At 40.9% G+C, this 144,179-nt stretch overlaps 1 protein-coding gene across 1 annotated transcript; it reads left to right on the top strand.

Moving 5' to 3' along the window:
- Nucleotides 1–23,011: 23,011 nt before the first annotated feature.
- XIRP2 (xin actin binding repeat containing 2) lies at nucleotides 23,012–94,154 on the top strand. The gene is made up of 7 exons (XM_081936306.1): nucleotides 23,012–23,113; nucleotides 60,364–60,471; nucleotides 69,297–69,369; nucleotides 71,501–71,634; nucleotides 74,521–83,818; nucleotides 88,235–88,368; nucleotides 94,016–94,154. The coding sequence occupies exons 2-6, from the start codon at nucleotides 60,391–60,393 to the stop codon at nucleotides 88,327–88,329; spliced, it is 9,681 nt and encodes a 3,226-aa protein (XP_081792432.1). The 5' UTR covers nucleotides 23,012–23,113; nucleotides 60,364–60,390; the 3' UTR covers nucleotides 88,330–88,368; nucleotides 94,016–94,154.
- Nucleotides 94,155–144,179: the final 50,025 nt, after the last annotated feature.

Below are 144,179 nucleotides of genomic sequence, written 5' to 3' on the forward strand. Positions count from 1 at the left end.
CACTCTTCTGCTGAATGTTAAAGCGAAACCTGTTTGCACATAGTTCGTGAGAGGCTTTAATATAACTTAATGTAAGCAGTTTAAAAAAAAGAGTACTTGAATATCATGATCTACCATCTGTCATACCCCATGTCTGTCATTCCCAAAAATTGTATCCTTGTTTTCTACGCTGTTGTGGTATCTTTGAATAAAGATCAATTTTAGAGTAATAATAATAACAACAATAGATACATTTTCAAGATGGCCATTACTAAATTCAGAATTTTGTTCTGACATTTTCTCTTTACCGGCAGCAAAATTTCCTAAATAGCATATCCAGAATGAAATGCAAATTCTTAGGAGTAAATGGACACGGTGGAGCTATTTGTAGCAGTAAGAATTGATTGCCCAGCTAGGTGGCAGTGCCTAGCTGACCTTCGTTGATCTCAAAATGCTAAGCAGGGTCAGATAATTCAATTATTTACTCTTGCCAAGAAAATTGTATGAACGTATGCATAAAGTCACCGTGACTCAAAATTGAATCAAAGGAGACTTTACTTTTAAGAACTGAAGGTGTACCAAGAATTGATAAGAAATATTAAGAAAGACTTCATCCATTTGCTGCTAAGGGATAACAAACATGATTAGGAGATAGACTCTTGGGGCTTGTGGTGAAGGTATAAGTAATTCCAAGAGAGTTCAGGAAAATAAATCGCTCTTCCAAAGTTAATAATGTGGGTCAGAGATTCACCATTGTCGTACACCCATTCGGTAACTATTTTCTGCTCAAAAATGCTGATGTCCACTCCATCAGAGAAAACGTTCTCTCAAATTAAACTTTAGTTCATTATGAGGCTTCATGTCGAAAACACATAAAACGATGTTTGGAATCATTTTACTTTGAAACATTTTGGGAAAGCCAAAGAAAACAAAGCATGCAAACATTGTCATTCCAGAAAGTGGAGCAAATGTTTAAGCAATTCGTTTTATAACTCAAGAAGAGTCTTCAGTAAGTCAAATCAAGGGTAGATAAAAGATGTTTTATCCACGCAACGCATTTGTTAACTCTGCATGACAAATAAAACTTATCCATCAAGCTTAATATTACATAACTTAGCTCTGGTTCAGTGGTGGGATTCCAAATTTTTACTACCGGTTCTGTGGGTGTGACTTGGTGGGCGTGGCATGGTTTGGTGGGCGTAACTTGGTTGGCATGGCAGGGGAAGGTTACTGTAAAATCTCCATTCCCTTCCCACTCCAGGAAAAGGTTACTGCAAAATCCGCACTTCCTCCTGATCAGCTGGGACTCAGGAGGCAGAGAATAGATTAGGGCAGGGCAAGTCAGAGATGGTATTTACAGCTTTTCCAAATTATTCAAAATTTCTGCTACCGGTTCTCCAGATCTGGTCAGAACCTGCTGAATACCACCTCTGCTCTGGTCTAATGGGAACATGGACATCTCTACCTAGGGTATTTTTCAATCTGAAGGCTACTCTCTATACAAACACTGGGGCCCTTTCCCTAATTATAGTATGAAAACCAGGTTGGATGATGTTTTAAGTCAAAGTCAAAGAAATTGGGGGTTTTTTAAAAATCCTCAGTATTTACACTTGAATACCTATAAATGCAACTATTATAAGAACATAAACTAAGAAGATGTAATCTAATCGATGTTAATCCCTAAAAAATTTAACAGGAGACTATTGACTGCTACCAAAATAATTGCTGCCAAGCAATATAGAAATCAATCAATCAATCATCTTACAATTCCATAGCATATGGAAGCATAACATACCCACAGGCTATGGCTGATAATAAGATATATCATAAATCATACTGCCAGCCTTTGGAAGTGATTATTTTAATTCAATATATCCAATTAGTTTTCTTCCTGATGCTATAGGCACAAAATCTATTAGAAGTAACTTAGTCAACAAAGAAATCAGAATTGTTTACGATGTTGCTGTTGGAGACAGATTTTAAATAATTAGTAATCAGAACATTAATGCTAGTTATGGTAAAATTGTTATTTCTTTAATTTTTTAAGGAATTTGAAATATCAGTTACAACTGTATTTTCAAAAAATAGAGGAGTAATAGAAATTTTGATGACTGGATCAAATTATGATCACTGGTATAATTAGCTATTTATTTATTTCCACATCTTTTAAAATGCCTGATTACCAATGAGTTGGACACTTTTTCCTTAGGAAAGCTAGAACAATAAAATGAATGAATAAAGAGCTGTCCATCAAGAAAAAGAAAAGCTATACAAACAAAACTAATGTTATAGAGGCTTAGCATCAGAGGTGGTATTCAGCAGGTTCTGATCAATTCTGGAGAACTGGTAGTGGAAATTTTGAGTAGTTTGGAGAACTGGTAAATACCACCTCTGACTGGCCCCGCCCCCATCTATTCTCTGCCTCCCGAGTCCCAGCTGATTGGGAGGGTATGGAGATTTTACAGTATCCTTCCCCTGGCATGCCCACAAAGCCACACCCATGAAGCCACATCACACCCACCAAGCCACGCCCATAGAACTGGTAGTACAAACACTTGAATCCCACCACTGCTTAGCATCTTTCTATTCCAAACTCTGGGGAAATAATTGGGTTTTCAATGCCTTCCAGAACCTCATCAGTGGTTCATTTCACAGTCAGCCAGATATTCAGGCTGGATTTGTCATTTTATCTACCAATCGAGTCCTTCCCAAGAACCTGATATAGGTTGTTGATGTTTCATAGTATTAAAGATATCATTACAGAATGTAAGCTGTTCCAAGTAAAGCTGCCTTTTACAATTGACTCATGATGAATTTATCAAACAAAGAAAAACAAATATAAAAATGTTCATGGTGGAAAGAGGTTACAAATGAGATTTAAAAAGCTGGTTTGAAACTATGTAGTTCTTTATGGCTTGGCATTGGTTTACGTTGCTCCTCTTGAATTGGCATATCCACACTGATCTTGCTGGAAGATCAGTGCAGCTGTTTGTGTGTTTGTGTGTGTGTGTGTGTGAATTTGAAGTCATTGTTCTTGCCCAATGAGGCTAGCCTTCCAGAGTGGTCTGTCATAGGACGTTTCATTGGCTCCAAAGTTACAGTATCTGCCTTCCAGAAACAACAAACACAGCTATTGTTTTGAGTGCTGCAGACACTATATTTTTTTTAATTTTTCATCGTTATGTTATTGTCTTGTTTATGAGCCACTGAGAATCCATTTACGATTACAGCGGGAGATCAGTTTGATTAATAAATAAATAGTGAGTAGTAGGAAAGATTTTAAAGATTTAAGCTTTTTGTCTTCACCCGGTGGTCTTCTTGTGATTTCAGCACCCAGCAGCAGTTTTATTTACAAAGAAACAACAACAATCCCAAAAAAGAACAACCCAAAATGCATTCCATTTCAAGATAAGCAACCTGATTTTTGCCTACTGACAATAATGGAGTATTATTACTGGATAACAACCGGTATACAAGGACTGAGTATAGAAGAATAGAAAGCACTCATAAAATTTCCCCACATTTTTTTTTTAGTTCAGCATCACACTGCTCTCAAGGTTTGTTGCTGTTGTTGTTGTTTTGCTTGGTTTAGATCTGTAGCTACTGTAAATAGAGTTTATGATATTGGAATTCTTTCTAGAAGAAAAGCTACAGCATGCCATGCAGACTGCATAAAAAGTGCTTTCTATACTGTGTTTATAAAATTTTTAAAATGCCACACATCTCAATGTTTCACTTAGATCAATATGAGAAATTTGGATTATTTGAATTCTCCCGGCCCTGTTAAAAATAGTGAACTTTAAGACTGACAACAAAAAGAAGAAAACCATGAAGGGTAAATATTTATTTTGACTCTGTTTCTGGATACGAAAAGAGGTCTAAAAGAGGCTACCTTTAAATTATCACTTATTTAATATTTTCCATATTCTCTGTGTTTTAAAGATTTATTCAAATATTCATTGATCAACAAGAAATTGAAGACAAAAATGTAAGCAAAATTATTGCACAATAGAAACTACACAAAAGAAAAAAAAGAACTGTAACTTAACACACATACAAACACATTTAGTATACTTTTAAACTAAATATAAATACATTTGGAATCTTATGGGAGATGCAACATTTTAAAGATCCATGCTTAGTGTAGCTCAACAAAAAAACAGAGGTATAAAAAGAGAGAATTAGGAATTATGTTGTTGCCATAACCAGAAATGGAGACCAAAGGTGAATAAAACAATCTTTAGCTGAAGGAGTGTTCCGGAATCTTTACTGCTGTGTTCATTTTTCAGCCAATTCCATTTCCCACACCATTGATCCAAAGAAAGATATACTTTAGTTTCCTTCTGTTTTTCTGTAATAAATCTGACTCTCTACGAATAATAATTGAATTTGTTTCTTATCCTTTGCTAATTCTTGTGTCACACCTTCTTAAATGTCCTGGCAAATCTAGACAATAAACCTATACTCACAGTTGTAATTAAGAATTGTGTCATCTTTCTAATTTATTCAAAAACATTCCATCAAAACAAGCAAGTAAATGGCCATTGCCACCAGAAATAGCAATGCATTCCAATTGGATTACAATCCAACCCCATCTAGAAATACTTTGAGTAATACAGAGCAATTTTAAGGTCCACTGTATTGTTTATGAAGTGTTGGTGTCGTGCCAAAAACAGTTTTAGGAGAAATGTTAAGTAATAATGTTTTTCAAATGGACTCAGTCAGGTTCAGACCACAAGCCCTATCCCTATTTTGTTAAAAACTCTGAAGACAGCCAACTCATTGTCTTACCTTAGCATTTTCTCGCAGGTGCAGGGTTCCTTTTTTGGATCAATAAACACCATTTCACATGATGAAATACAGCAACTGGGTCCAACTGCACAATTTTTTATGTCTGCATTAATTGAGTCCTGCCACCTGAGAGCCACTTGTGCTTGTTGTAAAACACTATATATAACACAAAGCAGTTACTTTACATTAACTACAGTAATACGTACAGACATATTTTTCAATTTGTAAATATTTGAAATAAGATCTTAATAAGATCTCATGCGCTTAAGAAAAATATGGTACATTTCCTTCTTTTCAAATCAAGCTAGAAACTTGTAATCAGCTTTATTTTTAAGTGTTTCACTGTCCTCCATCAACAGAATGAACAGAAAATAACGTTTTAGGAAAAAGGATAATCTGAATAGCAATATATGTAAATGACAGGGGGGGAAAAGGTTATTGCTGAAAAAGCAATAAGATGTTGCCAGGTGCTTCACAGAGCAGAGACACCCCCCCCCCCAAAAAAAAACAGATTAGGAAGGAGCTCTTGAATAGTCTCATACAGAATACAGAATAAAAGAGTTGAAAGGGACCTTGGAGGTCTTCTAGTCCATCCCCCTAGCCAGGTAGGAAAAACAGTATCATTTCAGACAAATGGTCATCTATCCATTTCTTCTTAAAAACTTCCAGTGTTGGAGCATTGACAACTTTTGGAGGCAAGTTGTTTCACTGATTAATTGTTCTAACTGTCAGGAAATTTCTCCTTAGTTCTAGGTTGAGTCTCTCCTTGATTAGTTTCCATCCATTGCTTCTAGTCCTACCTTCAATTGCTTTGGAGAATAGGTTACCTCTGTCTTCTTTGTGGTAGCCCCTGAGATATTGGAACATGGCTATCATGTCATCCCTGGTCCTTCTTTGCATTAAACTTCAATCCAAGGAGGGCTGCAACAGTCACACCAGTCTGGTTGATAAAAATGCTTGCAACACTTTGGCCACAGCTTGTGCCTCTAATGACAAGAGGAGTCCAAAACCATTTCCAAGCCACCAACATCATCCTTTGGGAGATATGTATAACCTATGCAGAACAACCTGATAAATATGGCATATAATTAATTAAAACTTACTTTATATCCTTTCATAGGTGAAATTTATTCAGTTCTATTTAGAATTGAGTTAGTTCTGCTGGTGTTTTCATAAAATCTCTAAGTTATACGAGGCCATTCTTATTTTAAATTTCCCCTAATATTTTGTGCTAATATTTTTGTAGAGTACCCTGTATCTGCTCCAACATAAAGAAGGCGACTGATTATAGCTCTAAAATTGTATCCAAATTCTGCTTCCAATAACAATTGAATGATATTAACATGCATAAATAGCAAACTTAGAAGCACATTTTTGATGAAATGTATTGTATTTCTATTATGTGTGTTGTATTCCTTAGCCAGAAGGATTTTTAGAATCAAAACCAAAACAAAATTGAAATTAACAGTTCCCTTTACCTATAGTTAGCCGCCAATTTAAAACTTGCTCCATCTACCCATAAAATTCAGGAAAAGTTTAAATTAAACAGAACACAACTTCTACAATATCGTTCTTAAAGAAGGACTAAAATTGTATTTGGGAATCCACAAACTATTTCACATTGAGCTCAGTGCCAGGTGATTATATGAACATACTGTATCCCTATGGAGATTATTTTCTGCTAGGGTTTTTTTTTTTTTAGAATTTATTTTTACTTTCCAGGCTTGCCTGCACCTCTCAAATTCCCCAACACAGAATGCCATCCACATACTAAATAGCCTGTTCTTGTTTAGCTTCTAGACTGAGGCAAATTGGCCAGGTGCTTCCACCTACTCAGACAAGTGATAACTTATAACTTGTGCTTGTTAAAGTCTCTGACAGTCACCCACATTCCAATTTTCATAAAATGTGAACAACAAAAACAGTTTGTTGCTTACAAATCCAATCCTTGACAATCACATGCACTTCCATAGCAACAATGGTAGCAGCCCCCCAAACGGATGCATGAAGCGTTAAAATGCTGAGAATCCCACAGGAGCCAATGTGACTGACAAATGTTGGAGGGTGAGAAGGAAGAAAATGTATCAACATGGACCATCCTACCTCCCATGTATACCTTGCATGGTTGTATACCTTAAATGTACATCAGGTGCTAAAAAAACAAACACTTTCAATATTCTATTAGCAAGGGCTGCCAAAGTGATCTCCCCCCCACCCCCCCAGTCAATTAAAACCTATGGTGATGTGCTAGCTTGAGTCACAAAGGCAGAATTTCTTCCCAGGAGGAGAAGAGTGATATTTCCACCAATGGGAAACCAAGTCATCCCCAAGCTCTTCAGAGCTCAAGTGTTTCATCTATAAAGCTATTGAACTGTAGCTGAGATAGAAATAAATTGGTTCAACAAAGATGACAGGATGAGATCACAGGGCACAGAGCTGATCATTAGTGATGCGAATGCAGACTTTGGTTTTGCTCGATGGTCCCCTTTAATGGGGCCAGAATGCGATTTTTCGCTGCTTACATTTCATAGATTTGCATTTGGAGTTTTGAAAGAACGTGGATAATTTTTTAAACGTCAGACGAACTTCTTAACATCATTCAGCTAGTAGGATGATTAAAGGTAAAGATTCCCCTCGCCCACATGTACTAGTCATTCCCGACTCTAGGGGCAAGTGCTCATCTCTGTTTCAATGCTGAAGAGCCAGCACTGTCCGAAGACGTCTCTGTGGTCATGACTAAATGCTAAAGGCGCACAGAATGCTGTTACCTTCCCCCAAAGGTGGTTCCTATTTTTTACTTGCATTTTTTACATACTTTCGAACTGCTAGGTTGGCAGAAGCTGGGACAAGTAACGGGAGCTCATTCCGTTACGCGTCGTTAGGGATTCAAACCGCTGAACTGCTGACCTTTTTGATCGATAAGATCAGCATTTTAGCCACTGAGCCACTTGGGGTTAATACTTCCCCCAAGGAGGATGTAGGAGGAATACTGGGGTCCAAACTCTGTAGCGTTGCCAGATTGGAAAAGTCCGAGTTACGGTGGTTTAATGTGTAATAGATTCTGTATGTATAATAGAAGAGATTCTGAATGTTGACCTGAGGAGATACAAATGACCAAAATAAAGGCACTAAAGCAACACTTCCTTGATATTAAATATTACTGGGCATTTACCAGTTGCATGGTACTGCTTTCAAGGACTTCAATTGGAATGGGAACTGAGAGTTCTAATGGCTTGGGAGGGGGTATGAGCACAAGGCCTTAGAGAATAATAAAATAACAGAATCTCTTGCTTGAGGAAGGGCTGGACTAGAAGACTTCTAAGGTCTCTTCCAGCTCGTTCATTCTATTTTATTCCAGTCCGGCTAAAGACTGCCATCCTTCCCCTGTAGCTAACAGAGTGGGAAGGGACCTTTGAAGTCTTCTAGTCTGACTTCAATTTTGGCTTAAGCAGGAGATCTTATATCATTTCAGACAAGTGGCTGTCCAGTCTCGTCTTAAAAGTTTCCAGTAATGGAACACCCACAGCTTCTGGGGGCAAATCATTCCACTGATTAGTTGTTCTCACTGTTAGAAAATTTCTCCTTAGTTCTAGGTTGCTTCTCTCCTTGACTAGTTTCCATCCACTCTTTCTTGTCTTGCCTTCTGGTGGTTTGGAAAATAGTTTGAAATATCAACCCACATCCATATGCACTTCTCTGTTGGTGCCACTGTATCCTAAAGGACAAGATTTGTATAGATGTGGAGACCAAATATATTACCATTTTTGGGTCTCTGAAAGGCATCACATTTTGCCACATTCTCAAGATTTTTCTGTTTTTAATTTGTTCTTGCATTTAATTGTTCCAAAATACATGAATAAATCGTTGCGTCATCAACCATCAGGCGAGAGATGATCTATCTATCATATACAATTAGTATCTAACATATTACATCAGTACCGATTGGCATTTCATTTTTGGTCCATCCTACACAATAATGTTTCTAATTGTGTATTACATTCTCCGATGCAAGAGAATACTTGTTTGTTCCCATCTTTTGTTGGAGAATGCTCCTCTCTAATGCACATAGAGAGACTTGATTGAACGGTCGTAGAAATATCCCAAAAGATACAAGAGGCAGGAACGCCAAATAATAATTCTTACTTTTAGATTCAGAGGTTTATTTGATGAGCAATTTGGAACATGAACAGCTATTATAATACAACTAGGAGCCAAGGTGGTTCAGTGGTTAGAGTGCAGTACTGCAGGCTACTTCAGCTGACTGCTAGCTGCAGTTCGGCAATTCAAATCTCACCGGCTAAAGGTTGACTCAGCCCTCCATCCTTCCAAGGTGGGTAAAATGGGGACCCAGATTGTTGGGGGCAGTAGGTTGACTCTGTAAACTGCTTAGAGAGGGCTGTAAAAGCACTATGAAACGGTATATAAGTCTAAGTGTTATTGCTATTGCTATTGCTAACGTATATCAATAACCCATTGCAATGAGGTCCACTGACATAGCTGAATCCAGCAAGAAGTAGCTATGGCCAGTAGACCTGAACTCATCCCAAGATACTCTTTTTATACTTTTCTGCACGCATTTCACAACTTCCTTTCTTGTTCTTTCTTACTGACAGACAGTCTCCACATACGTATACCCGTGTACATCTCAAACCTCTATCCATTGGCTACTTTCAGTTCCTTATTTCTCACAGTTTCGCCCTTCGATGTCCAAATATATTTCGAAACTATGTACTTTGAAAAATCACATTTCACAGCAACAGCTCAGCAGGATTACAAATAGTTCTGATACACTTTGAAATCTTTCTAAAACTTTGGTTTGTGTAGCGTTTTAGGACCTGCTTTTTCCACTTAGGCCTTATTGATTCTAATAGATTAATAGGCTATATTTTTGTTTCTCACAGAATGAACCATACTAACAAAGTCTAGTCAACTATAATAAGTTAATTACAAATCGAAGCAAATTAAATGTTTTCTGCTGAAGAAAGTTTTAAGATGTTCAGAGCTTATTATGCTTATTTGAGCTTTCCCTTGGCATTTCCTTCTTTTTGCTTCTCACTTTTTCTGGGCTGTTTTGTGTGCACCAAGTAAATGAGAATGTGGAGAAACTCAAAATGTTGAAAGAATTCTTGATATTGTACTTGGGTTAATACTTCTACTGCTTTGAATGGAACGTGTTTGCTTTGCTGTTCATTTAAAACTTTGATTCATATTTTGGCTGGCCCCCTTCCATGTATGGGATCAGGACAATTGCTTTTATTATCTTCTCCGATAAAAGCTCCCATTTATGCCATTTAAGCTATCAAAACTTAACTGGATCTCACAGTGACATTAATTTACTTTTGCTTGAACAGGATATCAGAAAAGACAGTGACTATTTTCTAGGAGCCCTTTATATAAGTAACATCCAACGAAGAGTTTAAAGAGTGTCAGATAAAAATGGCCCACCACAAATCATTGCGATTTCACTGGCTTGTGCTAGGCATGCATGAAATGGTTGCTTGATAATATAACTGGCTGTTCACACCTGCTGTGCCAAAACATAGATCTTCAGACATAGCTTTCATGTGTTTGGGTCCTTCGAAAAATAAGGCTATTTTGCTAGGCTATGCCTTGTTGCCCCTCAGATATATGCAGTGGAATCTCAAAATGACTTGGATGTTTCAAGAAAATGTCATTCCCTGGTAGTTTCTGAATTTTTAAAGAAGAGCTCCTATATCAGCTCCTAATGGGGAAGGAAGGAAGGGAAGGGAAGGGAAGGGAAGGGGAGGGAGGGAGGGAAGGAAGGAAGGAAGGAAGGAAGGAAGGAAGGAAGGAAGGAAGGAAGGAAGGAAGGAAGGAAGGAAGGAGAAAGAAAGAAAATAGAATATCACTATAACTCTCCAGATAAATATATAAACCCAAAGGCAACGGTCCCATTATTACTAGGGAAATTTTCTTTTTGTGTATTATTTATAGAGGTGTTAAAATCAAATTTGATTCAATTTGCAGTAGTACTAATAGAAATATAATATAATATAATGTCATGTCATATGATATATCATATCATATTGTATCATATTATAATATAAAAAATGCCTACTGTCCCTGTCCTACTGTCCCCACTTATTCGTATCCATTTCCTGTATTCATAATCATGTTTATACTTATATCTGTTATCTTATACATGCTTGACAAAACACACAAACAAACAAACAAAACAAAGTAAAATAAAGATCTGGAAATAGTAGTTGAGTGCATTCTGAGTAAGCAATGTGGTGTAGCAACTTCGGAGAAATGCAACTTTAAACTGCTTCAACAAAATTTACTTGTACGTAAATCATAAGAAGTAATTGTTCTATTTATTGTTCATTGATCAGATCCCAAGCCAGGTACTATGTTACATGGTGGATATTTGTCTATAAGAAGGGTTTAAAGAAACTGCCATAGAGGTACAGAGAAGGACAAGGATTGTCAAGGAGCTAGAATCATAGTCCTTTGAAGACAGGCTGAAAGAGCATGTTTATCCCTGAAGAATGGAGATGGAAGGGGTTATGATACCCCTTTTCAAATGAGTGAAAGGGCATGAATATAGAAAGTCAGGAAGAGTTCTGGGCAGTGGTGGGAATTTTTAAAAATTCCTACCCGTTCTGTGGGCGTGGCATGGTGGGCATGGCAGGGGAAGGATACTGTAAAATCTCCATTCCCTCCCCACTCCAGGGGAAGGTTACTGCAGAATCCCTATTTCCTTCTATCAGCTGGGACTTGGGAGGCAGAGAATAGATGGAGATGTGGCCAGTCAGAGGTGGTATTTACCGGTTCTCCGAACTATTCAAAATTTCCACTACCAGTTCTCCAGAACTGGTCAGAACCTGCTGAATACCACCTCTGGTTCTGGGGTGCAGGACATGGAATAAGGGATGCCAGTTGTAAAAAGATATAAATTGAATGTTTAAAAAAATTAAAATTGAATGTTAAAAAAAGTTATAATTGAATATTAAATAAAGTTTTCTAACAAACTCTTGGAAGTGGAACAAATCACAAAGAATAGATGAGCTTGACGTCCTGAGAAGTCTTAAAATAGAGGGTAGAAGACTATCGATTGGGGAGGGTATGTATGTATATACGTATATATGTACGTACGTACCAGTGACGTGCGGTGAAGTTTATGGCTGGTGAGGCTGGTGACATCATCAGGAAGGCGGGGAATGGGACGTGTGCTGGAGGCTGAGGCTGCCTCAGCCTCCAGCACACGTGATCCCATTCCCTGCCTTCCTGAGCGTGCTCCGCCGGCTCGCGCTCCGCAGTCCTCGAAAGCGACTGGGGAACGACGAGAACCTTCCTGCCTCTGATGGACTTTACGCGCTCCTCGCGACTTCAATAGACGTCCAGAAGTGGCAGGGGCTATTGGGCTGGAAGCCCAAACCCCATTATCCACACAAGCCGCTTCTGGATGTATATTGCAGTCACGAGGAGCGTGCGAAGTCCAGCAGAGGCAGGAAGGTTCTCGTCGTTCCCCAGTCGCTTTCGTGGATTCGTCATCCGGGAGCGCCGACAACATTTCTGCCTCCGCAGCTCCCAGGCGCGGCCGGACGGATGTATATAATATTATTATTATAATATATATATATATATATATATATATATATATATATATATATATATATATATATATATATATATATATATATATATATATATATATATATAGTATATAATATTATATACTATTATTTCATGAAGAGAGGTGAGGCTCTGCCTCCCCTGCCTCCCCTGACCGCACGTCCCTGGTACGTACGTACATACGTACGTATGTATCAGAGGTGGGTTACTCACAGTTTGGCCTAGTTTTGCCAAACCGGTAGTGATATTCTGACCTGGGTCGCAGAACCTGCCGTGACCCAGGCTGGCCATGCTCCCAAACCGGTTCCCTGGTCGCCACTGCAATTGCTGGCATGTTGTTTAGTAGTGAGCGTGTGTGCGCAGTTCACTATAAATTGTTCTGTTTACCGGTATGTATGTATACATGTATGTATATGTGTATGTATGTATGTATGCCTGTATGTATGTATATGTCACCGTGAAAGACCGAAATTGGTGAATGTCGACATTCACCGGTGAATGAAAGACCGAAATTGGTGAATGTCAACATTCACCGGTGAATGTCGACACATACCAATTTCGGTCTTTCACGGTGACATATATATAACGAGTCAGCGTAACGCTTTACTTTTGCTTTTCAATTCGCGGTCCTGGAAACTACTCGTTCTAACCGCGCAGGATCGCAGGTTTTTTTAAAAAAGAAGTCCGCGAATAGAAGACGCTTAAAAGGAAGCAAGGAGCCGAGGTGTCGACAGGATAAGGGTATTAGGGTAAGGGTGTCGAGAAGATAAGGGTATATATTTCGGACATACACCAAGCGACTATGTGAATGTCGACATTCACCAGTGAATGTCGACATTCACCAGATTTCGGACTTTCACAGTAACATATATAATGAACCTTGGAATCAAAAATATGAAAAATATTTATATAGTTTTATATTATATTTTGTTTTGCTTTTAATGCTAAAATGATATACCTGCACACACTTAGTTTTTTTTTAATGTAATACATCCTTATATACTTTAAACAAAGGCAGCTTATATAATTTATGTAGTTATGTATATGGCATATTTTACTAGCATAGCTTACCTTACAGTCCCATCTTGAAACTATTAAAAATAAAGATCATTAAGACTAACTAATGAAACTTAATAGATTCAGACAGTGCATAAAACATATTCAGTTAAACAAAGGGGATGGGGCAGAAGAAGGAAAGGAACAAAACCATCCATATATAACTTCTTATTGTTGTATGGAAAAACTGAGTCATCTTCAATAGGCACTTAATGAGGTAGTTGAAAGTACCGGGTGAACTTCAGCAGTATGAGCATTTCAAAAACCAGCCTGCAGATGTCTGAAATGTATCATTCTGTCAATTCAGTCATGGTATAAAGAGCATAAACCTAGTATGTAATAGGAGGATTTTAACAATGGACCAAATCGCTCAGGTATTCTATTTCTAAGCTGTAAGATAACTTTGTAAGGCTGTAACAGTAAGATTATCAAAATACGGACTGCTGTAACTACCCTGTTCCTGTCCAGAAAAGGACACAGTTGTTAGAGCAGGGGTGTCAAACTCAATATCATTGAAGGCCAAATCAGGGCTGTGGTTGACCTCGGGGCACCGGGAGGGCATGGCCGACTAGGTGGGTGTGGCTGACTGGGTGGAGTTTGACTCCACTCCCCAAACTGCTGGCATGTTTCCTCTTTGCACTGGGTAGACCGGGCCGAAGCCACGCTGGCCCAATGTTTCCTCTTTGCATTGGGTAGACTGGGCCAAAGTAATGCGGGCCAGCCCCTTACATTTTCCAGGATGGCTCCGCGGGCCAGATCTGACCACAGTGCGGGCCAGATCTGGCTTCCGTCCTTGTATTTGACATCCCTGTGTTAGAGCAACTGTGAAAATGGCAACTAGCATTCCTGAACACAGAGGACTCAGAGGTATCCAACGACAATGATTTTAAGATTGCCCTAAAATTACATAGCCATCCTTTTAGAACAGGCAGATTTTGCAATTCCCATATTTGGAACTCTGCCTTGTCAACATTCAAATTGGTCCTCAACCACTACATTTCTGATTCTGTGCATTAATTTAGAACATGTTTTCTCTTTCCTGGTTCAAATGTAATGAGGTAAGCTATCTCCAGTGACTTCATAAATATGTCAGCACTGACTAACAATATGCAGAAATAGTTACTTAATACTATTCTGTAAAACCATTCCTGAAATTTAGAATAGAGCTACTATAAAAACAGCGTCCATAGGATCAAACCACTGAGAGGTCAGTCAGGCTCCATAGTCATATCCCCTCTGTCAGGATGACATGGGACAATTTGTTCTAACCTAAACCTCAACCCAGATCCAGATTCGGGACTGAGATAATCATTGTTCTCCATTAATGTCTGCAGTTCCAGACCCCATCTTCTCAGACACTAGGTAAAGAACACAAAGGAAAGATACTCATTTCTAGGTATTAGTGAGTTTCCGTAGGAGGAGTGACAGAACGTGGGGTACCACCACTCCATATGCTAAACTAAAAACTAAACAAAGGCATGCTTTATCTTACGCATAGGCCCATATACATAGCGACAGGACTGGGCTTCAAAAATTTCAGCAACCGGCTCTCTGCCCGGTTGCTGGGTAGGAGTTGCCGTGGTGAGCATGGCCTAGTCGGCCTCCTGCACCACAGGGAAGGGATTTTCACCTTCCCCAGGTTCCAGAGGATTTCCTTGAGCCTCTGGGAGGGCAAAAACTGTCTTCCCGAGCTCCAGAGACCTTCCAGAGGCCAGAAATGGGCCTGTTTCTGGCCTTCCGGAACTTCCGGGAGGCCTATTTTTCCCCTCCCTGAGCCTCCGTGTGGGCCCTGCATTTACATCACATCCAAAGTGGGCTACGTGGAGACTCCTGGGAGGGGCAGGGTAGGAAAGGCAAGGCGGGGTTGGAGAGGCCAGCCGGGGGTGGGATTTGGAGGTTCTCCAAACCAGCCATAATGTTAGCTACGGGTTCTCCTGAACCTGAGCAAACCCATAGCAGCTCACCCCTGCATAGGGAGATCTGTTATAAAAGTGTAAATTGCAGACTTTAATTTTGAGTTCTCCAGCAAAACATTTGAGAGTACATTGGTCAAATGTGATGCTGTATGTCCAAAGTGTACCTAAAGGCTCCTGCTAACCCAGTGGCAGAAATGCAGCCTGTAATGAAGTCATATTTCTGTGAACCTCGGCCCACCTCTCAATTTGAGCTAGTGCTACACTGAAGGTGGACAGAGATGAGGCACTACAACATCAGCCAGTTCACCTGTTTGGATCTCCACAACACAGATCAGATCTGTTTCCTTACCTGAAGTCTAGTCAGAGAATTTTTGAGGGAAAATAGTTGTGGGAAAGCCTGTTTTTACTTTGTTTTCTAGAACTTGATTTCCCAATTTATTTTTGAGGCTGTTTTGGGAGATAAATTACCAAATCCACAGCTCCAAAGTCCCTACGTGAACTCATACTTGCCCAAAACATATTTCACAAAAATCCCTCAATCCATTCTGCAGATATATTCCCTTGTTTGTTTGTTTTTTTCCAGAAGCTAACAAGCACAGTAGAAGATTTGCACTATGTGTGTGTTTATCTGTTTTTCACAGCTTTACGATACAAGAATATGCCAGCAGGAAATGTACAGGTCTTTCACGCTGGCATCGGAGGAGCGAAACACACATCCATCCACCATACGTGAACAATGGTGTATATGAAACAAAAGAAATGTACCGTATATACTTGAGTATAAGCCGAATTTTTCAGCCCACTTTTTGGGCTGAAAAATCCACTTCGGCTTATACTCCAGTGAACAAAAAATCCGTGCGACCACCGGCTGCCCCACTCCTCGGCTCCCCCGAACCATCTCACTAAAGCTTCGCAAAACGAACCGGAAACCGACGGACGCACATGACCCCGCTAGAGTGAAACGCCGCCCACGCTTTCCCTTCCTAGCGTTTTCCCCCCTCCCGTAGCTCTCGCAATCCATGACGGAACTGATCGCCGAAACCAGGTTTTGCAAGCGGAGGAGGAGGAGGAGTGCCTCGGGAGCGGGTGTCCTGGTCAGCGGGGGAGGATCCGAGGGTGCTGGTAGGGGGTTTACAGCAAAGAAGCGGGATGGAGTGTCAGGGGAGCCGAGTCGGCAGAGGGGAGGGTGGCGCTGGAAGCGCGTTGTGTATCGCGGTGATCGCGGTAAATATATATATAGATAGATGTATGTAAAAAAAGTACCGGTTTTCTATTCATGTTTATGTGTATACAGTCCCATCGCACTCCTCTTTTCCACATGCCTCAATTAAAGCAATTTTATTGTTATCTAGCTGCTGCATTTCCCAGCCTCGGCTTATACTTGAGTCAATAACTTTTTCCAGTTTTGGGGGGTAAAATTAGGGGTCTCGGCTTATACTCGAGTTGGCTTATACTCAAGTATATACGGTATATATTGACATGCAAACACTATTTACAGGCAATGCAGTTTTAGGAGGAGCTGTTTCAGTTGGAGAAGCAGATGGTGGGGGTTATTTTTCTACTCCAATTCTCCCAACTTCGATTGTTGTATCAATGTTTGGAGAAGAAAATTGCTCAGCGGGGAAAGCATTTTCTCATCACTTGCTTTTCTTCAGAAATAGCATTCCTTTGTGTGGAGTGTATCCCAAGCTGAGCATGCAGGCCCAATAACACAATTCCAGACAAAACATTGAATCCAGTGTAACTGAACATAAATCAGTTGTGAAATAGCAAGCCTACTTATGTGAAGTCAAAGATATGACTGTACAATCTCTGCATCTTCTCGCATAATTTCATACCAACATTTTCTAGCTAAACCATCAGATCTTCATGATCTGTTGCATGTGCTGTTTTTTTTTTCCTTGCACCTTTTTCTGTCTTAACTCAGTTGATTTCGTATGATGGGAAAGGTAACAATAGGTGACCATCACTTGTCACAACCAGCCAATCATTTCCTGGAACCTTCCAGCTTAAAAACAGATGGTTACTCGATAGAGGGACTCTCCTTAAAGAGGGATGCATGTTTCCCTCCCCCCTAAAAATGGCAAAGAACAATTCCATCTTTCTACCCTAAGCAGCTGCTGCATTTAGAGCAGGGCCACTTTAGACTGATGAAGAATGGCTCTATTGTGTAGTGGGCTTCAGTAAGCAAGATCCAGACCAGCATAGCTGCAACAGCGTTTATTGACTCAAAATGGAACTGAGGAACTGCAGGCAAATGGCTGTGATTTTTACTCTAGGCCCACAGGGCCTAAACCAATCACAGAAACAAGAAAAAGGCCGCCCAAATATAAATGTTCTAAATTTCCCTCCAAAATAGTTGGGGTCATCTAAAGGTTAGTTTCACTTTGACACAGTTCACACAACTATATACATTCAAAACATAACAGGCTCCTTTTGTAATTACAGCTGCTGTGTATTGCATTTTTAAATAGCAGAGTTACAGCAAACAGTTTATACTTCTATTACATTTATTTATGTTATTTTAGAAGATTTATGAGCCACTTCAAAGGGAACCAGCTCTGAGTGGCATATTATTCTCATTTTTTCAAAATTTAGATTAAAACTGTGTGTGTGTGTGTGTGTGTGTGTTCAGGTCTTGGACAAGTCCCTGCAGTATTCTTGGCAAGATTCCCAAAGTGATTTGCCCTTGCCTCCTTCCTAGGGCTGGGAGAGAGCGACTGGCTCAAGATCACCCAGCTGACTTAAACCCTGAAAGGCAGGACTGGAACTCACCACCTCCCTGTTTGTAGCCTGCTGCCTTAATCACTACACCACATTGGCTCTTAATTAACAAAACAAACACTAACACTCCAGCAAATCCATAGGAAAGGAAAAAGAGAAGATGTATTCAATCTAGCCCAAAATCCGAATACCCATTCCTTACCCTCATAACATTCCAGTGTCTAATGGACTTTCTAAAGGACCAGAGGGAAGGAGCCTTTTCAATGTCTGATACAAGCTATAGTACCCACAGAAAGGGGTGCTATAACTGAAAACCCCACAGATTTTTGTGGTGTCTGAGAGCAGGTACTTGGAACAAACACACTTGTTTTAATCTTACTAAGCAGACAGATGCAATTTAGGAAAGGTGTCTCTGGAGCTATGTAGACATCTTGAGAACTAGCACTTTCAATTGTAACTGGAAGGTAGCTTATTGGTAGCCAGTGCAGCTCTTAAAGTAGAGAAGATACATGGGTGTAGTAGTGAGTAAGGCATGTCCTAACTCAGGGGTTGGCAATTTTAAACACTCAAAGAGCCACAAAGTTCCTAAACAGATGCCCTAGTTCAATTCTGGAGCCGACCGGAAGTCCAGTTCCCCCATCATAAGTCTCCTCCTAGCGCAGCATCCCTTTTCCTCTGCTGACCGGAAGACTGGTTCCCCCGCCATAGAGTCCCACACTAGCGTGGCATCCTTTTTCCTCTACCTGTCCTAACCAAAAGCCCTATCAATTGTGGTGCCGAGCAGTGACAAGGAACCACAGCAGAGGGATAAAAGAGCCACATGCGGCTCCAGAGCCACAGATTGCTGACCCCTGCCCTAACTTCTCAAACCACTGCATACTGGAGCAGCTGTAGATTTCCTATAACTGAAACCATATAGGCTCATTTTTTTTTGTCTCCCGAAGCTTCCGCATGCACCCTGCACTTACCTGCATACAAAATGGGCTGCGTGGGGACACCGGAGAGGGGAGAGGTGGGTCCAACCAGGAGTGGGATTTGGGGGGTTCTCCGAACTGCACAGAATTTTAGCTAGAGGTTCTCCTGAACCCCTGCAAACCCCCAACAGCCCACCCTTGATTTTGTCCCTTACAAACCATCTAACCCCTCCCAATAAATATCCTGAAGAGACATTTCCTTCAGGAGTGCTTTGCAGCCACAGAACTGAAAGGGATGCCTTTTGCCTGTGGGCTGCCCCTTCCCCATTCCTGCTGTGCCCTTGAGGACAGCCCCATCTCTTGCAGTCCAAAGGCAATAAGAGGAAAGAGAGCAGTGAGATTTTACTCAAACATGACTACACAGAGCAAGGGTCCCCAACTCCCCAAGCCATGGCCCATTACTAGGCCAGGGCCTGCTTGGAACTGGGCCACGCAAGCGGGCGAGTGTGCACTTGCATGAGTGGCAAGCAGTCAAGCTCACTCATAGCTCCACTTGTGTGAGTGGCAGGCACACACACGAGCACCCACCATTCACATGAGGCCATCCCCTCTCCCCAGGGGTGGTATACACTTACCTTCCTTACCAGTTTGCTAATGTGAGCGCGCACTTCCGCGCATGCGCAGATCCTTCTGCACATGCGCAGATCCTTCCAGGCATTAACAGAACCTTCTGAACATGCTCAGATCCTTCCAGGCATGCGCAGATCCTTCTGCACATGCTCAGATCCTTCCAAGCATGCACAGATCCTTCTGCGCATGTGCTTTTGGTGAAAAAAGGGCCTAAATGGGATGCCATAGAGTTGGCCACAGGCCAGCGGAGCCACCTGCAATTTCCGCTATCAGTTCGGGCGATCTGTTCCGAACCAGTAGAATACCACCTCTGCATCCCCCCTCCCCAGGCAAGCTGGAAAGGTGGGGAGGGGGAACACTGACATAGAAGCAAACCAGAACTAAAGGCAAACGTAGAAAAGCAGGTTTTGGGCTAATTGTTACTATGGTATAGCCAGTTTAGGAAAGCGGTTAGGGCATTAGGCTGGAATCATGGAGATGGTGAGTTTTAGCCCTGCCTTTGGCACAAAGACCAGCTGGATGACTTGGACCAGTCCGTCCCCAGGCAGAAGGCAGTGGCAAACGACTTTGGAACAATCATGCCAAGAAAACTACAGGAAGCCGTCCAGGCAGCTACTAGCAGTCTGATCTGAAGGCTCACAAATAATAAATAGATAAAATGTGATGTCTCCATCTACCACCACCCCTCTGAAAACTCTGAAAAATAACAGCAGTCCATTGAAGTCGAAGGAAGCAAAGTAAGACGAATTGGCAATGGGAAAAGTCTAGAAGACTATGATTAGTCACCAGTGTGGTTGTTAGAAGCAAATAGCATTGCCGACCAGGTAGACAAGATCCAGAGGGAGGCTTTTAATGTTCTCACCTAATTCCCAGTCTCTAATTTGTTATCAAACCTAGGCTTTTAAATCACATGTGGTTCACAGTGTCAGATTATGAATTGGGGCTGGGTTTTTTTCTCTCCAAAAACACACTAGTGCAGTCCATATTGTTGCACTAATCTTCAACATTATAAAAGAAGCTCCCAAGATTGTCTGTGTTGCTTTTGCAAAGAGATTAATTCACACAGTTGTATAACAGTAGAATCTCTTCCTGGTCTCCGAGCCCCTGATGGCATAAAGCAGTTAATGGTCCTGAAGAAACGCTGGATTAGAAGATACTGAGGGCTACTGATTGTTAGCGCTTCTTTAATCTTTTAAATCAGTGTGGTAATAATAATATCCCCATAAGCCTCTGCTTAAATCTGGATTAGGCATTAGGCATTCATATTTTAAGTATTTTGATGACATTCTTTTCATGAGTTTGCCTTAGAAGGTTGGCATAACTTATTAAGGCCTGTACATCGCTGGATTGGAATGGACCAATAGCAAAATATACTTTATATGTGAAGCAAAACAAATGTAAAACAATTCAGAGCATTGCGCACTGGATAGTTTGCATTTTCCTTTTCAGATACTTTTAATATTTTGTGTGTTTCTGTAGCTTCTTGGAACAGAAAATATATATACATATACACACACACACACACACATACATACATACATATATATTGTATATACATATGTGAAAGACAGAAATCTGGTGAATGTCGACATTCACCAGTGAATGTCAACACATACCAAATACGTAGGGTTAGGGTTAGGGTTAGGGTTAGGGTTAGGGTTGGGATAGGGTTAGGGTTAGGGTTAGGGTTGGGGTAGGGTTAGGGTTAGGGTTAGGGTTAGGGGTAGGGGTAGGGGTAGGGTTGGGGTAGGGGTAGCGTTAGGGTTAGGATTAGGGTTAGGGTTGGGTTAGGGTTAGGGTTGGGTTAGGGGTAGGGGTAGGGGTAGGGGTAGGGTTGGGGTAGGGTTAGGGTTAGGGGTAGGGTTAGGGTTAGGGTTAGGGTTAGGGTTAGGGTTAGGGTTAGGTATTTAGTGTAAGTCGTAAATAAGGGTATTTAGCAAATATTTTGGACATTCACCGGTGAAAGTCGACATTCACCAATTTCTGTCTTTCACTGTAACACATACACACACACACACACACACACATAACACAAACTTTAAAACCCAATACCATAATTCGTAAGAACAGGCAGAAATAAAATTTATAATTAAGTAATGCCTAATCATGTACAGGTAGGCCTTGGTTAAGAACAGTAATTAGGACCAGAATTTACATTGCTAAGCAGCGCAGTTGTAAAACGTGATAGAATGTAACAGAACCACTTAGCAATGGCAATTCCAGCAGTTTCTGTTTACTGTTGTTAAGTGAGGACTGTGTGGCTCAATAAGAAAGGACCTCCCATGATGATGACTTCTCCCTTACATTGATGGTTTCCCCATTGACTTCGCTTATGGGAAGCTGCGGGAAAGGTTACGGATTGTGATCACATGACCAGGGGACAACTCTGATGGTTGGAAATCCAGGCCAGGTCATTGCATTCAACTGCATTCATATTGCTGTTGCTGTATGTAACCACAGAGCAATGCACAGGTCAGAATTTTAAAGACCAGTTGCAACTGCCACTCATCCTAAGTTGAAATGGTCACTGTATGAGTGGTCATTAAACAAGGACCACCTATACCCATGATGGCGAACCTATGGCATGTGTACCACAGGTGGCATGCAGAGCCCTCTCTGCAGGCACGCCAGTCGTCGCCCCAGCCCAGCCCAGCTCCACCATGCAAGCGCATGAGCCTCCCACTGGCCAGCTTGTCTTTGGATCTCTGCTGTGCATACGCAGAGGGCGGGGCATAGTGAGGCTTGTGCAGCACCCCTGCGCCCCGTTTTGGTTTCCAGGTTGGTGCAGGAGGCCTTCTAGGCCCAAAATGGGGCTTCAGGGTGTGCATGTCCCGTCTCCCCCCCCCCCCCCCGTGCCCTGTTTTGGCTTCCAGGTTAGTGCAGGAGGCCTTCTAGGCCCAAAACAGGATGCAGGGGTAACACACACATGCATGAGGGTGTTGCACAGGCAAAGGGGCATGCGTACATGCGCAGTGGAGTGGCACGCAGTGGGGGGGGTCGCACGCACATTGCATTATGGGTATTTCGGCACGCAACCACAAAAAGGTTTGCCATCACTGACCTATACCCACTTTCCCTGGGAGTAAAGCCAGTTGAACTCAGAAGTGCTATGGAATACCACAACAGCTGACCGAACAGCCAATTTGGTGTAGTGCTTAAGGCACCCAGTTAGAAACCGGGAGACCATTAGTTCCAGTCCTTCCTTAGGCAGAAAACCAGCTGGATGAGCAATGACAATCCACTTCTGAATTCCTGCCAAGGAAATTGCAAGGACTTTCCCAGGCATTCACCAGCCATCAAAATTGACTTCAAAGATAGAGCAAAACCCAAAGCACCCCAAGTCGCTGTTTTTAAGGGTTTATTTTTAGCTCTTCTCTTTGTTCTTTTCCCCACCAGTCTCTAGAGGAATCAGAGGCACGCAGAATACCTGGAGGTTTGGCAAGTGTGAAGAACCAGTTTGAAAAAGGAGAAGCTCAGTACCAATATCGGCAAAAATCCGTACAGGTAAAATGAAAGAATCACAATGGTTGTTGAATTGTTGAGCCATATTGGGGACATAACACAGTTCTGATATTCCGGAACGCAACTTACAATGTAAAGTTCTTGCTATATATACAGTATGTGTCCCATTTTCACTCAGAAGTGATGATTATTTCACTTTTTTTTAATGAATACTCTTTTCCTTTATCGTCAGACACACATCTCATGTGAGAATTACGATGACCACATAAAATTTTACAAAGGTTGCAAGGGCTTTGTTGTAAGAGCAGCCACTTGGCTGTGAAAAAAAAAACAATGATGTTTTTCTCTGGTAAACCATTTCCTGAAACGTGCACAAATACTGGAAATGTTCTGTTTTGAAAGGCTATTGCACCCTAAGGTCTAACAAGTGCTCAAACACCAGCCAAAACTCCTACCGCGTAACAGTGAGGCAAACACAAATTGGTTATATAGTCCAAAATGTATGAAAAGATACATCCTGTCTTTGGGATATAATGCATCAATACTTTATCAATAATGTTCATTACAGTGAAATTGAAAGTGACATAAATGCATCTGAAATGCTTGTCTGTTAAGCTATTTTCTTATCTTTTTTAAAAGTCATTCTTTTTATTTAGATATAAATATTTTGAAGACAGTGTATTGTCCGGGCATTTTGTTTTACAAAAGAAGGAAAAAAAATAATAGATGTACCAATAGTAATAATGATAATACACGTAATGATTACAACCATATTTAAAGTTATATTAGCTTATTTATGATCATATTAATTGTACTAACATGCTTATCGTTATAAACAAGATTCATATTTTACTTAGATACAACAATAATTCTTCATCTAATTTCTACCTCCTATCTCTAACCATTGATAAAACCTATTCCACGCTGAATACTACTCCGTATCTCAATGTTAAGCTATTTTCTTACATACCTATGAATATTAGATTATGCCTATTGCAAGGTAATTGCAGCCTTAAATAAATAATCACTGTCTAAACACCTGTCAAATGTCTCACTGTAGAACAGGGGTGTCAAACTCGATTTCATTGAGGGCTGCATCAGGGTTGTGTTTGAACTTGGGGGGCTGAGGTGAGTGTAGCCAGGGTGGGTGTGGCCACTTGATGTCACTTGTGTTGGGGGTGCCTATAGCAACCCGAGCAGTCTGCCAGCGAAAACGGGCACTTAAGCTCCATTTTTCCTGGCAGGAGGACCACATGCTGGTCCGTCGCTGTTTCCAGGGTGACCCCGTGGGCCAGATCTAAGTACCCTGCGGGCCAGATCCAGCCCCCGGGCCTTGAGTTTGACACCCCCCGCTGTAGAAGAATGATCAAGACTTGGAACTGATTTACCTTCCCCCAAATATGAACATCTAAACCACAACTTTGGGGTTATAATTCGTTGCAAACTCTCTGAGATTTGCATTTATTTCTCTTGAAGCCTCGAAAAGCTTTTTCTGTTTGCTCTTTTCTGTGAACAAGAAAAATGCAAAAGCTACATATAGATAGCTGGAAAATGTTGGTTGAGAAAAAATGATTTATGTACTTTATTATTTAATTATCGGAGAGTATAAAATAAAGAAGAAGAAAAAGATGGAAGGTGTGATAGAGTACAAAAATCACTGCTTTGCTCACTGAATTATTTTAGTTTGAAAGTGCGGCACCAGTGAAGCAACCTCTGTGCTTTCAAGGTCACCATGGACGAGGTCACTTCCAGTTTTGCCATTCAGCTATTAAAGTCCACAGCTAGATGGTTCACTGCCTTTGGGTATCGACGTGAGCAGGTTTTATTTACATAAAAATAGAACTATGAATCCAAAGGCGGTTCCTCTCCACCTCCAGGGGTACAGGGATAAATGATTAAAAACAATACCAGGGAGCATTGTTAAGTTTAATGCTGGAGATATGTGCATTTTTACCACAGAGAAATGGGATTAAATTTCACACACTCTGCAATGGCAATACTTTAGAAATGCCATATCACCTTCCAAAAGGGATTGCGGAGAAAGGGAAGCAGCATGGAGGGCAAAGCTGTGACATATCTCAAGTCTTGGATAGAGTCAAGAACAGCTGTTTAGAATAGATGAAACACCTTGAAATGCCTCACATTTTATAGGAGTAGAAAGACTGAATCCTGACAAGGATCACAGAGTGAATCTATTGTGATGTTCTGTATGCGTGTGACAGTGGTGGGTTCCGGATTCTGTTCCAACTGGTACGATTGGAACGGCCCCGGCGTCACCCACATGGACACGTGCAGTGCGTGCGCCCACACGCGTGGTGCGCACATGCATCGCACTTACCTGCGATGCTTCCACAAGCCTCCGCAATGCTCCAGCTGCTCAGTGGAGCGTCGTGCAGGCACCGTAGGCGCCATGCGCACGCACAGAAGCGCTAAAAGCTTAAAGCACAGGTAAGGACCTCAGGCAGGCAGGTGGACCCTCCAGAGCACCATACTGGAACGGTATCTGGTGCTCCGGGCAGGCTCCGGTACGCCTGTACCGGAGCGTACCGCCTGCAACCCACCACTGGTGTGTAAATGTATTCTGTAAATATTGTTTTAAAAAATAGTTTTGAAGATGGTAGAAACCATATTTCCTTTGAGCAAATCCTGACACATAATATATTTGTTGGAGGAATTAAGGGATTTTAACTGATCCTAGCTTGACTTCTGTGGTCTCCTGTGTTCCCTGAGGAATTGTTCCAGATTATGTTCAGTTGTTTTCATGTGCACATATGAAATTTGAAATCATATATTCAAAACAAATGATCTTTTTTCCCCTGAGGATATGATCACCAGACAAGTCACTACTTGTATTCATTCTTGAGCCTCTGAATGGCCTCGTTACTTTTTTGGACTCTCTCATCTTGTTCTAACAAATCCAATCGTGTTACCTCACATAATTCATTTTTCTTTGGATCTCACTCTTTCAGAATATTCCCTCTATTCTCTCTAGTTCTTCCTTTATCACAATTCCTTAGTACATAATATACACCATTCATCATATGTATGACATATAACTTTCATACCTATGGATTGTTACATCATAACTGTCCAGATTACATTATTTTACCCAATTCTTTCAAGCATAACATTTTACCCTGTTTCCCTGAAAATACCTCCCCAGATAATAAGCCCAATTGGGCTTTTGAGTGCATGCCCTAAAATAAGCCCTCCCCTGAAAATAGGCCCTCCCTGAAAATATTGCAACACAGCAGCAGCCATGAGGTCACCATGCTCACCACCTCCTGCACCTCAAAAGTAATAAGACCTCCCTGAAAATATGTCCCAAGCACTTATTTCGGGAGTCAAAAGAAAATAAGACCCTGTCTTATTTTCGGGAAAATGCAGTAGTCTTTCGTTTATCATTAAACCTATCTTTTCACTTCCCTGCATGGCTTCAGCACTCCATTCTACAAAAAATGATCTCCTTTGTTCAAATCTATTTGCCCCTCTTTTAGTTCATAGGCAGATAGCTTATCTATTTTTTCCATTTCTTCCATTAATTTGTGTGTTTTACTATGTTATTATGTGAGTTTTGAAATGAACCGTTTAAAATATCTTGCGTTGCTTTTTCAATGAACTTCTTATATCCAGCATGGGACTAAACGTTATACATACCACAGGAACCCCACTGAAAATTGTATCACCAAATCAAGTGTTACCGTCTTTTTTATTACAGGTAACTTAATTTATTTTTTACAATCTGTGACAGAGCGTATTCAATTGAGAACATGTAGAGTACAGTGGTGGATGATACTAAAAATGTAAACTTGTGGCTTTAAATAAGAGAACTTCTAGCAGGATAACTTTGTCAATGGGAATATTGCTGGAAAGAATAGGAGTTGCTGCTAATCCCAAAGACACAAAGACCAACTATTTAAAAACATTTTCAGAGTAGATTACTATCTCTAGTATCTTGGGATGTATGCATGGCTTCTGTTTGCTGAGCTAAAAAGTGAGCTTTCCGTAGCCTTGCTCTGAGGGCAAATGCTATCAAGTAGTCTTTCTGTGCAAGGCATAACAATGAGATTGTAAAAGGAGAGCTGTATTAGTCTGTGATAGCCAAAACCAGAGGAGTCTGGTACATCTTTTCCCATTAATACATTTTATTAAAAGGTATAAGCTTTCATCAGCTCCTGGTATCTTCATAGAGATGTCCATATAGGGTTTGTTTGATTTTCAGTAACGATATGGAAATAGTTTGCCACTGCTTTCTTATAGGGTGTTGCTTTACTACCTTAAAAAGGATATGTTTAATAGCATGGAAGGCTATCAAAGGAGGGGGAACAGGGGAACATTTTATGTCCGTAAGTCTACTAAACACCGTGTTTCCCCAAAAATAAGACAAGGTCTTATTTTGTTTTGACCCCCAACATAAGCACTTGGGCTTATTTTGGGGGAGGTCTTATTATTTTTGAGGTGCAGGAGGCAGCGAGAATGGTCACCTCATGGCTACTGCTGTGTTGCAATATTTTGGGGGAGAGCTTATTTTGGGGGGAGGGTTTATTTTAGCGCATGCATTCAAAAGCCCAATTGGGCTTATTATCCGGGGAGGACTTATTTGCAGGGAAACAAGGTATGAACATTCTGAATGGAAGTCTTCTCAAGAATATTTCCATTGGTGGAATAAGAAGATCAGATCCAAACCTTGAAATATGAAAAATAGATCTAAAAAGCCATGGTGGCACAGTGGTTAGAGTGCAGTACTGCAGGCTATTTCTGCTGATCATCGGCCAGCAGTTTGGCAGATCGAATCTCACCAGGCTCAAGGTTGACTCAGCCTTCCATCCTTCCGAGGTGGGTAAAATGAGGACCCAGATTGTTGTGGGCAATAGGCTGACTCTGTAAACCGCTTAGAGAGGGCTGTAAAAGCACTATGAAGCAGTATATAAGTCTAAGTACTATTGCTATTGCTAATGGGTAAAGTAAGATGCCATATCCAGTCTGAACATTTGAGCCACCCACCATAATAATATTCCATCAGTGCTGGTAAAAAGAAAAGAAAAATAGAGCTAAAGCATCTTATATGGAATTTAAAGTAGTCACAGAGTCAACCAAAACAAAATAACACAAATAGGGTGACCATAGTTCAAGAATAATATTTTAAAAAGCAGTCATTTTCTTTTGAGTGGAGCACATGTTCTCACCTTGCCTGAAGAATTCACAGCATACATGCTGGGTGAGGCTCGTCAAACTGAGACATTAGATTGGAAAGGCCCTCCTTTAAATAGCCACCTGTCACATCTTCCTGGCAGGCACTGTGGATGGATTACAGCAGAGGTGGAGGTATTATTTTCAAGTGGAACACATGACAGAAATAGGTAGCTACATACTACAAAGTCAACTGTCCTAAAAAGGAAATTCAGATGAAACCCAAATGGAGAAATGTGACGCTTCGTGTCAGAATGCGTCTAAATTATGGGTACAGTGCAGTGGTGAAAATCAATTTTTCTTACTACCGATTCTGTGGGCGTGGCTTGGGGGCGTGGCAGGGGAAGGATATTGCAAAATCCCCATTCCCTCCCCCCTCCAGGGGAAAGATATTGCAAAATCTCCATTCCCACTGCACTCTGGGGCCAGCCAGAGGTGGTATTTACCGGTTCTCTGAACTACCGTATTTTTCGGAGTATAAGACGCACCGGAGTATAAGGTGCACCAAGATTTTGAAGAAGCAAATTTTTTAAAAAAAGTTTTTGCCTTCTGCAGACCTCCCAAAAATGTTTTTGCAAAAAACATTCCCTGTTTTTGCAAAAAACAGGGCTGTGTGGGTTTTTTTTTTTTTTTTTTGGTCAAAAAGGGGGTATGCATAGCCTTTAGGAGGCTTGTAGGGTGCTCCTAGGGGCTGGGGGGCTGGCCTGGTTTTTGCTTACTTTTGCCATCCCCAACCCCCAGAAGCACTCTGGAAGCCTCCTAAAAGCTACACATGGCCATTTTTGCAAAGGAGGCAGAGTTTTGGGAGGCCAAAAAATGCTGTATTCGGTGTATAAGGTTTTCAGCCTCTTTTTTGAGGGAAAAAGGTGCGTTTTTTTTTTTATAATTTTTATTGAATGGTTTAATCTTTAAAACAGTAAAGAAGACACAACAAGGAGAGAAAAAACAAAAACAAAAAACCACAGAACATACATAACAATATACAGTAATTTTGCAGCTTTCTATATCAGCTTTCCTGCTTAGCTTCTATAATTCTCCTTTCTGCGTTGCCTTCCTATTACTATAACCTTGTCCTATAATGTAGCAAACATAATATTACCACTTATAATAATATTCATTATTTGTATCACCATTTATTTGTATTCTCTATTTTCTGTTTTGGCTTCTGATTTCTAGCCACTTGTACATTTTATTCCATACTTTATAGAAGTCCGATTCTTCTCTTTCTTTTAGTTCTATTGTCATTTTAAGATGAAAAGGTGCGTCTTATATTCCAAAAAATATGGTACTCAAAATTTCTGCTATTGGTTCTCCAGAACCTGTCAGAACCTGCTGAATTTCACCCTTGGTACAGTGCATAGAAGCCCTCTGGTGCTGAAGTAGTTGTCTTCACTTTAGACCACTTCTTTCCTATTTAGAGAGAGAAAATATTTTTAGCTGCAGTAACTCAGTGCAACATTTTGGTGGCCTTGTAGATTTAATGCCCAGTTTTCACTAATAAGAATTGGACATGCTTCAGCCAAGAAACCAGGACTGAGTTAAAGAGATCATCCCAAATAAGTCTCAACTAAATCTTTACACTAGGCTTTCATTAAATATATTTTATTGATGCTGGGCTTCAAATAATTTCCTGAGCTCACCAAACTTAGCAGAAATAGTTGCAACTTTCAATATGTTGAAGAGAATTTCTCGAGGGCGGGAGGCATTTTGCCTGAGCAGCCAGAACAGGGGTGAAATTCAATACTACCGGTTCTGTTGGCGTGGCTTGGTGGGCGTGGCAGGGGAAGGATACTGCAAAATCCCCATTCCATCCCCACCATGGGGCCAGCCAGAGCTGGTATTTGCTGGTTCTCCGAACTACTCAAAATTTCCGCTACTGTTTCTCCAGAACCTGTCAGAACCTGATTAATTTCATCCCCGAGCCAGAGGATGGATGCAGCCTTGGGATATATTGGTATTGGGGTCGGGTTGATATGGGGAATAAATTTAGTGTCCACCCTGTTTTTGGCAAGGGATTTTTTTTCCAACCGTAATTTGTGATTCAAACAAACAACAGCACATTCTTAAACTGCATACTGTAAGTAGTCTTGTTCTCTCTCTCTCTTTTTTTTTTGCTTACAAAGAAAATCAACCTAGTTGATATTAAAAAAGTAATGTCCCCATAAAATATAGACTCAGAGCTGATAGGGATTTTTAATCCTAGCATTAGAGAATGTTTTGAAGTTGTTGTTTGCCCTTATTTGCTCTTTCTTGATACATGCATTAAAAGTTGTCTCTTACATAGGTAGTTTAATGTAGGCTATCTGACTTTGCGGCTGTGGTATAGTAAAGTATTTCCTTCTCTGCCTCCCTATTAAAATGTAGTTCTTCCCTATCCAGAAACAAAGCACCAACAAGTGCCCACAACAATTAGTTGGCCTAGCAATGCTGACAAAATTCTGTAATTGACTAATTTGTGCTTTGAGTCTCATTGCCTAGGAGTCTCCTCCCAATAACCTATATGGACAAATTCACACGGTTTTAGCACTTTACACTAAAGTGCATTATTCATATATTTATAAATGTACATTCTACCAATCCCAATGGCTCAAGGCAGCTTACAAAAGTACATATATGACATATATAAAATTCTAAAATTAAATATTAAAAGCTCTAAAAGCTCAACCACAATTTCAAACTCTAAAATGCTTGGGTAAAAGAACAGATTTTAACCTACACTATAATATGAAAAAGGTTTACCTCAACTCAGTTCAGGCTCGGTGGCTAAGATGCTGAGCTTGTCGATCAGAAAGGTCGACAGTTCGGTGGTTCGAATCCCTAGTGGCGCGTAACAGAGTGAACTCCCGTTACTTGTCCCAGCTTCTGCCAACCTAGCAGTTCGAAAGCATTTAAAAATGCAAATAGAAAAATAGGAACTACTTTTGGTGGGAAGGTAACAGTGTTCCATGTGCCTTTGGCACTTAGTCATGCCAGCCACATGATCACGGAGACATCTTTGGACAGCCCTGGCTCATCGGCTTTGAAACAGAAATGAGCACCGCCCCCCCTAGAGCCGGAAACGACTAGCAGATATGTGCAAGGGGAACCTTTACCTTTACAACTCTAAGAGCAATTGATTCCCACTATGAAAAAAAGAAATGTGTTGTGGTTGCTGCACTTATTTATGATGGGGCAATAGAAGGTTTTGAGGTAGATTATAGAAGAGCAGCTTTGTATAATTAGCTTGGGAGCCATGCAAGGTGTTTTTTTTTTAAACACAAAGTGAGTGCTTTCTGAATGGAGCTCAGAAAGCCACTGGTTTTTCATGGAGATGACAGAGCACTTTTTAAAAGAGCCATGAGTATCTGCAATTTCAGTGGCCATCCTACTGAAATCCACTGAACTAATCCATGATCAAGATTATGAGCACATGTGCCACAATGAGGGTGTGACTAACGTCCCATTATTGCTATAGGGTTGCCCAGTATTAATGCCAGTTTATGGAGGACCCGCAATCTGCAAACTTCTTCTTAAAGTGGGGGACTAAATCAGTGGTGGGTTTCAAAAAATTTTGGAACCTACTCTGTGGGTGTGGCCTGCTTTGTGGGAGTGGCTTGCCGGCCATGTGACCGGGTGGGAGTGGTTTGCCGGCCATGTGACTGGGTGGGAGCGGTTTGCCAGCCATGTGACCGGGTGGGAGTGGTTTGCCGGCTATGTGACTTGGTGAGAGTGGCCAAGACAATGTCACTGAATTCTTTGCCCCAATGGATGAACTACAATAAGATTAAAATAAGTACAAAAACAATAAAAGAGCTACTTACAGAAGGAAGATGACTGTTCTTGCCAGTCTTCAGTATCACTGACTCCAATGAATGCACAAAGAAGAGACACAGAAATGAACTCTTTCATTGCATGCACTGCATTGGGATGAAACCAGCACACACAACAATAAAGACAGCTACTTACAGAGGGAAGATTATTGCCTTGCTGGTCTTCTGCACCACCACCTCACCACTTTGCTCCAATAACCTGCACAAAGGAGAGACACAGAAAGCAAGAATTTAATCGCTTGTACTTCACTATCTCAAGGATGAACCCAGCACAGAGCACACCCAGCAATAAAGACAGCTACTTACAGAGGAAGGACCACTGGCTTGCTGGTCTTCTGCACACCACCTTGTCACTTTGCTTCAACAACCTGCACAAAGGAGAGACACAGAAAGCAAGACTTTAATCACTTGCACTTACACCTTACATAAGAATAACACAATGAAAGAGATACACTCAAGTACTTACTTGTGTTATTGCTTTCCTGGTTGTTAGGTCGGTCCAAGTAGCTATTCAGAAGTTAGCAGTTGGAAGCAATGGTAAAGCATGATATGGAATTAAAACCAGAAATATTTTGTTGGCTATTTGAAAGGGAGTACAATATATATTAAATTTTGAAACCCACCACTGCTACAAAGTCTTTAGAGGCCCTTGTAAGTCAAGCCATGGTAGGGTCTAACAAGCAAATAGGGGCATGAAGCAAACGAAGGACCTTATCTCTACTTTCTTGAGAGACAAGCAATCTATTATGATTCTTGCAAGATTTTTTAGGGGCCTCCAGCACTATTACTGTTTCTTTTTTATCCCATTTTTATGAGAAGGTGCAAAGGTTCCCCTTGCACATATGTGCTAGTCGTTGCTGACTCTAGGGAATGACTAGCACGTTTTTATTTTTATGTTATGGATTGCAATTGTTTTGGTGGATAAGTAGAGACGACAAGTAGAAATATAAATTCATTAAATAAATAAACTGGCTCAGAGATGAATAGCTAGTACATTCGAAAACCTTAAAGCAGAGGTGAGTTGCTGCCGGTTCGGCCCGGTTCAGACAAACTGGTAGTGGAATTCAGGCCTGGGTCACAAAACCAGCAGTGACCCAGGCCTGCCATGCCCCCGAACTGGTTCCCTTGCTGCCGCTTGGGTTGCTGCCATTTTGGATTTTAGTGACTGCACGTGCACAGTTCACTGTAAATTGTTCTGCGCATGCATGCAGAACAATTTACATTGAACATTATGTGTGTGTTCACACGTTTCGCGCGGGTTGCGAACTGGTAGTAACGCTGGCAGCAACTCACCCCTGCCTTAATACTATTCAAAATGGCATCAAATTCAGTGCAAATCCACTCCATCTTGTTGGCAAAGAATCATAGAACTTTTTATAGCAGAGCTCAGGTGTACAAAAGCACTGATCAAGGTCTCCCAGTGCCTGGTCATCTCGCTAATAGTTCTAATGAATTCCACTGGCCAATTATCCATTGAAACAGATGGAAGACTTAAAGTTTATTTTCTTTTTTGATGGCAGTAATAGAAACTTTATGATGCCTAACCCCCGTACTGACTGACTCATTCTTTAGTCTTGTACCACAATAACTTTGACCGTCTGTTCTCACACCTTGTCTTCTGCAATTACTCCACATTCTGTGGTGTGCTATAGGCTTGGCACAAGGCAGAGGACATCTAGAAAATACCCTATTCTTTTCTGAACCAAAAGCTTTTTGGACCCAGATAATTATTCCACATTTTAACCAGATCATTGATAGGGTGGTTGGTCAGGTTCAACAAAGATCTCCCAAAGCAACAGGAATCCAGTCCAATCAGGCCCATTAGTCTTGTGGAGTAATGGATTGAAGTAATCTGATCCTGACCTTCGCAGAGGGAAATTTGCTGTAATACCTTAACCTTCACCAAGAAACTCTCCATCCTGGCTGTCAGCCTTTGAGGTAAGCCAGATCACGTAACAGACACCACAAAAACCACTGAGAGTACACTTTATTGTTATAGGGTATATTAACGGAAACTTGGAAGCTTTCCAGCATTTCCCTCTGGCAATTCTTATATCATATAGAATCAAGGTTGGGTTATTTTGAGTCACTTTCTCGAGTTTCCATCTTTCTCAGAGCTGAGATGGCATTTATTTCCTCTTTTATTTGCTAACAGTTTTTGTGTTCATTGCCAATTTTATCTCTGCCTTTCTCCATCTCGGCAAAGGCATCAGTTTTGAGAGTAAAACCTAGGTCTGCTGTCACTTTTCCAGATCCAGATTTATATTTTTCCAATGCAGTCTGCGACTCTGATGGCCTCCCATCTAAGGACTGATAACTATTATCAGTGAACCATCTGTAGTTCCTGATTTTGATCCACCAGGATTAAAACATGTTGACAAATCTTTGCACTGCTGTTTCATAAAGGTAATTTCAAATTCATTGTGCGTTGGGTTTTATTTTCCATTCCTCAAAAGGTCCAAATGGCTGACATGATTATGAAATGCCATCTCCTGGTTTTAATGGAATTGGGATTATAATGGGTAAGAAGATGTCTATTGATAAAAAAAGCATTCTTTCCACTTATTTGTCAGCTGCCTTGTCCACTTATGGTTCCGTGACATTATAGTTGGTTTGTAAGCAAAGCATGTCATAGCAAAGAAGAAGGTATGTCAGCTCATCACTCGGTGTTGCACAGGGGTACAAAAAGAAGGACATGTTAATCTACCATTTTCTCTCATTATGTTTTGCTAAAGCATTTGTTGCTAACAATCAGTCATATTTTAATTACCAGAAAGCAACAAGCTTTCTTCCAATTTTTATGAAGTTAATTTTAGAGTTAGGATTGCAAGTTCCTAACAAGTTCATGCAGAGGTTGATCATAAGCTGAAGACTATATGTAAGCAGGGATGGGATTCAGCCGGTTCAGATTCGGTTTGGGCAAACTGGTATCTCTGAAGATCAGCTGGGGGCAAACCAGTTTGCTCCAACGATCAGGTGGGCTCACCCACCCACCCCCGCACTTTACTGACCTATATTCTCTCAGCTGATTCGCGCAGCAGAGTAACATGGAAGGTAAGTTTTGTTAAAACTGTGCATGCACACAGAGTGAAACACGCAATCACTGAACCACTTGTTAAACCGACAGGATCCTACCACTGCCTGTAAGTCTAACATATAAAATACAAATCTACATACTTATGCACACATACTGTACAGTCTCAAACTGTTTGTTTTATTTATGGTTCCTTCTATATTGTTTTGTTCTATTAACACTGCAAAGATAAGTCTTGTTTTCTATAGGAATGCTTTCTTTTGTGTCTGGACTCTTGTTTCAGACCCAATGACTAAGGTACAGCTGTGGCTTTTAGCCAATAGAACTCATTGTTGTTGTTGTTGTTGTTGTTGTTGTTGTTGTTGTTAAAAGGGTTTATTTATATGAAACCAACACAGATTTCTGTTAAGATTAATTTCTTTTTTTGTTTTGGCAACTTGTTGTGGGGAAACAAATTGCTACTTCATGGCATATTTGAAAATCCAATTAAATGGCATAATTCAAAGGATGCTGTCCATTGGATAAAGGGCTTTTTAGCTTTCCTTTTAAAGACAAACTTTTAAAAATTGGACATTAGAAGGAACTAGATGGAAATAAAGATAATAATAAAAGAAGAAGAAGAATCAGACTCAACTTACAGAATGAAGCAAAATGTTTTAACATTGGACATATGGAAGGATATTTTTTAACATTGGAACCAGAAGATAATTCTAAGTGTGTCTGCCTCTATAGATAGATTGTGTTTAAAAGATGCCATGGAAGAGGGGGGGAAAAGTTACCTAACATGATTGAGACAGATATGAAAGATTTAAAAATGACAGTTACAAAAAAATGGAAAAAGTTGTTACATTGGACATATAGAAGAAACTGATTGATGTCTTAATAATTACAAGGGATATTTTGTGAGAAGTGACAAAAATTGAAAAGAAATCAAGTTGTTAAATATTAATTTTAGTGTCTAAAGATCAAGACTGTTAGAAGCAAAAAAAGTAATGTAAAGTTGGTTTATTTGCTCAAGGTTAAAATAGATATGTTGCTACCATATCGCTGGTGACCTTAATGGATTTTGCTGACCTCAGGACTGAAATAATGAAGCTTCTAGGATTAATTTATAGCTAAGAGATGGAATATGGGAAAAAGAGATTATTTAGTTGCATTTTAAGGTGGCTTCTACTTACTAAAATTCTTTCTACTTCTGATGAAGGAAGAAGTCATTTTATATGGTATTTCTTTTCTTTTTTATTATATTTTTCTTTTTTCTTTTCTATTTTTATTTTCTGCACCTTCTTTTTATTTATTTAGTTTGTATTACCGTATTTTTCAGAGTATAAGATGCATCTTTTTTCCTCAAAAAAGAGGCTGAAAATCTGGGTGCGTCTTATACATCGAATACAACATTTTTTTTGCCTCCTGAAGCCCCGCCCCTTCACCAAAATGGCTGTGCATAGTCTTATGGAGGCTTTCAGAGAGCTCCTGGGGGCTGAGGAGGGCAGAAATGAGCAAAGAACGGGCTGATTTTTGCCCCCCCCCAGCCCCCAGTAGCACTTTATAAGCCTCCATAAGGCTATGCATGCAATTTTTTTCGACAAAAAAGGGCCCGTTTTTTTTTTTTAAATGGACCATTTTTGCTTATTTTTGCCCCTCTCCCCAGGAGCACTCTGCAAGCTCCCCCCCCCAAGGCTATTCATGCCTTTTTTAAACAAACAGGCCCATTTTCCTGAAAAAACAGTCCATTTACATTCCTGCGAACCGCGAATGACTGAGGCGGTGACTGGTTCAAACTTTCATTTATTTAACAACAATGAGTCAAGGTATAGACAGAGCAGAACAAAGAACTAGCCCGCCTGACAACTATTTATACTTGGAGCTGTCAGGCGGGGAACCAATGAGAGGGGTGTAACTTTTCCGCCAGCGAGCAGGCGCGCCTTGGCCAATCAGGGCCTCTCCCGTGTCCTCGGCTGCCGCCGGTCATATCTCCGAGCACAGTTTTTGCAAAAAATGGGCCATTTTTGCTCGTTTTTGCCCCCCCCCCCAAGCTATTCATGCCTTTTTTAAACAAACAGGCCCGTTTTCGTGAAAATACTGTCCATTTTTGGGAGGTTTGCAGAGTGGAAAAACTTTTTTTTTCCTTTTGGAAACCTCTTTAACTGATTGATGAGAATTACATTGATCAAGTGCTGTGCCAGCAGAAACAAGTCTTAGGTGCTGCAGATTGTCAGCTATTTCCTTTTCCAGTACATGGATAAATACACCTGGAGTAAATACCTGCCTACCTACTCTCTCTCTCTCCCTACCTACCTACTGTATTTTTTTTTCTCTCTCTCTCCCCCCTCTATCTACCTACCTACCTACCTACTCTCTCTTTCTTCCTACCTATCTACTGTATTTGTCACTCTCCCCCCCCCCTCTATCTACCTACGCACCTACCTACTCTCTCTCTTTCTCTCCCTACCTATCTACTGTATTTCTCTCTATATATATATATCTTTCTATTTCTCTCTCTCTATCCCTCTGCCTACCAACCTACCTACACCCTCTCTCTCTTTCCCTACCTACCTACTGTATTTCTCTATCTCTCTCTATTTCTCTCTCTATATCCCTTTATCTACCTACCTACCTACTTTCTCTCTCCCCCTACCTACCTATTTTATTTCTCTCTCTTTCTCTCCCTCTCTATCCCTCTATCTACCTACCTACTTTTTTAAATTTGCCTCTTCAAAACCTTGGTGCATCTTATATTCCGGTGTGTCTTATACTCTGAAAAATACAGTCGTTTTTATTCTTTAAATTACAATCTTTAATAATTATGTGTATGTGTATGTGTGTCTCTATGTGTGTGTGTTTAATATATACACAACATCCAGGAACTTAAAAGAATGTAATCTTGAGAATCAAGTTGTAGTCCACATGTTTGCATGTCGAAAGTATATTCACCTTATTTCATTTACTGGCTTTGCTTTAGTTTTAGTAACTGGTACAGTGGTCTGTTCTAATGGAAAAGTGGCAGCTATTTTGGGCAAATTATTGGACTGCTTAGCTCTCATCTGCCTTATTATCAGAGGACCAGAAACTACTCTGGTGGATTGAAACTCTGGATGCTGAGTGAATGGACTCTGGCATAACTTTAATAAGGTTCATGCTGACAGCAACTTCAGGAAAGCCACTAACATTTAATTTCTTCATTTCAAGTAAGTCAGAAAAAAAAAGAATTTCCTATCCAGTAAGATTAAAACTGATGGCATACATGTAGTTACTCCAGATGGTTTTCCATATAAACATTTAAAATATTATTTGCAGCATACCTGAAATAATTAAGTAACTGGTAACTGATTAGGGAGAGATTCAAATCCCTGCTCATTCACAAATGGTTAGCATGAAGTTGATGAACTAGCACTTCCTGTCTCTACCTGATTCATCTCCAGCTTCTTGTAAATATAAAATGGAGATAGAATAATAATCCACGCGTACTGAAGCAATTTATAGATAAGTTAATAATATCCAAAATACTTTTTTTAAATTGCAGAATGCCATTGGGATAATCAGGGCAAATTAGAAAGATTAAAACAAAAAACAAAAGGCTGTGCGACATTCGTCCTGCCTATTCCCCTCCGCTCCGCACTTTTCTGGCCAAAATGGAGCATTGGAGGGGCGGCCTTCTAATGCTCTGTTTTGGCTGGCAAAATGCTGGGCCAGGCCTGTGCAGGCCAAAACAGAACTTCCAAATCTCCGTTTTCATCTGCAAAGTGCCAGGCAAGGCCTGAGCATACCAAAATGGAGCTGTGGAGGGATGTGCACAGCTCAGAGGCTGGAGAGGAGACAGCTCGCTAAATCTTTGCACAGTAAATAATCCGCCATGACAGTGCTAAGTCCTCGGGGTGCTGAATTCGTCTGTACATAGTTAGTTGTTGTTCTACCGAATAAATATAGCTCTTCTCTTACCTCAGCTGCCTCACGCCTCTTCTGTTAATACCGAACTTAACAGACAGGTTGGAGGGTGAGCAGTTTTGGGGACCGCAGGGGAGGGAGAATGAGGTATCCCAGTGGGTCAGGGAGGCCTTGGGTGGTCTTAGGCAGGTGGCCTGTTCCATCAATAGGCATCCCATGAACGTCCTCACCCTGAGATAACTCATATGCGCCTACCGAGCTGCGCATTCGATTAGCGAATGCCTGGGCGAAAAGAGGGAGTGATCTCATTCAAGGTAGGAGATTCACTCCCACGAATCCTCGGGTTATGAAAGGAATGGGCAGGCTCCATTACATTCCTAACTTGAGGACTATCTATACAGAGTTTGCATTACTGAGCTTCCCATTAGCAAACCTGATCTTCAGATTTGAATATAATTGCTTTTGAGAGACTTGAAATTGAGGGATTCAATGGACTTTCTGCCTTTGCAGAGCCTTGAAAAAATCATGCTGAAACCACTTATCTCAAGCATATGTGTCTTCAATTTTTAAAAAAAGGCAAGGTAGACACATATGTACAAACCAACAAACAAATACACCTAGAATGATTTTGTGTTATTTTCATCTGTTGATACTTCCATTCTGTTAAATGTAGAATCATGAACAAAACACATGGAAAGCAAAATAAATAAATAAAATAGGTGTTCACTATCTTATTTAACACTAGTTGGAAGTAAGGTACTATAGTTTTCCTTGGTAGAATCTCAACGGGTTCATGTCCCTCGTGCATTTGATTCACTGAGTGTAGACCTGAGGCTAAAACTAAGTGTGCATTGAAATACATGTGGTAGCTGCTATTTCTTGACATAGATGTGACACAAGCATGAAAAGTAGCTTCTGGCAAAATTCTCAAGTAATTGAGTTATGCATTACCCCATCTCACACCCTCTCACACACACTTCTGAAATTGTACGAACTGAAGCTATCAAACTGCTCTTCGGGGAATCCATAATCTGCGGTGCTGTCACAAGAAATTATTTTATTTCTTTTAATCAATGCAATACTTTCGTATTTTCGAAAGCTTACTTGACTTTGGAATCTGGAGCCTATATTCAGTGCAGTATTTCCTGTAATATTCAACATAAAATGAGGCTTCGGAAAGTCACTAGCTCTCATGTCAGAAGTACGGAGGTTGAAGGATTAGCCAGTGCCATCACCATTGTCTGAGGCACGTCTGGTTGGGGACTCCTTTTATATCCCTGTTAAGTTGCCCACCAAAGTGGTACCCATCTATCTTCATTCAGTCACCTGCTTTCAAACTGCTGGGTTGGTAGGAGCTGGAGCGAATGACAGGAGCTCACCCCATCACACAACAGCAGAGGTGGTATTCAGCAGGTTCTGACCAATTCTGGAGAACCAGTAGCGGAAATTTTGAGCAGTTCGGAGAACCAGCAAATACCACCTCTGACTGGCCCTGCCCTCATCTATTCTCTGCCTCCCGAATCCCAGCTGATCAAGAGAGAATGGGGATTTTGCACTATCCTTCCCCTGGAGTGAGGAGGGAATGGAGATTTTACAGTATCCTTCCCCCTGCCACGCCCACCAAGCCACACCCACCAAGCTATGCCACACCTACCAAGCCATGCCCACAGAACTGGTAGTAAAAAATTTTGAATCCCACCACTGCACCGCAGCACTCGGGTCTCAAATGCAGGCTTGCTGATTGTCAACCCCGTGTCCTAACCACCTGAGCCACTGCGTTTCTGCTGCAGTTACACATTGCATTTAAACAGTGACGTGCGGTCAGTAGAGGCAAGGGAGGCAGGGCCTCACCTCTCTTCATGGAATAATAGTATATAATACTATATACTATATATATATATAATATTATATACATCCGTCCGGCCGTGCCCGGGAGCTGCGGAGGCAGAAATGTTGTCGGCGCCTCCGGATGACGAACCAGTCGCTTGCTTTCGTCATCGGGAGGCCGATAACATTTCTGTCTCCGCAGCTCCCGGGCGCGGATGGACGGAGGTAGCCAGAATGGCGCCGAAGCAGTCCGGCGAGCAAGCGAGTGAGCGAGGCAGCGAGATCTTCGGTCACTCGTCCACCGGACTACCTCGGCGCCATTCTGGCTACCTTCGTCCGGCCACGCCCGGGAGCTGCGGAGGCAGAAATGTTATCGGCCTCCCGATGACTAAAGCAAGCAACTGGTTCGTCATCTGGAGGCGCCAACAACATTTCTGCCTCCGCAGCTCCCGGGCGCGGCCGGACGAAGGTAGCCAGAATGGAGCCGAAGCAGTCCGGCGGGCGAACGAGCGAGCGAGTGAGCGAGGCAGCGAGATCTTCGGTCACTCGTCCACCAGACTGCCTCGGCGCCATTCTGGCTACCTTCGTCCGGCCGCGCCCGGGAGCTGCGGAGGCAGAAATGTTATCGGCCTCCCGATGACGAAAGCAAGCGACTGGTTCGTCATCTGGAGGCGCCGACAACATTTCTGCCTCCGCAGCTCCCGGGCGCGGCCGGACGAAGGTAGCCAGAATGGCGCCGAAGCAGTCTGGCGGGCGAACGAGCAAGCGAACAAGTGAGCGAGCGAGATCTTCGGTCACTCGTCCACCGGACTGCCTCGAGTCGGCACCATTCTGGCTACCTTCGTCCGGCCGCGCCTGGGAGCTGCGGAGGCAGAAATGTTATCGGCGCCTCCAGATGACGAAAGCAAGCGACTGGTTCGTCATCTGGAGGCGCCGACAACATTTCTGCCTCCGCAGCTCCCGGGCGCGGCCGGACGAAGGTAGCCAGAATGGCGCCGAAGCAGTCCGGCGAGCGAGCGAGCGACGCAGCCTGATCTTCGGTCGCTTCCAGAGCCAGAGCGGGATGGAGCAGCCACCGCCTTGGAAGTGAGTCGCGCGGACGGAGCTTTGGGCCTGAGGAGAGAGGCAGGGACGGAGGGAGTGGGGGGAGAGGAGCCGCCCCCCTCACCCCCCAGGCAATGGGGAAAGCTTTCCCGAAATGGGGGGGGTGTCGCGGGAAATAAAAAGGGCGCGCGCTGGGGGGGACGAAGGAGGCTTTGGCGTGCCTTAGAGGCGGGCGGGCAAGCAACGAAAGGAGCAGCGAGGGCGGGCGGTGGCTGCAGGCGGCAAGGCTTGAGCGGGGTGAAAGGGACTGGTGCCGCTGGAGGAAGCAATGCTACGCCGCGGTCCCCTTAATGTTCACTCAGGAAGGCGGAGAATGAGACCACATGTGCTGCACATGTGGTCCCATTCCCCGCCTTCCTGATGACGTCACCAGCCTCCCCAGCCATAACCCTCACCGCACGTCACTGCATTTAAAGTACTGTGGAGTCCTTGGTAGCCTCTGAGTTTTGTTGTTTTCTTTACAGATGTTTCACTACCTGGTTAGGCAACATCTTCAGATTCAGATCTCTATTTGAAGTATGCGCTCACTGATATCAGGAATAATAGAGAGGTCTGTGTATAATATTACTTTAGGGTGAAATGTGACAAATTGCTGTCATGAGTTATCATCTCTTGCTCAGTGATACTTGGCGTGCAGGTTTTCATGTGTGACCCTGGATTTCCTTTCATTCGGCACTTTCAGCTCAATAGTTGTTTTGCCCCTTTCCATTTAATTACTGATATGATATTCTGTGTGCTACAGTGCTTGGGTTTAAAAGGTCTTTGATTCCATTGTAAAGACAGATAGCTAATTTTAGACTCAATTGTCTTTGCACTTTCTAAGAGAGGTGAAAGGGAAGAATGGGTAGCCCATTTGACTCACATCACTAGTGACATTAGTAGTGTTCCTATGGTGTCCTTCATCGCTATTTTGTTACTCTGGTTTATTAGCGCAAGCCTTGCCCTAGAGACCCCCCATCTTGAATTCCTTCAAAATGCAAGAAAGGAAACCCCCAACGCCATTGTTTTAGAGAAAAGGTCCTTTCACTGAATATGAAGTGAAAGCATCGAAAGTAAAGCAAAAATCTAAAACTAAAGGCACAAAATTGTACCTATCGACCTTTCTGATCGACAAGCTCAGCGTCTTAACCTCTGAGCCACTGCGTCCCAAATCATTGTAATAGACAATGTAGTAAATAGATATGTTATAAATAAACAAAGAAACAAAAAGGTAGGAGCAGTTCCGCATCTATGCAAGATTCAAAAGTAAACTTGGAGATGGTTTGAAATGGAAAGAAAACTAGATTTCCTCTTCAGGAGACCCTGTCTTTGATATAAAATGTGTTTCACTGTTATAAAGACTCCAATTGCATTTACCATATATACTAGGACTGTTGTGTGAACTGTGTGTGTGTGTGTGTGTGTGTGTGAATGTGTGTATAGGTGTGTTGTCTAACAGAATGGTAGATATTTTACTTCGCTACATTGATGGTTCATTGTTAATTGATTTATTTAATATTCTATCTTCATTATTTTTTATAAATGCCTCAAGGTGGTGAAAATACGTAATATTCTTTCTCCTCCTATTTTCTCCACAATAGCAACCTTGTGAGTTTGTTGGGCTGAGAGAGAATGACTGGCCCAAAGTCACCCAGCTGCCTTTCATGCCTAAAGAAGGACTAGAACTCACAGTCTCCTGGTTTTTAGCCTGGTGCCATAATAACTAGACCAAACTGTCTATTTATTTTTGTTGTTCTGATTGAATATAAAGGCTGTATCCGTCCTTTTTTAAAAAATCTACATTCCACTTTTATTATTTTTACAAATAACTCAAGGCGCTATCTATCTATCTATCCATCCATCCATCTATCTATCTATCATCTATCTACCTATCTATTCTGTCTGTCTGTCTCTGTCTCTCTATATCTCTCTGTCTATCTGTCTGTCTCTCTCTCACACACACATACATCTTCCTTCCTTCCTTCCTTCCTTCCTTCCTTCCTTCCTTCCTTCCTTTCTTTCTTTCTTTCTTTCTTTCTTCTTTCTTTCATCATCTATGTATCTACCCAGTGGTGAAATTCAAATTTTTTTACTACCAGTTCTGTGGGTGTGGCTTGGTGGGTGTGGCAGGGGAAGGATACTACAACATCCCCATTCTCTCCCCACTCTGGGGCCAGCCAGAGGTGGTACTGTGTTTTTTGGAGTATAAGACGCACCCTTTTCCCTCAAAAAAGAGGCTGAAAATCTGGGTACATCTTATACACTGAATACAGCTTTTTTGCCTCCTGAAACTGCGCCCCCTTCACCAAAATGGCCGTGCATAGCCTCTAGGGAGTTTTTAGAGAGCTTCTGGGGGCTGGGGAGGGCAGAAATCAGTAAAAAATGGCCTGCTTTTTGCTCAATTTTACCACCACCCCCAGCCCCCAGGAACACTCTATAAACTTCCTAAAGGCTATTCATGCCCTTCTTCTTCTTCTTTTTTTTTTTTACAAAAAACGAGCCTGTTTTTGCAAAAATCCAGCCGTATTTTTGCTCGTCACCCCCCCCCCCCCCCCGAGCACTCTGCAAGCTCCCTAAAGGCTATTCATGCCTTTTTGGGGGGGGGAGATTAGTCTGTTTTCGTGAAAAACGGGCTGGTTTTGGGAGGTTTGCAGACTGCAAAAGCCTTTTTTAAAAAAATTTCCTCTTCAAAACCTTGCTGCATCTTATACTCCAGTACATCTTATACTCTGAAAAATATATGGTATTTACTAGTTCTCTGAACTACTCAAAATTTCCGTTACCAGTTCTCCAGAACCTGTCAGAATCTGCTGAATTTTACCCCTGGTATCTACCTATCTACTCACTCACTCACTCTCTCACTCTCTCCCTCCCTCCCTCCCTCCCTCCCTCCCTCCCTCCCTCTCTCTCTCTCTCTCTCACACACACACACACACACACACACACACACACACACCTACCTATCTATCCATCTATCCATCCATCTATCTAATCTCCTAAAATGGATTTTGTGGTAATAATTTTATAATTATTGGAACAGTCTTTAATCTTGCATGAGGTGGTCCCTTCTACAGAATTAGTGTTGGGTAGTTACAGCAGTGCATGATAAATCTCACATAGCAGTTAAGCAAATATAATTTTAAATGTCATGTTTTTCTTATTATAGTAAACTGCCTAAACTAAGCTATAGGGTATAAAACAAATTGAAAGATAAAAATATAGATTATTAAAAAGAATGCAGACAAGTCCAGGAAAGGGCCCCAAAAGGTAAACCTTGTGGAAAAATTTTTTTAGAAGAAACAAGATTTATCATGCATTTCTATGCAGATTTATTCCTAGTAAATTCACTAGGTTTATGCCCTGCTAAGGAATCAATCAAATATATTTTGTTAGGTAAAGAGTTAAGGGGAGAAAAGCAGGCAGACAGGTAAGCAGATAACCAAAGAACTAGAAAAATGAAAAGATATTGGAAGAGAAAAAAATAAAAATCAGAGATGACAGATAAGCAAAGACTGGAGAGTGAAGGTCAGAAGCAGAGGTGTAAATGGAATGTGAAAAGAAAACTCTATGCAGTGATGGGAAATAAAAGGCAGAGAAACAAGATCATACCCAGTGAGAAGCAGTAAGGTCAGTGGCAGGCGTAAAAAGAGAAATCAAAGGGGTTGTGACAGGAATGAGAAAGGTATTGTAGTATCAAGTATGATAAAAACAAATGAATGAATTTGAATAGAAGGGTGTCTAGCTGTAACTGAATTACTGTTAGCAACCTTTAAAAACTGAAATTAGTAGAGTTTAATTGATTATAAAATATTCAAAAAATATGGGAGAAAACATAAGTGACACAAAACAGGAAGGGAGGGAGGGAAATAGTCTGTGGATAAATAGGTTAGTTTTTATCTTTATCTTCATTTGAAGAAGTGTCATAACCAAGTGGTATTGGAAGAAATGTCCTTCTGGGTTCAGTTCCAAGTGGGGAAAAAGACACTGGAAACACGGAGCCTGCTTGAAAAGATGGTTTAATGGTGAACAGGATCACTTGGCTTGAGCTCCTGAACAGAAAGGGGGATCACATGCTTCCAGATGTCGGGTGAAGAAGAAAAAGAGACAGAGATGCTGAAAGTTCCTAGTTTTATGCCCTCTCTGGCCTATGATCTTGAGCTTGTACTCTGATTGGTTGTAAGACTCCCATGGAGCCATGCAGGGGCAACTCTTTAGGCTGTGCTTTGAATCCAAATTTGGTTGAACATTGCTTCTTCCCAGGTGCCCTGTGGTAAGTTTCTGTAGAAACCTAATCCTATCTTTGTTATGTAAACTAACTCAGGTTTTTTTTAATGTCCCATTTACAAAGGTGGGGGGTTAGGGTTAGAGTTATTAACAGTGAGTCTGCTTTCTGCCTAAAACATGATTCTCCATTTCTTTTCCAGGGAAATATAATATTCTGCCTTTTTAATATTTCCCAGGATATTTCATTTTTCTAGGAGAGGGGTGGGTTTTAAATTCCTACAGTAGAAACAAGACAAGAAGAAAGTTCAACAAAAGAAAAAGAACATGTTTTGGAAAAAGAAAATAAAAATATTATTAACAATGAGGCAACCCTGAGATAAAAATAATAAACAAAATAATAAACAAAAGACCTAAGTTGGAATTTGTAGGAACAAGATCAACACAGAAACTATGAAGAAAGTGAAGCAGAAGCTCAAAAACTGGAATTATGCAAAGAAGAAGAGGCGAATGTTAACCATACTGAAAGGGGAGGCTTAAATCAAAGAAGAGATTAACAGAATTCTAATGCTCAAATGAATGTGAAGAAAATAATTTATCTTCAGTAGTAAGCATGGAAACCAGATTGCTAAGGGTCAAAATGAATATTAGATCAAGGAAAAATCTAAACCTTGCAACAAAACAAATTAGTCTAGTAACTAAGAAATTAAAAGAGCAAATCAATACACTGCCTGGCACACACACACACACACAAACACACAGAGTGAAAGAGAGAGAGGAGAAAGAGAGAGAGAGATTAGGCATCATTGCACCACTTTGTTTCAAAAATGATGACATTAAATCAAAAGTTTAGCCCTATGAAAACTAATCAAAAGCAAGCAAGCAATTAAAAATAACACAAATAAGCATATTAAAATAATCCCTTTAACATTTTTTTGAAAGTTTTCAAAGAATATCAGCTTTCAATTGAGGAGGCATTGATTGAACCTGTTGGAGAGGTGAATTCAGTAGGATCCCTTGTTAGAGGATAGACTGAAGTAAGGTGCTGAAGGAATGCTGAGTAAAACAGCAGTACTACCCATTAAAAAAAAGAATAAACAGCTCTTCCTAGTTTCCTTGGATAGAAAGTATGAGCTTAAAGGTAAAGGTTCCCCCACAGATATGTGCTAGTCATTTCCGGCTCTAGGGGGCAGTGCTCATCTCCGTTTCTAAGCCGAAGAGCCAGCGCTGTCCGAAGACGTTTCCGTGGTCATGTGGCCGGCATGACTAAATGCTGAAGGCGCACGGAGCACTGTTACCTTCCCACCAAAGTGGTCCCTATTTTTCTACTTGCGTTTTTACATGCTTTTGAACTGCTAGGTTGGCAGAAGCTGGGACAAGTAACAGGAGCTCACTAGGGATTCGAACTGCTGAACTGCCGACCTTCTGAGTGACAAGCTCAGCGTCTTAGCCACTGAGCCACCGCGTCGCACTAAAGTATGAGCTAGCTCTTCATAAATATTAACAAACGTTGGTTATATTTCAAGTATTAGGGAGTAGATGAAGGTAGAAAGGCAAACTTTTACCTAAGCTATAGTGTATACCGAAGAGAGGATATTATATATTTATTTATCTATTTCAAATGATGCCCAGTATATGACTGCCCATCTCTCAGTTCTGGATGGTTATCAATACATTAAAACAATTTTTTAAAAAACCAATATTAGTAAAGAATAAAAATAAATAAACGGTGGCCATTGAAAACGAAGCCTCCAAAACAAACAGCATAAACATCTCAACAGGCCAACTAACCCCTGACTCCCAACCCTGGAAAACATCCAGTGGTTTATGAAAAGAGTCAGAAAGCCTATCTGATATGCTCCAGAGGGTAGTTGCCATATCAGAAAAGGTACACTTGTGAATCCCATAAGATGACTTTTATTTTTTAACTGAAGGGATGTGGCTCTCCTGTCACAGACCTAGTGGAACAGATAGACACAACCGATCCCACAAATCACCCAGCCCCATGTCATATATAAGTGACCACCAGCACCCCAAATTCCACCCAAAATCACACTGAGATCCAGTTCCGCTTCACAGACCAGAGGAGAAACATGGGCGTACTGAGATGTGCCCAGAATTGTCTGCATCTTGATATTCTGGCTCAGCTCCAGCTTTCAGGTAGTCTCCCAGGGCAGCCCGATGTAGAGTACATTGCAGAATAATACTAAGGGGAGCCTGCTCTACATCAGTGAAATGGCATTGAAATCCTAAGGGATGGAGTTTCCGTGCATGTATAGATGATCCAATTGCAGAATCTTATCTGCGCCTGCTGAGAACTGACGCGGAATTTCTATTATTGGACTAAAATCATGCTTACACAGGTAGTCCTCAACATATGGCCACAAGTGAGCCCAACAATTCTGCTGCTAAGCGAGACAGTTGTTAAGTGAGTTTTGCCTCATTTTACAACCTTTCTTGCCTCAGCTGTTAAATGAATAACCACAGTTGTTAAGTTAATAACCTGGTTGTAAAGCATATCGGGCTTCCCCATTGATTTTCTTGTCAGACGTTCGCCAAAGGTAATCCACATGACTCCGGGACACTGAAGCTGTCATAAATATGAGTCAGTTGCCAAGCATCTGAATTTTAATTATGTGACTTCGGGAATGCCACAGCGGTTGTAAGTGTGAAAAATAGTCATGTCATTTTTTTCAATGCTGTTGTAACTTTGAACGGTTACTAAATGAATGGTTGTAAGTCGAGGACTACCTATAATATAAAACACAGATTTGTGCCTGTTAGGTTTGCCGATAGTGTTCATCTCTTGGAAGAAGGTTGGGGACCAAATCTAAGGCATCCATTTGAATCCTTACCTCCTAAATACTTTTATACAGCTACTAGCTGATAACTCTGTGTTGCCCGGGTATTTATTTATAGGGGGGAAATGTCCAGACCAAACGTAATTTCTAATGTTGAATTTTCCCCCTTAACAGAGGGAGCCCCCTTGTGGAGTACTGTGAAGCTGTTACTATGGCAACTCCATAGTAACACAGTACTATGCACAGTAGAAGCATTTTACGGCAGTACAGTAGAAGTCATTTTAAGGCACAACAGGCTGTATCTTAACAGAACACACACCCTGAGGGGTTTTAGGGGTGTCTTACCCCCACAGTATCTTTTTTCCCAAAGAGTAAGTCATCTGTGTACCAAGTTTGGTTGAAATTGCTTGAGGCGTTCCAGAATTATGCTGGAACATACATACACACAGCCGTTTTCATATATATCAGATGACAAAAATGTGTCATTCTTTGAATCCAGGATCAGCATGATTTCTAAGCAGTGCTGTTTCACGGCTTGAATCCAGAAAGATCTTCCTGAGATAGAGGGAAAAAATATTTCAGAGAGAAATTCAAAATTAATTCTGAAGAGAGAGAAGTCCGGACAGTCAATATTTCATAAATACTGACAGCCACGAAGTCTTTTGGAGAAGAGTTTTCTTCACAGGGAGAGACAAAAACAAAACAAAACCCAGAATTCTGATAGACTGGAAAACAACATCAACTGTTATGAAGTTTGCCTCATCATAAAAACGCAAGAGCCCCCAGGGAAATGGATTACCGCTAGTAAAACCAGAGAAACGCGCTTGGGTCATTGCTGAAGAATATGATCAAAGTTCTCTTTAGAGACCTCTGGCTGTACATCTCTCTGAAAGATGCGATTACAAATATTGGCCCACAAGTATGTCGTGCTCATCCATTATATTTAGTGGTTTGCTGGAAAAGGTTATCAGGTTGTTTGCAGTGCAAACAAAGACAGGCAGGTGGACGGACAGACCCTGTAATTCTATCGCAGATACAGGCTGCAGAATAGCAGTCTTGTTACTAACATGTTTCACAGATGAAGGGCTAGAGACAGGTATTTTTTTATTATAACTTTTTATGGGGGATGCCTTTACTCACACCAAATTAGCATCTGTTCAGGGCAAGATTCTACAAACACACTTACATGCAAGCTTTATTTTTATTTTTTTTAAATGGCCCTGTTGAGTTAATCTGCATTGGAATCCTATACAGGGGTGGGATCATACCAGTTTAACAACTGGTTTGCTGACATGCTCACTTTGCTCAGTTTAGAGCAGTGCTGACTAAACCTTTTGCCATCATATGCCAAAAGTGAGGGGAGCGCGGGGTGTGTGTGTCATGCATGGCCGTGACCCTCCCACGCATGCCAGCGCGATCCCTGCCCTCCCTCTGCTTTTGGCGTGCAATGGACCTGTTTTTCACCCTCACCAGGCTCCAGAGGCTTTCTAGGAGCCTGGGAAGGGCAAAAAACACCCCCACACGCAACCTGGAAGTCCATTCCGTACTTCCAGTTTGTGCATTATGTTGTTTTTTACGAAAGCCTCCAGAGGGTGAAAAATGGCCGAATATGAAGGCTGAAGTCCTGGCCCTGCATTACATACAAGTAGTCCTTGATGTACGGCCACAATTGAGCCCAAAATTTCTGTTGCTAATGAGACAGTTGTTAAATGAATTTTGCCCCATTTTTTTTACCTTTCTTATCCCAGTTGTTAAGTGAATTACTGCAGTTGTTAAGTTAGTAAGACAGTTATTAAGTGAACCTGGTTTCCCCATTGATTTTGCTTGTCAGAAGGTTGCAAAAGGGGATGACAGGACCCGGGGGAACTGTAATTGTCCTAAATATGAGTCAGTTGCCTAGAGTCTGGATTTTGCCCATGGCAATGCTGCAATGGTCATAAATGAGAAAACAGTCATAAGTCACTTCATTCAGTGATAATGTAATTTTAAAAAGTCACTAAATGAACTTTGTAAGTCAAGGACTACCCGTAGTCATTTTCTTTTTATTAAACATAGGATTGTTTCAGAGAAGGATTTTAATCTTGAAGTAATTCCTGCAGATCTGCTGCTTTATCACTTTAAGAAGACAGCTGTTTTTTATCATTCTGTTGCCATCAGGTATGTGAGACTAAATTTCTTATCATCCCTGCTGACCGTTGATTGGATTATTGGGGACTAAAAATCAAACATCCCTAGAAGGCAACAGGATTGGGAAAGTTATTCAATATAAAATGAAAAGAAATGGTCAAATTAATTCTGAAAACTCAGAAATGCATGCAGTTTACTCACTGATGTAATTAGGATGATGAGTTATGATCCAATGTGGGCTTACTTAAAAGTGGGCTTTATGAGATGAATTTCAATAGATGATAGATAGATAGATAGATAGATAGATAGATAGATAGATAGATAGATAGATAGATAGATAGATAGATAGATAGATAGATAGATAGAGATAGATAGATAGATAGAGATAGATAGATAGATAGATAGATAGATAGATGATAGATAGATAGATGATAGATAGATAGATAGATAGATAGATAGATAGATAGATAGAGATAGATAGAGATAGATAGATAGATAGATAGATAGATAGATAGAGATAGATAGATAGATAGATAGATAGAGATAGATAGATAGAGATAGATAGATAGATAGATAGATAGATAGATAGATAGATGATAGATAGATAGAGATAGATAGATAGATAGATAGATAAAGATAGATAGATAGATGATAGATAGATAGATAGATAGATAGATAGATAGATAGATAGATAGATAGATAGAGATAGATAGATATAGATAGATAGATAGATAGATAGATAGATAGATAGATAGATTTTTTTTTATTTTTTCCTTTCATATACCTTCACAAATAGACATTCTTGTATTAACATTTATCTATTAACTATTAACATTTATAACTATTCTTACAAATATAGAAAACACATTTGGGGTCACTTTCTTGCCACCCCGTACCTCCATCTTGTTTTTCAACAACCCTACTCCTTCCTTCTTCTCAACCTCTCTTCTCTCCCTTCTTCTTTCTCCTCTCCTTCCCTTTTTCTTCATAACCCTCTCTTTCCACCACTCCTCCTCTCTTCTTCTCCTTCCTACCCTCTCTCCTACTCTTACTTCCCCTCCCTTACTTCTTCTGTTTTGCCCTTTCTTCCTTTCCCTCCTCATCTTCCCTCCTTTCTGTTGTTGCCCTTGCCTGTTTTCTTTCTCTGATGGATTCTCGAGGTGGCATTCCAGTGGCCCGACTTTATATTTACATAAAAATAATTTCCTCTTACACATTTTACTTCCCAAAAATAAATCCACTTGTACCACTTTTTAACTTGTATTGTGAGATGAATTTCTGAGGAAACAAGCATAGCTCTGAGTTATGAAGTTTCAAAACTCTTTTTCCTCACTAGTTTTAAGGAAGATAGCACAGATTCACCATAGAATCACAGTATTAGGTATATCTAAAGGTATTCTTATGTTCAACAGGTGGTAAAAATATATTGGAAAACATAGTTTTCAAGGACTATAAATTCAGGGGACTTAGAGATATAATCTTGGGACTGATTGACAACTGGTTTTATTGGTATTTATAGAAAATTGAGATATTGAAAATGTGGTGGAAGACAAATTGAGAAAACATTGGTGTAATATCGATACATAAAGGAATATATTTAGAATAGAATAGAATAGAATAGAATAGAATAGAATAGAATAAGTTGGAAGAGACCTTGGAGCCCCTTGCTTAGGCAGGAAACCTTACACCACTTCAGCCAAATGGTTATCCAACATCTTCTTAAAAACTTCCAGTGTTGGAGCATTCACAACTTCCGGAGGCAAGTTGTTCCACTGATTAATTGTTCTAATTTTCAGGAAATCTCTCCTCAGTTTTAAGTTGCTTCTCTCCTTGATTAGTTTCCACCCATTGCTTCTTGTTCTACCCTCAGGTGCCTCGGAGAATAGTTTGACTCCCTCTTCTTTGTGGCAACCCCTGAGATATTGGAACACTGCTATCATGTCTCCCCTAGTCCTTCTTTTCACTAAACTAGACATACCCCATTCCTGCAACCGTTCTTTATATTAAGGTGACCAACCGTCCTCCTTTAGGGAGGACAGTCCTTCTTTTGTAAGTTCTGTCCTCCCTCGAAAAGTGTCCTCCTACATGTCCTCCTTTTTGATATTTGAAGGCTAATCTGTTGCGCGTTATGTGACGTATTTTATTAAACAGTTTTTAATGGTGTTTTTTTTACTTCATCGCAAGTATATTGAACAAATATTGAATCTTGTGTTGAATTTTTATCTAAAGAAATGCTAGACATTAAAATAGATGACAATTGTCTCTTTGAAGAAATTAGAAGACTGAATGTATATTTAAATTCTGAAAAATTAATACAATGGGAAAATCAACATGTTGAAATTGATACAAGATGGGTGGATATTTTCAAAAATGAACATATTCCATGTGAACATTTATTTATACTTGTTCAATTTACATTGTGCTGCCCTGGAACTAATGCAGCAGTTGAAAGAGTTTTTTTTCAATTGCCAATGATTTTTCGACAAGTGAGAAATCGAGATTGAATGTTGATACTCTAGCTGCAGCACTTGCCGTAAAATTCAATATGAAGGATATTTCTTGTTCAGATATTTCCAATATATTGTTAGAAGATGATACATTGACAAAAACATTAATTAAATGGAAAAGTACTCATTTAAATAATAATTAACAGGCATGTAAGCATAATTACAATATAAAATGTTGCAAATGTTTTTATTATGCATATATCATATTTTAGTGTATTATTGTTGCAATGAATAAAATATTTCTTTTATTTACGATATATTTTTTCCAATTTATTTGTCCTCCTTTTCATTGTAAAAAAGTTGGCCACCTTAGCATTTTGGACAATAGAACGTGTTTTGTCCTCCTTTTCATTGTAAAAAAGTTGGTCACCTTATTTATATGTTTTAGTCTCAAGTCCCCTAATCATCTTTGTTGCTCTTCTCTGCACTCTTTCTAGAGTCTTAACATCTTTTTACATTGTTTTACATTATAATATATTATAATGAGCACATTAAGGCTAGAAGTTGGAAGATAAAAATTCTGTATATGTAATTGTATTATTACTGTGAGCACTGTGTGAAAAATATGTCAACCCAGTCACTACACTGTCCACAAAAAATGTTGGTTCTTAAAGAAAAACTGTTAATAAAACGTATACAAAAAAAAAAGAATCACAGTATTTAATTCAATATAGCAGGCTATGTTTAAATGCTGGCCAAAGGTATAAATATTGGTGGATTAGCTAAGAATAAATCAAATGTATATGTCCAATAGTGTTTTTCTCCCAGGTGATTAATACGCACCTTTATATCTAGAATATTATTTGCTATCAATGTATTATTTGCTTTACCATATGATGTTATTCATATAGTTATAGTTACATAGTTATAACGAGATTATTTTGCTCACAATAAAGATTATGTATGAAATTATGGCAGTCCTGCAAAATATATGGCCTATGGTAGCAGCTACAGCTAAAGCAGTAGAAGTAGAAGCAGCTGTAGCTCATATAGTTTACATACTGTGCCATCATTTTTATTTTAGTTCACAGTAAGCTACAATGTGGTTTGCAGTGAGATGCAATGTGATTTGTTTTGGCTTGAAAAGAAAAGTGTGAACCATTTGCATCTAACCACTCAAAGCAGAGAAACCATCGTAAGCTGCCATTCTACAGCAAACTAATTCGTACATACTGAAATTATAATTAGGAAAAACATCTAATTTGATAAAAAATAATAATTTTAACAAATGACAGCCAGAAATTCATGACACGATTTCTGATTTCCTAAGTTCTACTTCTTTTCAGAGATGAATCTGCCTCAGTCAATTCTAAATATAGAGAATCAATCTTGAACAGTTCTTAACATCTATTCTTACCTGTGGGGCATGCTTTGATTTTCTCTATTTGCTTTCTGCTGGGTGCTGTTTTTGTGTGAAAATTCCTTTACAATAGCAGTTTCACAACTGCATTTATGAAAGAAAGGCCGTCTAAATAATTTCACTCACCCTTCCTCCTGCTGCTATCCTTTTTATATGAATTTGATCGATTCTGTTTGTAGCCACTCCGGTTGCTCTCTCAATGCACATTATTGCCACAACTCTAGTATTATCGTATGTGATTTTTTTTTTTTAAAGTACACAAACTGAAAGGAGTTATTATATGTAATGCACGCATCGGGGGGTGTGCTTATCTGTGTTTATGTGTGAGTATCATAGGTGGGTTTCACGTAATTTTACCACCGGTTCACCAAGCACCAAAAATGCGGGCGAGCGCACCTTCCACGCATACACTTTGCTCACACTTATGGCTTGCACATATGTGCACAGCTTAGAAAATGTGGCTAAATAGGATGGCATGGCGCCAGAGTGGGTAATCATGCCCAACTGCAGGTTGCCACTACCGGTTTGCTCGAACCAGTGTGAACTGGCTGACTACCACCACTGATGTGTATATGTGTACATACGCATGTGTGCGCACACAGCCATGCCACTATGATACTGCCAGTCCAGTCCAGACGTCAAGAGGTTTGTTTGTAGAGGATTCAGAAGGGGCAAGGCGTTTAAACACAGTCTACTTCTTCACAGTAGGCTACACTATGGGAATATGTTAATAGCCCCCCCCACTCCAAAATGGTTGATTGGTTGGTTGTGTTTTATTAAATCAGTGTTGACTGTTAGCAATCATATTCAGTAGATAGTATTTTTTGACTGCCTGTCCCTTTACTGTTAATGGTTCATCCTAAAAAGCAGAAAATACTCATCACTTCTGTATCTTCATTGTTAATCTACCAAGGTCAGTTCTTATGCTTGTCATGAGTTTGCTCTTCTTTGCATTTAATTTTAGTTCCATTTTTTTCACTATGCTCCTTGACTTTAATTACTAGACTTGACTTTAATTACTAACCTTAACCTTATGATTCTTGACGAATGTATCTTGTCTTTTTATGTACACTGAGAGCATATGCACCAAAGACAAATTCCTTGTGTGTCCAATCACTCTTGGCCAATAAAGAATTCTATTCTATTCTTCTATTCTATTCTAAAGCTTGCCAGTCTTTTGCATTTCCCTTTGCATTTTTGTCTTTTTATGTACACTGAGAACATATGTACCAAAGACAAATTCCTTGTGTGTCCAATCATACTTGGCCAATAAAGAATTCTATTCTATTCTATTCTATTCTAGTCTTCTTTTCTATTCTAAAGCTTGCCACTCTTTTGCATTTCCCTTTGCATTTTTGTCTTTTTATGTACACTGAGAGCATTTGCACCAAAGACAAATTCCTTGTGTGTCCAATCACACTTGGCCAATAAAGAATTCTATTCTATTCTATTCTATTCTAAAGCTTGTCACTCTTTTGCATTTCCCTTTGCATTTTAGGCTAACCCTAAGCATATGGTTGATTCTAATTCTCCTTTTGGTTAGGAAGACCTGAAAATGGCTTTATTTAAACAAGATTGTCCCATAACGAGGTTGTGGACACTTTTTAATATGTATTAATGGATACTATATCTTTCTTTGGCTTTTATATTTTGCTGGATTCCATCCAAAGTCTTAGGATAAAGGCAATATATAAAACATTCTAAAATTAATATTTAAGCCTCTTCCCCTCCAGGACACATTTTGTCTTTTAAATGCTAAAAGAAAAACATTCAATTGAGCAGGATACTGGCAAGCATGCTTGCTACTGAGGAAATTGTTTTTCCCCAAGCTGAAATCAAAACATATGCTCAAAAAAAGTACTTGAGATCTAAACATAAACACATCTGGAGTTCGGACTATTTTTAATACTTACGCATCGTCATTAACCTACTCCTAACATAGTAAATAATTTTAGGAGGAAAAGTGAAAACCAACCAACTGCTTGGTGGTTGCTTACTGTTATAATACTGAATGGTGACCAGCAAGTGTGTCTCTGCCAATTAGGAAAAAAAAATAGTCCATCTGTGAAATGGGGAGGAAAGTGATATTTGGTGGTTTCGCCTCTCTAGCATAACATCCCCTTCTCAAAATCTGCTCCAAAGACTCTGCCAGGTTTTTAAAGCAGGTTTGGAGGACTTCATGGGGATCCGCTGTGAAGAGGAAGAGTGGCTGAAAAATTAATTCACTCTTACCGTTTTGACGAGGAAATAAACTGTTCTTAGCTTAAACGGTTTTTTTTACATGCATACTTGTAAAGAAATGTGCCCAACAGCTTCATAGCACCTCAATATCCTTCTCTTGTGCAACTCAAGGAAGGCCTACCTAGGTGAATCCCAGCAGGACCTTAGAGCAATGGCCCCCCATCTTTTGCTTGGCTCCACCAATTCCGTGGGGAGAGGTTTCTCCATGGACCAGAGGGGGCGTGGTTTCGTGTGCTGCCTGCATCCCGCGGATGTTTGTGTGGCCCGGTTTCTGGTACGCTGTGGCCCAGTGCTGGCCCACAGACCAGGGGTTGGGGACCCCTGCCTTAGAGGAAGAGACTCTGATTACATCTTCCAAGAGTCATAAAGCTGGGAAAGACAAGGAGGTGATCAAACCTAACATTTTTCTGGGTGCAGAAAGACAAGAATGCCACCCAGTATTACTGACAGATAGTATGCTGCTGCTGAATTTGCCACTTTTAAGTGCCACTTTTCTGAATGCATCCTGTCACTCCGTATATTTAAACCATGAATTCGGCAGGCAAGTTTATTTTGACTGTCAGAGGGCACGTAACGTGAGACACTGAAGCGTTAGAAGTATCGGCAGAGCAATGGCTATTCGCAATTCGGGGGAAAATAACATAGCTTTTGTGCAGTGGTGGAACCCACATTTTTCTCGCAGAAAATTCTGGGTTCATCTCTATACAGGTAGTCGTCAACTTACAACAGTTCATTTAGGGACCGTTCCAAGTTACAACGGGACTGAAAAAAGTTACTTATGATCCTTTTTCGCACGTAAGACCATTGCAGCGTTCCCATGGTCACATGATCAAAATTCAGATGCTTGACTCATATTTATGACTGTTGTAGTGTCCTGGGATCATGTGATGACCATTTGTAACCTTCTGACAAGCAAAGTCAATGGGGAAGCTAGATTCACTTAACATCTGTGTTATTAACTTATCAACTGCAGTGATTCACTTAACAACTGTGGCATGAAAAGTCATAAAATGGGTCAAACCTCACTTAACGTAGCAACAGAAATGTTAGCCTCAATTCTGGTCATAAGTCGAGGGCCATCTTGTATAGGACCAGGAAAGGATCTAAGTTCCAGTGGTGGGTTCCGGATCCCGTTGCAACCGGTACCGGTTGCAATGGGGCCCGGCGTTCACCATACGAACGCGAGCAGTGTGGGCGCATACACGTGCAGTGGGCACAATGGTACTTACCTCTTGCGACGCCACCGCAATGCTCCAGCTGCTTGGTGAAGCGTTGCGCAGGTGCTGTGCGTTCCGTGTGCTCTGTGTGCGGAAACACCGAAGATTTCAAATACAGGTAAGGAGCACAGGCAGGCGGGTGGGCCCTCCGGAGCACCGTACCGGAATGGTACACGGTGCTCCGGGCAGGCACCGGTATGCCTGTACCGGGGAGTGCCACCTGCACCCCACCACTGCCAAGTTCCATAAAAACTCTTGCTTTTCCAGTTATAGAAAAATTTGATTTAGAAGGAGTTTGTTGTATGTTATATTAGAGGGCTCCACAGATCATTCTTTCCAGCACTCCACAGACTTGGTGGAAAGAAGATAAGAGAAGCAACAGCTAGTAGTCAGAAGCCCATTTGAGCCTAATTAAGAATAGGCTAATATACAACACAGCCTATTCTTGGAATATTTGCTGGAGAGAACCTTAATCACTTCTGTGCAGCTGCAAAAACAATGAAGGGGCAGGTGAAACCAAGCCACAGGCAGCTGGCAGTTCCTCTGAATTGGTAGTTACACCAGGCAAAGTGCCCTGGTTTGATGGGAGAGAAGAGAGCAGTGCTACTTGCTCAGGCTCAGAAAGGAACCGGATTCAGGAGGACTGGGCTAAATTCTGACCGTGGAATGATTACAGTTTTTCCTTCCTTCTTTGCAAACAGCCTTTTTCGCTAACTGCAGTTGCTCTGTTGTCTCCTCTTCCTCCTTGCACGCATGGTCTATTCCCCAAATCTGGCTTCCAACCAAACTGATGGTGCCACCTGCAATGCAGGCTGTTCAAAATAGGCCTGTACACTGTTTAAAGGCTCGGATTTGTAGTTTTCGGGAGCACCTGGAGCCCAGAGAGAAAGGGATTTTTGAAATGCATTAAAAACCCTGCAGAATTCAGGGAGCCATGACGCTCAATTTGTATCGATGGCAAAGCTTTGCATACTGCTGCGATTCTTATTATGAATCAAGCAACTATAAAATTGTGTTGTATCATTGGAGATGGGCCTGGCATTGGCTCTTCTGCAACACTACTCATAGGACTTACAGACTAAAACTGTGCAGATAATCCACACACTTTGTTCACACATTGGCTGTGTTTTCCGGATATACAAGCTCATAATTAACTTAGCTCTCATTTGCCGGTTGTCTCATTTTGCACAGTGTGGCGAATCGCAAACTAACTCAGTTGGGCACAAATTATTGCTTTATCCTAGAATGTTATGCAAACCTACTGACAGTTTGCAAAGACCTAGAGCAGTGTGTGAACCCAGCCATTTGCAAATGTAATCAACCTGTGTACAGAACTTTTAATTCACCCTCAACGTCAGAAAGTTTATATTTTTCTAAGTATTCTCTCCGCATCTTGGCCAGGAGATAGGAGTCTGGCAATTAAATCAATAATGCATTAAAATCCAGGTCACTATTTGCAATGTTCTCTGGTATATATCATATACTACACTAATAATAAAAGAAAAATTGCAGGTGCTCTGCAATAATGAAACTACCAACTTTATCATCTCCGAGCACTGTCTTCCATACATATTTTACCCTTTCAATCATATGGTTAATTATAATCTAGTAGCATGTGTATTTGTGTGTCTCTGGGTGTATATATGCCCTTGGAGAATCATTTTCAAGAAAAATAAAATAAGATGATTTAGGCAGGGGTGAAGTTCAATTTCTTTTACTACTGGTTCTGTGGGTGTGGCAGGGGAAGGATATCGCAAAATCTCCATTCCCGCCCCACTCCTGGGGGAAGGATATCGCAAAATCTCCATTCCCTCCCCACTCTGAGGCCAGCCAGAGGTGGTATTTACCAGTTCTCCAAACTACTCAACATTTCCGCTACCGGTTCTCCAGAACCTGTCAGAACCTGCTGAATTTCACCCCTGGATTTAGGGTTTTATTAAAGTTTACTACCAAGTTGAAAAATGTGAATTTTTTGTTTGTTTGTCTGCAGAAGACGACAAGTCAGAGTCAAACCACGATGTCTAGCAGTAGGACAGAAACTAGCATAAATGAAGCGACCTCAAGAGGAGTGCAGCTGGAAACATTTCAGTCAGAAAAGGTAATGTTAGCATTTAATCATAATAATTTAATGTCATTTGGCCAATGCGCAATTTACGCCATGATGTTCTTGCTCATACATAGAGCAGCCCTTCTGGCTTGACAACAAACCACTGCAACTCTTTTCTACGTTTTTAAATGGTTCTTTTTCTGTTTGATTGAAAATAAATTGTCATTTTTTTCACCGAAAGAAAATAAAAAATGGGTGAAATTGCATGCCGAGGGGAAGGGTTCTTCCAGTTCCTTTCAGGAGGGGTAGACGTGAGTGTCCTGCAATTCACTGTACAATCATTGCTCAAGGAGTTTAGAGAAACCATCTTTACAGTTTCAATAAAACCTAGGGAAGACACTAGGAGAGAACCTCTACCATAAGGACTTCTTAGGCGGCAAAGTGAGTAGCCAGAGAGTTTGTAGAGGAATGTCTATGGAGATTCTCAGTCATCCAGATCATGGTCCCAAAGGTGCTTTTTCAGGAGGCAACTGGACTTTCTTGTTCTTCTTTTTGAAGATGTTTCACTTCTCATCCAAGAAGTTTCTTCAGCTCTAACTGGATGGTGGAGAATGGAAGGATTTATATTCCTTACAGACAGCTGGTCATTTGCATCCTTTTAGAGAGTCATTGAGGCCACTTGGAGGTTTATCTGTGGCCACCTGACTCCAGGATGGGGTTTTGTTTGTAGAGGAGCAGGAAGGAAGGAAGGAAGGAAGGAAGGAAGGAAGGAAGGAAGGAAGGAAGGAAGGAAGGAAGGAAGGAAGGAAGGAAGGAAGGAATTATCCACTGCCATTGCATAACAACTAAGTAGAGTAAAAAATACCATGAAATAAATTTTAATATCCCATGACAATATTGTAAGAAAACATAGGGGCTATTTTTTGTTAGAAAACAGCACTTTTCAGAAATGCAGGAACGATTACACAATAATGTTCAACAAAACTCTTCTTTTTCCCCTCTCCCCTTTCTAACAATACTTCTTTTTCTTCATTGATCTGCATTCTTTTTTGCCCATTCCCTTAGGCTCTCACCCTTATAAATCGAAGTCAACTTTATAAATATAAAATGGCAGCTGTAGTAATAATCCCTTTATTACAGTACCAGTGAACAACAACAAAAAAATCCCACTGGCCAGAATCTGGACCCAATGTAAATGAAAGTATCCTTCTACTAGAAACTTCCCATTTACAATAAATTGTACTATAGTAGTAGTAGTACTATGGGATGCAGCAACACAGTGGCTAAGATGCTGAGCTTGTCGATCAGAAAGGTTGGCAGTCCGGTGGTTCAAATCCCTAGTGCCGTGTAACAGAATGAGCTCCCGTTACTTGTCTCAGCTTCTGCTAACCTAGCAGTTCGAAAGCATGTAAAAATGCAAGTAGAAAAATAGGGACCACTTTGGGGGGAAGGTAATAGCGTTCGATGCACCTTCAGCGTTTAGTCATGTCGGCCACATGACTATGGAGACGTCTTTGGACAGCGCTGGCTCTTCGGCTCTGAAATGGAGGTGAGCACCACCCCCTAGAGTTGGGGATGACTAGCACCAGTGACGTGCAGTCAGGTGAGGCAAGTGAGGCACAGCCTCACCACTCTCATCATGAAAAAAAAAAGTAAAAGGAAAAAGCTGAGCTAGTTGCTGCCTCACCTGGATGACTCTGCTTAACCTCACTGGTGCTCTCCCTCCCCAAGTGTAGTGACTTCCTCCCCAGGCCCCAATTCATTTCTCTCTCACACACACACAGCTGGATAAAACTATATAAAAATCTAGCCCAGCTTCACTGATTACAAGTTTGAAAAGGCAACGTGGCTCCACCTGCAATCAAACTACACTTGGGGAGGGAGAGCACAAGTGAGCACTGAGGAGACCACAGGAGGAGGCAGGAAGCCAGGCAAAGAGCCAAATCAAACTACACTTGGGGAGGGAGAGCACAAGCGAGCACTGAGGAGACCACAGGAGGTGGCAGGAAGCCAGGCAAAGAGCCATGCTGTAGTACACACACTTCCCCCCAGCCTCTTTCTTTTGGAAGGCTCGGATCGGCCCCCCTCCGGCTTCTCTGCCTCTCCTCTCACCCCAGCCTGCCAGCAGGAGGTGGTGGGTGGGCTATATTGTGTTCCAGGCATTTCCCACCCAGACAGCAGGCTGCATTTGCAATGGTGGAGGTGTTTGGGAAAGGCAGCAGGGGAATGGGGGGGGGATGGCAGAGGAGCTGCTTTCAAGCCACTGGAAAAGATATCCAATCCAACTTTTGTGTGGGGGGGGGGGGTTTGTTTGAGAGTGAGTGAGAGAGGGAAGGGGTAGGAGAGATAGTCCAATCCAACTTCTGTGTGTGTGTGTGTGTGTGTGTTTGAGAGAGGGGGAGGAAGGGAGAGAGGGAGGAAGGAGGGGAAGGAGAAGAAAAAGAAAAAGAAAGAAGGAGCAAAGGAGAAAAACAAATGCTGTCGCTTTAAATTGGAACTGAGCATGCCTGGCTGTGGAATTCTGGGAGTTGAAGTCCACAAGTCTAAAAATATTTGAAACCCAGCACTGTGTCAGTGCCTCACCAGTCATAAACCTCACCGCACGTCACTGACTAGCACATATGTGTGAGGGGAACCTTTACCTTAGTAGTAGTAGTACTAAGAGCAGCTGCTGCTTCAGCAATACATTTGCAGTGCAGCTCAGTCACTGATCCTGCAATCACAATCACACTAGTTAAGGAGTCACAAGTCCACGCAGGCCACACTGAGATTTATTCTAAGGAAACAAGTGCTTCACAGAACCGTTTAACAATCTCACACTGACCACTCTTCTTGAAGCATTATGTTGTGCTTTGTGCAATTTCCGGCATGGCTTCTGTATGCTTTCATAAACAATTATTCAAAATCTTGCTTCTGTTCACAATAGAAAGCTATAAATCTATTTTGGTTGCGCTGTGCTGAGTTGTCCTAAATGTATTTTTCTTTCTTTCGCCCCCCCCTCCCAGCCCCATTTCCCAGGCGTTTTCTCTCTCTCTTATTTCCACCTACTCAAACCCTCCTTCTGAACCTTCCCTCATTTTCCATGGAGACATAAAATGATCAAAGGCACAAACACATTCTGAATTTCAGGTTTTAACAGATCTTCTTTCTTTCTTTCTTTTTCTTCTCCAGAGGATAGCGAGCGCTGCCTCTAAAAACCAAGGCAAAACTCAAGGTTTTATTGTATTTGACTGGACCTAGGCGTTCACTTAAAAAGCGATAGATTGCTGGAAAGGCAACAGATTGTTCTTCCTAATTCAAAGGGGCATAATTAAATTTGAGGCAGGGGCTGAAAAATTAAAAGTGCAAATTGTCTTAATGCAGATCAAAGGAGTATATATGAGAATTGATGGCTAGCCTGGGAGACAGGAGTGGAAATCTAAAGATAGTAGCTTCTGCTATAACCTGAGAGATTTTTAATGTAGGTATTTTGTTGCATTGTTTTAATTCTGTCTTTAAATATTGTTAGCCACCCAGGGTCATGTGACTGAGATGGGTGGCCATATAAATGCCATATATAAATATTATTTCTTCTTCTTCTTTTGCTTTTTTGTTTGCAGAAATTGAAAGCGAGTCCTAATTTTTATCTGTAACGTTAACAATGGCCTATATCTCAGGACCTTTATAGTCTCACACAGAGGTGGTATTCAGACAGTTCAAACCGGTTTGCCCAAACTGATGCTCACATTTGCAAACCGGTAGGGAAAGTAAGTGAATACCACTCTGGTCTCACAGTCCATCTCACAAACAACAGTAGGAATATAATAATATCATTGAGTAACCTTTTTTTCCAACAATGATTAAAGAAAGCATGTTAGCAATTTGTCAGCAATTCCAACCAAACTAATATAAGGCAAGTCTAGACTTTATGTCTGACCTGGTGTCAGCGTCAGCCACCAAAGCCTTCCCGAGGACAAGAATGGACAGTACTGCCTTCCTCCTGGGCCTAATCCATCTCAAATTCCCACCCATGTTATCCAGATTTAATTCAATTTGCCAACCTGATCCCATTGGAGCCCTGCAGATCATATCATCCCCAGCACTTTCCTCCATTCCAGTTGTAGCCCCTGTGCCAATCAACTGCTGTAACTAGCCCACTTCTGCTTCTCCAGCAGTGAGACACTGCCCTTGTGTAGCCATTCCACCTTGTGCTGCCAGACTGTCATTATATTATAATCTTGCAACTGTTCACCCAACAGTGAAGCATCCTCAGCCCTAAATACTCATGCTCCGTTCGAATGAGCCGTGATGGCGCAGTGGTTAGAAGGCAGTACTGCAGGGCTAATTCACTGCTCACTGCTAGGAGTCTGATCCTGACCCAGTCCCCTAATCATCTTTGTTGTCTTCTCTGCACTCTTTCTAGAGTCTCAACATCTTTTTTACATCGTGGCGACCAAAACTGGATACAGTATTCCAAGTGTGGCCTTACCAAGGAATTATAAAGTGGTATTAACCACATGTTTGCTGTTTGAGTTATTTGTAAATAGATGATAGATAGCTAGATGATAGCTAGCTAGCTAGCTAGCTAGGCAGGCAGGCAGGCAGGCAGGCAGGCAGGCAGGCAGGCAGGCAGGCAGGCAGGCGATATAGATAGATGATAGATTTGAGCGGGAGATGATAGATAGATAGATAGATAGATAGATAGATAGATAGATAGATAGATAGATAGATAGATAGATAATGATAGATAGATAGATAGATAGATAGATAGATGATAGATAGATGATAGATGATAGATAATGATAGATAGATAGATAGATAGATAGATAGATAGATAGATAGATAGATAGATGATAGATAGATAGATAGATAGATAGATAGATGATTGCTAGATAGATAGATAGATAGATAGATAGATAGATAGATGATTGCTAGATAGATAGATAGATAGATAGATAGATAGATAGATAGATACATACATACATACATACATACATACATACATACATAGATGATAGAAGATAGATAGATAGACGATAGATAGATAGATAGATAGATAGATAGATAGATAGATAGACAGATAGATGATAGATAGATAGATAGATAGATAGATAGATGATAGATAGATAGATAGATAGATAGATAGATAGATAGATAGATGATAGAGATAGATAGATAGATAGATAGATAGATAGATAGATAGATAGATAGATAGATAGATAGATAGATAGATGATAGATAGATCTATCTATCTATCCTCAGTGGACCGGACGGGCCGCCAACAGCGAGTCTTGTGAGACCATCTTGGGAGGAGTTTGATTCTGTTGCCCCCGAGGATTTGGATAGGTTGCGTGGACGGCTGCGACCCACCACATGTTTAATGGACCCGTGTCCCTCCTGGTTGGTACTGGCATCTTGGGAGGTGACCTGAGGCTGGCTTCTGGGCCTGGTGAATGCCTCATTGGGTGAGGGATCCTTACCAACCGCCTTGAAGGAGGCGGTGGTGAGGCCCTTACTTAAGAGGCCTTCACTCGACCCAATGGAGCTAGCTAACTATCGTCCAGTCTCCAACCTTCCGTTTCTAGCGAAGGTTGTTGAGAATGTGGTGGCACAGCAGTTTCCACGACACCTTGACGAATCCGAGTATCTAGACTCACGCCAGTTCGGCTTCCGACCCGGGCACAGCACAGAGACAGTCTTGGTCGCGTTGGTGGATGATCTCTGGAGGGCCAAAGATAGAGGTTGTTCCTCTATCCTGGTCCTATTAGACCTCTTGGCGGCTTTTGATACCATCGACCATGGTATCCTATTGCGCCGGTTGGAGGGGATAGGAGTCGGAGGTACCGTTTTGCGGTGGTTCGGCTCCTACCTCTCCGACCGGAGGCAATGTGTGTTGACAGGGGGACAGAGGTCGACCCCGAGGCCACTCACTTGTGGAGTGCCACAGGGGTCGGTCCTCTCGCCTCTCCTGTTCAACACATATGTGAAGCCGCTGGGTGAGATCATCCGTGGTTTTGGGGTTGAGTATCACCTCTACACTGATGATACTCAGCTGTATATTTCAACCCCAAACCACCCCAACGAGGCTGTCGAAGTGATGTCCCGGTGCTTGGAAGCCGTCGGGGTCTGGATGGGGGACAACAGACTTAAACTCAACCCCTCCAAGACTGAGTGGCTGTGGCTACCGGCACCTCGGTTCAGCCAGCTGATTCCATCGCTGGCCATAGGGGGCGAACAATTGCCCCCTGTGGAACAGGCGCGCAATTTGGGCGTCCTCCTTGATGCCCGGCTGTCAATGGATGACCATGTGGCAGCCGTGGCGAGGGGGGCGTTCCACCAGGTTCGCCTGGTGCGCCAATTGCGCCCCCTACTGGACCGGGATGCCCTACGCATGGTCACTTATGCGCTGGTGACGTCCCGCCTGGATTACTGCAACGCTCTCTACATGGGGCTGCCCTTGGGACGCGCCCGGAGACTGCGGAGTTAGTTCAGAACGCAGCCGCGCTGAGGTACTCCCACATAACACCTCTCCTGCGCGAGCTGCACTGGCTACCTGTGGTTTTTCGGGTGCGTTTCAAGGTGCTGATTACCATCTTTAAAGCGCTCCATGGCACGGGACCTAGTTACTTGCGGGATCGCATCCTCCCACATACATCCCTGCGGCCAATTCGCTCACACAGGGAGGGGCTTCTCCTGGTGCCGTCCACTAGGCAATGCCAACGGGCGACACCAAGGAGTAGGGCCTTCTCTGTGATGGGCCCAACCCTCTGGAATGACCTCCCCCCCGACATTAGAACTACTTCTGACCTCCGCTCCTTCTGGCAAAAATTGAAGACTCACCTGTTCCGATTAGCAGGCCTGGCATAATTACAACTGTCCCTCCTGGCAAATGTATTTCATCTGGTTATCTTAGGGGTTTTTTAATTTGTTGTGTCTGTTTTAGGGATTTAAAACTCATATTTATATTAGCTTTGTACAGTTCTTTTAATTGTATTTTAACCTCCTCCAAACTGTACATTTTTCACTTTTATTGTATTTTGTTATATTTTCTATGGACTGTACACCGTCCCAAGTCCCTTTCGGGAGAGGGGGCGGTCTAGAAGCACCAAATATAAATAAATAGATAGATAGATAGATAGATAGATAGATAGATAGATAGATAGATAGATAGATAGATAGATAGATAGATAGATAGATAGATGATAGATGATAGATGATAGATGATAGATAGATAGATAGATAGATAGATAGATAGATAGATAGATAGATAGATAGATAGATAGATGATAAATAGATAGATGATAAATAGATAGATGATAGATGATAGATAGATAGATAGATAGATAGATAGATAGATAGATAGATAGATAGATAGATAGATAGGTAGGTAGGTAGACAGACAGACAGACAGACAGACAGACAGACAGACAGACAGATCTAGAAAGAAACTACAGAAAGGGAGTTAAAGAAGCCAAGATGGTGATTACACTCATGCAGACAAAACATTCATGTGACCAATTTTTTTTTTAAAGGTGTAGGTTACACAACTGTAGTTTATACCTCAACTCTTTTGGACTCCCTTGCAGTACAAAATTGCCCTTTGGCTGCATTCATTTAAAACAGAATTCTTCCTACCCACAGCCCCTGAAGCCCGGAGTGTAACCCTTCCAAAGATTTTCACTTAGCATTTTTAACAGAAGGGGGAAACATTAATCACACAGAAAGTAATTAAATACAGCTACTACAAAGTTTTGTACGTATTTAAATGTCAGTGAAAACAAAGCCAATGGAGTCTTTATCCTGGCTTTTCAAATTTCTTTGCTATGCTTTTATCAGATCTTCGGAACAAAGTCCTTAGTATACTGTTCAAAGGCCAGGTGAGGACATACAATACAATACAATAGCAGAGTTGGAAGGGACCTTGGAGGTCTTCTAGTCCAACCCCCTGCCTAGGCAGGAAACCCTATACCTTTTATCTGACAATATACCGTACATCTGATTGAAAATGTTGGGTCTCTCCATAACTAGCATGCCAGTCAGATTAATGTTAATTCTCTCAGTGCAGCTATGAAATTGTCTGGCATAATTGGATCATAAAGGTAGCAAGAAGTCATTCTCAAAATATGAAGAAGGTTTTATGGGGAGGTGCTTAATGCCTCCACAAATCCCAGTTCTGGCCCTTATGCACCTTGTGTCCTAGTATCCTAACTCCAGGAAGAAGAGGAAAAAAATAGTTCACTGGGCCAATCCATTTGTTAGGCCTGAAAGCCATCTTTTGCATTAGGCCTTCAGGCCTGCCACATTTATTGCTGTGGGGGAACTGCGAGGGGGAAATATATGGAGTGAGGTAGATATAGTCAAAATAATATTGCTTTCTCAGTGAGTCAAGGACATTTTGCTCTGACATGTGGGTGGTGGGCAGGGACTTGAGCTTTCTTTTTGGTGGGGAAAACCTGGAAACTTTCAGATTCGGGTTTTCTCAGATGTGCCAATATGACATCTCTAATAAAATGGAACTCTGAGGAAACTCAAGCCTTGGAGTCTTCCTTCGTTGCGGATGTTACTTGGAACCCTGACACTATTCAGTGTTACCGAATCCATTAGTGTCAAGAAGGTTTGGGAGGCTGCTTTTTTTAAAAAGCCAATCATGGAATGTATTTTCAAAATAGGTATATGCATTTAAATTGAGAGGATTATGACTTTATGAATTTGTGGCAGTGCTGACATTTGATCTATTGAGATCTGACCGTAGAAAACTCTTGATGGGAAGTGAGATCTTATTATCCACATCCTAAAGCATGCATTTACTTGTACACCCACCCATCCCCCGAGTCACACAAAATGTAGAAGACAAGGCGTTCATTTTTCTTGACACCAGTTATATTTCTTTGGCCCAGGTTTCCCATCAGGGGCAAGCTTCCATGGAGGCCAAGAAAATGTCTACCATCACTCAAAATATTGATAGAACAGGTAAGATCTAAGTTATCTTCTATATATATATAAATGGCTATGTGTGTGTATGTTCCAGCATAACTCTGGAACGCCTAGAGCAATTTCAATCAAACTTGGTACACAGATGACTTACTCTCTGAAAAAAAATAATGTGGGGGTAAGGTACCAATAAAATCCTTCAGGGTGTGTGTTCTATTAAGATACAGCCTGTTGTGCCTTAAAATGACTTCTACTGTACTGCTGTAAAATGGCTTCTACTGTACAGTGCAGTGGAGTTGCCATGATAATGGCTTCACAGTACTCGACAAGGGGGCTCCCTCTGGTAAGGGGAAAAATCCAACATTAGAAATTACGTTTGTTCTGGACATTTCCCCCCTATAAATAAATACCCGGGCAATGCCGGGTATTAGATAAAAAATATTGTTGAGAATTAAAATAATCTATAAACAGCTCACCCAGCAAATATTCTATTCATATTGTGCTGATTAGAAAATAGACCCAAAGTTACACACTGGAAATTTCATTAAATCGCATCCTCTGAAGTCAGGACAGGTCATGCCATGAAGAATGAATAAATGACATTTATATTCATGTTTGCCCGTTTATTAGCCTTGCTCTATTCGACAATGCACATATCCTACTGATGTGAAGAGCAATGTGTGTAAAGTTACCAATTATAAGTTTAAATGTGCTATGCATACCTGCTGTCTGGGTTGCAATAATACGGTTTTCAGCGATTTCCATAAGGGATACAGGAAATTAAATGGAGGTAGAAGTAAAACACTAAATGGGGAGTTAAGGCACAGCTTGAGATTAAGATAACCGTTAGACGAATAAAGACATCAGTATAATACACCATGGCTGAGAACATACATAATTCTAAGCCAGGATTTTATTGTTTGTTAGACAAGGACTGTGAACCGATTTCCACAGAATGCTAAGCCATAATGGGTCAGTTCACACTTTGTTGCTAAGCTGAAAAACAAACAACGCACACGGCTTACCACTTCTGTATGAATCCATTTTAAGCATATTGTTTGCTAGACAATCTTCAAAGGAAACACAATAACTTTCACCAGTTGAAGCAAATTCTTTTTTTTTCTTTTTTTTTTTGGTTTTGCTTTCACGGTAACCATTTTTGTATCAGATATGTGCACTGAACAACTGAGCAGCATTTAACGATAACAGATGCTGTCATCACAATGTTAAACGGAAGTTCTATAATATGCAGGTGCCATGGCATCACTCAGAAATCCCAAATTCCCTTTGCATGTAGATAAATATAACAGCAGAAAATGCTGGAAGTGGTCCACAACATCTGAAGGATGTTTTTTCTGCCTATTATATGACATACAAATGTTAAAAATGACAAGACTAGACTTACCTTAAGTAAGTCCTTACCTTAAAGGCCCATTAAATTCACTCTTCATCCTTATAGGAAAACAATTCCTTCAGTAATGCTTTTATAGATTAACGTACATAATCATTAGAGCCAAGATTTGAGCTTCCTTTGTGAGAAGTTTGGTATTAGACTAAGACCTTTAGTCATGTTTTGGTATTGCAATTTATTGAATAAACATATTTCAGTTGAGCATGTTGCAGAATTCTGCAAAGTCTTTAAAGCGTTTCTCTCTCTCTCTCTCTCTCTCTCTCTCTCTCTCTCTCTCTCTCTCTCCTTCTTCTCCTCATCCACATCTCTCTTCTTCTTCTTCTCATCCACTCTCTTTCTTCTTCTTCTTCTTCTCCTTTTCTCTCTCTTCTCTTTTTCTCCTCCTTCTCCTCTTCCTTCTCCTTCTCTCTCCTTCTCCTCGTCCTCCTCCTCTCTCTCTTCCTTCTCCACCTCCTTTCCCTCTTTCTTCTTCTCCATCTTCTCTCTCTCTTTCTTCTCCTTCTTCTTTTTCTCCTTCTCTCTTCCTCCCTCTTGAAAGATGGAGACTTTTGAGCTATGCTTTTTTCCCCCATACTGCATGATGAATTACTTTTTAAACAGTAGCACATTGGTCTATCATGGAACATAGGTAGAGGTCTGAGAATACACAGGGTAGGATGGAAAGCCTAACTTCAGGAGGTCATAAGGCATCCCTAAAGTGACTAAACCTAATTCAACTGACTATTTTAAAACCCTCTTGGTTTTCTTGTCATGTCGTAGGAGTCAATGCTTCTGTGAAAGAGGAGATTCCGAAGATCTCTACACAATGTTTGAAACAGCACTTTGAGAAAACTACCCAAGGAAAGACATTTCATTCTGGACGAGAAAATGGAACAGCTCCAAAGCAGATCAAGGTCAGAGATAAATACATATGTGCATCTATGTAAATATATATATCGAAAGCTATCGAAATAGAGAAACACCCCCACAACATGAATAAATTTGACGATGCCTCCCACCTGCAAGACATCTGGAAACCAGCCCTAGTCAACAAACGAGCCCTACCTACCACCCAAGCCATTACAACACGAAACAACAATGGACACACAGCCAGCACCAATCAGCACCAATCTACCAATCATGATACTGCCACACAGCCAATCAATCCACTTACTGAAACAATGCCAGCACTCCACACACACACACACCAAGATTTATAGAAAGATGGCAGCTCTGGCTACGCTTTAAGCCAAAAACACCAGCCTGAAGATGGCGAGTGAGACTTCGCCGAAATGTTGCCAAGACAATCTCAATCTTACACAGGAAAAGACCCGAATTATATATGTGCTTGGATAGATATACGCTTTCTCTTGAGAGCAGGCAAAAATATTTGATTTTTAATGTGGGCCAGTGTGCTCACAGTGTGCTCTGATCTCTGTATTTTTGAGTAGCAGTAGCAATAAAGTTATGATAAAATACATAAAATATATTTATATAATAGTTAGATTGCAAGTTTTGGCAAACAAACAAATCTGTCTAACGAAGAGCATCCTGAGTCCAATGATGCTATTGTTTAATTTTTTTGCAAGCCAGACGGAGGCTGGCAACTATTTTTCCTTGGGCTTCCCTTGAGATGCACTCGGAGACTACAGTTGGTCCAGAACGCTGCCGCGCGGGTGATTATGGGGAGGACTAGATACTCCCCTGTAACACCTCTCCTGCGCGAGCTGCACTGGCTTCCTGTGGTCTACCGAGTGCGTTTCAAGGTTTTGATTATGATCTTTAAAGCGCTTCATGGCACAGGACCTAGTTACATGCAGGATCGCATCCTGCCCCACACATCCCTACGACCAATTCGCTCACACAGAGAGGGACTTCTCCGGGTGCCGTCCGCCAAACAGTGTCGGGGGGCGACACCCAGGAGCAGAGCCTTCTCTGTGATGGGCCCAGCCCTGTGGAATGACCTCCCCCGTGACATCAGGATTACTTCCGATCTCCGCTCCTTCCGTGTACAGCTGAAGACCCACCTCTTTCAATTATCTGGCCTGGCTCAACCGTAATTTTTTACTCCTCCTGACTGTCTTTTAAATTTTAAATTTTAATTTTACATTGGGTTTCTTACAATTGGGGGTATTTTAATGGTGATTTTTAACTGTCTAAATGTGATGTAATTTGTTACCTCCTCCGTGCATGTGTGTCTTTGTATATATGTATGTTTATGTGTTTGTACACATGTTTTATGTTCTATATGCTCCATTGTACGCCGCCCCGAGTCCTGTCTGGAAAGGGAGCGGCTAATAAATTCAAATATTATTATTATTATTATTATTATTATTATTATTATTATTATTATTATTATTATTATTATTATTATTATTCCTGACAAGACTTTACTACAGAAATGGACCTTCCACAATGTTGCCTGAGCTTTCAGCATCTCTCACCAACCGCTATGTTTCTTGTGTTGTGGGAAGTTGAAATCTAACAATTCAGGTAGCCCTCAACTTATAACTACAATTGGGACCATTGCTAAACAAGATGGTTGTTAAGTGATCGTGCCCAATTTTACAATTTTTTTTGCGCCATGGTTGTTAACCAAATCAGTGTAGTTGTTAAGTTAATTACAAAATCATTCAGCGACTCTTGACTCTCCATCGATTTTGCTTGTTGGAAGCCATTTGGGAAGGTTGCAAATGGTGATTACGTGGCCTTAGATGAGACAATCATTGTTAATACATGGCAGTTGCCAAGTGCCTGGATTTTTAGCCCTTGACCCTGGGCTGTTGTATGTGTGAACATAAGCCATTTTTCCAGGGCTGTTGTAATTTTGAATGGACACAAAACAGATGCTTGTAAATTGAGGATTACCTGGACCTGAGATATTAAATGTTGACTGTTCTTGTCTCAGTACAACATAGTAGTGAGACCTGATGAGACAAGCTTGCTTTTGAGTTCTGAGATTCCAACAATGCTCGGAGTTTAGACAAACCATGGCAGACTTTGAACCGTTCCATGACATCCTTTGAATTGTTCATCCACTCTTACATCATTATGAGCCATGGTGGCGCAGCGGTTAGAGTGCAGTACTGTAGGCCACTTCTGCTGACTGCCTGCTGCTTGCAATTTGGTAGTTCAAAACTCACCAGGCTCAAGGTTGACTCAGCCTTCCATCCTTCCGAGGTGGATAAAATGAGGACCCAGATTGTTGAGAGGCTATATGCTGACTCTATAAACTGCTTAGAGAGGGCTGTAAAGCACTGTAAAGTGGTGTATAAGTCTAAGTGCTATTGCTATTTTGCCAATACTGGGGTCCTTGAGCACAACCTTTGGCTCCAATGGGCTAGTACATTCTCTCACTGTCTCTCATAGACTTTGATCAATTCCAATCTATAAGTAGAGTATAGCTCTTTAAAATAATTTTTCTGTTTTGCTAAAATCTTTTCCTTGCTAGTTTACTTTGTATCCTGTTACTTTCCAATTCTTATTTTTTTTAAAAAGTGTAAGCTCATGACTGCTGCCTTTCTTACTATGAGATAAAAGCAGAGAATTTTACTATCTAAAACTGGTATCTGCACATTCTAGTATAGATTTCTCAAACTGCTACAGTTTCAGGTGAGTCGGATTATGCATGGACCACCATAGAATATGTGAAATCAACTTGATATTGAAGGATATTTTGCAAAAGCTGTCTCTGAACTCTTGTTGATTGGCTCTTTAAAACATTGGGTCAACTGTATAGTAGAAATCTAAGCACATCCTCTGAAAATGAATTTAAAGGTATATTATTTTCTCTTCTAAAGATTGAAAATGGATATCAAGAAATGGTGTGGCCTTCTGCCAATTTTCATTCTTCTACTGAAGCTACTTCTACGAATAGAGGACAGGGAACGTATATGGCAAGGAAAACAGAGCACACATCCGGTGCCTCAACCCCAGACTGTAATAAGTTTCTAAAGTATGGGAGTACAGAGAAATTTCCACCTCCACCATCGCCAGATTTACTACAGGTTCCCTCTGAAATGACAGAGTTTTCCCAGTCCCCTGAACCCCCTCTCTCTCCATCCAAGCAAGTTCTCCCCAAGGATTTATATTCCAGGCAAAGAAATCTTTATGAATTAAACCGTTTGTACAAACACATTCACCCTGAATTAAGAAAGAATTTAGAAAAAGATTACTTCAAGGATATTTCTGACATCGTCTGTGGTAGCAACACTGAAATAGAGCACTCCATAGGAGGAGAGGTCCTTCAGGCTAAACAAGTATTTGAAAACTCAGAAAACAGCCCTCAAAAAAGCATGAGTCCAGAAAGAGAAAATTTAGAATGGGATGAGATCCTAAAGGGAGAGGTCCAATCCATGAAGTGGATTTTTGAAAATCAGCCCCTGGATTCAATAAAGGACGAGTCTTCCGACCAGGACAATGTTAAAACCATTGCAGGTCAAGAAATCATTGCTGGGGGAGACGTTAAGTATACGACTTGGATGTTTGAAACACAACCCATAGATGCACTGAGTGCAAATTTTTCAGACGACGCAGGGGCTGCAGATCGAATACCAGACTTGGCCCGAGGAGATGTCCGCACAGGCACCTGGATGTTTGAAACTCAGCCACTGGATGCGATGAACAAAATTCACCATGAGCAGGAAGAAGAGCTAAATGAAAATTCGGTCGAGGAAATCACCGGTGGAGATGTCAAAACAGTGAAATATATGTTTGAAACCCAGAACTTGGATAGTCTTGGGCAGCTTTATTCAGTAGATGAAGCTAAGCTCCTGCAACTGAGATCAGAACTAAAGGAGATTAAAGGCGATGTGAAGAGAAGTATAAGGCACTTTGAAACGCTGCCGATGTATGTTATTCGAAACGATTTAGGCCAAATGCTAGAAATTAAAACAGTCCACCGAGAAGATCTGGAGAAAGGAGATGTTAAAACTGTCCATTGGATGTTTGAAACTCAGCCACTGGATGTCATCAACAAAGATTCCATGGAAATCAAAGTTGTCCGTGGAATTTCCATGGAGGAAAACATGAAAGGGGAAGTGAGCCGGGCAAAATGGTTATTTGAAACTCAGCCTTTAGATACTATTAAAGAGTGTGAGGAACCTGCTGCAGAAAAAGAAATCATACTGGGAGCCGACGTCTGCAGAAAATGTTGGCTCTTCGAGACTCAGCCTCTCGATACCTTAAAAGAAAACGAAGACCAAAATATTTCGCCCACCGTAGAAATCATTGGAGGAGATGTAAACACTACTAAACACCTATTTGAAACATTGCCAATGGACCTGTTGAAAGACAGCCCGGAGGTTGAAAAACTTCAAAAAATGGCTGCCACCGAGGAAGAGAAAGGCGATGTGAGGCATCAGAAATGGATTTTCGAGACGAAACCTCTTGAACAGATTAGGGAAGAAAGAAAAGAATTCATAAGAACTGTGAAACTGGAGGAAATTGACAAGGGAGACGTGAGCAGCTGTAAGCATGCATTTGAAACGTGTTGGTTAAGCAAACGGAATGACTCTCACAAAATACATGTGGAAGGCGTAACAAGAGGTGCCGTAAAATTGAATAAAGACATTTTTGAAACAACCCCATTATACGCCATCCAGGATAATCTTGGGAAATACCATCAAGTTAAAACAATTCGTCAAGAAGAGGTGATCCGAGGCGATGTCAGGAACTGCAGGTGGCTTTTTGAAACAAGGCCCATCGACCAATTTGATGAGAGCATTGAGAAAATGGAGATCATCAAAGGGATAACCTCAAAAGAAGTCCAGTCGGGTGATGTGAAGACAGCAAAATGGCTGTTTGAAACTCAGCCTCTTGACGCTATTAAATATTTCAGCAACGTAGAAGACGAAGAAAGTGAACAACAGACGGAAGTTACGGAAGTGGTCAAGGGGGATGTCAGGATGTGCAAGTGGTTGTTTGAAACTCAGCCAATGGAATCTCTGTATGAGAAAGAGACAACGGTAACAAACACCGACGAAGTACAGAGAGGAGATGTGAAAACATGCACCTTGCTCTTTGAAACCCAATCTCTTGATGCGATCGGGGTGGAATCAGAAACAGCTAAGCTGCACATGGTTGAGCAGGAAGATATCCAAGGCAGTGATGTCCGCACAGCGTGTTTCCTTTTTGAGACAGAAAAGCTAGAGAACATACGAGGAGAAGAAGAGGACAATGAATTCAAGCGAATTGTGGAAATCGATATCCAGCCTGGAGATGTCTCTACTATGAAATATAAATTTGAGACCCAACCATTAGACTCGCTCAGTATCGACTCAGAGGAAGTCCTGAACAAAATTAAAACCATACCAAGTGAAGATATACAAAAAGGAGACATTTTGCGTTGCTGTTGGCTTTTCGAAAATCGGTCCCTTGGTGAAATTTCAGAGGACAAAAAAGAAAGGACCTCAGCCCAAACAGTTACAGATGTACAAGATGGGCATGTGAAAAATGGCTGCTTCATATTTGAGACGTTTTCTCTGGACCAGATTAAAGATGAAAATGCCATGGAGGAAAATACAAAGAAAACCATCAACCACGAAGAGATAACAAAGGGGGATGTGAAAAGCTACAAAATGCTTTTTGAGACCCAGCCACTTTATGCAATCCAGGACAAAGAAGGATACTATCATGAGGTGACTACAGTGAAGAAGGAAGAAGTCCTCCATGGAGATGTACGGGGGACCCGGTGGCTGTTTGAAACTAAGCCTTTGGGCTCAATAAATGAGTCTGAAAACGTGTACGTTATAAAATCAGTCACCCAGGAAGATATCCAGAAAGGAAATGTTAGCTCAGTTAGGTACCGATTTGAAACACAGTCATTGGACACGATTTCAGACGAGGAGAAGTTCTTTGTCCCCACAGTGAACAGTGTCCAGGGCGGTGATGTGAAAGGCAACAAGAAATTATTTGAATCTGAAGAAACCCAGAGGGACAAGTATGTAAGAACAGTGAATGTCAACGAAATACAACAAGGCAATGTTAAAACATGTTCTTGGCTATTTGAAACACACACTATTGATGAAATTAGAGGGGAAGATTCGGAATACAAAGACATCCAGACAGTAACGAGGGAGGAAGTCCAGGAGGGGGATGTTCAGCATGCGGTATGGCTCTTTGAAAACCAGCCTTTAGATGCCATTAAAGAAAATGATGAGTCTGATACAGAAATAGATAAGGAGGAAATTCCACAGGCCGATGTAAAAACCACCACATGGCTTTTTGAAACCACGCCTTTCCACGAATTTAATGAGAGTAGAATTGAAAAGGAAGAAATTGTTGGGAAAAGCGTGAAAGAAACTTTAAAGGAACTTTATTCACAGAAAGTTGTTGAGACTCATGGGATCATTTTGGAGGCAGATGAAATTGGAGACGTCCGAATGGCAAAATATAGGTTGATGAATCAGGAAGCTCCTGAAGTACAAAAGGAAGAGATTATTAAAGGGGATTTAGCCAACATCATGATAAACCTCCTGTCCAAACCAAGTACTCTGGAAAGGGAAAGTAAAGTAAATGAAGATGAAAAGGGCAATGTAGATTTGACCAAAAAGCAACTGATGAATAGCTCAACAGCGGTACTTGTTGAAAAAGAAGAGGTAGTGAGAGGCGATATACAGCAAGCCATTAAAAACCTGTTTAATCAGGATCGTTTTGTGAAACATGGGATTTTAATTCAGGAAAGTGAAAGGGGTGATGTTAATATGACAATCTATTCTCTCTTCCACAAAAAAGAGAGCAATAAAACCGAACAAGATGAAGTTATAGGCGGTGATGTAAAGCGCACCATTCACAGTCTTCTCTCTTCTGTAATGAATCATGAAATAGCAGAAAGACCTAAAATAGATGATTCAGAAAGGGGCAACGTTCAGTTTTTTACAACATGCATAGAAGCTGGAGCTTTGGACTATTTGAAATTACTCCAGTCAGAGATGAATGAAGCATTTGCTAGAAAAAATCAAGACGAGGAAGAGGAAATAGTAGGGGGAGATGTTGAAGGCACTAAACTATTGCTAAAGAAAAAGAAGTCTCAAATACAGCGGACAGTTAACGAAGCTGACATAATTCCTGGCGATGTCTGTAATGCCCTTAAAATCTTCACGACTGAGCCACAAGATACATCCTGTCACGTAGACAAAGAAGAAATTATAAAAGGGGATTTGAAGACAACTTTGAATTCCCTGAGTCAGGCTATAAATCAGACTACTGTTACGGAGAAAGAAGAAATTGCAAAAGCTGACATCCATGCAATTTTGAAGTCTCTTCAAGAATCAGTTCATCAACCAAGAGAGACAGAAAAACCAGAGGTCGTTCCTGGTGATATTAAACAGACCATTGAATCTCTGGAGAAAACAATACCAACAAAAAATGAAATCTGGAGAGAAGAGGTTGTCCAACGTGACCTTGAATCCACACTAAGACCTTTTAAAGCAGTCCAGCAATCTTTCTGGGAAACAGACAAAGAAGTTGTCAGAGGCAATACTCAAACTGCTATAGAGAGCTTGCTGGATACCTCCGAAGAAACAAGGCAATACCAAAGATTCACAGAGGCCCAAGCAAAACAAAGTAAGGAAAGGTTACTGAAACCATCTCAACAATTAGCCCAGAACAAAGTCAACCCAACCGAATCCTTGAAAAAAAAAGATACATTTCTTCAGAAGGAGATGATGTCCCAAAGGAAGAGTTTTCTCACAGAAGATGCCAAAGCAATCCATTTGGATCCAAGATGGAACACCAAGAGTCATGAGATGGAGAGGAAAAATATGAAGGCCTTACCTAAATCTCAGCACAAAGTCACTAAAAAAGCAGATAAATCTTCTGTGGATAAAGTCACAGCAAAAAGACATAGAGATCAGTATGTGATTGACCAATCTACTTTTTGCAATAACGTTGAGAAGAATGAAAGAGCAGAGGAGTCAGAGGCAAGCAGAATATTGATAAAGGACCGTGCAACCAATGAGATGCAAAGTGCAAAACAAATGATAGGGAAAAAACAAAGCATCTTTCATGAATATAAAAATGAAAAATATGTTGATGTGAGAAGTCAGGGTGAGACAAAAATGAAATCGGCCCAGCCAACATGTGATCACCAGAGCTCCAATTACAGAGGGACAGAGCAACTGATCAACCAGTCAACCGGCCTGATTTCCAAAGCGGCTGGTCATCTTGAAACAAAAGAGGTGCAACAAGACAGAAAGCAATCACAGCATTCAAAGGAGGTTTGCAGAGGGAAGAAAAATAATGTTGTGGCAAGCCAAGCTCAGGTTTCCATGGCATCAGAGCAGAATGTGAAAACTAATCAAAAAGTCAGAATCACACAGGAAATGCACAGGCAATTCAAAGAGGCTGAAAGGAAGCAAAAGTGCAGTGAGAAATCCATTTTGAAGTATTCAGGAAAATATAACGTTGAAGGTGCTGAGGAAGACTTAAGGGTTCAAGTGAAAAATCTTGGGAATCCATACAAGAATCCTAAATGCTCAGATAGGTCAGAAATTGATTCCCCCCCTCCTCCTCCTCCTCCTCCACCCCCACCCCCACTTCCATTGGCTTCATCTGAAGTTGACTTCCCTCTGCCGCCACCACCTCCTCATTTATTGATGCCTTGCGATAGACATAGATTTCCTTCTCCACCATCACCACCAAATGAAGAGGTCAAGTCAGTGCACGAGAGCTTTCCCCCTCCACCACCCACTGCAGAAGAGAAACGTGACAATAAATTGACATCTCATCTGCCTCCCCCACCTCTCCCTCAGGCGAGAGAACGTTTCTTCAAAAGCCTAGACAAAACAGTTCAATCTCAGAGCGGGACCCCATACAACACAAAACATCTCCAGGCAGAACTTATGAAAGAATTAGAAGCAAGCCAGTGCAAATCATCTAGAAAAATGCAACCAAGGGTTATTCAGATGCACAAAGAGATTGATAAGACAAATACAGTGGAAGAAAGGGCAGAAAGTTCAATGTTCAGGAACACTGTTAGCCATGAAAGAAAAGAGAAGACAGTCTGCACCAAAAACGAGGATGTTAAAAGGGCCGCATCAGTTGTGGATACTATCAATCTGGAAGTATCACTGTCGAATAAGACATTTCCACATTTTAGGTCTCCTTCTCTTCCAGCAGAGGCAACGCAAGCATCGCCTAAGCCTTATGTCCGGAAATTTAAAACTCCTCTAATGATTGCAGAAGAAAAATACAAGCTGCAAAAGGAAGAGATGGAACAAAAACAAAGCAAGGATGTTTGTCAACTCCAGGTGAGAAGGAATAGTGAAAGCTGGGGAAGATTAGCTCAGGCAGAGTCAGAAGGTGGTCTGCCAGTGCCAAAATCATATAAACAGGATGAAATCACTCCGGAAGGGTCGCTGCCCTCCGAAGTTCCAGATACACCTGCTGAGCCCGAATGCCAGAGGAAGCCTCAAGTCATAAACTCAGAAGCTGGTGACCCACAGCCCTTATCAAAACAATTCACAGCTGAACAGTCTCAAAAGGCTTCAAAGTGCTCAGCAGAAGAACACATCAGGAAAGAAGCAGTCCATGAATCCCAACATCTTACAAAACAGAGTGTATCTTCTGAAAAAGTACAGACCCACAAAGAACATGCTATGAGCCAGAAAGAGCAATACCAAAAGGAGGAACAGTTGCATGTGCCAAATAATAAAACAGCGTACCCCTCTTTCAAAGTTAAAACCATCCAGGTTTCTGCCTGTGATCATACCTTACCTAAAGGCCACAGAGATTCCGTGATTTATAAAAAGCAAGAAGGGTCAAGTGGTGTTGTGAAGCAACAGGTTCAAGAAAAACAGAAAGAAAGCATAAGCAAGAAAAGTGCTGCAGGTAATTGTATGAAAGTGGATGGGAAAATCCACATGGAAAAAACACTTTTTAAGTATGCAGAAGGCAGGCAAGAAATAGGAGATAAGGAATCTGGTGAAATGAAACAGAGATTAGTTCAAAGAAAGGAAACAGAGAAAGACAAAATGAAGCAAGAAAATAATTCTTTAGCTAAGGAAGGAAAGCAAAGCCGGGTAATTGCTCACCTCAAAGAAGAGAAAGGAATAATTCAAAGAAAAGAACAAATGACTAGCAATAAATCAGAAAAAATGGTTAAGCAAAAAATAATCAATATACATAACCAATTTCAGACTGTGCATTCCAAACCAGAATCAACTTTTGTTTTGGAGGCAAATGTTCAGAATAAAAACTTGTCTCAGGAAAAGGATAATCTACAAGGACAGGGAGAATATACCTGGGAAATTACCTCAGAACAGAAAAAAAGCCCTCACAAGACACCGGAGCCAAAAAAAGAGCCCATGCAAGAAAAAACGCTACCATCCAGTTCACCAAGAGGATCCCTTCAGAAAAGTGACAAAGACTCAGTAGACATATTAGAGTTGTTGAGGAAACGGGAGGAGATACAACAGTTGTTGTCCAGAATGAAAGAATTTGAGATGGAGCCAAGTAAAAATGGAATGAAAACATTCCAGGTGTTCTTAAGTGTTATTCCAGAATGGCTGGTCGAACAAGAAAAGAAGCAAGACTTAAGTTACATTGCACGGGAAGACAGTGTTGAAAAGATGAGAGAAGAATTGTTGGTTATTAAAGATCAAGTATCCAAAATACTTCACTCATGTGAAGAGGCAATCCAAGCAGCCATGGTTTCAACAAATTCCCTGAAGTGTAAAAAAAATGTTCATTGCGCTAGAGGATTGTCGCAGAAGATAGCTAAAGTGACTGTTGGATCCAGCAGAAAAGATTCACAGATGGCTAAAGAAATGTCCAAAGACACCATGGCACACCAAGAAGTAAAGCAGAAAGTCACTGCAAACAGATTTTCAGAAATCACAACTTCTTCACCATCTCTAAGAATGCGAGCGCCTTCACCTACTTACATCACAATTGAATCTAGATGTGTTGAATCTCCTCTCAGGGATTTATTGTCTCCAATCCAAAGAGAAAGCACTCCTGTTCCACCATCCCCTCCACCGAGATCTACTACGCCAACGTCTAAGATACATCCGTCATCCGCCCGTTCTGAGCAACTTGCGAAACTTAAAGACGCTACAGTAAAACTATCTCAAGGGGCAACCCCAATTAGATCAATAACTCCAATTCCTATTGTGGAGAAAAGGTCAGAAATTGTTAAATCTCCTGCAAGCCTCCGTCGGCAAATCAAGATTGATACACGTCAACTTGACCTTTGCAAAGTACCATTTCCAAAAGACACCTGTGTAACTGCAGAGGCAGTGGCAAAAGTCAAAGAGACGCATGAAGAATCCCAAGTAAATCAAATGTACGTCTCTCAAAAGGGTGGGAGCATTCCGGAAGAGCCCCATGGACAAAGTGTAGGCTCTATTTCTATTGCACATGGTTTTGAGGTACCTAAGACTGGTCCTAAAGGGCTTAGGCATAGGTATGAAGCATCTGACCAGGTGATTCACATAAGGAAGGAGACAGAGCTACCTGAAAGGTTTGGCAGTGACTACAAATATAAAACTGATGCAATGTTACAGACTTTCAATGATCAGACATTAAGTGAGGGAAAATTCAAGAACAAATATGTTGAAAACGGTATCATGAGTGACAAGTCAAAGGAAGTCCGGTGTAGATCGAGAAAGGACAGACTTAGCCAAACTTCCCAAGAGTCAGAGAACAGAAAAGATAGTTTCCAAAAATGTCCTGGAAAGCATCAAAGAGAATCAAAGGAAACTAACTCTCAGAAGCAAAACCAGCGTGTTGTTAAAGAACATTCCTGTGAGCCCAGGGTTTGCTTTGATGCAAAGTCCCCCCTCGGATGCTCCTATGGCATGGAATCTTTTGAGAACACTGTCATTGAGTCTAGAACCGCGGCCTCCACCACACAGAACACTGATGGAAGTCAGTCAGGATTTGGCTTTAAACGGGCCCCTCCGACCTATGAAGATGTCGTCTCAGGGCACATGTTAGATATTGCAGCTCCCAATTCACCAGAAGATCTTCTAAGGAACTTTCAGAAGACTTGGCAGGAGAGCGAGAGAGTGTTTCAAAGCCTTGGCTACACCATGTCAGAAGCTACCGAAGCAGAAGTGAGAAGTAGTTTCCACGAGGAAGCAGAGTTTATCAGTGGTAAATAAGCATGCAATGTGTGAAGGAAGCTTTTAGCATGTGCACCACAGCAATAAAACATTCTGTACAATTAAAAGACAGTTGGAAGGAGAAAGTAACACAACTCCAGCTAACACTTCTTTTACTTCCCCTTCTCTCTTTCCTCTCTCCCAGCAATCTCTATTCCCTTTCTAAAAGCATGAGCTTACTATATGTGCTGAGCATGTGGCTAACCAATACTGAGGGTTTGAAGTGTGGTCTCCCAAAGTAAAAGCTATATTTCGATTTTGCTGATAAAATCATTTCCCTGAATTTTAATTAAAAGAACTAACATCTCACAAAATATGTTTTATAGCAAATATGTGTTGCTTTGCTCAAGTTAAAAACATATATTCTATGGGTTGATGTTGTTGCTGCTGCTATTGTAGAACTCCATGAGGCCGTTAGGGTAAATGCAGCATATTTTGACAAAGTGTCATTTTAAGTAACACGTGTTCATTTCATAGGACAGAATTGCTTCTTTTAGAACGGGACCTTTTAAACTGGGGTGTGGTGTGTGTGACACCCGAAGCAATTGTTCCAGGCTCTGCACAAGGGGTGCATCTTAGGTGGATACACTACTTTATTTGCAGGCCAAAGACCAAAGGACAATCAGAAATTGTTCTGGGGGTATTGAGGGCAGTGAAAATTGTTAAATTATAGAGGTAACAGAAGTTATATTTGTAGGAATATTCGAATTTCTGGACATTACAGTCAAATCTAATCACGTACAGGAAGCCTTGCTTAGCAACTACAATTGGAACCAGTAACTTGGTTGGCTAAACGATGTAGTTGCTAAATAAAAAGTCATGTGACCGTGACAGGCAAATGACCTTTTTTCCCCTTAGACATGGTCACTAAACAAAAAAAAAACAACACAATTTATGATTTTACTTCTGCTTCGGTATTAACTCTGTCACAAACTGGTTGCGAAGCAGATACATTAGAAGAATTAGAATAAAACTTTGTTGTCACTTTAAAGGGACACTAATCAGCATACATTAAACTTAAATGTCATTGCATTCAGCTCTCAAATGATGAGCACAGGACTGCAGGATGTCTAGTTTAATGAAAATAAGGAGTAGGGGTGACCTGATAGGAGGTCCAATATCTAAGGGGCTGCCACAAAGAAGAGGGAGTCAATCTATTCGCCCAAACACCTGAAGGCAGGACAAGAAACAGTTGATGGAAACTCATCAAGGAGCGAACCAACCTAGAACTAAGAACTAAAGAGGGAGTCAAACTATTCTCCAAGGCACCTGAGGGTAGAACAAGAAGCAATGGGTGGAAACTAATCAAGGAGAGAAGCAACTTAGAACTGAGGAGAAATTTCCTGACAGTTAGAACAATTAATCAGTGGAACAGCTTGCCTCCAGAAGTTGTGAATGCTCCAACACTGGAAGTTTTTAAGAAGATGTTGGATAGCCATCTGTCTGAAACTGTATAGGGCAGTGATGGCGAACCTTTTTTGGCTCGCGTGCCACAAGAGGGGGGAGCGCAGGGGGGTCGAGTGCGGGCGTGCCGCACCCATAATGCAACGCGCAACCCCCCCAGTGCGCATGCGTACAAAACACGCGACCCCCCCATTTTTACATTTTTTCGCCTTCCCCAGGCTCCAGAGGCTTTATAGGAGCCTGGGGAGGGCGAAAAGAGCCTCCCCCGACGCCCCGGAGGCCCTCCGGAGGCTTCAGGGACTGTCCAGAGGCTTCCCTGAAGCCTTCAGAGTGCTTAAAACCACCCTCCGAGCAAACCGGAAGTGACTTCCGGGTTGCTCGGAGGGTCGTTTTAAGCGCTCCGAAGGCATCAGGGAAGCCTCGGACGGTCCCTGAAGCCTTCGGAGTGCTTAAAACCACCCTCCGAGCAAACCGGAATGGTTTGCTCGGAGGGTGGTTTTAAGCGTTCCGAAGGCTTCAGGGACGGTCCCTGAAGCCTCCGGGGGGGCAGGGGGGCTCTTTTCGCCCTCCCCAGGCTCCTATAAAGCCTCTGGAGCCTGGGGAAGGCGAAAAATAGCTTTTAAAAAGGTGAACTCAGCTGGCCAGCGCGCGCATGCGCATGTTGGCCAGCTGACAGGGCAGCGCCTCACGTGCCCTGACAAATGGCTCTGCGTGCCACTTGTGGCACGCGTGCCATAGGTTCACCATCACAGGTATAGGGTTTCCTGCCTAGGCGGGGGGTTGGACTAGAAGACCTCCAAGGTCCCTTCCAAATCTACTATTGTATTATTGTATTAAGGAAACATTTCCTGACAGGGAGAATATCAGTGGAACGACTTGCCTCCAGACGTTGTGGGCACTCCATCACTGGAGGTTTTTAAGAAGTGATTGGACAACCATTTGCCTGAAATGGTATAGGGTTTCCTCTTTGACAGGGGGGTGGACTAGAAGGCCTCCAAGGTACCTTTCAATTCTGTTATTCTGTTATGTTGTGATGGTCATAAATACAAGGACTGGTGACAAAGTTATTTTTTAGTGCCATTGTAAATTTAAAAGGTTATACCTGTAAAAAACAACAACAGATGACTCTCAAGAATTGCAAATGGAACAAAATAAGACCCCCCCCCCACCTTCCTCCTTTCCTCTCCTGCCCATTAAGTCTTCCTGCAGGGCACAGAATCGTCTGAAAAATATGAATCGGCACAGGGGAAGCAGGTTTGAGGAGAATTTTGCCAGAATTTTTTAAAAATGTATATCTGAAACTCTATAGTATGTCCTAACCACACTTGGGGGGAAAATTCTCTGAGAATTGGAGATAATTTCTTCTGGGTTTTCTTTTAATTCCCCCCTCCCCCAGATTTTAATGAAAGATGGCTAGTGGTTTTAATCTCTCACAGTGCTCATGACATAATGTTAATCTGTGGGAAAGTGGAATAGCCAGTTTGATTTAATGCCTAAGGCCGTGATGGCGAACTTATGGCACGCGTGCCAGAAGTGGCACACCGAGCCATCTCTGGGCACACATGCCATTGCCTGTTGCTCTTCTGGGTTCTGCTTCACCATCTAGCTGGTCTTCACACACCCGGAAGTGCCAGAAACTGGAAAAGCAGCTGCCCCAGGAAGATTATCTTTTGGTTTCTGGTGCGCATATGCGAGCCAGCCAGCTGGTTTTCACACGCGCATGAGCAACAGAAACAAGAAGACCAGGTGGCCGGTGTGCATGCACATGCCAGAAACCAGAAGATCATTTTCCTGGCGTGCGCATGCGCAGCAGGCAGCTGCTCTTCTGGTTTCCGGCATACACATGTGCACTCCGATTTCAGCACTCGGTGCCAAAAAGGTTTGCCAACACTGGGCTAAGGTATCAAGCTAGCAACCAGAAGACTGGGAATTCTAGTCTAATCTAGTCTAGGCTGTGAGAGCTAGAAAACAAGAATGAGATGGGGCTGTGGATCAGGGCTCTTCCTGGAAGTGTACTCACAAACAATAGCAGTGAGCACTCTGAAAAGTAGAATGGTGCTTGAAGCAAGCAGCTATCTCTCCGATTTTACGTTCAAAATCCTTCATCTTCACCATCTCCGCTTACGTTCAAAACCCACCATCTGCAGCTTCAGACACGGAGAATAGAAGAATAAAACTCTTGGTCAGTGCAAAATGAACCTATTTCCGTAAAGGTATAAAAATAAAAACGCAAATTGCAGATTCCTTTATAAACGGTAGAAATCGCATTACCCCCACAAAAGATCAAGAGCGCTGTTTTTCATGAGCACAGTTCATGGAAGACTGGTCTTGTTCCTCAAAGTGAATTGCATTTTAAGAAATCTGTATTATTGATCAACACTGTGAATTCAATCCTTTTTAAAAAAAAATGCTTTGGGTTCTTCCTGTACCTAATCAAACTTGCCATGAAATAGAAGTGCTTCTGCTGTGAATAGGCAGATGGAAAGGATGCGCTTCCAATGGGAAAGTCTCACAAGCACTAGATGCAGAATTTTGCAGCCAGTGGCAGAAGCATCTGTTTTCCTTCACTGCAATGGAAATGGAAAGAAAGAGAGAGGGAGGGAGGAGAAAGGAAGGAAGGAAAGAGAGAGAGAGAAAAAAGGAGAAAGAAGAAAAGGAAAGGATGGAAGGAAGGAGAAAGAAAGAGAGAGAGAAAGAAAGAAAGAATGAATGAATGAAAGAAAAAGAGGAAAGGAAAGGAAGGAAGGAAGGGTCATTCACTCATCCTCTTTTACCTTTCACTTTATTGAAAATATTAAAGCGTCCTCAAATAAATATAAAAAGTCTGGCATTAGTCGAAACAAAGAATTTATTTCATCTGACTCCCAGGAAGCTTAAGGGTTAATTATTTAGGAGTGAAGGTTCTCAGGTTTCCTAATGATATTGCAATTTTTTTGTGTGTGCATAGCCTGAAGAAAAGAAATATAACAATATATAGCACTGACATCATCTCATTTATTTCTAGAAAGTGCAACTTCAGGGAAAGGAAACATGCCTACTTTGTCAAAAGAGAGTTTATCCAATGGAGTGCCTAGCTGCCGACAAGCAGATTTTCCATAAATCATGTTTTCAGTGCCACCATTGTGGTAGTAAATTAAGGTAAGGTGAAGTGAGCAATTAAAACTTTAACATCCGTATATTGTCAAAGCTTGATTTGATGTTCAGTTGAGTGTATGAATGAATGAATGAATGAATGATGCTTGAAATGTTGAAAATAAATCAACATATTTAGTGATGCCACTGAACTCTTATCATCAGAATGACAGTGTTGGATCACTTAACTTCTGCTTTGTCTGGGCATCTTTCTATCTGAAGAGGGAAAGGATTGTTCATATTTCAAAGTAAATGAAACCTAATATATAAATCGTAACAACAAGAATCTAAGTGGAAAGAATTATTGAAGCGATTTCTCCCTTGGAAATGATTTAATACTACCATGGCATAGGGCCCAGTTACCTGCGGGATCGCGTCCTCCCACATACATCCCAGCGGCCAATTCGCTCTCACAGGGAGGGGCTTCTCCTGGTGCCATCTGCTAGGCAATGCCAGCGGGCGACGCCAAGGAGTAGGGCCTTCTCTGTGATGGGCCCAACCCTCTGGAATGACCTCCCCCCCGACATTAGAACCATCACCAACTTCCGCTCCTTCCGGCAGAAACTAAAGACTCACCTGTTCCGACTGGCTGGCCTGGCATAATTTCAACGCCTATCTCCTGGCATTTATATTTTTACTGGTTTTTAAGGGGATTATTCTGTAGACTTAATTTTATTGGGTATTGGGATTTTAATGTCTGTTTATTTTAATTATTTATTAGCAATACAGTGCTGCACATCTTTTATCCTCCTCTTATCCATCTATTTATATTTGTATATATATATTGTCCATTTAGTAATCTTAATCGTTGTAATTTTGTTCTTTGACATGGACTGTACACCGCCCCGAGTCCCTTTCGGGAGAGGGGGTGGTCTATAAGCGCTAATAAATTCAAATTCAATTCAATTTACAGAATCAGAAGAAGCAGGTGCCAAATATGCCCTGCTTTTTAAGAATTTTAAAAATACTGAGATTAAACACTGAAAGAAGTTCTACACAAGCCGTACGGAAAACATTGCATTAGAAAAAAAGAAGAGAGAAATGAACTTAGAACAACTTTATTGTCACTTTGAATGTACACTAATTGCCATACATTAAAATGAAATTTCATTGCATACAGCTTTCAAAGGGTCACCCCCTCCAATATACACTACATAAACATGCCAAAAATATAAATAAATAAATATTGTATGCATATATTAATATATCAGTTGAGGAAAGGGGTAGACATTTTTTTGTAGTGTTCTCTGATCAACACCCCCTTCAATTACTCCCTGCTAATGTAACCTATATACGTAATATCAGTATCCACAATCAAGGGAGTATATACTGCTCTTTATATGGGTTCATTTCATAATTCCTGATAGGCAGTGTGTATACAGTTGTAAATATACAATGGGTATTTGGAAGAGAATAATATTTGAACAATGCTAATGAAGAGTAGGGCTTCTAGGGGCTGTGGTTAATCTGATGAATGCCCCAATTTTTTTTTCTAAGCGTATGAAAAGGATTTGTGATATTATAACATTAGTGAAAGTGTCTAGCTGGAAAGGTGCAATTCTGAATACATTGGGAGTGGATCTACCCCTCACGCCTAGCCACAATATGGTTTAGTTTTATCTTAGTCTGATGTGTAGATTCAACAACTGCAGTTGGTAAGCTATGGGTACATTAGGTAAGACATAGGTTATTACAACTGAAATAAATCTCATCCAACTCACATACCATTTCAAACCTGGACATTTTAGAATAGGGGTGTCAAACCTGAATCGTCACATTGTTGTCACTTGGTATGTTGTTGTCATGAGCTGGCCACGCCCACCCGTTTGCTAAAATGGGTGGGCGTGGCCAGCTCATGCCCTATCCAGACCGTGGGCCATGAGTTTGACACCCCTATTTTAGAACATTGTTAACTGGGAAAAAAATGCCTTTTTTTTTCATAGTAAACCATTGTAAGCAAAAACAAATGAACCACATTATCCTCATAAAAGTTTTAAAATATGTTTTACTTTATATTAAAGCGCTTTTAAAATTCAGACAACCTTGTATCACAATGATCTTAGTAACATTTTTTTTAAAATGGCTAAAATGTTTTTTTACTGTAATTAACATCCAGTAATTTTTTTAAAAAACAGGAAACTGTTTTTAAAAGAGTTTAATTTTCACTCAAGCTTTTATAACAGTATATATAATACATTTGATATACAAACTGCAATGTCATGAAAATGACAAAACATCACAAAGTAAACTTTGACTGGTACTTGGGTTGCAAAGTTGCAGCCGAGCATCTGCAAGTCATATACTTTCTATTATTATTACAGTTGGTTGCATAGTCAGCCAGATATTTAGACAGACTTAAATCTTTTATCCACTTATCAAGTCCTGCCCGAGAATCTGGAATAGACAGACATTGTTTGATATTGTTAAACGTATCATTGCAAGATGCTGTTCCAAGTAAAGATGCCTTTTGCAATCATTATTATTATTTATATTATTTTATCATACATACATGTATATAAAATAAAACAAAATAGGTGGTGAACATACCCCAAAATCTTGCTTTCTATTTTCTCCACAGCAACCCGCAATGCATTTTGTTGTTCTCCCATTTTGTTTACCTAGTGATGCCATATAAGAGAATAAGATCAAGTCCAATTAAAGTATCAATTTTAAAAAGACTACAAAAATGCCATCGATAGTGAATGTATGCTGAAACTGATGCATCCCAGTTGGATCCTATACTCCGTAATCTATTGTAAATGTCAAAGTCACACAATTTTGCAAGACGATAGAATAATAATAAGCTTCTAAAAAAGTCAGATTTTCTGTGGCTTTGATAAGTGACCTAAGAGATTAAGGGAAACCCCAGGAACAATGAAGTGGCATAGCTACCCCACAAACATTGAGAGGTTCAAAGATGACATTCTAAAATAAAAATATGGGAACATTTCATATCCCTCAGATTACTTTGCTGGATGCAAAACCTTCAGAGAAAAATGTAGCAGAAATAGTAAATGAAAAAGCAATTTTTTTGTAGAGATGCAGAATATCAATTTTATCCCCTGTTGTTTTTAAACGAAACATGTTTCAGTAAGGATAACTGAGGACATTTAACAGACATTTAAGACAAATATGTACAAAGAAAATACAAAAACCTTTTCTTTTCACACATCAAATGGAGATATGAGCTTCTTTTTATGCTCTCTGAAATTGCAATTGTTTTGCAAATGTTTTATTATCGAAACAGGTAACATCATCAGTGCTTGAAGGGAATGGAGTTTGTTTTTATTTTTATATACTAGTGGCCTGCTCTATCAGTATTGGTTGGAGTGTTCTTGGTACTTCCTTCATTAGGCTGTACTTTACGGTTCCCTTGTTTGTCTGCTTTGGTAGGGTTAGTTTATTTCTCTTTGAATGGTACGTACCGTATTTATTCCAGTATAACGCGCACACGTGTATAATGCGCACCCCCTAATTTTCAATTAAAAATCGGTATAAAATTTTGTTTTATACAAAAAACGTTGTTGAACACGTGCGGCCATGATAAAAATCATTTATTGACAACGTAAACTGGTATAAACACAATACCGAAATAAAATACCTCGCAGCGAGGGGAAGAAATGAAGAGGGGACGTTTCTTTTTCTTTGCCTTTCGCTGGGACTGCCAGCGAGGGGAAGAAATGGGAAGAAATGAAGAGGGGACGTTTCTTTTTCTTTGCCTTTCGCTGGGACTGCCAGCGAGGGGAAGAAATGGGAAGAAATGAAGAGGGGACGTTTCTTTTTCTTTGCCTTTCGCTGGGACTGCCAGCGAGGGGAAGAAATGGGAAGAAATGAAGAGGGGACGTTTCTTTTTCTTTGCCTTTCGCTGGGACTGCCAGCGAGGGGAAGAAATGGGAAGAAATGAAGAGGGGACGTTTCTTTTTCTTTGCCTTTCGCTGGGACTGCCAGCGAGGGGAAGAAATGCAAAGCAAAAGGCAAAGAAAAAGAAACTTCCCCTCTTCATTTCTTCCCATTTCTTCCCCTCGCTGGCAGTCCCAGCGAAAGGCAAAGAAAAAGAAACGTCCCCTCTTCATTTCTTCCCCTCGCTGGGAGGGGAAGAAATGAAGGGGGAAGAAATGAAGAGGGGATGTTTCTTTTCCTTTGGCTTTCGCTGCGGCTGCGAGCGAGGCGAAGAAATGAAGCGGCAACGAGGGGACATTTTTTTTTCCACCACCCCAGCCCAGCCCTCGTTTATAACGCGCACCCACACTTTGATTCCTTTTTTTGGTACAAAATTTTGCGTGTTATACTCGAATAAATACGGTAAATGTTGCTTGTCTCTGTGTGCCTATTGATGGCTGATTTGTCTGAGTGCCAAACCTGCAGGAATTCTCTGGTGTTTTTGGGCTTGACTTGGTCTAGAATGTTTGGTTTCTTAATTGACACAATGGTTGATTCTGTCCATGTGTTGTGAAATTAAGGAGTTTTTATTGTGCCTTCTGACTGCAGATTATAACAGGTGATTGTCTCAAAAGCAGGGACGTGCGGTCAGGGGAGGCAGGGGAGGCAGAGCCTCACCGCTCTCATTATGAAAAGAAAAAAAGGGAAAAGGCACACGTGGTCCCATTCCCGCCTTCCTGAGTCAACATGAAGGGGACTGCGGAGCACGCTCTGCGGTCCTGCAGCTCTCACTCCGTGGTCCCCTTCATGTTGACTCAGGAAGGCGGGGAATGGGACCACGTGTGAAGGAGGCTGAGGCTGCCTCAGCCTCCTGCACAGGTGGTCCCATTCCCCGCCTTCCTGATGACGTCACCAGCCTCACCAGCCATAAACCTCACCGCACGTCACTGCTCAAAAGATGAGCAGAGATTAACACTAGGATTAACACTAGACCAACAATCAAGAAGTAGACAATACCCACTCAAGGAGCTACAAACACAGGGAAATAAGCTAACAGTAAACAGCCTAATCAAGGAACTCCCACTAAGACTGACAGGGCAAGCCCTTAGTATTAAAAATAAGAACAAACTCCGCAATGGTTTGTTCACAACCCACTGTTGTTACCTAGTTGGGAAATGAAACATCTGCAAAAAAACCACCACAGTTCATCCCCGAAATACAAATATTCTCTTCTATTGGAACTTCTTTTTAATTCCAGCAATGAATGGAAAATGTTGAAAATGTAGCAATTCTTATAGAATCCGGGGGCTACACAAAACTGATCCTCAAACACTGTCAAATGTATAACTAACTTTCAAAATATTTGCTTTAAAATACACTAAGAAAAGGACTTCTTTGATCTATTCTGTGCTACTTATTTCACAAAGAGTGAAATTAAGCATTTAAAACCCAATCTTAAAAATGAACAATTTGGAGTTAGATTAAATCATCTTCTGAGCAATCCCATAAATATTCATTATGGCCTAAATCCAATGTATGACTAAATATTGATCCAATGTAATAATATTTAATTTATTGGCATAATATGAAGAGAGGGAGGGAGGGAGGGAGGGAGAGGGAGGGAGGGAGGGAGAGGGGGAGGGAGGGAGGGAGAGAGATAGAGTGAATGAATTATATTTATGGGTACTAAAATTACAATTAATTACAGCTAAAATTTCCTTGGACTGTTTATGATTGAAAAATACTATAAAACGTTTTTTCTTTGATTTGACAGCTTAGGAAATTATGCTTCTCTCCATGGTAAAATATATTGCAAACCACATTTTAAGCAACTTTTCAAATCCAAAGGAAATTACGATGAAGGCTTCGGACACAAGCAACATAAAGAATTATGGATTTCCAAAAATCAGAAAGGCTCTAATAGTTGTGCTAAAGAAGTTCATAAGTCCACATCAAAAGTGAATAAAGCAACTGTTCATATGTTGAATCCTGGCAATCCACAAGTCCATTGTGAAACTACGAATGATAATTTAGAACAGAATACAGAGAAGGGCAAATTAAACATTATGTGGCCACCTTCTACAGAAACTCCCAAAAATTCACTCTCAATGGATGTGGTTAAAGTAAATAAACCAAAATGGCCCCCTGAAATTTCTGAACATGAGACTGACAGAATTAATATGAATTTTTCTGAGGGTGATACAAGCCAACCACCGCTCACAAGTGGTAATAGCCATCTTTGGGAGACAAACAGACAAAAGAAAAATGAAAATGTTGACTTACATTCAGACAACCATCCCTCTCCCATTCCTGTTCCTAGGGAAGAGGAACCTACTAATATTACAGCAAAGGCATGCAATGATGAGAATGGAATTGTACAAAGGAGAGCAGATGTGGCTGATGATTCAGAAAAGGAAAAAGCAAGTGAAAGGAATGCAAAGGAATACGATAAGGTGGTCGTGCAAATTGCTAAGAAGGGGAAAGATGGAGAATATAACGAAACTAAGGTCGCCGAAGTTATACCAGTTACCAACACTGATGACGATCATGACGCTGAATGGCAGAGTAACCAAAACAATAACAACAACAATAACAATGACAATAATGGCTTTCAAACTACTTTTCCGCATCACAAACTCTGTAGTCAGGGAACATCGTTGGAGGACAGTCCATTTACAGAAGTGGGTCAGGGAAACAGTCCTCCTGCCTCCAAATCTACATTTGAAAGACTCGAAAGGTGTGATGTAAATTCAGAGGTGCTCTGCCTGCCTGACTCTGAAGTTAGCTATTCCACAGAGGTTTTCAATCTCACAGATGTTGACAAAAGCATCAAAGGAGATAATTTCATTACCTCAGATAGTCTTATTCGGCAGAAAAATAAAGATGCCCATTGTGAAAAACAATGCATTAGCAGCAAAGTCACTTTAAAGGAAGTGAATGTTGCAGGATTTCCTTTTGAAGGCAAATTACCAGGCGGTAAGGAATCAATGAAATATGTCAAAACATTAGGTGCTATTTCATGTGATCTAGCAACAGCAGAGTTTTTACCAGGAAATGACAGGATTGGTCTATTGGGCTCTTCAGCACCAACCGAAAACGTTGATGGTCCATGTTCTGAAGACTTCATGGATTACCATATTACAGTTTGTCGGGATGAAGGAAAGGAAACCTTGCAGAAAGACAAAAGCAGATATTTAGATTTCCTGAGCTGAAACGACGGAGTTGCTTTGTCATCTCAAAAAGAACAAATCAGGATAGGCCACCCAAGTAAATGCGAGCCGATTAGGAAAAGCTGTCAGAATGACGATCATTCATTTGTGCCCTTGAACTGACCAAAGCAAATCTGTAATTTTCTTTGAAGAATTGGTTAAAAACTTACACATCTCTCATTTGTGGAATATATATTTTTAAAAATCCAGTTACCTACCAGAATTTTGAAAGAAATAATTATCTACATTTGTACCAGAAAACACGGGTGAACTTAATTTGCTTAAAATACATTAGAATCCATGTATGTCTAGACTCGTTTCATATGTTTGGAAGTTACATACCTGTATTTTTATTTTTATTTATACTTACTAAGGATTACTTCATATGCAAGTCACCATTGAGGAAGCAAAATGAAAAGTAACTTTTTAAGATGATGAGGTGTAAATGAAATCTGTATTTACATTTCTATTGATATATGGAAGTCATCACTTAGAATTGCAGCCAAGTGATGCATACTTATCTACTCTTTGAAAACAAGCTGTAAGATTATCTTCCTACTGCACTATTTCAGTGTTATGCTTTAACCACTGTAATGAATTTAGAGATTATGCACCTGGTGTGCGATAAGAAGTCAAATATTTCTAAAATTATTTTTTCACCTACTGTTTTACTGTAACAAAGTTGTTCTATGATATAGTAAGTATATTTGGGGTTTTCTAGATTATAAGCGTTACACTTTTTTTTCCTAAGAAATATTGAAATACAAGTACTCAACAGAACTAAATGATCAAAATGCACTGTAGTTCCCTCACCATTTTTGTGTTATACTCTTTATGTTTTGTTTTCCTAGAGTACATTTGCCTTGAAAGTTTTCAGGTTACGTAACATGCACATTTTTGTTTCTTGAAAACCAAGGAGGAGCAGAATCCAACCAAAATTGAAACATGCATTGCTGAATAGAACCAGGGGGGAAAAGGATGCATACATGAACAGTTCAATTCTCTTCATGTCTACAGAGAAATGTCCCATTAAGTTTAATGGACTTTGCTCCCAGAAATATAGGATATTAACTCTCTTTTCCTGTAATGAAAGAAAATTAAGCTGATTATCTTCCACTGAATCCAATAGGAAATGAACTCACTTAAATTGCACTGGACTTTGTTCAGCGATCAAGTCAAAAGGCAGAAGGGAGAACAACATGGAAAATATTAACCAAAATGGTGAGCCAAGGAACTAATGTTAATTTACCAAATTAATCCAACTTGTTTGGAAAGCAAACCAAGCTCAGTTTTAGAATCTGTGTGTGCTTAGTCATATTAGCAATGTTGACACTTGTCCTTATGTATTGAATAAAATGGTTTTCCTAGGTTAGCCGAGCTTGCATGAGAATATTTCATTAGGCAATTGACAAAACTGAATAAAAAGCACTTTACCAAATGCTGTTTCTGAATTTATTTTTAAACCTATCGCACTTGAAAACTGCTTACCGTATAGCCAATTGTTTGAATCCTTTTAGATTACCTTGGTGTACAGAGATTCCAGTTAGTTATATTCTTAAGTGTTCCCAATAAATCATCATCATCATCATCATCTTTCATAAAAATGTTTAAATACACTAACTTTTCAAGCTTCATAAAGCAGTGACCCTCATTAATGTGAAAATTAAATATCCTATCTTAACCCTAAATAATGTGAAATGGCATTTTATTTTCAAAGGCCCTTAGGGTTAATAATGGGAAATAGCATTTTATTTTCACAAACATTTATTTGCTGTTTATTCATCCATTTTCACTGAGTAACCTCCACATTCTAACATCTAGGAGCCTGGGTGGTACAGTGGTTAGAATGTAGTAATGCAGGCTACTTCTGCTGACTGCCAGCTGCCTGCAATTTGGCAGATCGAATCTCACCAGGCTCAAGTTGACTCAGCCTTCCATCCTTCTGAGGTGGGTTAAATGAGGACCCAGATTGTTGGGGGGGAAGGCTGACTCTATAAACTGCTTAGAGAGGGCTATAAAGTACTGTGAAGTGGTATATAAGTCTTAAGTGCTATTGCTATCTAGCATCACACCCTGCTTATGGGGAAGACATAAAAATGTAAGAACTTTGATTACATTTATGCCCAAGGATTGGGCTGCTCTTATGCATCTAGTAAGACAGAGATCATTCTGATTAGATGTTAGAGAAGTTGAAGAATTTTATTCTCCTTCCCCTCTCTCCAAACGCCAATGTCCTAACTGAAACATACACTGTATGTGGCTATTCATTGATTACTTTATTTGGACTTTCAAGCTGCTTCAGTCAATAGAATCTTTTTTTAATTAAATTTTATTTTTTCATTTTCATAACATATAACCACATGTATACTATTACATAGCCAACATCATATTGTATTATTAAATGTTTACATCAATTTGTCTTACCATCAACTCCCAAAAACAATTATTTGCTCTTCTGCTCTCCATACACCATATTTGTACCTTATCCATCACTTTCTTCTCCCTCTCTCCTCCTCCTCTCCCTCCTTTTTCCCTCTGTCATCCTTCTCTACTTCCCCTTCCACTCTCCTTTTGCTCTCCCCCTTTCCACTCCTTTCTCTCCTCCTCTCCCCCCCCCCCCGCCCTCTCTCCTGTCCCTCTCTTCTTCCCTTACCACGCTCCTCTACTTCACACTCTTCATCTCATTTATTTGGTGTATTTCAGCTTCTGAGCGAGCTCCATTTTATGTTGATGGTATTTATAATTCCTTTTGAATATAAATATTTAATTAACATATATCTTTCTCCTCATCTGATTTTTTCCTAGTAAGTCTTTTGTCCCACTTCTCTATTCCTGTCTTCTCCCTTTTCTTTGTTTTGACACATCCACCCTCTTCAATTTTCCCCAAACCACTGTCAAAGAAATATTTTATATTTTCCCTTGTTGGGGTGTAATCCCCTCCTTCAGTTTTCCCTATGCCACTGTCAACCTCTGTAAGATCTTTTGTCTGCTTTTTATTTCCTTTTGTTGGGACACATCTCTTCTTTTCAATTTTCCCTATACCACTGCCAAAACCAATGAAGTTTTTTGTCTGCTTTTTATTTCCCACCATTTCTACCCCTTTATTATCTCTCCCCCATTCTTCCTTCCCTTCTTCCTTAAATTCCTGCTTCTCTGAGTTCAGAATTCTATTTAGTCTTGATTTTAATGATTTATGCATATTTTTTAGAATTTCACATAGTTCTTCAAATTCCCAGCTTTCTATAATGTCCAGTTCCAAAGTTACAGTTAATTATACAGTTCTTATTTCAGAGTTCTGGTCCACCTTAAATTTAACTAGTTCAGTTGCTGAGGAAAAGAAGAGCGGCAGGAGCCATCTTCGTCTTTTGTTCTTCCTTAATGTCCAGTTCCAAGATTGCAGTTAGTTAGTCAGTCCTTATTTCAAAGTTCGGGTCCACCAGAAATTTAAATTTAGCTAAGCTAATGCAGCTAATATAAAATGGAAGAGAAACAGGGACATCTTGATCTTTTGCAGAAAAAAAAACTTCATATTTTCCCAGTTCTTGATTTATTATTTTTCCCCTTGCTACTTTCCACCTCTCATTGGTTATAGTTGCTCAAAATATATTAATTGGAACAAACTTGCATACAGCCAAACTCAGGTATGTTTCTCTTTGCCTCCTGCTCTTCCAAGTTCTGATTTATGACAGTTGATTAATTGAATCTTCCCACACAGGCAAGATTAGGTTATCAGTTATCAGTGAGAAAATAGTGCTTTTTCTTGATTTTTCTCCCTTGTTACATTCCACCTCTCATTACTTGGAGCTGCTTAAGATATATTAGTTAGAAGAAGTTCGGAGGAAGAAATGTTTGGCTTCTATTTCAAATCCAAAACCAAATCTGGAGTTTGTATTTGAGTGGGTTTGTCACTTCTCTGCTTTCTCCTTTTCTGTCCAAATTATTTCACACAAATGGCTTTTTGGGGGGCTAGTATTTCAACCCTCTATTTTTCCCTTTCTTTTTGCCAAAATCCAGATCTTTCTATTAATATTATTTATGCTCTCAGGATTCTTTAACTTTTCCAAGTTTTGATTTATGACTGTGGGTTAATTGGATCTTACCCATCTTTCATCTCGTCCTCACGCTCCTGCTCAGTTGCTTTAGCTTAAAGACAGCTTCTTGTGTAGCCATGTCACCATGCTGCCGCCCCAATTCTGATTCAGAGGGCAAGTCTCCAACCTACGAGGGACCTGTTACCTCCCTCTGGGTCTGATGAGACGCTGCCCCTTCTTTGCCCCTCCTCCAGGGGGGTTCTGATCCAAAAAAGGATCTCGGAATTGATTTGTCAGACAGGGTTCATGTAAGGCTCTTCAGAGCTCACCCCCACACACACACACATCCATCCAGCTGGAGAACTTCCGGTCGAATTCAGTCCATAGAATCTAAGCAGCTTCATTTGCCAGATCAATTCAGGAACCACAAGTAAAATAGAGCTCAATTGCAAGCATAAAGAGCACCAGAAGTATCCCACTTAGACTCTGTCCTACTTGCAGCAGATATAGGAAGAACTGATACATTTGAGCCATGACTTTCTATTCCTCAAATAAATGGTTGTGAAGCAGAATACTAGGTCATTTGCCATATTTATTTCAGTAGTAAACTCCAGAACCATGAGTTATTAGCTCAGGCTGCGTTAATGTGAGCTTTGGTGAGATGGATGGCAGTATATATTTGATAAATAAATAAATAGATATAAATAAAATAATGTAATGGCCATTTTTTTTACTTTGTCCTCCAAGCTTGGAAGAAGATAGGGAGCAAGAGGGAAGATATAATCAGAACATAGAAGAGTTTCAAAATTGTTCAGACAATGCCACCATCTTTCTAAATTCTTATTTATCTTTATTAGAATGATTTATTACATTCAACCTTTCTTTAATGTCAGGTGCAAATAACAAGGAGCATTTGTTGAGTTCAGAGTACAGAAGACTTTATTATTGCTACCTCTGATACAAGAATCTAGTCAACTAACAGTGGAAGCTACCGTATTTTTCAGAGTATAAGATGTTCCAGAGTATAAGACACACGTTCATTTTTGGAGAGGAAAACAAGAAAAAAAATGCTGCCTCTGCCTACCAGCATCCATTAGTATTTATCTGGCTAGCGTCCTTGAAGCAAACAGCCTGGTCAGCTTCAGCACGTTATCGCAGCCTGATTCAGCACAAGCAGCTGATGGGCTGTTGGATCGACCTCCCAGAATACCGCCAATCAGCTGTTCCAGTCTGCGGTGATCGCCATAGCCCATCGCTGCTGATTGCCACTGATCGTTGCCTTTGTGCGTCACTTTTTCAGCATCCGCATGTCCCATTTTTGGCCCCTGCGCATCACGTTTTTGGCCTGTTCCAGGCAGCCAAAAACATGACGCGTGGAGGCCAAAAATGGGGCATGCAGGGGCTGAAAATGCGACACACAGAGGCAGTGATCTGTAGTGATGTACTGTGGCAGTTCCCACAGCCTCGAATGGGTCCAAAACAAAGCATGCGGAGGCCAAAGTACATGATGCACAGAGGCTGAAAACATGATGCACGGAGGCCAAAAATGCAATACACAGAGGCCAAAGGATGGGGGCTGGCAGGTGGGTGGGGTTTTGGCAAAATTCGCTGTATAAGACGCCCGGGGTGAAAGTGAGTCTTAAACTGCAAAAAATACGGGTCAACAGAATTTATGGGGGGGACTGGACTGGACCTAGGTCTTTTCTAAGACCTAAGAATGTGATAACTCTAAACTGATGACACATTTAACCCTGCCTTCCAGATCAGCCTCTTCATTTCCTACAATATTGTGTCCTTCAAGACAAGTTGTTCCTTTTGCCAAACACTCTATACTATAAAAACCTACATACTACACCTGATATCCAATCCACTGATGCTCGGCTGCCAATGGTCTTTGTTATTTCATAATTCATTTCATAGATATAAATCCTTTTGTATATATTTCTAGTTTATTTTGTTCCAGGTAGATTAGAAAATAAACATTTGGCTGTTCATTTATCCAATTGAAAGAGGTCTGCTTTGACTTCAGAGGCATCAGATGAGAGCAGGAAAAACTGCAGAGTAAGCAGCAACCTATATGGGGCTATATATATGTTCATGATATAAAAGAATGAACCAGTGCACGGGGGGTTTTTTTGCACACACATTTAAAGCTTGAATAATCAGAATCATAAATTAGAGACACCTCTGTTTAAATGGAATCAGATTAACAGGTGAGAGAGTTATTTTATATAATGATGGAGTCATAACATTAATTGGTTATATACAGTCAAGTTGATGTTGACTCTTGGTGACCACATAAATAATGCCCATAATCTTTCCCTAATCTGGTGTTCTGATGATGTACCCATAACTACTTGACATAAATCAATCCACCTTGCAACTGGTCATCAGAGAGCTATGTCTTCACATCATCATCATTTCCTTTTCATGACTCCATAATCCCTTGTGGGGTGGAGCCTGGGCAATTGAATAGAGCTGAGTGTTTACTGGCCGGATGCCCTTCCTGTCACCAATGGGGAGTTATATTCAGCAGATATATTCTCATCATGCTCAGAGAGAGAAATATCTGCCTCTACGTAGGATCAAACTCACAGCCTCCTAATTGTAAGGTAAGAGCTCCACTTCTAGGCCACCACACCACTCAGAGTTATGTCTTCACATAATGCTACCAAATTCATCAAATTGAAAGTCATTTCAACCCCCTTCTCTGTATAGGGATCCAAATTAAGGTGTCCCTGAGAGATGGCCAGCTATTCGAAGATATTCAGCATAGAGGAGTTTATCAACTCTCTGGGCAATTGTTTCCGTTGTAAAAACATTATGGCTTTTCTTTCTGTTACTTAATCAGATTCTGAGTTTAGTAAATCAAATCCATCATTCTGTATCCTGCTCCTTGGAACAATGAGGAACAGGGTTTTTTTTTAACCTTCCATTATGTAACATTTATTCTGTACTTCAGTTGAAGAGTGCTGTCATATTTTCCCCTCTGCATATTCTCAAGGCTAAACATCTCATCTCCTTAAATCTCATCTCATAGGACTTAGCTTTCAAACCTCTAGCCACATCCTCATTGCTTTTCTTTGAACTTGTTTTGGTCTGATTCAATCTTAAAATGTGGCATCCTTGATACAGCACTTGACCAATGCAGAATAAAATAGAAATGTTACTCCAGTGATGTGATCATTATAGATTTCTTTATTCAGTATAGAAATGCATTTACCCTTTTTTTTTACAGGCACAGTATGCCATATAGACAGTATACCAATACATGTATCTCTCTTCCTATATCCATGCATTTGATTTTTATTAGTAACTAGCCAATAACCCGGCATTGCCTGGGAATTTATTCCTAGGGGGGGAAATATCCAGACCAAACGTAATTTCTAATGTTGGATTTTCCCCTTTACCAGAAGGAGGCCCCTTGTAGTGTACTGTGAAGCCATCACCATGGCAACTCTACTGTGCTGTATAGTATAAGCCAGTGACGTGCAGTCAGGTGAGGCAAGTGAGGCACAGCCTCACCACTCTCATCATGAAAAAAAAAAGTAAAAGGAAAAAGCTGAGCTAGTTGCTGCCTCACCGTGGATGACTCTGCTTAACCTCACTGGTGCTCTCCCTCCCCAAGTGTAGTGACTTCCTCCCCAGGCCCCCATTCATTTCTCTCTCACACACACACAACTGGATAAAACTATATAAAAATCTAGCCCAGCTTCACTGATTACAAGTTTGAAAAGGCAACGTGGCTCCACCTGCAATCAAACTACACTTGGGGAGGGAGAGCACAAGCGAGCACTGAGGAGACCACAGGAGGAGGCAGGAAGCCAGGCAAAGAGCCATGCTGTAGTACACACACTTCCCCCCAGCCTCTTTCTTTTGGAAGGCTCGGCTCGGCTCCCCTCCGGCTTCTCTGCCTCTCCTCTCACCCCAGCCTGCCAGCAGGAGGTGGTGGGTGGGCTTTATTGTGTTCCAGGCATTTCCCACCCAGACAGCAGGCTGCATTTGCAATGGTGGAGGTGTTTGGGAAAGGCAGCAGGGGAATGGGGGTGGATGGCAGAGGAGCTGCTTTCAAGCCACTGGAAAAGATATCCAATCCAACTTTTGTGTGTGTGGGGGGGTTGTTTGAGAGTGAGTGAGAGAGGGAAGGGGTAGGAGAGATAGTCCAATCCAACTTCTCTCTGTGTGTGTGTGTGTGTGTGTGTGTTTGAGAGAGGGGGAGGAAGGGAGAGAGGGAGGAAGGAGGGGAAGGAGAAGGAGCAAAGGAGAAAAACAAATGCTGTCGCTTTAAATTGGAACTGAGCATGCCTGGCTGTGGAATTCTGGGAGTTGAAGTCCACAAGTCTAAAAATATTTGAAACTCAGCACTGTGTCAGTGCCTCACCAGTCATAAACCTCACCGCACGTCACTGGTATAAGCCATTTTATGGCAGTACAGTAGAAGCCATTTTAAGGCACAACAGGCTGTATCTTAACAGAACACACAACCCGAGGGGTGTTAGGGGTGTCTTACCTCCACAGTATTTTTTTCCAGAGAGTAAGTCATCTGTACCAAGTTTGGTTGAAATTACTCAAGGCATTCCAGAGTCATGCTGGAACATACACACACACAGCCATTTTTTTATATATGAGAAGTATTTTACAATTTGCTGTTAAATTTCATTCTGTTATTTTCAACCTGTTATTCTGGCAAGATGTTTTTTTAATTTTATTTCTATCGTCTAAAGTTTTAGCTATCCCACCCTTGTTTCACCCTGAACATTTTCATTGAAAAAAAAGCTTATTTATTTATTATTTATTTGATTTCTATAGCTGACTATCTCAACAAATGACTTTTACCACATCATCTACTGAATATTGAACAGTAAAGGACCCAAAGTTGTACTAAGAATGATCTCAATCCATCTTCTTCCCCCTTGATTTTCAAGCCAGTCATCAACTTAAACATCAGGCCATCCGGCCCACGTTTAACTAACTTGCAATTTAGAATGTTGTAGGATACTTTGACAAATACTTTGTTGAAAGAAAAATATATTTACAGCATTTCCCCTGATTTACTAAGGAAGTTAAAATGCCAGAGAGAAAGGGATGCAGAGGGTTAATGTCTTGACAGATCCCTGATGATTTCTTGCAATGACTGCATTGTTTTCAGGGTGCTTACAGATCAATCTCTTTCTGATCTGTTCTAGAATCTTCCCAGATACACCCAATAAAACTGGCTGTTGTGTTGTTGTTGTTTTCTCTCTGGAAAATTGAGTTAATATTTGTCCTCCTCTAGTCATAGGGCACTTCACCTCTCCTGTGGATATTTTTTTTAAAAAATGAGAACACTTAAATGTTCAATCCACCCTCAGTTAAGTGTATAGAAATAAGGTAAACTGGCTTTCTCTGACCATGTTTTCACCAATGGCTGACTCAACTCCTGCTCTTTCATTCTGCTTTTCACAATGTTTTAGTAGTATTTTTCGGGGGAACCCATTTACTCTTAAGGGATAGGTCTGAACCAAAAAAAGAAATAGAGTTGCCCTGCCTTTTCTTTCTTATCTGTTAGCATTTTGAGTCTTTACCAATCTGATGATATATTGATTTTTTCCCCACTGGTTTTGTTTTGAACAGAAATAAAAAAGAACCCTTTTTGTTAGCTTTCTCTGCCAAGCTCAGTTAATTCTAAGCTCTAGCTTTTCTGACATAATCTGTATAAAGGTAAAGGTTCCCCTCGCACATATGTGCTAGTCGTCCCCAACTCTAGGGGGCAGTGCTCATCTCCATTTCAAAGCCGAAGAGCCAGCGCTTTCTGAAGATGTCTCTGTGGTCATGTGGCCGGCATGATTAAATGCCAAAGGCGCACGGAAGGCTATTACCTTCCCACCAAAGGTGGTTCCTATTTTTCTACCGGCATTTTTACATGCTTTCGAAGTGCGAGATTGGCAGAAGATAATCTGTATAGTTCTGCACTATTCTTACCTAAACTACTCAAGGATCTATTTTCTTTCCAGTTCTTATACATCTCCTCTCTAATTTCAAAGGCAAAGACAAAATTCAAAGTGGGAGGAGATTGCAAATGATAGGCCGCTTGTTGTGGGATGCATTTGACTACATTAGATAGGGTGTGAATGTCAACATTCCAAGTAATGCACCCATTGAAAGCAGAACTCTGAGGCAGGTCTATTCCTCAAAGAACAATTTATTGGATACATCATATTGGCACAACTGGTGAAAACCGACTCTGAAAGTTCCCGCAGTTTTCACCTAATTAAAAAGTTAAAGTTCCCCCTTCCCCTCACTGATTACATTGTCCAATAGTGGTGCTAGCAGGTTTCCTGATTATTCCACTCACCTTCTTCTCAGCCACCTGTTAGAATGACATTGGTTCCCACAAATATAACTTTTTTATTTTGGTGGCCAAGCTGAGCTATCTAAAATTCCCCCCTCCCTTTCTCCCCCTTCGCTTTGTGGCAACCATGAAGCCTCAAAGATGGCCTCAGCCAGTCTTCAGGGTTGACAGTGAATATGGTTGACAGTGACTATGAAATCTCTGATCCTCTTATCATCCCTAAAAATTACCGTATTTTTTGGAGAACAAGACGCACCTTTTTCCCTCAAAAAAGAGGGTGAAAATCTGGGTACATCTTATACACTGAATACAGCATTTTTGGCCTCCCAAAACCCTGCCCCCTTCACCAAAATGGCCGTGCATAGACTTTAGGAGGCTTCCAGAGTGCTCCTGGGGGCCAGGGAGGGCAGAAATCCCCCCCAGCCCCCAGGAGCACTCTATAAGCCTCCTTATGTACATGTCCTTTTTTTTGACAAAAATGGGCCCATTTTCATGAAAAATGGGCCGTTTTTGGGAGGTCTGCAGAGTGCAAAAACTTTTTTTTTAATTTGCCTCTTCAAAATCTTGGTGCATCTTATACTCCGGTGTATCTTATACTCTGAAAAATACGGTACTCGTTAGGCTGGGATTGTTGGGAGATACATGTCCAAAAATCCTTCTAGTCTCCACTCTTGGGCTAAGAATGATGGTAAAGAAAGTCCTCCGCAATAGCAATACAAATAAGCACCGCAGAAGTAGCCCCATTTATGTGACTCCTTCAAAGGTAAAACTGGAGAAGCTCCCAAATCATCCATAAAACATTGCAAATGTGATATGTCTCAGAAATAGGATTTGAATTGTTCAGGGCTTGTAACAATTCATTTTTGATGCTCTTGAAAATTGTTCAAATAACATGTCCGCACATAGCCTATTTGTAGGGAAATACAGATGGATCATATTTTCTGAGAACAGTAATAGGAAGTTGCATTTCATTTAAAGTATCAAATCTGTTTCTGAATGCAGTCTCTTTCTCTTTCTTTCGGTTTAAAGGGATAAATTGTGTTCGTACTGGACTTCCTTCACACTGCATTTTTTTTCTATTAACCTATTCTTTCTTTGGAAATGGTTAACACAGGGCACTCTAAATAGGTACACATTATTCTATCCTAAATTTAAATCCTGCATAAGTGGCTGGTATTTCATTCAGATTTAGCTAACAATATGTCAGTCAGGACGATATATCTATATATCATATCGTTGGGTTCTAAATATCTTGTGATCTTTTTTCTGCATCTGCTAATGATGGCCTTGAATCTGGCAAGATTGATGTCAGACTCGGCAGAAGAGTGACCTAAAAATAATCCAGCCAAAGTCCAGTTCTATATTTGCTTACCTCCAAAAGACAGAATCTTGCCAGGCCAAACCTTTACTACTCTCGCTCCAATAGATATTCTCTGGGAAATTCTAGGGAGTCAGCTAATCTGACTTCCTCCCTCTGTTTCCTATTCAGGTCCAGTCTGGACGCTGCTTGGAATGTGCTTCCTCCTTTTTGGGAAACTGCCATTGCACTATAATCCATCACACCTCCTCCTCCTGCTGCTTAGGTTCCATGCTCCATAATCCCAGAGCTTCAAAAATCTATTCCTGCTACTTACCTGTAGGAATTATTTAAAACATATATCTTCTTTCCCCCTATCTCTAGGCATTGCAGAAATATGCGATCATTTCATTTCTATTCAATTCAATGTATTACAATCATAGACCGGAGACCAGAACTAATAAAAACTCTCAATAAATATACAAATAAAAATTCTAGAATAAAATAATAAATAACAGATAAAACCTATGACAAATCCAATCTGTCAATTATATATGGTGCAGCTATACACTGTGGTGGCTCAGTGGCTAAGATGCTGAGCTTGTCGATCAGAAAGGTCAGCAGTTTGGCTGTTTGAATCCCTGGTGCCACATAACGGAGTGAGCTCCCATTACTTGTCCCGGCTTCTGCCAACCTAGCAGTTCTAAAGCATGTAAAAATGCAAGTAGAAAAATAGAGATCACCTTTGGTGGTAAGGTAACAGCGTTCCATGCGCCTTTGACGTTGAGTCATGCTGGCCACATGACGACGGAGACATCTTTGGAGAGCACCGCCCCCTAGGGTCAGGAACGATTAGCACATATGTGCGAGGGGAACCTTTACCTTTAACTACACTAAAATTACAATCCATAAACTATGTGACCCATGGTAGGTTTATTACTAAGAGGGAAAGGAATAAGTAGTGCAAAGGGCTTGCCACATTTGTTTTATAAAATAACTATGGTGGGTTTGAAACGTGTTTCCGTTGGTGCTGCTGGGATTAAACTTATTGTGGAAAGTGCCTGGTTATAGAAATTTTGACATACCATCCTTTCACTCTCCCATCTTCAAAAAGCTTTTTAATGCAACAGCAGAATGGAGTCTTTGCAACTAGGTTGCATTCGTAGCAATCAGTTGGATATTTGTTTTTTGCCAATGCCCCACAAAATGAACATGTAGAAAGGAGCCTTAACAGTTTTTGTATTTATTTGCTTGAATTATGCAGTTTCTTTATTACAACATGTCAGTGAAAGATTTTTCATTTTATTTTTTGTTGCTCCAGGATCTTGTTCTGACCTAGGCTTCCCCAAAAAGCACGAAACATATTCCTGGTCCTGACAAAACCCTTTTTATTAAACGAATGTGAATTCCTCTCATTCACATTCAGCAAAGGCCTGGTAAACAGTCTTTCAAAGGTGAAGTTATAACCACAGACCTTATCTAGCTTGGAAAGCTGCCATGTAAATATTTTCCAAATGAGGTGCTGTGCAAGGAAAGACTTGGCACAGAGTCTCTGAGATTCACGGACAGATCTTTACACTCCTGAAACGAATGAATGAATGAACAAATTGTTTCCTGCAAAAGCCCACTCCCCTTTCCCTCCTCTTTTATTTCCTATGGGAGGGGCCATTCACCATCCATCTGTGGCTTTACTCCCAAGTCAACCCTGATTTCTTAGTTGTTCTTTTTTTCTGGCAGCTCTGCGCATGCGCACACTGGGAACAGGCTCCAGCTGTTCCTCTGCCTCGCTGCTATCTAGCTCCGAAGGCAACTGAGAACTGCCAGACAGCCTTGGCCCCAACTCTGTCTCCAATGCAGAGCCCTCGTCTGAGCCTTCCCCAATCTCCAGGACTGGCCCATGTTCTTTCCCAACCTCCTCACTGTCTGACTCTGCTGCCAGCTCTGCTGGTGGGCCACAACATATCTCTGGTAGCTCAGGGAGAGATTGCCTATAAGACCAGTCTCTTGTCTGGTCAGTTGGTGGATTCTCAATGACTATCCATCTTTTGAGACCCAAAGTGAGACAATTACAGGTTGTCTTATTGTTTGGTGCAATGAGGTGAGGTGTGGAATTAGTATACCTGTAGTCCTGAAGTTATTGACTACTAGTGACTTTCTACAGGAACAGCATAGAGAGCAGATGCATATTATTCAAATATGTCAAATATGTGTTCTTTGGCTGCAGCGGCCATTGAATATGTTGACTGTGGATTATGAGAGATGGTCCGGGAGATCTATTAAGCATCAGCATGACGAAAGCTAGTCTACCTAGTACAATCACTAGGCCTAGTCTGATTCTTTGTTAAACTGTGTGGAAAAAGTAGATTTCTAAAGATTTGCTTTTTCTCCACTTGAAGGCACTTATCCCTGAACACATACTTTTCTAAAGCACTGGATGTTTCTTCAGCAGTTCAGCTACATGAATATTTTAAATATATAAATAATAAATAATCCTTATCACCAATATGATTGATGATGATCGTTTATATGTCCCTCATTTTTATTGTGGGGAAGAGTTGCATCTTTTACCTCAGAATTATTGTATATAGCATTCTTCTATCTTGCAGCACAATGATTGGCAAGGACTGTGACTTTCACACATAAAATCTGTGGCATACATGATTACAAGTCCAAAGAATTCATAGAAAAGCTTTTTCCGTATATCTATTTTCCTGTTACACAATAATCTGAAACTTTAAGCTGTACTGTAAATCTCTCCTGAAGGACATAAAAATGAGGTAGCTCATCCATACCCGAAATGAAACACATGGATCACTTGCCTAAATCCCTATCAATTTCAGTGAAGACGAGTGACTGAGAGAAAATGAATGCTAAAATAAAATAGAACCAGCAAGGGCTATGCAGAGTTGTTAGCATAAAAATTTGCAGCTCAAGAGATTGGGGAAGAATCATTCGTCCTATAATGACCTTGGAAAGATTCAATAGCAGGCTGAGAGGAGATGGGGGGAAAGATTGTCACTTCTCTTTCTTGCAAAGTTTTGGATAAAGTGAGAATCGGATACAATTGAGGATATGCTAGGATATGCTAAAACAACTCCTGAGGAGATGTGGAAGTCAGACTAAAGCAGTCTAACGAACAGACATGTTAGGAAAGAAGGAATCTGTAAGGCATGAGGTCGGTCTCCTGAATCCACTGGGAGTTTAAGAATTCTGGCTAGGAACATGTGGAAAACACCCCATTTGGAAAACCTGCACTATGGATTAGGTGAGTGTGAGAATTTTTAGATCACAGTAAGTTATGATTTATTTAATGAAGTTTGGCTAAATCATCATTAGCTGGACTCACTCAACGTGCTAAGCCTTAAGCCATGGATTACAAACATAGTGTATTTTTCGGAGTATATGGCATACCTTTTTCCCTCAAAAAAGAGGGTGAAAATCTCAGTGCGTCTTATACACTGAATACAGCATTTTTTGCCTCATGAAACCCAGTCCCCTTTGCAAAACTGGCCGTGCATAGTAGCCTTTAAGAGGCTTCCAGAGTGCTCCTGGGGGAGGGGAAAAATAAGTGAAAAACAGGCCGTTTTTGCTCGTTTTTGCCCCCCAGCCCCCAGGAATGCTCTATAAGCCTCCTAAAGGCTATGTATGCCCCTTTTTTGGACAAAACCTGGGCCCATTTTTGTGAAAAACGGGCCATTTTTGGGAAGTCCACAGAGTGCAAACACTTTTTTTTTAATTTGCCTACAAAATCTTGGTGCATCTTATACTCTGAAAAATATGGTAATAATTCATTTCATGCAATTTGCTAAACCAAAGCAAAACCTTACCAGTTAGTGGGAACACACCATATGTGGTGGGGTGTGTGTGTGAGTGAGTCCTTTAATTAATCCCTACATTAATCTAGGACTATACATAACTCCTCCAAGAAATTTCACTCATTTCTTTGAGATCTCTTGAAAAATCTGCTCATTTCCTCAGATGTACTGAATGAGGGTCCATCACATCACACCACAAAATCTATTTTGAAATTTATCGCAATGGTAATGCTAGTTCTCATTTTACAGAAAGCCGCTGCCCTGAAAAAAAGAGGCTGCTAGGACAGCTTGCAAAGTGGAATTTCTGCACAAATACACACACACACACACACCTATAACCATCCCCCCACTGAATGCCAGAGCTGTCTGTGAGCCAAGACATTCAGCTGCAACTACCACTTTGCACTCTTGCCCAAGAACTGTGATTAAAAGTCACATTAAATGTTTCGTCATTTGCTCTGGCTTGAAAGAAAGTATTTCTCTTCAGGAAAAAAAAGTCAGTTTAGTAGAAGAGAAGTAATAATCTAAAACTACTGTGTAGAAATACTATTATGGGGACATTTCATTGAGGTCTCTGCCAGAGCCACATTTAATTCAGTATGAACCTCTGTTACAGAAGAAGTCACCTGCAACACATAGGGTATACTTTTGATCAGTTCAAAAGTAAATCAGTGTTCCTTCCCTGGAAACACCTTTGCTATTAATTAAATCAGATGAGCCAATGACAAAGTAATACTTACACAGCCATCTTAATAGAAGTTCCCCAGCACTATACTGCTATATCTATTATATGGGTTTCGTAAAGCCAGAGAGAAAACATTCAAAAGCAAAACCTTACCAAGTTCCTTCAACAAACCCAGTCTTTGAACTTGGATACCTGGGCAGGAAAAATCTAGACCTGATACAAAATACTGTAGTTAGACCTTTCTGTATCTCTTTACTGCCATCTAGTGGTCATCTGGATATTTTTCATTCCAAATATAACATGCCTATCCAGCCTATTGATTTGATAACCCATTGGCTGCCATTCTGAAACCCTCGCACAAATTCTTTTATCATTCCTTCGACAACCATGGAATTAAAACTTAGAAGGAAACTTAGAGATCATCAAGTCCAAACCTCAGGCAATACAGGAATCCAGTGCTACAGCATCCCCAGCAGGTGATGGCCCTGCTTCTGTTTAAATAAATCCAGCCAGAAGAACCCACCATCTCCCATGGCACTCTACTCCACAATTTAACCTTTCCTACTATTAGTACATAAGGGATGTGGTGGTTCAGTGACTAAGACGCTGAACTTGTTAATCAGAAAGGTCAGCAGCTCAGCGGTTCAAATCCCTAGTGCTGCGTAACCGAGTGAGCTCCCATTACTTGTCCCAGCTTCTGCCAACCTAGCAGTTCGAAAGCATGTAAAAATGCAAGTAGAGAAATAAGGACCACCTTTGATGGGAAGGTAACAACGTTCCGTGAGCCTTCGGTGTTTAGACATGCCGGCCACATGACCAAAGAGAGGTCTTCGGACAGCGCTGGCTCTTTGGCTTAGAAACGGAGATGAGCACCACCCCCTAGAGTTGGGAACAACTAGCACATATGTGCGAGGGGAAGTTTTACCTTTACCTTACTATTAGTACATGTTTACTGATGGCCAACTAAAATCTACAACTTTGTAGTTTAACCTGTTGTTTATTTCTCTAACTTCTGGAACAATTTTGAACAATTCTGCCCCACCTTCTTAATGACAGCCCTTTAGATACTTGAAGAGAGCTGTCACAGCTCCTTGCAGTCATCCTCCAATTTACCATCCTAAATTATAGACCCTTTAGCATCTTGCTTATTTCCCTTTAGCCATGCTCTCTAATTTGTCAATGTACTTTCTAAAATGTGGTTCTTAGAACTGAACATGTTTTATGTTTTCCAAACAATTATTCCCTACAGGTTAAGGTCAGCTCTAGGAAAGCCAATCCTCTACTTTCTCTTTTAGTCTTCTGAACAAATACATGAATGTCCATTCTTGAAAAGGAACGTTATCGGAGCCAACAATATTCAGGAGAGACCATCCAGATGTGCCAAGGTGAAAATGCTCCTGTGAAACAGGACTAAGAAATTACACAGGAGTGGAGGAATTGTAAAAATGGAAGGCCAGAGCCTACTGAAATGGAGACATTAGCGCACTTGCTTCTGAAATTTTCATTCTACCACTTTGGGAGAATATGGAACATTAGAATACAGAATGACAGAGTTGGAAGGGACCTCAGAGGTCTTCTAGTCCAATCCCCTGCTTAGGCAGGAAACCTACATCACTTCAGGCAAATGGTTATCCAATCTCTTCTTAAAAACGTCCAGTGTTGGAGCATTCACAACTTCTGGAGGCAAGTTGTTCCACTGATTGATTGTTCTAACTGTCAGGAAATTTCTCCTTAGTTCTAGGTTTCTTCTCTCCTTGATTAGTTTCCACCCATTGCTTCTTGTCCTACCCTCAGGTGCTTTGGAGAATAGCTTGACTCCCTCTTCTTTGTAGCAGCCCCTGAGATATTGGAACACTGCTATCATGTCTTCCCTAGTTCTTCTTTTCATTAAACTAGACATATCCAGTTCCAGCAACTGTTCTTTATATGTTTTAGCCTCCAGTCCCCTAACCATCTTTGTTGCTCTTCCCTGCACTCTTTCTAGAGTCTCAATATCTTTTTACATCGTGACAACAAAAACTGGATGCAGTGTTCTAAGTGTGGCCTTACCAAGGCATTGCAAAGTAGTATTAACACTTCACATGATTCGATCCCTCTGTTTATGCAGCCTAGAACTGTGCTGGCTTTTTAACCTTCCCTCTAATTACAAACAATTCAGACTGCTGCCATATGGCAATCACGCACCACTTACCAAACAATTAAGATGAGAAAAATTTCAAGAACTGTAGTCAAATGTACAATCATAAGTCAATTGGACATTTCGTGACCTGATTGCTTTCCCGGGTTATCTAGTGCAGACATGAATAGGCTTTTATTGGCTGCCTATCCAATATAATTGAGTAATCTGTTTTTAACTTATGTGCATTTGGTCAATGATCACATAGTTCAATAAACTCCTTCAGCCTTCTGAGAAATGAAACAGTTCTCAAGACCATTGAGAAATTTTGGAACTTTGCAGTCTTGACCAAATTGATTTTCCAACAGATGTCCAGATAGTGAAAGTCTCCCAAGACTACAATAACTCTCCACCCTGTAATCAGCTCCTGTCCAGGAGATCATTATCCAGGTCTTCTGCCTGACTTGGAGATCTATGTAATAGCCTGCAGGAATATCTTTACTATTTCTGCAGCTTTGCATTTTTGCTGAAATGCTCTTGTCTAGCATCCAGGTTCCTGATCTCGATACCTGCATGCAATTTTTTCACATGCTTTTTCCTGGCCTGTTCCTTCTGAATAATTGACATCCTCCCATCCTTTCATTTTATGCCAGTAAATTTTAGTAATGCCCACTTAACTCATATTCATCTTCCTACATTAAGATTTCTAGTCCATCCTCTTTTGCCCTGTTTTCGATGGATTTGTATAGAGAGGAAATGCAATCCTTGGATCACATAATTAGCCCCATTCCTTCCTTTATTTCCAACCTCATTATTGGGTGCCTCCACATCCTGCATAGCCATCCCTGTCCAATTTCCAGGAGAGAAATAATAGTTAAATCCTTCCCCTTTTAAAATAGAAAGAGCTGACTCTACCAGGACAGATATTATACCAAGAAAGAGTGTGTGAAAAGTTAATGTAAAGTGACATTTTCTTGTCTCTACTCTGGATTCAGGTAAGGTTGAGAAATTGAATCCAATTTTGCTGATGACTTTCACTGAGGTCACTTTCCCACAAAATGTTTCATGGAAGTGTGATGGGCGAATTTAGGTATAGGCATGTCTGCATTTCTGAATCAATCCACATGCAATGTTATTAAAAGGTAGTTCTCACACATACAACTTCCTCTCCTCTCCTCTTCTTGTTTTCCATTCTTTCTCCTCACTCTTACCCCCCATTTCCCTCCCACAGCTCACTTGTAATCATAACAATTGGGAAAGGTTCGCAAACACTGTTATGCCCTATTGAAAGTTTAGAATGTAGAATGATATGGAATGCAGGCAAGGAGATTTTCAGTGCATCTTGTACTGCAAACTAGAGCATACAAAATCTTTGCTAGACCAACTCTCGAATACAGCTCATCTGTCTGGAATCAGCACTGTATATCGGACATTGACACAATTGAGCAAGTCCAGAGGTACTTCATGAGAAGAGTGCTCCACTCCTCTACTCGCAACAGAATCCCTTATGCCACCAGGCTCGAAGTTTTGGGCTTGGACAACCTAGACCTACGCTGCCTACGGTCTGACCTAAGCGTAGTACACAAAATTATCTGCTACAGCCTCCTACCTGTCAATGACTACTTCAGCTTCAACCACAATAATACACGAGCACACCATAGATACAAACGCAAGGTAAACTGCTCCAAACTCGATTGCAGAAAATACGACTTCAGCAACAGAGTGGTCAATGCCTGGAATGCTCTACCTGACTCTGTTGTTACATCCCCAAACCCCCACAATTTTAACCTAAGACTGTCTACTGTTGACCTCACCCCATTCCTAAGAGCTCAGTGCATAAGAGCATCAGCATGCCTAACGTCCTTGTCCTACTGTCCCCATTTATTTGTACCCATTTCCTGTATTCTTATTCATGTTTATTCTTATTCCTGTTATCTTGTACATGAGTGGCAAACTAAAAATAAATAAATAAATAAATAAATCTATCATTTATCTATCATCTATCTAATCTATCACCTATAGTTCTCTATCTTTCATCTCTTTATCTCTCTCTCTATCTACGTATTTCTCTCTATCTCCCTATCTTTCTATTCTGATCTCTCTACCTAAATCTAATCTAATCTAATTACATTGGTAGAACTTGTTAATCATGATGGATTTCAATGGGTCTTTTTTACCTGCAACTTTCTCTAGGTCCAGCTCAGTGCTGCAGTAATTGCTTACAGCTCATTTTTTTAATAGCAGCATTGATGATTACGGTATGCCACATGTTAGTTTATTTGTATTCAGTTTGAGTTCAGATAATTGGAGTCCAAGCTTCAATTTTGACATAGAAAATAATTATAATTACTTGTGCAAAATTCGGGAATTCTGAATGACTTCAGCTACAAGCTGTGGTATGTTAGCTTTTTTTTTAATGACCCCCTAATGAGTGAGTATTAACTTTTGATTAGTAAACTGATTTTGAAGAAGACAAGTATATTAAAGATTTAAAGGCAGCAGTACTAAATGTGAAAATCAATTTAAACACAATCAGTTGCTTAAGAGGCAAAAATGAACTAAAAACTCTTGAATCAAGCCATAGGACTAACACATGAACTACTTTCATGAGGGATACAACTTAAACATGATGAAGTTGAATATTCTGGGCCAAATTATTTTGGGGAATTAAAAAGCATAAAGATAAGATGACAAGAGGGGGAAAAAAACATGCTAGAAATTCCTGATCAGATGGTGATCACTTTTCGGGGTAGGGAATTTATTTTAAGTAACATTTTCCTTTTCTTTTAAATTCCCTCTTTCTTTTTTTTAAAAAAAGAGCTTTATTGCGGTCTTCTGCTCTCAACAATTCATTTCTATTAGGACTTTCTGACAGAACTGCCACCTCACGCCTGCGTACTGTTGTCGCTCATTTCCAGTCTGCAATGGACCCTGGGGGGAGAGTGGGAGGGAGGGAGAATGCTTGTGGGAAAATGAAAGTATTGGAAGTAAATGTACCTCTCTAAGATGGCACTTCAAGGTCACTCCGCTGGAAGAAGTCTGCAATTACAAGTCAGCCCACACCCAGAGTGACCATTTCAAAAATATCTTTTTCGAAATTGATTGGATGATGGGGAGGGCAGAAATGGGAAGCCCCTAAGAGGGGGGAAAGTTACACTTGAGGATTTTAGCTCTGGCTTTGCTCTACTGTATTTCACTTGACTTTTAGTAAACTATACCTTTCTCATCAAATGGAGTCAAGGACCATTACAAGTTCAAGTTGAGGCAGATCTGACACTTTCTTTGCCTCCCCCTCCCCCCATTTATAAATAAATAAACAAAGAAATAAACATGTGGCTTTGGAAAAGAAAGATTGCTACCATGCTGGGAAAATGGGAGAAAAAACTATTTCTAAAATAGTATTTTTTTTTAAAAAAAAAAACAAGATTGAAAGTATGCAAAAATAAGTTAAATCTTTTATTGTGTCTTCTATGTCTGGCCCTATTTTCATAACGCTGTGGTTTAGCCTTAATCCAATTATTTAGGTCTGCATGACATAACAAAATAAAAATAACATGGCTGGGGTTTGTATAATAGGCTAGGACAGGGATATGAGCAACTTCAGGGGTGGTAGGTCATAAGGGTGAAATCACAATTGTAAGTGTATTTCAGTATGAGGTATATTTATTTTTGGCCTACCCCCAAATCCAATTAAATAGTTTTGTTTCTGAGAAAGGAAGAGTTCTTTTTTTTTCTATTTACCTTTTTTCAAATGATATGGTTGTTGTTAAGTACTGAAGTTCCCTGCCATTGACTTACATTGCTAGTTCCTGATTGGCTAAGACGCCAGCAGCCTGCTGGCGGGAGAATCTAGCTACCTGATTGGCTAAGCGTCTGACAGCTCTAGTATAAAAGAGCTGTCAGCTGTCATTTGCTTCGCTGTTTGCCGGTTCGAGGTTTGCCTTACATTTGAGCTGTTTGTCACTGTTAATAAAGGTTGTGTTAGCTTCAACCTGCCTTGCCTCAGTCCCTGTCTGCCTCATTCTCCCTACAGAACAGTTGTCTATGTCATGAATGCAACTCTAGATGACCCACAACACATTAAAAACAAGACAACACGACAATGATACCAAAAGCATAAAACCCTGCAGTGATGGCTGGAAAAGCCCACTTTTAGATTTCATTAGAAGGCATTCTTTAATTGAGGGGACCAAGAGTGTGCCTCTCCTGTCAAACCTGGTATAACAAGTGCAAACTGTCTCGCAAATAACTGCCAGAAAGGTCTTTATTGGTGACAAGCAGTACTTTGAATTCCACTCAGACATATACTGGGAGCCAATGCAATCCACAGACCAGAGGGATAACATGAGTGTACCAAGATGCACCCATAATTACCCATGCCACTATATGCTGGACTAGTTGCAACTTCTGGATAGCCCCAGGCAGATGTCACTGCAGTAATCCACTGTGGAGATGACTAAGGTATGAGTGACTGTGAGCAATGCCTCCAAGTCCAGAGAAGGGTGCATCTAGTACACAAAATGAAGTGATGCAAAAACTCACCTGCTCTTGAAACAGGAATTGTGCATGACTTACATATTGTACACTGGTTCTGTTAGGAAGAATGAAACTCATCCAGATCCAAAGATGGATGATCATTGGATCCAGGGGGGCCTAAAACCTAAAACTATTCAGTCTTTCTTGCCAAGATTGAGCTGAAGCCAGTTTTCCTTCATCCAGACTCCTATAGCTTCCAAACACAAAGACGGAATGTCCACAGCATCACTCAGTAAATCCCAGGTAAAGATGTAGAGTTGGGTATTATCAGCTAACCCTATGCTATCAGATGACCTCACCCAGCAGCTGTCAACCCTGAAGTGAACTTGGCTGAGGCCATCTAGAGATTAAAGTTATCCAAAATGGTGAGATCCAGCTATTGATACGGTGTCCCAGTCAGATTATGCATATAATCTTAATGCACAATGTCTTAGTGATTTTATTAGGAAAATAAAATGCTATGCTCCTATTTTTTTAATGTTCCTTTAGTCTGCTTTTAAATATGTAACACTAGACACTTTTTGCCTTAGAGAACAATCTAAAGATAAATACTGTGCTTCTGAGATATCAGAAGACATATATCATGGGAAAGTTTAATAGTGTACCTCCAAAACTCTAAATATGTCTGATAAATAAGATAAAACAGAATTACATTAGATTTTTATTTTAAAAAAAATAGAGCAATGGTTGATTTGAAGCTTCTAGAGCCCCTCTAACAGTTGCTCCTGAATTATAATATAACTAGCTGCTAATCCGGCGTTGCCTGGGCATTTATTGATAGGGGGGAAATGTCTGGACCAAACATAATTTCTAATGTTGAATTTTCCCCTTTACCAGAGGGAGCCCCCTTGTGGAGTATTGTGAAGCCATTACCATGGCAACTCCGCTGTGCTGTACAGTAGAAGCCATTTGAAAGCACAACAGGCTGTATCTTAACAAAACATATACCTCAAGGGGTGTTAGGGGTGTCTTTGTATTTGTTTCCAGAGAGTAAGACATCTGTGTACCAAGTTTGGTTGAAATTGCTCAAGGCGTTCCAGAGTTATGCTGGAACACACATACACACACGCACACACAGACAGAGACACACAACACACACACACACACATGCACAGAGAGAAAGAATGTGTGTGTGTGTGAGAGAGAGAGAGAGATTTATATATATAAATAAAGCAAAAGGCAAAAATTACTAAATATTGACAGTGTCTAATTAACTGAATTAAATGCAATTTCAATCAAATCTAATTCTGTTTCTACACTCATCCTACCCATTCCTGAAGATAAATCTTCTCAAGGCTCACACTTGGCTCAAAAAACGATTGTACACCAAAGAAATTGCCAAGCCACATTTTGTGATCCAAACCCAAAAAAGTCCCTATTAGTATCATAACACTGTGTGAGAATCCAGATTCTATAGCTTAGCATTATGGATGATTTAGACCCCTGTGGCGCAATAAATGATGCTATGCTATGCCTTTAATAGCCTCTTGCATCACAATTTCTACATGGGAATTTTGGATGCCAAGGTCCTATTGTAGCTTCTTTTTCATAGCTGGTGTTGGATACAACATCCTCATTTGCTGAATTGTTTCCTTTGTGGTACTGAATAGAGAAGTGATCAACCTGGTGTAATCTACTTTCTAGCTCTATTTTACTGCTATAAAAGGGGTTAAAAGATGGAACACCTAAAGGCAGCCCTCTGGAGGAAGCCCATGCTGATTACCCACAATATTATTCCCAGGAGCTCTGAAAAAAATGTGTAATAGAGAATAGATTGCCCTTAATACATCCTCTTTCATTTTATCATTATCTTTTGCTTCTCTCCCCCTGCTTTTTTGGTCCCGTCTGGTCAGTTAACAATTTTTGATGTTTAACAAATATTTGCTAGACGAAATGAGAGCAGTGTGCTTGTTCTGATTGGTATATAGAGATTGACCAAAAATCTGCTGGGTGCCAACTAAACTTGAAATTTACCCACAGTAATGTTTCATTCAGGGGGCATGGTAGCTCAGTGGCTAAGATGCTGAGCTTTTGGATCGATCGAAAGGTCGGCAGTTCAGCAGTTCGAATCTCTAGCACTGTGTAATTTCTAGCGTGAGCTCCCATTACTTGTTCCAGCGTCTGCCAACCTAGCAATTCTAAAGCACATAAAAATGCAAGTAGAAAAATAGGAACCACCTTTCATGGGAAGGTAACAATGCTCTGTGCGCCTTCGGCATTTAGTCATGCCAGCCACATGAACATGGAGACGTCTTCGGACAGCGCTGGCGCTTCAGCTTTGAAACGGAGATGAACACTGCCCCCTAGAGTTGGGAATGACTAGCACACGTGTGAGGGGAACCTTTTCATTTTTAATGGTTCATTCAACAGCCAGCAGTTCTTATCAGTTTTGGGTAGCTTCAATTGTTTTGGCAAACACCAAAATATTACTAATATGGCCATATTAGGCTTATGCAGGGGGGTCTTCAAGTTGATAAAGCTTTGCTCAAAGTTTCCTTTTAAAGAAAATCTTGAAGCTTCAGGAGCTTTGAGACAAACCCCCACTTTGATTCAGATCAGAATACAGAATAATAGAGTTGGAAGGGACCTTGGCGATCTTCTAGTCTAACCTCGTGTTCAAGCAGGAGACCCTATTCCATTTTGCAGAAATGGTTGTCCAATCTCTTCTCCAGTGATGAAGCCTCCACGACTTCTAGAGGTAAGCCATTCCACTGATTAATTGTTCTCACCAGCAGGAATATTTTCCTTATTTCTAGCTGGATCTCTCTTTGATAAACTTCCATCCTGTCACTTCTTGCCCTGCCTTTAGGTGCTTTGGAGAGTAGGCCGAATCCATCTTCTCTGTGACAGCTCCACAAATATTGGAAAACTACTATCATGTACCTAAGGGCAGATTTTGTGTAGAGGCTCTTTTCCCTCCAAGCGGAGCCTTGGCTGCATCCAGCTGACTGGCCCACAAAAGTCTTTTGTGAAGAAATACCTTGATTTTCACAACTGACATCCCGGCCAGTGCAGGGCAGCTAATTCTGATGGTCCAGTTGGATCGAGGCCTAATAAATATTGTGGTTTGTCTTAATTTAATGGAAAAAATAATAAAGCAATAAAGCAATGAATTAGCGAACACCTAGAAGCAAACAAAGCAATAGCCAAAAGTCAACATGGGTTTGTCAAAAACAGATCATGCCAGACTAATCTTATTGCATTCTTTGATAATGTGACAAAATTAGTGGACCAGAGGAATGCCATCGATATAGTTTACTTGGACTTCAGTAAGGCTTTTGATAAGGTAGACCATAACCTACTACTAGATAAAGTAGAAGAATGTGGGTTAGACGGCATCACCACCAGATGAATTCGTAACTGGCTGACCAACCACACTCAACGTGTAGTCCTCAATGGAACTGCATCTACATGGAGAGAAATACTGTCAAGAACTGAGGAGAAACTTTCTGACAGAACAATTAATCAGTGGAACAGCTTGCCTCCAGAAGTTGTGAATGCCCCAACACTGGAAGTCTTTAAGAAGATGTTGGATAGCCATCTGTCTGAAACGGTATAGGGATTCCTGCCTAGGCAGGGGGTTGGACTAGAAGACCTCCAAGGTCCCTTCCAACTCTACTATTGTATTGTATTGTTTGTATTGTATTGTAAATATGCAGTGGAGTACCCCAAGGTTCTGTTTTGGACCCAGTACTCTTCAACATCTTCATCAATGATTTGGATGAGGGAATAAATGGGGAACTCATCAAATTTGCAGATGACACCAAGCTGGCAGGAATAGCCAACACTCCAGAAGACAGGCTTAAGATACAGAAGGATCTTGACAAACTTGAACATTGGGCACTATCTAATAAAATGAAATTCAATGGTGAAAAGAGTAAGGTTCTACATTTAGGCAAGAAAAACAAAATGCACAGGTACAGTATAGGTGGTACACCTTGCTCAACAGTAGTAACTGTGAGAGGGATCTTGGAGTCCTAGTGGACAACCATTTAAATATGAGCCAGCAGTGTGCAGCAGCTGCCAAAAAAGCCAACACAGTTCTAGGCTGCATCAACAGAGGGATAGAATCAAGATCACGTGAAGTGTTAATACCACTTTATAATGCCTTGGTAAGGCCACACTTGGAATACTGCCTTCAGTTTTGGTCGCCACGATGTAGAAAAGATATGGAGACTGTAGAAAGAGTGCAGAGAAGAGCAACAAGGATGATTTGGGGACTGGAGGCTAAAACATATGAAGAACGGTTGCAGGAACTGGGTATGTCTAGCTTAAGAGAAAGAAGGACTAGGGGAGACATGATAGCATTGTTCCAATATCTCAGGGGTTGCCACAAAGAAGAGGGAGTCAAACTATTCTCCAAGGCACCTGAGGGTAGAACAAGAAGCAATGGGTGGAAACTAATCAAGGAGAGAAGCAACTTAGAACTGAGGAGAAACTTCCTGACAGTTAGAACAATTAATCAGTGGAACAGCTTGCCTCCAGAAGTTGTGAATGCCCCAACACTGGAAGTCTTTAAGAAGACGTTGGATAGCCATCTGTTTGAAACGGTATAGGGTCTTCTGCCTAGGCAGGGGGTTGGACTAGAAGACCTCCAAGGTCCCTTCCAACTCTACTATTATATTGTATTGTATAATTTTTAGAAGGGCAAAGATGTCTCTAAAGACATGGATCTCCACAACTTGTAGCTGCTTGTATTAAATACGACACATGCAGCACTGCACATGATGTGCTCTGCTCCTTTTTGACTAGTGTTGTGATGCTATCAGGGGTGGGTTGCTCCTGGTTCAGCCCGGTTCAGCCAAACTGGTAGTGCTATTTTTTCCTGGGTTGGCAGAACCAGCAGCGACCCAGACTTGCCATGCCCCAAAACCGGTTCCCTCGCGGCTGCTGATGTCTCCGCCATGTTGTTCTGTAGTGACCGCACATACGCAGTTCACTGTAAATTGTTCTGCACAAAGAACATTTACATTGAACTGCGCACGTGAGCATAGCGTGCATCTGGCGCACATGCGAGCAAAGCGAGCGCACACAAAACACTCACAAAGCGAACCGGTAGCAAAACCACCCCTGGATGCTATGCTGCTTGTACAAAGGGGTGGGTGGGGGCTTGTGTCACAACAATATTGCACTGCTTTTATCATTCTGTCCTCTCTCCCCACCCCGCGGATACAGCTCTCTAAAGACAAGTCTGCTTGCAAAACATTTATCACCAGATGATATCTTTCCTCTTAAGGATAGAAGATGATTATATAGCTTTGCTGGATCATGGCCAGATTGCTAAGGAGAGGAGACAAAGACAAAGAGAAAAAGGTGGGTATAAAGAGACTAAGTGGAAAATAGCGATTTCTTGACTTATGGGGAGGATTCATGGCAAACTAGGTGTCCCTGAAGGAGCAAGAATGACATTGCGGCAGAAATTGGTGGCCAGATGGCAAATTCTGGCCAGCAAAGTCTCTCCAGAAAAGGAGAGATTGGGAGATCATCCATTTGTACACCAGGCAGCTGCTTCTCATGGGTGGATTGTGGGAACTGAGGATTTTGCAGTTGCCTCGTAAATTGAGTAGCTGAGAGTCAAATGTATATGTATATGTGTTGTGTATGTATGTACGTTTGGTGTTGTTATGTATTTTATGTTATATGCTCCATTGTACGCCGCCCCGAGTCCTACTTGGAAAGGGAGCGGCTAATAAATCCAAATTTATTATTATTATTATTATTATTATTAAAGGATTTCAACCAAGCTTATAACCATAATGTAGCCTCTCTATATTTATTCTCTTTACCATCCTCTCTAAGCAGTTTATAGAGTCACCCTATTGCCCCCAAGCAATATAACTTTTATAAAGTTTGCCAAGCTTCATTTCTTACAACATTTTTGGAAATGGATTTTTAACTGCTTTTCAACTAATAGGAACCTTTGGGATCAATAGGTTTTATAGCCTTTAATCCTGAGTGAATGGAGATTTAAAAATAAGTTTAAAGGCTTTAAAAAAATCTTTTGGGGGGGGGGAATAAACAGCAAAAGGATGATCAGAACATTGATTTTTGGAAAAGTACAAATAGCAATAGCCCTTAGTCTTATATACTGCTTCACAGTGCTTTTACAGCCCTCTCTAAGCAGTTTACAGAGTCAGCATATTTCCCCCAACAATCTGGCTCCTCATTTTACCCACCTCAGAAGGATGAGTCAACCTTGAGCTGGTGAGATGGACAAATGGACTAAGGATCCAGATAGATTTGAAATAAGATTTCAAATAATTAATCAAATAATTAATAATAAGAATCTTTCCCATGGGAAAATTCTGCTTTTTTCATATATTTTTAAAAAGAATGCTAAGATGGGAATTTGAATGTTGGAAACTAGAGGGATGAGAAAGAAATAAAGATAATAATAATACTTTATTTACAGTCACAGACCAAAACACGACCACTACAAAAGAGACACAGCAGCCAGTCACCAAAAGCCCAACTAAGGGAGGTTACAGCTCTCTCCTCTAATGGTCACAGCTCTCAAGAAAAACCTGGAAACCTGAGAGGTGATGTACGAGGAGACATCCCCAAGGCAATGCACAAGCAAATCACAGCCATCAGGTCCAGAAGGGACTATTTCAGGAAGAGACAGTAACCTAGATCTGTCCATGCTATACATAGGGCAAAATAGAAGGACATGCTCCGCTGTCTCAACCTCGGCTCTGTCACAAGGGCACAGCCGCTCATTAATCGGGAGCCTCTTGAAACGACCATCCAGAAGTGCTGAGGGCAAGACATTGAAGCGAGCTAGGGAAAAAGCTCTTCTATACTTGGGAATGGTTAGGGTATAAAAATAGGAAGCCATCCTCAATCCATAGTTATTAACTTGGTTGAGAGTCAGGGGGGAACAAGTTTTATTGGCTCTGGCAAAATAAAGATTACAATTAAAGGAAAAGAACACTTTGATTTGACTTACTAATACAGAATGGAATCAAATATTTTAACATTGAAGAATATCTGTGAACAATGGACCCACAAGTTAACTTTCAGAGTGTCTGTCTCTATTTGTTTAAAAATGTTATGACAGAGGAACAAATTTTACTGGAAAAGACTGAAACTGATTTAAAAGTAGATTTAAAAATGGCACGGTACAAGAATAATATGGAAAAGGGTCAGTGGTGGGCTGCATTTACTGTCACTACCGGTTTGCTGATCATGCATGCGTGCATTCCGTTCATGTGCGCGCCTGACTCACGCTGCATGCGCATGCACAATCTACCAACCTTGCGACAACCAGCTGATTGTCGGGGCCTGTGCAGGCGCCACACATTGTGCGCAAGTGCGAATTTGCCTTTTGCCATAAAAACAGGTATAGAGCGCAGGCGGGCTGGCTAAAAGAGCCACCATACTGGTTTGCTCTCAGCTGCTCCGGGCCACTACCAGTTCAGTCAAACCGGGCCGAACCGGCAGCAACCTACCTCTGAAAAGGGAGCTACAGTATGTTGGGTACACAAATGAAATTGGCCGATGTCTTATAATTAAAAAGAATATACAAATGGCAAACCGAAATACTCGGCTGGATAATATTCTTATATTGGATTTACAAAAGAGACCTGTTCAAGTTTTGAAGGATTTGTGAGAAGAGACAAAGAAACAATAAACTAAAGTTCTAGGATATTATTTGAAGGGCTTAAAGAGCACAATTGTTAAAAGTAAAATGAAGGACTATGAAATTGATTTAATTGATTAAAGTTAAAATAGATACTTTGTTATCTCTGGTAATCCTTAGTGGGCTTTTGCTGACAGCAGGGCTGAAATAACAAGAGTTTAAAGGTTAGTTTGTAGATAAGAGCTGGGATATAAAAAGAGAACATCAATTATGTTTTAAGAAAAGATGAGACATTACTAAAATTATTTATATTTGTGGCTGAAGTCATTTCTTTATATATTTCTTTTCTTTTTCTTTAGTCTCTTCTTTTTTTCTATTATTCTTTCTATTTTTCCCAGCACTTTCTATCTTTATTCTTTTATTTTTTATAGTTTGTATTGTTATGTTTAATAAAGTTACCATAAAAATAGGGATTTCTTTATTCTGACAACATCATGAGCAAAGACAGAATGTTCTGTTTTTCCTTGTGTTTTGCCGAGGAAGTTTGGAGAGTCTGTTTCTTTGAGGTTTTTTTTAAAACCTGGTGTTAAGTCCTTGCTATTTCCAATTTTAAAAACATGGGACATTATGTCATGGGACAGATGTGTTGAGGAGACTCCAAAAAAAAATTAATTCAAGGAGCACATGCCACCTGGTACCACCATGTTTTCCCGAAAATAAGACAGGGACAGGGTCTTGTTTTCTTTTGATCCCTGAAATAAGCGCTTGGCCTTATTTTCGGGGAGGTCTTATTATTTTTGAGGAGCAGGAGGAATTTTATTTTATTTTAGCACATGCACTCAACAGCCTAATTGGGCTTATTATCCGGGGAGGTCTTATTTTCAGGGAAACAGGGTGTATGTTTTCTACCCTTCATTTAAATATGGGTTTATTACACACCCTCTAGTTGATTAGATTCCATGCAGGTTACAGACTCCAATGACTAAATTTATAAACACCAAGATCTGATTAATGCATGATCAAGTCACATAAAAGTAACTACTTTAAGAATATTCTGCTGGACCTTCTAGTAGAACTACATGTAAGAAAGGACCAGGCTGAGCCCAAGGGGGGGGGGTCAAGCACATCATCAGTCTTGAATCCCTTCAAACCCACAAAAATCTAAATCCAGCCTCACCTTGAATTCTCTTGACTTTTATCTACCACCAATTTGTTTTGACCATTAATGGTTTATATTCTTATAGAGAGTGTCAGCATGCAATAAACCTGTAGTCATTTGAATCACCTTGCTTCCTGATTTATTGCACCTGATAATAGCAGGGATAAAAAAAATCAAGGAAGCCCATTGAAGTCAACATTTGAAAACGGTGACCCTATATCAAAGACGAATACTCTCAACTGAAATAGATGGATTGTATTGTCATAAATAGATTGTAGGCACTGTGTCCCACAGAGGTGGTATTCAGCCTGTTCTGACTGGTTCTGTTGAACCAGTAGTGGAAATTTTGAGTAGTTAGGAAAACTGGCAAAACTGACCCTGTTGCTGGGCCTGCCCCCAATCTATTCACTGCCTCCCAAGTCCCAGCTGATCGGCTGGGTCTTCTTCTGTTGCCTGCACAGGAGAACAGAGCTGGAAAGCAGGTTAGTGGGGTGGGGAGGGAATGAGGATTTTGCCGTATCCTTCACCTGAAGTGGGGTGGGAATGGAGATTTTGTAATATCGTTCCCCCAGGAGTGGGGAGGGAATGGGGATTTTGCAGTATCCTTCCCCTGCCATGCCGACCAAGCCATGCCCACCAAGCCACACCCACAGAACTGGTAGATAAAAAAATTTGAATCCCAGCACTGGTGACCCAGCGGTTGGTAAGAGTAATCTTAGTTTCCTACTAAATAATGTCCCATTTCAGTTTGAGGGATGATAAGTTCCATTTTACTTCTACCCTCTAATATTTGAGACAAATGTCCTAATGCATTAGAGATATCAACCCTGCCTAAACATGCAAAATGTCTCCTGCAGAATCCAGCTGTAAATATTTATAGTCAACATCTCTGTTTCAAACCCAGAGAATAATTACTGGAATTACTTACAAAAGATTTTGGTCACAGAAGCTAACTTCCAACTGGTAAATGTAGCTGTAAACATATTAAATTACCTCCATGGACAACACACAACGAATACATAATCCAAGACAAGCAAAGTGAAATAAAAAGTGTTAAATTTACACACAGATCTTCAAATGGTTGATGGCAGGTTGAATCTGAGCCAACTGTGCGATACGGTTTACATCAAGAAAAAAATAATAATTTGCAAGTAATGGGAAATTACGGTTCCACTTTATTCTGCCTTGGACAGGCTCCAGATCAAATATTCTGTCCAATTCTAAGCATCATACTTTCCAAAGGATTAAGAGAAAGTATTACGGATGTGAAAGTAACTGACATTGAAGGGCTTAGAAAGGTTTAGACTAGGGGTCTCCAGCCTTGGCAACTTTAAGCCTGGTGGACTTCAACTTCCAGAATTCCCCAACCAGCTTTGAATTCTGGGGTTTGATGTCCTCCAGGCTTAAAGTTGCCAAGGTTGGAAACCCCTGGTTTAGATTTGAGAAGACTAAGGTTATGATCTTCAATTCCCTGAAAGAATGGCATGCACAGATGTTCTAGACCAGGGGTCAGCAATCTTAAACACTCAAAGAACCACAAAGGTCCTAACCGGAAGCCCCCCATTCAATTCTGAAGCTGACCAGAAGTTTGGTTCCCCCACCATAGACTCTCCTCCTAACGTGGCATCCTTTTTCCCTACCTGTCCTACCCGAAAGCCCTAACAATTGTGGAGTTGACTGGTGACAGGGAGCCGCAGCAGAGGGATGAAAGAGCCACATGTGGCTCCAGAGCCGCAGGTTGCTGGTCCCTGTTCTAGACTCATTTTTTAATGTTCCAGAGTGCAACAAAGACTTGACATAATGGATTCAAGTTTCAAGAAGACAGATCATGTTTCTTTTTCTAAGAAGAAGAGCAGTTTGACAGTGGAACCAATCAACCATACAGGCAATGAACTCCTTTGCACTGGATATGTTCAAGTGCCAGCTAGCCATCTGTCAAGGATACTTTAATGTATCTTTCTGCACAGAATAGAAGGTTGGATTTACTGGTATAAATGTTTGCAACTTGTTCCTTCTAGCTTATTATTATCTATCCTGTAATTACATCATTATATTATGCTGTAATGATTTCTAATGGAATGAGATTATTAGATTATTTCCTTCTGGTTTCTGGTTGCAGATTAAATTCATGGCCACGGGTTTTAATTGTGATGAAGAGGTGACATATTTTAGAAGCAGCTATTTTTTAAAAAAAAAAACTGGATTTTCAGGAATTATTTGAAAGATTCTGAACAGATTACTTTCAGTCTTGCAAGTGTAAGAATAGAATATTGGGAATAGAAATGTCATATTTTACAGGCACGCTGTCTTGGCACAAAAAACTGCACTCATATTTTTCCTAGCCTAATGATAGAATAATAAGGAAAACATCCCCTCTGCTTTCTATTAGGCTCTCAGCCAGGAAAAGAAATCCTTCTATGTCTTAAGATACATTTAATTAATGAAATATGAATGTGTATTAATTGCATTTCTGTCTGAAAGAGGCTCAAAGGCAACAGACAATTGTAGCTGCTATCACCTGCAATTTTGTCAGGAATGTTGTTACATGCAAATATTGAAGAGCAAAAATAGGTTGCGGTCCAAGAAGGTTAGTAGTTCTGTTGCCTCTGTTATCTGATTTTTGGGCAGTCCTAAACATCCCCCCAAATTATAACATAAAAACTAGAGGAATAGGATTCCCCCACAATTACATAACTTCCATATCGATCAGAGTCCAATCAGAAACTGCAATAGTGCTCAATCAAAACATGGCAAAAATACTTCAGGTGACTGAGAACCCACATAGCTGGGTTCATATTATGCAACACTATGTATATCCTTGGGGTAGCTGGCAAATGACATGATGGACATTACAAAAATGGAATTGAATTTTCTAATTTTAGCTGTGGTTCATTGACTAAGCGACAACAATCTGGATTGCTGGATTTATACAGTGCCACTGAGTTTAATGTCATGTGTGAATCTACAGTATATGTCATCACATTTACTCTTCGTGAAAGGCCATAATGTGTTTCTTTGATTGGCACTGAATGTTTTATAATTTGTGGTTTATAAGCTACAAAGGTAAAGATTCCCTTCACACATATGTGCTAGTCATTCCCAACTCTAGGGGGCGATGCTCATCTTGAAGAGCCAGCGCTGTCCAAAGACATCTCCGTGGTCATGTGGCTGGCATGACTCAATGCTGAAGGCACATGGAATGCTGTTACCTTCCCACCAAGGTGGTCCCTATTTTTTCTACTTGCATTCTTATGTGCTTTCAAACTACTAGGTTGGCAGAAGCTGGGACAAGTAATGGGAGCTCGCTCCATTACGTTGCACTTGGGATTCAAACCACCAAACTGCCAACCTTTCTGATCGACAACCTCAGCGTCGTAGCCACTGAGCCACGGCATCCCATCATTATAAGCTATAGTTAAGGGTTATGTATATTGTGAGCTCAGCTAACAGTGGCTTATTTAAATAAGCAAATAAGCCAACCATAGCTTGACATAGCATTGAATATCATCCAGTCTACTGCATCCGGCTCAAATATTGTGGTGTTTTTTCTTCTCCCATGGTGAGGTTGGTTACTAAGTCTGGAACAGGCATGCCTGGCAAATATAGTTCCTTGCCTTCACCACCGTTATGTTGGATCACTATCTAAATAAAACCAACACAAAACTTGAATTTCATTCTTATATCTATACAGCCACCATGATCACTACCCCTTGATTATCAATGAAAACAGTGAATTTAGTTCAATAGTTATAAGAGGAAATACTAGGAACGCAGTGGCTCAGTGGCTGAGCTTGTTGATTAGAAAGATTAGCAGTTCAGTGGTTTGAATCCCTAGTGCCGCTTAATGGAGTGAGCTCCCATTACTTGTCCCAGCTTCTGCCAACCTAGAAGTTCGAAAGCACATAAAAAATGCAAGTGGTAAAATAGGGACCACCTTTGGTGGGAAGGTAACAATGTGTTGTGCGCCTTCAGCATTTAGTCATGCCGGCCACATGATCATGGACACCTCTTCGGACAGTGCTGGCTCTTCAGCTTTGAAATGGAGATGAGCTCTGCCCCCTAGAGTTGGGAACAACTAGCACATGTGTGCGAGGGGAACCTTTACCTTTACTAAGAGGAAATATTTTGATCGTCCTTGGCAATAGACTTTTTCAGTACTCAGAAAAGAAGAAATGAAGACCATTTGAAAGGCTCCTGGTAGTTAAATCTACCATCTGTTTGTCTCGAGTAGAATCCCTTCGAACCTGGCTTGTTGGCAAGAGAAGCCAAACACAAAGGGTTTAAAAGCTCCTTCTTGTTTCACAATTGAGTAATCCTGCCATCAGTGCATGGTTGCACTTTGGAAGCCTTAAAAAAAGGCATCATATGGTTAAGCTAGCAAAGAGGATTCTAGTAAACAAATAAATGCTGCAAGGAAATGATTTACTGTCAAAGTCAGAGGTGGGTGGATGAGAGGGCTTAGACTGCTCTGATCTAATAAGGACATGGGAGCTCTGTAGGCAGGGCTGGGAAGACATCTTGAAAAGCAACAAGGAAAACACTCTTATTACTGCAAGTGGCACCAAAGCCACCTCCCTGCGAAGGGAAATGATATGGCTCATCCATAAAATACAGTTGGCCTTCAAGAGTTGGCAAAGTACCAGTATAGAGGAGCCTTGAACTGTTGGAAATGAAAGAATTTAACCTTCCACTGTTCTCATTAAATAGGACTCACTCTGGAGGATTCTCATCATTTCAAAGAAGTGGCCCCTTTAGGTATCACGCTGCTGTATTTGAACATTCGGAACATGTATTCTTTCACTTGGCTTTTGCCTCCTTAAACTGGGACATTTTCTTAGCCACCTAGGTTTACAAGCAGAGTTAAGGTAAGGAACCCCCACTGCATTTCCGCTGTCCAAAAAGGGAGTGCTGAAATAGTGTTTCAGTAAAACACATAAGGAATCAATTGAGTCAGAACCGATGATGAAATGTGATTGCATTCCTTTATTGCCCAAGATTAAGAAGTGCCAAATGTTGGTAGTATTTTCTCTCAGGGTAGACAATCCAAGCCCCTCCAGATGTCACTTCTGGCAAACCCAGCCTGTGCCCTTGAGCAACAGGGAAGTATGATAGGAGTTTAGCAAAGTTAGAATGGCCACGTATTTTCCACCCCCATTTCATCTCAGAGTCAACCTGCAATGGTTTTAACACTAAAGGGCCCTTGAATTACTCAAGTCTGACTACGATGGAGAAACTTGAACCCCTTACAGCATGTACAGTATGTGCAGAGATGCTTTTAATATAGACATGATGATATGCATTTATATTGAGAAGCCCTCCAAGAGATCAATCTAGTTACTACATGAGTAGATTACTGCAATGCACTCTTTATGAGGCTACTCATGAGAGCCATTCAGAAGCTACAACTACTTCAGACTGTAGCAGCATAGTAGTCACTGGCATAGGTTAGTGATCCCCATGTGATACTTGTCAGGCCTGCAGCCATTTTTTCTTTTGGGTCTTTGGCCTGTCATACTTTCTATTATTCTGCAATGCATTTTCTATTGTGGGAAAATGGGAGCGGGGGATTGTAAGGAGTCACATACTATGTAGTCACAACAAAAAATTTTCTAGAAAGCCAAGGTCATCCTTTGTCTTGCATCTCTGCACTTGACCGAAACTGGATGGGTGAAACTGCCAGCATGGCAGTGGGAGACTGTGGGTGTGGGGGCAAGATCTTGAACTTTCAACTAGATGGGGAAAACCAGGAAGCTTTCAGATTCAGGTTTTCCCAGATGTGCCAACTCTTAATAAATTGGAACTTTGAGCAATACTTTGCCTTGGACTCTGGTGCTATTTGGAGTCCTGACATTGGAGCAGTGAACTGCACTGCACTGCCAATTGGTTTCAAGATGCAGTTCAAGATTTTAATTATCACTTATAAAACCTTTCAAGGCACAGGATCAGGTTATCTGAATGACTGCCTTTTCCAATGTCCTCTGATCAATCGCTTTGACTGGGAAAAGTGGGCATACTCAACAATGTCATTTGCCAAGATCTAAGCAATATGCCTTATTTATTGCAGTGCTCATCATCTGAATAACATCTCCCTATAGAGTTGTATGGCTCTTATTCTGAAGTCTCTAAAAACTCTGCTTGTGTATTGTATAAAAGATATGGGGCATCCATCATGATGTCACTTCCTCCGTCTTGCCTTTTTGATACCTTCTCCTTCCCATGGATGTTATTGATGAAGACCTATTCTTTTTATTTGAAAGGAGCAACAAGGATTCAACCTATTGCCTTCACTTTTCTAGTTGTCCTCAAGAGCTTGGTCTTCACTGTGAGGCTTAAACATTAGATTATGCTCAGAAGATTGCTCCACCTAATGGGAGCTCACTCCATTACGCAGCACTAGGGATTCAAACCGCCAAACTGCCGACCTTTCTGCTCGACAAGCTCAGCGTCTTAGCCACTGAGCCATCACATCGTGTGTGTGTGTGTGTGTACTCCAGAATGCTAAATGCAGTGATCAATGACTGCCATAGACAGATCAACGCGCAAATGGTAAGAATTAGGCAGTGCTGGGCACAATGCCGGGCAACATTGCAAAAACAGAGGTGTTAACTGACGCCTGCTTCAGTGCCCTTGACCATAGAGGGGGACGCCTACTGAAAGAAGCCTGGTTTTCCAACAATAACTCCATGATGATAGGCACATCAACCTGCTACCTGCTTACCAAGCTTTGAGGCACCAAAGATGCCTGATGTAAAAACAACAAAGCTAATCAAAGGTGGGAGGCGGGTGGATGGGCCTATCATGTGCACAATGGCCAAATTCATTAATAGTGTACAAAGGCAGATATGGTAGTTTTTACACTCTGGCGATGTTAGCAGAGGCTAACAAGAGCTAAGTGAGCAATATATTTTAAGTTCCAGAGATCATAATGACTGTTTCTTCTTTTATAACTACACTTGGAACTGCACACACACACACACACACACACACACACACACGCACACACACACACAGAGGGAGACTTTCCACCTAGGCTTGTTTTAACTCCAATTTGTTCTCTGGTCCTGGATTTCAATTCTGGACTGTCTCTTGGGTTTCCTTATCGGAGAATTTCAGTATCTGAAATTATGCTTGATAGACACAGAATTGGGGAAAGCATTTTTTTATAAGACCCTTTCCAAGCCACACTGCAGAAGAAAAGCAAAGTCTACCCTTATCCCAACAGACAGATTTTCCATTTGCTGTGGAGTTCTTTTCAGCCATGATTTATATTTTTTTAACAGAGAATAAATTTATTAGAATGAATCAGCTTTTCAATTCCCACTCCCAAAATTGGCTGTGGTTTGTTAAAGCCCGGGTGCTTCCTGTATTGCCTTGTGACACTAGTTTAACGTAAGAGGGAACAAGGTTGTCTTTGCAGCCTTAGAGCTAGCAACCTTGGCCAGTTTATCTGGTGAAAGCTTTCAGAAAGAAATTACATGACAAATGATAAGTAAAATGAAATATTAATCACGATTAAAGCAAATCACAGCTTCGTGCAAGCGGAGAGCTTAATGTTCTTTCCTTTGGCTAATCCGGTTCAAAACTGGATTAATTTTTACCAGGAAAGATTAATGGCCTCTCCTGATAGCATAAATGTTGTGTGAAACAGATGTCTTGTTATTTAGGGGAGAGAGGGGATGAGAATAGGAGGCAACAAGCTTGTATCTCATTGATTCCTAGAACAGCAACATGAAGAAAAGCCCATTCAATAAACAACAAAAGTTAATTTCCTAGAATTACTTCAATTTATGGAGCCTGCAATGCTGTGGACAGTGACCTGGGAGCTGATCAATTGCGCTTCAGTCTGAGTAGACGTCTAGAGGGTACCCTAGAAATCCCTTGAATTTTGAGAGCCTGCAAATGAGGATCCTCTTGAGTGAAGATCTGTGACCAATGGGTTAGGAGAGGGTGGGCTATGACTTATTAGAATATTCCATGGTTCTGACCACTGCATAGTGGCCAAGTCAAATAGTCTACACCAGGGGTGTCAAACTGAAGGCCTGGGGGGCAGATCCATGGGGTGCTTAGATATGGCCTGCGGGACTACTCTGGAAGCAGAGCAAGCCTGGCTCGCAGTGCCTCTGCCAGCAAAACAGAGCTTGGGAGAGCTCCATTTTCGGCTAGGATGGCCTCCTGCAGTCCTCTGCCAGTGAAAACGGAACACAGGAGGGGCTCTATTTTCGCTGGTAGATGGCTGCAGGAGGCCATCCAGCTGAAAATGGAGATCAGGAGCCCGTTTTTTCTGGCAGAGTGCTCGGGCCACAGGTGCCCCCGACACACGTGATGTCAAGCAAGCCATGCCCACCCTGGCCACGCCCCACACACCCCCAAAGTCAAACACAACCCTGATGCCCCCTCAATGAAATAGAGTTTGACATCAGCAACAATGCTACAGAGGGGAGGATAGTTTTGCTATTCTGTCTCACCTTACCAATATTAGGTTATGGATGTACAAACATAAACATCCTTTACAAAAGTTAGAAACCAGCAATTGATCATGCACGCTAGAGCTGATAAGCACAAATACTTTTTTGTTTAAAACACCTGCACCTAAAAGTCCCCCATTCTCACCAACTTGTCCTTAAAAAAATTACTGCAAAGGCATTTCTGTCCCAGGATTCTATGCGGTGTCCTCATTATTCAGGAACGCCTGTAGCTTTTGAGATGTTGTTCAATTCTAATTCCCAGGACACTTCCAGATTAATAGCTTTTCTGTCTCCAAGCCTTCTGATTCCAGTATAAAACATATCCAAGATTGATCTTGGCTGTTTTGACTGCTACCTGATCATCCTTGCAGCTCTTCTCATGCATATAATAATCCAGGTAAAGTGAAAGGAAAGAAACGGACCAGTGTTAAGTAGAAAAAGATACGCTATTATAAAAGCCCAGGATTCTTGTTTGCAAGGTGATGATTGCCCATTTCAAAGAAAAAACAGGTGAAAAGGAAAGTTCCCCATTCATAGAAACAGTGGGGGGAAATCAAGAGGTGCCAATCATCTGATAATCACATGTCATCTCAAGGCTGTCTCTTCACCTTGGAACTGTTCTTGCTCTCCTCTTTCCTTATCATCTATATGGATTCTCCCTACTGAAATATCTTTTGTTGGAACTGATATTCTCAAAGAACAAATAGCTGTACAATTAAATCATGGCCATTCTCCATTTTTCTCTTACAATGACATACCGGTAATTAATGGGAAAGTTCAGACACAATGCATTAAGCCACAGCTTGCTGTAAGGCCCAATGCATGGGTTAACATCCTACCAAATCATATATCATGTCTTCACAAATCACAATTGGCTCAATTCATGCAACAAACCAAATAAGTTAGTTTCTGTTTGTTTTATTGCACCTATTTTTAGGCTGCTGAGATTTGACAAAAGTGGAAAGGGGAGAAATAATGCTTTTACTTTTTTTTTAACATAGTCCTTATGATTGCATTTATGTTTCCATTGTGTTTGCTGTTCAGATGTAATTGTAAAATGGGTGGCAATATAAATCAATTCATGCACAATCAATCAATAACTGACTCTTGGTGACTTACATAGAAATGATACAATTTAAAACATGCAGCCAATGATCAGTCATTAAAAGTGCAACAAATAAGGTCAATAAAAGAATAAAAGTACATTAAATTCCTTTAAAAAAAAACCAAGACAGTAATATAGTTAAGAAGGCATCAGTTACTAAATGTCGTGACTATTGATAAGACTTTTGTTACCTGTTTAAGACGTTTTTGGAAACTCGATTACATAGAAGGCGAGCAGTAATATCTTACTACCGAAACAATTAATATTACTGACAATTGAGGTTATCAATTTTGATTACCACTGTGTTTATAATGGAAATTTAAATAACAGATGTGATGCAGATTTAAACACAGGCTTAAATACCAAAGACCAGTGAATCTGACTGTTGTCACCCTAATAGGCACCATGCCAATTTATGCCAGAGTAAAAAGCCTCCCATGAGGAAGAGAAGCCAATGAGATCCATGAAGAACATGTTATTAAAAATATCTAGGGATAGTCCAAGAAGCGGGAAATGTCAGAGTTTTTGCATAAATTCAAATCCAGAAGCACACACAGTTAACTGACGCAGCAGGATTCATTAACTTATTTACATACATAAGAATAGATGAATAAATGTACAATTCCAACAGGTGGTTCTTCCAAGTAAACACAAGGCAGGAGAGTTGCAGACAAACACAAGCAGTTAGTTTCATATCAACAGACAAGCCCAGACAGACTGCTAGTTTACTTCTCAGAGCAGCAGACTGCTTAAGTTTCTGTTTCAATTCTCTGCACAGACTCAGATCTCTTTAAGCTCCCATTGGCTGACTTAATTGCTATGCCTATTCATTGGCTGACCTTGTTCCCATGTCTCTCCCAGTCATGAATATTTTAACAGGAAACAATTCCACTTATAGTAAATGTGAGAAATATGGGCTCTGTCGGTTTTAATATCTATTTGTAAGCCCCAAATCTTCTGCTTTAATTCAGCAAGAGTTTCTCCAGGCCAAGAGCAGAAAGTGCTGGCTAAGAAAGATGACAACCTGCAAAGCCTTGTTAATGTGGGACCAGGGAAGTTCCCTCAAAAACTTGTTTCAGTCAAAATTTGTGTCAGCAGAATTTTAAGCCAGTCCCAAAGGGTGATATAGACTAATTCTAAGTGGCTTAAAGTCAACTGAGGGATTGTGTTTTAATTTTTGATTGGACTATTTCTAAGCTTGGCATTCCTTGTAGATACACATCCCAACCCCATACTTTAGCTTTAAATAATTTCATGGTGGATGGGACATCAAACTGGCTTGCAAATTTAATAGTCACAAGGGATGCTTTGGGGATTCTTATGAGCTGCTTTCTATATCTCTCCTCAATTCAACAACTGGTAGAAAATTGAAACTGAACCTTTCACTGGATTTGTCCTGCCAAAAATCTCAATCATTGGAAGGCAGCAATGTACCAAAAGGCAAGATAAGAAACAATGGTTGGAAACTAACCAGGAGAGAAGCAACCTAGAACTAAGGAGAAATTTCCTAACGGTGAAATTGGAATACTGACTTTCAAAAAGAGAGACTGGACAACCATCTGTCTGAAATAGTATAGGGCAGTGTTGGCGAACCTATTTGGCACTGAGTGCTGAAGAAATTGCACAGATGTGCCAGAAACCAGAAGAGGAGCTGCCCGGTGTGCATATGCGTGCTAGGAAGATGATAGGTGCACATGCGTGTGCCAGAAACCAGAAAATCATCTTCCTGGGAAGATGATCGGCATGCACGCCGACCACTTGGTCTTCTAGTTTCTGCCGTGCATGCACACGCAAAGACCAGCTGGCCGGCGCACATGTCCACACTGAAAACCAGAGAGCAGCTGGCTGGTGTGCATGCACATGCCAGGAAGGTGGATAGTGCACATGCATGTGCCAGAAACCAGAAAATAATCTTCCCAGCATGTGCATGCGCACCAGGCAGCTGCACTTCCAGTTTCCAATGTTCTCGCATGCGTGAAGACCAGCTGGCCGGCGGGCCAGAACCCGGAAGAGCAACGGCAACGGCTCATGTGCCCAGAGAGATGGCTCTGTGTGCCACGTTCGGCACGCGCGCCATAGGTTCGTCATCATGAGTATAGGGCAGTGATGGATAACCTTTTTCTCATCACGTGCTAAAAGCAGGGGCAGTGCAGGGGGATCGTGAGTGGGCATGCCCACACCCATAATTCTATGCACACAACCCTCCGCCCTTGAACATGTGCATAACCCCCACCTCCCTCTGCTTTTGGTGCGCGATGGACCCATTTTTCGCCCTCCCCGGGCTCCAGAGGATTTCTAGGTGCCTGGGGAGGGGGAAAAGGGCCTTCCCCTGCTCCCCAGGAGACCCGCTGAAGGCTTCAGGGTGAAAAATAGTCCTATGGGCAACCCGGAAATTCGGGGACGGACTTCCGGGTTGCCCGCAGGGCCATTTTTCGCCAAACCTGAACTTCCGGTTACTGCGTTGGGCTGCTTTTCACCATCTGGAGGCTTCAGGAAAACCTCCAGAGGGCGAAAAACGGCCAAAAATGAAGGCTAAAGTCAGCTTGCCAGCACACAAATGCACCCTGGAGCTGACAAGGCAACGCCTTGCGTTCCCTAACAAATGGGTCCGCGTGCCACCTGTGGCACACGTGCCATAGGTTTGCCATCCCGGGTACAGGGCCTCCTGTTCAACCAGGGGGTTGGACTAGAAGACCTCTGAAGTCCTTCCAACTCTGTTATTCTCTTTTCTATGTTCTACATACACTGAGTGCTAACTACTTATTGTCTGGACGTGGTAGCTCTAGCAGAAAGGAAGACTCTTAAAATTGCTGCTTTTATATGACTTGATCATGCCAAATTTTTGGTAAATACTGACTGCTGCTTCTCTCCAAGGAACAACTTTGAATGGGCATTTTCATCAAGGCTCTGAATACAATACCATTCCCAAGAAGTTCTGTTAAGGGTGAGTAGACAAACAAGATTAGCAATAGCAAGATGCAGCTCCATATTAGGCTGAATAAAGAAAATGAAGAAAATGGAGGAAGTACAGGTAATCCTCGACGTACGACCACGATCGAGCCCAACATTTCTGTTGTTAAGTGAGACATTTGTTAAATGAGTTTTGCTTGTCAGAAGATCTCAGAAAGTGATTACATGATCTTGGGACACAGCAACGGTCATAAATATGAACCAGTTGCCAAGCGTTTGAATTTTGATCACATGACTGTGAAAAAGAAGCATAAATCACCTCCCTCAGTGCCATTGTAACTTTCAATGGTCACTAAACAAACTGTTGTAAGTCGAGGACTACCTGCAGTTTATCTTAAGACCATTTCCTGTGGTGACTTCATCAGAAGTAAAAAAAAAAGGACACATTCTAAGTTCTGTGACAGAAACATTTAGTATACTTTAAAGTCCAATTCATCCTGCCAATATTTTCCTCAAGAGGTTATGAATGTTCGTGCATAAATTTTATCCTAAATGTTTGAATACAAGTAGTCCTTGACTTACAACCATTTGTTTAGTGATGGTTCAAAGTTACAACGGCACTGAAAAAAATGAATTTATGACCATTTTTCACATTTACGATCCTTGCAGCATCCCCAGGGCCACATGATCAAAATTCAGATGCTTGGCAACAGGTGTAATTAAGTGCAAAAGAAACAAGGTAAAACATGCAAGATTTTTTAAAAATTATACACTTGAAATCCCCTTATACCTTTAAATTCTTTAAGAACTCAATATAAAACACCGGATCGTTATTCCATGCATGTTATGTAAAAATAATTCTGAGCTCTCACAGCAAACAAAATTATTAGGCTCAAATCTATATACAAACACTTATTAATATTTCTATAATTGGATCATAAGCAGAAAAGACTAAAATTAGAAAGGAATACTTACATTCCTACCTTTATCTGTTTACAAAGCTAAATCGAAAGCAGAAAGTCTTACGAAACGACAAAACGCAATCAGAAATATCACCAAGCTATAAATACATTGACAGTTATGCAAGTTTGTGCATAAAGTTGATGTTTCATGTTTGAACACAGGTAGCTCTCGACTTACAACCATTTGCTTAGTGACTGTTCAAAGTTACAACGGCATGACCTTCTGACAAACAAAGTCAAAGGGGAAGCCAGATTCACTTCACAACCATGTTCCTCACTTAACAACTACAGCAATTTGCTTAACAAACATGGCAAGAAAGGTCATAAAATGGGACAAAACTCACTTAACAACCGCCTTGCTTAGCAGTGGAAATTTTGGGCTCAAAACCTGGTATTATTTCATATAAGCTTGAAAATAGGGATTTTAATTACCGATGTCATGTTAAGCTCTTCCTTTCATAATCTCCTCTATCCCAATTACACTGAAAAACATTTATTAATGGGGGAGAGAGAGAGCACTCAAAAGAGCATGCAGTGCAGCAATCATTCTATTGCATACAGTACATCTAATGAATTACAAGAAATCAATTACGCGGTCGTCATTAATATTATCCTTGAACTACTGCCTAGATGAATATTTACCAGACCTTATTACAACCAAGGCAGAGACCAATGGAGGAACCATAGTGACATGGCTATTTGCACAGAGCACAAAAGGATAACTCACAGCCCATGGTCTGGATGCACCAAGGTAGAATTCATTTAATGCCCTCCAAAGTATCTTTAGCATGGACAGAAAAATATTCTTCACACATTGTGTCTATGGAATACCCCTACACTCCAAAAAGGGATGTGGTGGCTGAGTGGCTAAGATGCTCAGCTTGTCAATCAGAAAGGTGGGCAGTTCGGCGGTTCGAATCTTTAGCACCGCCTGTCACTTGTCCCAGCTTCTGCCAACCTAGCAGTTCAAAAGCATGTAAAAATGCAAGTAGAAAAATAGGGACCACCTTTGGTGGGAAGGTAACAGCCACATGACCACGGAGACCTCTTCGGACAGTGCTGGCTCTTCGGCTTTGAAACGGAGATGAGCACCGCTCCCTAGAGTCAGGAACGACTAGCACATATGTGCAAGGGGAACCTTTACCTTTACCTATGGCATTACTCTTTCACGATTGCTATAATGCAGTAAAAAATAAAACGGAATAAAACAGAATAAATCAGAAGTGAATAAAGTAGCAATGAGTGGAAATAACCATTTACATATAGTATTAATGTAGGGTTTGGTTGTGACTGATTTATTTATTTGTTTGTTTAATAAATTTATACAGCCAGCCCTCTTACGGCTGTGGGTTACAAAGCTAAAAATACACAAACAACCACTTGCAAAAAAATTTATTAAAAACAACAAAACTATTTAAACTATAAAAAACATAACCTCCTGGAGAACATAACTGATTTTCCTAAAGGGAGACCCATTTAACAGATTCTCCACCAACATCATCAGATTGCCAGCTCAGATAGTGTTGCATACAGCTCTCAAAGGGTCTCCACTTCTAATACAAACATAAACATCACAAGATTAAAAAAAAACCAAGCACATACCTACATATAATATATAACACAGAGAAACAAGTATATACTGTATGTACATGGCAAGAGAAACGCATCTTGCGAGTTTACCAGACGGGTGCATAGGGAACAAAGCTGTTACAGAATCTGGTAGTCCTGGTAGAAGTACTTCAAAACCTCCCCCCAGATGGGAGCAACAGAGACAGACCATGAAGTGGGTGTGTGGGGTCTCTAACAATAGCACATGGTGCTTATAAGCAGTGTCCTGAATAACAGGAAGCGAGCTTCCTCTAATCTTCTTTGCTGTCCTTACCACTCTCTGTATGGACTTTTTATCTCAGCCGCTGCTGCCACCAAACCAAACAGTGATGCAGTTTGTTAAAATGTTCTCTGTAAAAAGTGGGGAGGACAGAAAGAGAAAGATGTGCTCTCCTCATCCGACACAGGAAATGCAAATGCTGGTTTGCACACTTCACTAAGGATGATACTGAAATCTAGGGGAAGGAGTTTCCTTCATGATGTTAACCTTTGGAATTTAAACAAAGTGTTGCAAACCAGATAAGGGACAGACCACTGGAGATATTAATACACACTGAATACACCGATAACTTTCATTGCCTCGTAACTAAGCATAGGACTGAATCATCAAAGAGCATGGAAATCAGCATTCAGATATTTGCTCCAATCATGTTATTTTTTTTATCTATTGATGCACCTGTTTTGATTCACTCTGAAGAGTTCAGAGACTGGAGAAGCAGGGAGTGAATGAGGGAGAGAGGGAGGGAGGAGAGAGGGAGAGTGTGTTAGGACCACCTTTACTGTCCCTAGATTCACTTCATGCCATGGTATATCAAAGTTGGTATATCTTTACAGAGATGTTAGCTTTTTTGAGATATAATCAAATTCTTCTGGTGATGCAAAGGATTGATACAATATATACCATCATGTCCACAGCGGGCATCTTTTTTTATCCCTTACATTCTTTTGGATGAAAAAGATCCTGAGGTACTAAGTAATTTACATCATGTAAATTCTGGCAAGCGCCAAGTAGTCTTTTTGTGATTAGCTTATGCAGGGTTTTTCGTGGTTGCTGTTTGGCTCAGCAGCTTCAAAGTTATGGGCCATTCCTTGAAGGCCTAAGCACCTGATTGCCAGGGGAATTTCTTCACTTCATGCGGTAAATTATTTGTATTAATGCAATGAAGTTAAACTCGATTATTTTGCAACTCAACTTATGTAAACCCTGCTTAATACCTCAAGCTTAATCAAATCTGGAATTTGTTTAGACCAGAGAGGAGACAGTGCAAAGGCATCACACATTTCTGCCCTTGAATGGAAGGAGAATAATGGGGAAAAAAGAAGGTAGGATGATATCTCCGTCCAGCACTCGGCTGAAACAGGACTGCAGGCTTAGTATCGCTGATCTTAAAGTGTTTGTCAAATAGCTACAATGGCATGCTGAAGATGACTTTCCAACAAGGGCAGGCTGCCAAAAGGGCGGCTTTTGTTTTTTTGGAAGAGTGGGGTTATTTTGCACTGTAGCTTTGTATTGGCTAATAATGTATGAATAATAACTCATTATGCTAGCTAGTGTAAAGCTCTAAATTATACAAATTATTTCAGGTAAGCAAATGCTAAAGAAGATTGCCCCATCTGGATGCAATCAATCAGCGATGATAGAAATTTATCTGTACTGCAAACAATTTGCTGACTGTGAATGAGCAGAGGTGAATGTCAGCAAATGGGAAGTTGGCTAATTTAGGGCACAATCATTCTCTATATGAAAAAGGAGCGTAGCACACTCTTTGACAAGGGCATGTAACCTAACTCAGAAGAGTTGTTATTTCTTGGTTTTTTTGCTTTTCCCACTGAACATCCATGAACGCTGCAACACATCAGGATGTTATGTAGGAGAAGCAATGATGGTATTCAGCCAGTTCAGGCCGGTTTGGGCAAACCGGTAGTTAAATTGCTGCCTGGCCCCACCCCACCCCACCCCGCCCCTTCCAGGACTCCCCACGTGCCCCATTTTGGCTCCCAAGTAAGTGCAGGGAGGCCTCCTAGGCCCCAAACGGGGTGCGGGGGGTGGCACATTCCTCCCCGCAGCCTGTTTTTGCTTCCAGAGGGATGCAGGAGGCTGAGTGCTGCCTGTCACACACCCTGCTC

Source organism: Natrix helvetica (assembly GCF_964273705.1).
Source record: "Natrix helvetica genome assembly, chromosome: 1".
Classification (NCBI taxonomy): Eukaryota; Metazoa; Chordata; class Lepidosauria; order Squamata; family Natricidae; genus Natrix; species Natrix helvetica.

Bases quoted from the DNA above. Each gene is read 5' to 3' on its own strand.
- XIRP2 (XM_081936306.1), top strand. From the start codon at position 60,391: ATGTCTAGCAGTAGGACAGAAACTAGCATAAATGAAGCGACCTCAAGA. The intron at 69,370-71,500 runs GTAAGATCTAAG...GTCATGTCGTAG, and splicing joins TCAAAATATTGATAGAACAG to GAGTCAATGCTTCTGTGAAA. The intron at 71,635-74,520 runs GTCAGAGATAAA...TCTCTTCTAAAG, and splicing joins CAGCTCCAAAGCAGATCAAG to ATTGAAAATGGATATCAAGA.